At 36.9% G+C, this 144179-nt stretch overlaps 1 protein-coding gene across 1 annotated transcript; it reads left to right on the top strand.

Moving 5' to 3' along the window:
- Positions 1–58900: 58900 nt before the first annotated feature.
- Positions 58901–127824, top strand: LOC150099903 (uncharacterized). Its single transcript, XM_090402941.1, has 4 exons — positions 58901–59008; positions 104343–104993; positions 121147–121368; positions 126290–127824. Exons 2-4 carry the CDS (start codon positions 104385–104387, stop codon positions 127400–127402), a joined length of 1944 nt encoding a protein of 647 aa, XP_090259067.1. The 5' UTR covers positions 58901–59008; positions 104343–104384; the 3' UTR covers positions 127403–127824.
- The last annotated feature ends 16355 nt before the right edge of the window (positions 127825–144179 follow it).

The following is a 144179-nucleotide window of genomic DNA, read 5'->3' as shown; positions in this document are numbered from 1 at the left end:
TATATCAGCCCATCCAAAAAAAAAAAAAAAAAAAAATGGGGAAGATAAAAGTTATCCAACTATCGTTCCATAGACCTCACCTCACCACTAACATAATGGACAAGACCATCAACAGCCAACATACTCCTTCAGATTTTCTCGCTTACTGGAGGCCAAACAATACAGATTCAACCACTTTCGCCAAAACTTCTTTTAACTCAACACAAGTGAAAAACCCTGTCTTACTTGCCATTTCCTTTCATGGCGTTTCATTCAGTTTGAATTGTGGAAATAGAAGAAGATACCCGTATTTTTTTTTTTTCATGCAACCCTAAATTGCTGAATTCTACACTAAATAATAAATTTTTTTTCTTGTTGATAATTTTTACGGACTCCCGAGAAAAAGAAACTGAATATGATACTTCGTTAATTAGTTGGATTAACAGTATTGTCTATTAGCTGTGTATATATATATATATATATATATATATACACACACACACAGAGAGAGTTGTTCTCATTCCCAAAGGCATTGCTAATTTTTCCATCTAGCTAATAGATGGAAGTTTCTTTCTAGCGCTAATTAATATGGATTAGTACAGATATTAATCCATAATTGATTAATATGGATAATTTCATTTTTTATGATTCATCGGATTACAATTACGGTACTCAAGCTAATATGTCAGTCTCTGACGACTCCCCCCTTGCCAATTTGCGCTGGCAGTGGTTATCCATTATGTATACCACATTATTTGATTGATACAAATTGGCAGTGCGCACTTAATTGAGATTAATAAATGAAAAAATTTTCCTTTATGACGCAAATGTAAATGCATTTCTTTTGAATGATAACAAGTGTTATTAGAAATAATAACAACGCTTTTCAAAATTAAGTGGATATTGAATATCACATTATTTCTTAGCCGAATAAGAAACTCAAAGATAGGGAATCTAATCTAGGAGTTTCGTGCCGAATATAGAAAACTATATGAAGTTCGGCGAGACCAATCGTAAGCCAACACCTGGTAGTGCAATGCTGGGAAACTCGTAGTAAAGGTGGAGTAAGATCCAATCACTGCCTTTAGTATTTTCCCCATAATGTAAAACACAGCTTCTAGGAGATGTACTATTTTCTACATTATGAGAGAAGGTCACTACCCAGACCGGTTTCGACCTTTTTTGAGGTCTCGTAAGTGAGTATGTAGACCTAGATGTAATGCCAGGTTTTGTCTTACGCTTGGTCTCGCCGAACTTCATATAGTTTTCTATATTCAGCATGAAACTCCTGGATTAGATTTCCTATCTTGAGTTTCTAATTCGGCTAAGAAATAATGTGATTTCAATATCCACTTAATTTTGAATATTTTACTTCGCCAAAGTGAAGCCTGTTGGCTCTTATTTCAGTGACAAAGCTTTTGTTGCACTGATCGAAGTGATTTTTCTAAAAGTGGAACACGGTTAGATGATGAGCTGAGGGTATCCATTTCATGAAGATAGACAGAGGAATCGGGTCCTGAAAAGGATGAACAGTGACAGTAGTTTTGAGGCAGTGTGGTGTCAAGTGAAGAAAGGAAGGAAAATAGGATGACATGTCTAGCAGAATGTTGCTGGAAATGTGTAAGATGATGACGAGGAAGAATACAGAAAAATGAAAGTAAATATGAGACATACTTTCAGTTTTGATCAAGACTTATTACTTGATCTCCAGTGACTTTTGCCATCCCTGTATGAGGACTTCTGTGACTAAAAGTTATATTTGGAACTACAGAACAGGTGATCACGAAAACCTCATATAGTTTGGAGCAATAATATGAGATGCGGAGTTAGTGGAAAGGAAGAAGGATGCTGCGTGGGTGCAGATCGAGAACGACTTAAGCATAAGCTGAAAGACAATAATCAGTTATATCAGGAATATAAGGAGCAGACTAGGGAGATGACTCGGATGATAAGAACAGCCAAAGTGCAATATGAGCCGGAAATGGCTAATCAGGTCAAGAAAAAAAAATCCGCAGAGAGTTCTTTTAATATAAAAGTAGTATATTAAAAGGCTAGTAGAAGAAAAAATCATTATGGTGCGAAGAAGATATCAGTTGATGGAAACAGTAGACAAGTAAGGATAAGATAGGAAGATATTCATTGAGTAAAAGTAAAATATTCATTGAGGTCGTAAAACAACAAAAATAGTGACATGTGTGAGCAAGTGATTAAGGAGAAAAAGTGAAACCTGTTAATACGTTTCTTTAACATCTGGGGGTATAGCCTTTTGAAGAAAATTGCATCTGCAAAGGTGTTTCAAACAGAGAATAGATGAAATGAAGGAGGAGGAGTTAGTTCAGTAACTTTGAAAATGAGTAGCATCTGTTTGTGTATTTTTTATATCTTCAGAGGATAGGAGATGAATTCTGGTAGCCAGTTAAGTAGAGAAGTTCGCATGAGAATACATATAGAAAAGATTTAAGGTAGAAAACTAATGACTATGAGAAAGTGATTCGAGTGAATGTGTGAGAGAAAGTTCATCTGTTAAGCTTAACGTCCTCTTCTGGATAGCATCAAACACCTGATGTTTTTTCATGCACTACCTGAAATGTAAGAACAATGTTCTAACGTTAGACAAATTTCGAATTTACACAGCGTGTTAGGACGTAAAGAAGGGATAAGGATTTTGGAGGCTGAAGAAGCTGGGGATGTGATGTGTTTGCGCTAGGAAAAGTTACGGTGGAGATCGGCGTCCATGAAGTGTAATCTGATGATGACTGAAGATTTCAATGTGATCAAAGGTAAGAAAGGAAAGTAAGGTCTTTCTTTCATATTAAGAAAGAAACAGTGTTTCAGTCGCATTGAATTTCACCAAGTTATCCTCAGCCTATCGGAGAATGTCAAGGATATCAGAGTTTAAGCCATTGGTTATGAATTATCATGAAGCTTGGATCATTTGAGCAATTTAACGAATTTGAAGTGGAAAAAGAGGAATAAAATGTACTCTCATCTACGAAACTAGGATAGGATTTGAAGTTAGTGAGCAATGGAAATTAAGAGTACAGAGAGTACACGGAAATACAGCTTCCTGTAATCATGGGAATATCTAAAGAAAAGAGACCAATCATCACACAAAGAAAATGACCAGAGAAGAAAGTGGCGTGAGGTTCTGTGCAGATGCTGAAAACACAAAAAAAGAAAACAGATGGTGTATTGGGTTGATAACGAGACTCCAAATCGTAGGCCAAAAGTGGCTTAAAAGTCTCCAGAATAGGTCTTCTAAATTCTGTAACCTTTAAATCACCCATAACAGTAATGTATGATTGGTTTGCAACCTTTCATGAATGGGATTATTATATAAAAACAAAACGAATGCTAGTTTATAATTTATATTTTAAACAAGATCATAATAAATTTATAGGATTACTCAGTAAGTGCATAGTAGCATTACTTGGTAATGTCGAATTTATATCTTTATGGTATTTTATACACAGGAATCCATTTTGAATTGATTTTAAATTTAAAGCACTATATACCTAATTAACATGAATGATCTTATTAATTTTGTTGAAAAAAATGTACAGTATTCGATTCGATTCTTGAAGAATATTAGACAGAGAGGGTTCAATGAATTTTCTTTTGAACTTTTCAACTGTACGCTATGTGGGTTATAATATCCAATTATTTAACTTTTGATATCAGGTCTCCTTTTTTTCCTCCCTCAGTGCTGCAAAATTACTTCCAGATGTGACCTATTGTAATCTTGCTAGGGCACGCCTTTCGGAAAGGAAGGTTTGCTGTAGTTCTTTAAGGAGGATCGTCTTGTCTGCTTGCCTAGCCTTCATACAACGCCTTCACAAAATGGCTTCGTCACATACCAATCTACACAAAAATTAGATTTGCATTTTGTAAATAAAAGATATATATACAATAATAAATAAATATAATAAATAAAAGGTATTTTGTGAAGGCGTTGCATGAAGGCTTTGCTCAATATAATGTCTTGATTTATATAAGAATATGGCGAAATCAGATATTATACCCTTTAACGATCGACAAAAATCGAAATGAATATTGTAAACAGTCACATCACGTAAATACATTGTTTGCAAATGAGCAGTATAAAAGGGAAATCCATAGTCACAAAGAGCCACATTCTGAATGACTGTGATAAGGGAACAAAAATATTGCATCTCTAGAATTGTAAATAAATATCGATGGAAAGAAAAAGATTTCTTTAAAAAAAAGTATTCTGTAGGAAAACAACCGCAAATCTTTTAACTGAACCACGCGAAAATAATCAGAACAGTTAAACTTTGTAAAAGTCAAATGGCAAAAGAGATTTTAAAAGCCGGACGTTGATAATGTCTCAATTAGTTAGATGGCAAAAGGATGATTTTGAGACAGCACAGCTGGATAGAAATTGCGGGAAAAAAAGGATACTCCTTCAACCTTTCTTTCCGAAGGTCTTATTTATTGTTTTTTTCTCTCTGAATGCCAGAGGATAATCCAACGCTCCGATAACTCACATCATACAGCAGGAACACTGGACAACATAAACCAGTAGTAAAGGTTGATGTCGGCGCAGAAAGTTTAGAAAAATCGATAAAGGGAGTAGATAGCTCAAGAGCTCGCGGCTTAAAAACCTCTCAGTTAAGTCCAGCAGCTGGAAGTATGATCAAGAAAAAAAAATGAAAGTACTTTCTTCAGAGTCGCATGGAATAGAGTGAAGGGAAGTGAAGAATAAGGCCAACCAAATGCTACGTATTGATTTGAAGTGAAAAAAAAAAATGAACTACTCAAGGAAACTTTTGGTCTGGCTTTTAGTGTTTTATGTAGCTATTTTTCTTTATTCTAGATGTTTGCTATTGCAGGGAGTTTATCTTGGATATGATCGAGTTCCGTGTTACAGCTGCTGCTTTACCAAATTAGTATAATAACTGGTTTATTTTCCATTTGGTGAATTCTTTTTCGAGATTATATACAGTATATATTCAATCAGAAAGGATAGATGATGGCATGTAATAAGCCCGCTAGACCCAATCAAATGGCCTAGAAATGTCAAGGGCAACCAAGAGTTTGCCCTTGACACTTCACTGATGAACACAATTCATGGAAGATGGGTAAGAATGACTAGGAGATTTATTGTGTTTACAAGTGGACATCCAGCAGTTGCCATGATTTTTGAGAAAAATGAAGTGTAGGAGATGGGACAATTGTTGTTTTATTGATGAATAGTATCACCACCCATATTTGGAATAGTGTGAATTTAAACATACTTTCATTCTTAAGACAGATTCTGGAAGAATAAGAAAGGACAGGATGGGTGTGAATTCTGAAGCACAAGTTTTGAGCGTAATTGTGGGATTGTCAGAAATAGGCGATGAAACAACCATCCGGCTTATTGGAGACCTGAAGTGCTTGGAAAATTTCCACACTTGGTCTCTGGAGCAGGGTTTCCAGACACTTGTAAAAAAAAAAAAAAGAATAAATAAAAATATAAAAATATAATCAAAAAATATCGTAGCTCATCGACGGTTTTAATGTACTATGTGACGCTTACTACGAATGATGGTTATTCGTTCGTTATGGGAGTCACATTAAAAATATGGGATGGACATTTTGAGATAGAGGAAATCAAAACGCGGGTATTTCAGATTTAACATTTTCTGACTTAGTAATGTCATGTCGAATGCAATATCACATATAGTCTGAATTTAAAGGTGCCAGATGATGTTTATTATTATTATTATTATTATTATTATTTATAACGGTACTCCATAGAGTCAAACGACTCATCGCGGGAGACTCACGCTAACCATTAACACAATGCATATCTCCTTAAATTATTTACTGTCTGCGTGCTCACAACCACCTCTGACAATCTATTTCACTCATTCACCACTTTCCAAGTAAAGAACCTAGTCCTCGCACCCTTAGTAACTACACTCTTAGACAACTTCCAAGTGTGACCCTTGAAAAATTTCTTGTGTCAATCTTATAGAATCTCCTTGGTAAGTTTCTATCATATCCCTCTCCTACGCCTGTCATCTAAACTTTGCAACTTACACACCCTCAAACTATCCTCATAATGAACATTCCAAAGATCTGTCACGAGCTTCGTCATTCGTCTCAGAATCCTCTTCACCATCTTCCGATCCCCAAGAAACTCAGGATCAAATTTGTGCACAGTAGTCAACATGTGGCCGAATCATAGCCTTATAAGATGGATAATAACCTCCCTATCTTGTCAATGTGCTCTTCAGCATCCCAGTAATCTTCTGAGCTATTATGCCAACTCTTGCAATATGACCCCTGAATTTCAAATGTATATCCACCATCACCCCTAGTACCATCAATATGAAGTGTGTAATCTTTTCATCCCGAAATGCATTAATTCACATTTTACAACATTAAATTGACAACCATTTTCCTCTCCCCATATTGCCAATTTATTGAAATCATCCTGCAAGATATCTACATCATCTTTATCAACTATTGTCCTTTCGAGTTTTGCATCATCGGCAAACAACTGAATTTTCCCCCTTCAAATCTTCTGATATATCATTAATGTACAAATTAAAGGGTAGTGGCTCCAGTCAGAGCCCTGGGGCACTCCACCTCCACTAGTCACCGCCCCATTTCCCTTGATTCTGCTCCACTATACACTACCCTCCAATAGTTGTCTATCAGTTCTCCTCCCCCCCATCCATATCACCAGCCTCATACCCATTCCTATTTGCTCCACTGATGTAATCGTTTTCAATGCGGCATACTGTCAAATGCCTTTGCGAAGTCCACACCATCGTGGTGTAACCATTTCCTTTATCCAATTCTGCTGTCATCTTATTATAATATATGAATAAATTACTGAAGCAGGACCTACCTTTCACAAAGTCATGCTATCTCCTATAGAGTATCACATTCCTATCTACCCATTCTTGAATTTTACTTTCAACCAACTTTTCCAATACTTTAACCACCTCCAGAAATATTAATTGGTCTGTAATTTGCTATTTCTGTCTTGGAACCACCTTTATGTAACGGAACTATCTTATCCACTTTCCACTCCCTTGAAACCTTGTCAGAGCATAGACTTAGATTAATCAACATCGTCAGAGGTACTGCCAGTTCATTTGCACATTCTCGTAGCATACGAGCTGACATACCGTCCAAGCCCATTGCTGTATTTACACTGATATTTTTCAATATACTGAGTACCTCTAGTTCATCTATCTCAATTTTCACATCAGTCTCCGTCAAGTCAGTAATTGCAAAGTCTCCACCTGGATGATATACCCTTGCAAAGTGATCACTTAGTGACTGAACTATTTCTTCTACTTCTATCACTTTCCTACCATCAGCACCGACTAAGATTAGCTTATCACAATCAGTCTTTCTCATACTTGCTACATAGCGAAAAAAATACCTTTGGATTTACATTGGCCTGCTTTGCTTAGCTAATTTTCTCTCAAATTATCTCTGAAAATTCCGCGTGCTGAACAACCTTCCAGAAAAAGATTGCATGGTCATTTTCCCCGATTGGAGGTGGAGTTTCTGCTACAGTTATAGATAGATCTTCTAATGCTATGTTGCGTTAAAAATACCAGCTCAGATTTGGATGATTATGAGGAGGATTGTCAGCAACGCAATGAAATGGATTTGCTGTTAAAGAAAAAAATAAAAATAAAAAGAAAGAATAGCACTGACATGCAACAGAAAGCGAACGAACAGGTCCCTGAAGTGCTCTGGCATTGGAATACAAACTTGGGGATAAAAAGCCATTAATTCCAACAAGGAATGATCGATCAAAGCGGGAAAACGGAAAATTAGAAGATAGATGAAAAAGAAAGATTATAGGATTTAAACCTCCTTTGAGATTATATATATATATATATATATATATATATATATATATATATATATATATTGTTATTAGGATTGACTCGGGATGTGTACATTTATAAAATTAATATTTAACTGACTAGAACCCGAGAAAGTATAACACAAACTTTAATAAATCCCAACTAGTTTCATGGGTGTCCCGACTTCTTCAGGTGAGTAAGAAATAACACAAAACTTATAAAACTAACAAGGCAAAAAACACAAACTTTCCAGCTTAATAAAAAGAAGAAGAATAATAACAGTCATAATTGAATAGGTGACCGCGTGCTATTGTTAGCATGAGTTGAATGTGTGTGACAGCTAATTTTAGAGCGCCAGTATACTGGATTACTGCGCTATGGGAATCAGGCAAATTGTAGCTCAGATTGTTGTTCATGTGTGAAGGGTCAAGAACTATTTCTTTGGATTCTATAATTCGTCTTTCCAATTCATCCTCGCATATATATAAATTGGTTGTGCGGTCCCAATCAACTTGGTGTTGACATTCTTCGAGGTTAGAGTTGGTGGAGAAAAGAACATGACTGGAAAGGGCGCTCGCTCGTGTTCTACTGTAGGAGATGTCACGTCTATGTTCCTCAAGACGTAGTGAAATAGATTTATCTGTCTGGCCGAAATAAGGTCGACCACAGTCGCACATAACTTTATAAACACCAGGAAAATGCAGTGGTTGTGTTTTGGTTTTGGTTGACTCAGAAAAGAACGAAGTTTTGGCAGTGTTGGCGTGGTCTCAAACGTTTAGAGATGTTACTAGATGAATATCCATTATTTAAGAAGGTGTTTTTCAGGAAGTTAAGTTCTGTTTGAAGGTCTTCTTCTGTGGAAGTAATCCTCAGCGATTACTTCTATCAGCGTGGGTGGGTTTTCGAAAAATTGGAAATTTAAGACAGTCAGGTAATCTACTGATCTTTAGATCCAAGAAGGGGAGAATGCCGCTAATCTCTAGTTCTGATGTGAATTTAATGTTCTGATGTTGATTATTTAAATGGTTTAGGAAGTTTTGTAGTTCCTCTAAACCATGATCCCAGATAAGGAAGATTCCAGATAAGGACGTTATCCATGTAGCGTAACCACAGTTTAGGTTTTAAAGTAGCTATAGAAATGGCTCTCACTTCAAAACCTTGTAAAAAGATGTTAGTTAAGACTGGGGATAGAGGGTCGCCCATAGCTAACCCGCTTGTGTGTTTATATATTTTATCTTCGGAACAGAAATAGCCGGAATTAATGCAGTGTGTTAGTAGAGCAAATATTTTCTTAGAAACCTTGTCCTTAAGAAGAGTCAGAACTTCATCTGTAGGTACATTCGTAAACAGAGACACGATGTCAAAACTCGCCATTCTGTCAGAGTCTTTGTGATTTAAAATTTTTATTTTTGCGATGAAATCTTTGAGTTTTTGATGAAAAAGGAGGAATTGCCAACTAGATGTTTTAAAGAATCTGCAAGATATTTAGACAGATTGTAGGTAGGTGAGTCAATACATTCCACAATAGGGAAGGCAACTGTAATCTTAGACAAATCTGACTATCCTTGAAAGATTATCAACTTATTAAGTTCTGATACCTATTCTGTTCTAGAAAGTGATCCCACAAGAGAACTTCATAACCGTACAAACAATCTTCTGAAATCTACATCTGAACTTCCCAGACACAAGACTATTTCTCCGCTCTCTCCATCCCCTTATTCCTCGTTTGTACGGCCTGCCTAAGATCCACAAGGCTGACACTCCTTTAAGACCTATTGTGGAAGGTATTGACTCACCTACCTACAATCTGCCTAAATATCTTGCAGCTTCTTTAAAAAATCTAGTTGGCAATTCCTCCTTTTTCATCAAAAACTCTGAAGATTTCATCTCAAAAATAAAAAATGTAAATCTCAAAGACTCTGACAGAATGGTGAGTTTTGACATCCTGTCTCTTTTGACGAATGTACCTACAGGTGAAGTTCTGACTCTTCTTAAGGACAAGGTTTCTGAGAAAATATTTGCTCTACTAACACACTACATTAATTCCGGCTATTTCTGCTACGAAGATGAAATATATAAACAAACAAGCGGGTTAGCTATGGGCAGCCCTTATATCCCCAGTCTTAACTAACACCTTTTTACAAGATTTGTGAAGAGAGAGCCATTTCTATAGCTACTTTAAAACCTAAACTATGGTTACGTTATATAGATGACGTCTTCTTTATCCGGGAACATGGTTTAGAGGAACTACAAAACTTCCTAAACCATTTAAATAATCAACATCAGAACATTAAATTCACATCAGAACTAGAGATTAACGGCATTCTCCCCTTCTTGGATCTAAAGATCAGTAGATTACCTGACTGTCTGAAATATTTCAATTTTTCGAAAACCACCCACACTGTTAGATATTTGCAAGCCTCTTCTCATCACTTCCCTCCTCAAAAGCTTGTCATTATCTTCACCCTTGCCCATCGTACAAGCTGTCTTACTTCCACAGAAGACCTTCAAACAGAACTTAACTTCCTGAAAAACACCTTCTTAAATAATGGATATTCTTCTCGTAACATCTCTAAAAGTTTGAGACCACGCCAACAACCTCGACAAGAAGATGAATCCAACCTTATCACTCACACACAGTTACCATTTATCAGCTCTCTTCACCCCAAAACTATTTGGGATTATGAAGAAATTCAACATTGAGACCGACTATAAAACTTTGCCAAAACTTCGTTCTTTTCTCAGTCGACCAAAACCAAAACACAACCAACTGCATTTTCCTGGTGTTTATAAAGTTATGTGCGACTTATTTTGGCCAGACAGATAAATCTATTTCACTACGTCTTGAGGAACATAGACGTGACATCTCCTACAGTAGAACACGAGCGAGCGCCCTTTCCAGTCATGTTCTTTTCTCCACCAACTCTAACCTCGAAGAACGTCAACACGAAGTTGATATATATGCAATTTATATATTTATATAAATTATACCAATTTATATAAATTTATATATATGGAAGGGTGAATTTGAAAGACAAATTATAGAATCCAAAGAAATAGTTCTGGACCCTTCACACACGAACAACAATGTAAACTACAATTTGCCTGATTCCCATAGCGCAGTAATCCAGTCCTGGCGCTCTAAAATTAGCGGTCACACTCATTCAACTCATGCTAACAATAGCACGCGGTCACCTATTCAAATATGACTGTTACTATTCTTCTTCTTTTTATTAAGCTGGAAAGTCCATGTTTTTTACCTTGTTAGTTTTACAAGTTTTGTGTTATTTCTTACTCACCTGAAGAAGTCCGCACACCGATGAAACTAGTTGTGATTTATTAAAATTTGTGTTATACTCTCTCGAGTTCTAGTCAGTTAAGTATTAATTATATATATATATTTTTTTTTTTTTTAATGAAAAAAAAAAAAGAAGATTTACTTAGATTTTGAAACCAATTCTATCTCTTCCTTTATTTTAACCCCTAAAGTTTGGAAACGTTATGTGGATGATGTCTTCATTGTTTGGAGCCATGGACATGAATATCTTATGGTTTTCCTCGAGCATCTCAATAGCCGACATCAAAGTATTAAGTTTACTGCTGAGCTTGAAACGGATAATTCCTTGCCTTTTCTTGATGTCAAACTGACTCGCTCTTCTGGTAAACTAAAAATATCGATATATAGAAAGCCCACACATACCAACAGATATCTGCACAGTCAGTCCCATCATTTCCCTCCTCATAAGCTTGGAATAATTTCCACCTTGGGACATAGAGCCCGTTCTCTTCTTGATGACCCAAATGAACTGCTTACAGAAATAAACCATCTGAAAACTTCTTTCGAAGTTAATGGATATTCCAAGAAAATCATTGACAAATTCCTTCTTAATCCTCCTAGGCATCACTCAGAAGAAACAAATAGATTCAAAAGCAATATATCTATTCCTTACATAAGTACTGTTTCACATAAATTAGCAAAAGTTCTAAGAAAATACAATATCAGAACCTTGTTCACTTCACTTCCAAAGATCCGTTCCTTAATTAGCCACCCAAAACCTTGTCATCATCAACTCAAATACCCTGGTGTATATAAAATATTATGTGACTGCGATATTCCTTATTTCGGGCAGACAGACAAATCTGTCGAAATGCGTATAGAAGAACACATGAGAGACATTACTTACAAGAGACAGCGAGCGAGTGCATTATCAAGTCATATCCTTTTCTCGGCTAATCCTAATGATGATAACCAAAGTCACAAAGTCTGCTGGGAAAAATCTACTAACATCTTCCGTTGCAGTGACGAAATAGAGAGAAAAATTGTGGAATCTAGAGAAATCATCTTCAATCCTGTTCATCTAAATAACAACTTAAGCTACAACCTCCCAGATAGCCATTCAGCTGTAATCATGTACTAGCGTTCACGTGATGCAGCAAGCACTCACTCTCCCAACAATGCAACAAATAAAAGAACAGCTTCAAATACAACTACAACGTTTTCATGCTAATTATGTATAAAGACTGTCTATGTTGTTCATAGTCTTTTAACTCAATGTTTAGTGTTTTTTCTTTTATAATGTCACCTGAAGAAGGCTGTTACAGGCCGAAACTAGTAGTGTGTTTATATTAAAACCTTTTTACTTAAATCTCGGTTCTAGTCATTCAAATTTTTTCATAAAACTATGTATGTTAATCGAGTCAATTATCATTCTGTCATATATATATATATATCTTTCTTTAAAATAATTATGTCACTGATGAATGTATATTACAACCCTTAGCTTATTTTTTATCTGAGTATAGTTATGTGGAACACGTACACCAGCAGAAGACACGCGTAGATAAATGCGTCATGAAGTTTGAACGAAGCATAACGAAGTGCTCCGATGAAAAAATAATTCCTTAATTCTTATATTATTTAACATGCCTGTATGACCTAGAATTGCATTAAGTAATATAATTATATAATAGTTTTGGTTCATTGGGAAAGCCGAAAAAGGTAGAAGAATAATCCTAACGAAAATTTCGTAATAACATACCAGTAGGCCTACATCGATCAAATGAGCCTGACGTAATACTAACACCTCGTTCCCAGTGGGCTTCACATAGTGTAGAATGCCAAATTATTATTCTAATTAATATGGGTTGTAATTAATTTCTTTTTTTTTTCTTTCTCTCTTACTATCCACACGTTGAAAGCCTACATCGTGAAAGTCAAAGGGCATGACACTGTTAGATGGGTAATTTTTGGTCATCATTCATCCTGTTAAGTAATAAGTATTGGTTATGTTTGGTAATGCCCAGTGACCGATAATAGCTGTTCGTGCGTCAATATAAATTCGATACTGATTTACCTTAATTACGTAGTCAAGACAGGAGTTTATTTTCTGACATATTGCCTTCAATAAAAATTATACTATTATTTAGTTTGGATATATATATATATATATATATATATATATATATATATATATATATATATATATATATATATATATATATATATATATATATATATATATATTATTGTTCATAATTTTACTCGGTAGAAAATGTATATAAATACATTTAAATGGCTATACCGAGAAAGAAAAGTTTAATGTTAAGATACGACTAGTTTCGTTAAAAAACTTTAACTTCTTCAGGTATCACAGGCAAAGAATTAAATAAAAAATTAACAGACATGATAAAATACATTAACAGATCTAGTATAAAACACACAAGTACATTTAAAAACAGGAATGCGTACTTCCAAATGAAGTTGACTACGTGCATGAGCTGACACGAGTGCGCCAGTATTGGACAGTGGCAATGTGTGCATCAGAAATAGTGTAGCTAAGGCTCACTTGATTCATCTCATATTAATATGAGATGAATCAAGTGATATTTCTCTAGATTCAACTATTCTTCTTTCAAGTTCATCATAGCACACATGGATATTAGAAGTTTGTGGCCAGTTTACGAGGTGTTGGCGGCCTTCATCTGAGTTGATAGAGAAGAAAACGTGGCTAGAGAGAGAGGCTGGCCCTGGTACTGTTGTAGGAAATGTCTCTTTGGTGTCCTTCTATGCGTAAAAGGATGGATTTAGCTGTCTGGCCGTAGTATGGTTTGCCACAATCAATTTTTGTAACCTATATATATATAAATTAAAATTTAACTGACTAGAACCCGAGAAAGTATAACAAAAACCTTTAATAAATCACGACTAGTTTCATCGGTATTCCGACTTCTTTCATCTGGCATGAGTTGAGTGTGTGACAACTAATTTTAGAGTTGTTTTCTTTTCTGAGTCGACCAAAACAAAAAAACACAACCAACTGCATTTTCCTGGTGTTTATAAAATTATGTGCGACTGTGGTCGACCTTATTTTGGCCAGAGAATAAATCTATTTCACTACGTCTTGACCATAGACGTGACATCTCCTACAGTAGAACACGAGCGAGCGCCCTTTCCACTCATGTTCTTTTCTCCGCCAACTCTAACCTCGAAGAACATCAACACCAAGTTGATTGGGACCGCACAACCAATTTATATATATGCAAGGGTGTTTTTGAAAGACGAATTATAGAATCCAAAGAAATAGTTCTGGACCCTTCATACATGAACAACAATCTGAACTACAATTTGCCTGATTCCCATAGCGCAGTAATCCAGTCCTGGCGCTTTAAAATTAGTTGTCGCACACATTCAACTCATGCCAACGGTAGCACGCGGTCACCTATTCAAATATGACTGTTACTATTCTTCTTCTTTTTATTAAGCTGGAAAGTCCATGTTTTTTCCCTTGTTAGTTTTATAAGTTTTGTGTTATTTCTTACTCACCTAAGGAAGTCGGGACACCGATGAAACTAGTTGGGATTTATTAAAGCTTGTGTTATACTTTCTCGGGTTCTAGTCAGTTATTTCAGACAGTAACATATCTTGTTAGGGTTAGGTACCAAGAGATGGCAACACTTGTCTGCCAGCCTCTTCATCGGTGGCTGCTGTAATTAGTGATAGACATTGGTCAGCTATCTCTGATTGGCTACCGGTGGAGATTGAACTGCCCACTCAGTCTGCAAAAGCTAGATAGGGTATAAAGGTCTCGCCTACTCCCTATAAGGGAATAAAAGGCGTTAGCTGATTTATATACATATGTATATATTTTTTTTTTAAGAATAAATTTTAAATAATTTTAACCGAGATAAAATATTAAATTTTATTGATAATGATACAACTAGATAAAAATAGATACAAACCCCCCATTTACTAAATTTCAAATTACATTGATTCCCTCAACCTGCCATCATGACCAATATTCCACAAGGCCAATTCTGCCACTAAATCTTATTCAAATATTCGTTTTCAAAAAAATCCATATTTGATCTAAAGGAAGCCCTGTACAATGGATTGATCACCTCCTTATCTTTACTTGTTTTATCACTTTTCAACATCGATCCTATTCACCATTATCCCAAGGTTGTTCGTTTCCTCCACCTCCTATAATATAATACACCAAAGCGATACACAGCATTACATTTCCGAATTCCAAAGTGTAAAGCAATATATTTCTGGATGTTGAAATGATATCACACTTATCGTTCCTCAATGTTGAGTGCATTCAGTGGTTTGGAGTAAAGTTCAGGTGCTGCCTACACTGTGGAATTTTTATGGAACGGACCTATGCTACTATAAAGACGACAATGCTCCATGCCACAAAGCTGCAGCTGTTATGGAATGGTATGAAGAGATGGATGTTAAACGAATGCCATGGTCTGTGCAGAGTCCCGACCCCATCGAAGACCTGTGACGAATTGGAGCGGCGACTGAGCGACGGTCCAAAGCATCTCGTCCTCGATCTGTTGCTGAACTCAGTGCTGCCTTGATGGAAGAATGGAGACAAATTTCACCTGGTGTCTGCCTCACGTTGGTGGAAAGCCTCCCTCAAAGCCAAAGGTGGACATACTAATATTGGAGTTCGCTTGCTAGTATCAATAAATTGCTAGTGTCCGGATGATTATTGGTAGATAGTGTATGTTGGCATCTATATAGAATCTTTTCCTTGTTAACCTAATACTGTATCCTATTCATAACTAATCTCGTCAAAAATTTAACAACCACTCTAGAAATGCAAAGACGTGTGCAATTTAATGTTTTGTTTCCATCCATAAGTCCTGTTTGTACTCATCGGGGACTTTTACAGAAAAAGACTTATTATATAGAAGAAGACTTAAACAACCCAATCAAAGGCAATTTAATATCTTTATCACATTCTTTGGCAATATACGTGGCGAAATCCCATCCAGTTCAAATTCCTTATTCATATCAGGATTACTTTATATGATAAAGACTTCCACCTCATTCGCTTTCAAAGAAGGGCTGCGTTAAGGGATTGATCCCTCAATTCCCTGTTTCCTTTTGAACACTATCTTTTCAATTCCACTATAACTTCTGCTTTTGTCACTCTTACATACGATTCATGCAGCTGAGAATCCTCCCATATTCATTCTTTCTCTAACTAGCCGTTTAACAGAAAAATTCCAGCGGAGTTTTCTTCGCCAGTTTCATTCGACTTCTACAGTACATTAACTTATCCTTTCTTAATTTTATTTATCACACCTATAGCTGGCAGTTTATTGAATTCCGTGTAACTGTTCACTTCTTTCAAGTTTGTATATCTCTCCATAATCTTCTTTTCCATCATTCATGTTAAATTTCTGTATTCATCTCTTTACCATCAACTTTATTTATTCTTTTGAATTTACATACATAATCTTGCTGCCATCATCAAATATTTCTTAACCATTTCTCAAGCACTATTAATATCTTTTCGTTCAAATTCCTTTTGCAGGGCACCGCTTCAAGGTTTCCCTAGTCTTTCAAAATCTCTTTTATGCGCTATAGTTCGCCATATATCTTATTCCAGATATCTCCACATGTCTTTGCACCATTTAGGTCAAGGATACATGATCACTGCCACCAACTGGTGGTCAAGTTGATATGTTGTCTACAATAATATCATTCATTGTTATTATTAATAAATGTAATATAACCCAAGACTTCCCTTGATCACAAACTCTGAGATGGATCGCTGAAGAACACCTCTTCCTATTTTTACACACACACACACACACACACACACATTCGATTTCTTCCTTCCTTCTTGTTTATGTTTCATATTTCGATAGTTAAAATTCCCATTATTACTGGCTAAACCAATTTGCCTGAACATTTTTTTCTCGTCATCTTCATTATTTCCAGGTCTGCAGGCAGACTCGAACCCAATGCCTCTCCCAAGTAACATCTGTTTCAAATAAAATGTGCCTTTAAAATCACTCATTACCGTCCCCTAGTTCCTTAAATGGCTACAACTAATTTGGCATCATTAGTAATGCGTCGGCTCCCCTTTTATCACCTCTCTTCTCCAAAAATACTATAACTATCAACTTCGATTCAAGATAACATTATCACTCAACCATGTTTCCGTTCTCCCGACTACTTGAAGTCGGAATGAAAGAACCAAGGCCACCAACTCTATTCACCTTTGTTTCTTTTACTTCTTTCATTGTTGTATAAGCAGAGGAGAAGCAGTTTTAGATTTTGTCTCAGAACTATAATTGTTTCCCATTATTTTCACTAATTCCTGTGAGCACTGTTTGCAATAGTCGTCCCCATTTCCTCCCATCCTACTATCTCTCATTTTCCTAATCTGAATTTTACGCATTCTCACTAAACGTTCACTTTCATATTTATTTAAATACAATCCGTTTTGGACATATAACTTCTCTTCTCCCATTGTAATCTTTCCATACATCTACATAATCAAATCCTCGCTTCGTACGCATTCAAGTACCATTTTCTTCATCAATGTGTGCTCCTTTTCTTCATTTCCCTACTACCGTATCGAAACTTGCTCGCAAATCCTAGAACTCTCATTCTTTAATCTATCGCCGACATTTCTCGCTTCATTCTTACATAATTTATGTTGCTTCTCAAATCATTTGTCCCAACCATCACTATTATTTCACTTAGATACTCCCTCCACTTGAAAACCTAGATTACACTCTCTACAATTTCATTCTTTCCCTTCCAATTCTCATTAATCTCTTTTTCAATCTTATCACTTCACTCTGCAGCTCGCTTCTCAACACCTTTCCCCAGTTACTTCAAAACCTCGATTCCCCACTTCTGTTCTTCAAAATCTCCAATTCGTATCCCTGAATTATTGTCACATTCACACACATTCTACCTCATATTTTCATGTACCATTTCTTCAATACAGCTTACACTTCTCAAATATATACATATCTTCTTTAATCTCATACTTTTTGTATATTTAAAGATAGAAGCATACCTCAAACAAATACAACACTCAAAATTGTTTTTGAATACCATATCCTTGCGTACAGGTGGAGAGATTTTCGCTGAATCCATTAGCTTAACTTTGTCCAAGCATATTAAAATCTGTTGAAATGCTTAATGTTGTCGCGGTAATCCTGCTAGTATGGGAAACTGCTGCCTGCAGTGATCAACTGGTTACTTTCTTTACTGGTTGTTGCTAACTCGCTTAGTTTTGCTATACACTACTTGGAAGGAAGTCAACGGACACCATAGTGTGAGGAACAACAGCTATGGCGCCCTCCTTAGTAAGACGTAGGACCTCCTTTTGTAGCCATGAATGCAGCAATCCTACAGGACATACTATCCACAAGCTTACGATAGCGATTAATGGTAATTTTTGACCATTCTTCCTGTAGGCATGTAATGAAGTACTCGATTGTTGTGGGGCAGACATCCATTGAACTTATCCGACACTCCAGCTCTTCCTAAAGATGTTCAATAGAAGTGAGATCAGGGCTCTGTGAAGTCCAGTCAAATATGGTGATATTGGTGTTCACAAACCATGCAGTTACGGCAGGTACATTGTCTATCTGAAAGAGACAATGATCAGTTCTGTAGAAAGCACTGCATTGACCGCCACAAAGTAGAAAGCACTGTATTGTCCAGAATGTTCAGATACCTCTTGGAGTTGATGTTCCTGGCACCACAAACAGAGGTCCGAGGCAAAACTAGGAAAAGCTGGACTGTCCCATCACACTGCCACCTCTGAATTTCATAGTTAGGGGTTAGGCTCTCTGATAATATATGTTCACCGGCCATCCACCACACCAGTCCCTCTGCTCAGTAGATGGTGTAGCATGATTCGCTGCTGCATAACAGCTTTCCAAGCGTCCACCTCCCAGTACATGCTCTTTGCACCACTGAAGATGAGGTTGCATGTTGGTTCAGGTAATGTTAGGCTTACATATTCCGGTCCTACCATGGAAACCCATGTTGCGAGCCTCGAATGTTTCTTTTGAATGTTTTTGTGCGGATTCGAGTTCCAGTCGATGCCCGGAACTCGCATTGAACGTGTCAGTTGACGAATGGCGGTTTTTACATATTATCCTAAGCAGCACCCAACGGTCACGTTCGGTGTGGTGGGTTGTGCACTGTGGATAGCACTTGCAAATGACTCCTTGTGCTTCCATCTCAGTATGGTATCACAAATTGTTGACCTGGGATGGCCAAATTTGTGAACAATTTGCGAACAATTTGCGAACATAGAGCTTGCAATATGAGATTCTATCACAACGCCTCTTCTAAACTCCATCAGTTACCTTCTCACAGTCATTTAACCTAAACATTTAACCCCTACTGACTTGGGAGCATCATATTCCTCTGATTTATACTGGCTGCAAACACGAGACTCGTTTCATGACACACTACACCTTGCCCATAAGGGGGAATGTCCGTTGACTTCTTTCCAAGCAGTGTATTTAAAACAGAGATTTGTTTCGGCCTGTATGATGTTATCTTGAAGACCTGAATTTCTTGCTACCACTAGAAAGCTGAATCAAATCAGATCTGGACTTGCACTGGAGGTCTGTTGTTGCTTTTTAATTAATTTTTCTTTTCCTGTTTCCTCTCCTCCGTTCCTGTTTAGAAGGCTCTGTCGTGCAGGTTTGCAGCAGAAGGACACAAGGTAGCATCGGTAGAAAAATATAAGACCCCAAACCATGACGAATGTTTTCAAAACAACCAAATCAGAGCCTGAAAATTGGATGGACAAATGACTAATATGATGATGAGCCACTCTAGACCATCCAAAGGAATGGAGAACAGAATTTGTTGATGGTTAAGCAACCTGAGGGTGTAAAGATATAATAATAATTATAATCTCCTAAAGCTTTTCCCCAAAGAGAGCATGTGAAGACATCTAGCTCTAATAATTTTTGGAAACTAGTGGGTAGGCAGTCTCCATCTTTAGCCAATCACAGATATCTAGACAAAGACCAACAATGATTTCAATTTGCAAACAGAGAGGAGAGTATGGAAGACGACTATTGCCATCTTGCGGCCTCTAGCCCAAACACTATATATTATTGTCTGAAATAGTGAGTTCTAGTTGATTTTTTTAAGTTACAAAATTAAAAAACCCTATTTGCCCTACCAGAAATCGACTAAATCGGGAATCGGTGGAAGAAAGGCTTAGAAAAAGTTCCTCTGGTCGTCGACGAGAATGGAATTTACAGCAGTCTTTCTTCAGGTAGCCTAGCACTATGGATGTAAATACTATAAGAAATCGTTTATCTTACTTCACTAGAATGTTCGGTCACAAATAATATCGCTAACTTTGAAGGGCTCCTCGCGGGAGTCACGTAATAGTAATGATCTCAAAACATTTTTTAAAGAGGACAATTTTTTCCTTGGAGATGAAGTGCAGTTTAGCACGAGTTTCCCCTTACACCAATAGTAATGATTTTTAGAATTAGTGATTTCTTTCCCAACAAGTAAATTGCAAATATTTTAGCTGTGAACCGTGTTCCTCCTCCATGATCTTACTCTTTTGAGTAAGATCATGGAGGAGACCTTCTTTTTTTTATGATAACTGTTTCGATTCTTTAAACTGCGCTGTGGTCATGTTAAGTTACAAACAAAAACCAAAAGTTCATTTTCTATAACCAATGAAGTGCTTCTCTATTGTTGATCAACTGCGTCTATTTACACGCTACAACCTTTTACGAGTAATTAGATTTGAAAACTGCATTCTATAACCATTCCAGCAGTAGAACGTCTTGAATATGAAGAGCCTTTATTTACATATTACATAACTAAGTTAAGAGGTGAGTGCGGAAATATGCGTTTGAATGCTGTTAACAACGCTTTCTAAATTGAAAATTAAATAGATTGTGCTGGTAGCAGAATTTATATCTGCGTTTCGGGACACGTCAACATCTACTTAATAATGCAACCGTCGAGTTTAATTCGTATAACAATGTTTATCACGCTCGATGCAAACAGGAATAATGTTTATTCAGACAATTTATGTCTAGTAAAGATTAAAGACAACAACATAACAGGGGCGGTAAAGACATTCCTTTGATTTAGAAAAAATAAAATAATAATAATAATAATAATAATAATAATAATAATAATAATAATAATAATAATAATAATAATAATAATAATAATAATAATAAATACTCTTTTCTTCACTTCTGTTTGACATACATTCACACGAGTGCAATGGACAGTGAACCGGCAATCAATAATTTCTTGTATTATACACAAGAAAGAAAAGCAAACTCCATAAAGGGAATACAAAGGTTCTCAAATGTACTTTCTCTACTACCTTAATAGGCTCATAGATGCACGTAGATCAAAATGTCCATGGAGAAGAATAACTAGGTTTCGCATCTGGATGTAGTACTCGTGAATAATTTTCATAATCAGAGAACTAACAGAAAAATATGTAGAATTTGCTCGAAATGCTTCATCTATTCATTGACTTCAAACAAGTGCAAAGCGTTCAGATTAACAGAAGAAAAACTTGTGGTTTCACAGAGCAGGAAAAATTTTTTTTTTTTTTTTAGTCTATTTCTTAGTCAGCCGATGTTTACAACAGGTAGGTGGAATTTTAACACACAGAAACGCTCATCAAATATATCAAAATTATGGCAAAAATTAAAAAAAAATTAAACATGAAAAAATATTGTTTATTATCGATAAAATTATACAGTTTGGTATAATTCAGAATTACCTAAAAATAAAATATATTCTTCTTGTTTTGTTTCATGAAAAAATATTGTTTATTATCGATAAAATTATACAGTTGAATATAATTCAAAATTACTTAAAAATAAAATCCATTATCATAACCCCAATAATGTTCTAAAATAAAAACTATAACAAATGTTATGTCTTTAATTGTAACGTCTAAATATTTAAAGAGACGGGTAAACACGAAAAGCACTACGAACATTCTACTACTGGCGCAAACTGCATATAAACAACAGTGGAAGTGCGCGACTGACAGTGCCGCATTACGCTAATAGCTCGCATCTCACTATGACGTGCATATGCTTGCGTGCTTAGCAATATGACACTGTGGAAAACACAGTGCCGCTAGCATCCTTCGCCCACCTAAGTGCTACAAGAAGGATTTTTTTTATTCTTTATACAAAATAAGAGAATTGTATAGGATTGTTGTTGATAAAATTAAATATTACAAGCAAATATAAATAAATTAATAAATATATTTATATATCAAGAAAAACTGGGTGCTGCAGTTCCGCAGTGCCTATGCACGAGTCGCCCCTGATGTGGGCAAATGATCGGAGAGAACACGAGAAATCTGTTAATGTATTTCTTCAAGAGTTGGAAACTGTGGGTTGGAGAAAACAGTATGAGGAAGACTCTTCCGAAGGACATGAAGAAGATGAGAAATTTGTTCGCGATTGTGAAGCTGAATGGTATATGGATGTTGAACAACGGCTGTGTTGATATATTACAAGTGAGTCGAGGAAGCAGCGTCCATGGAAATATCTATAGAAAATATATAATGCAGAAACAGATCTTTTGGATACAATCTATTCTGAAGGAGTTTTGTGGGATATCATCATCAGATGCGATGGCATCTAGGAATGAGGGATTTGAGGTTTATAAAGTGTTATAAAGTGTTTATAAAGTGCGAAGAAGTGCATTGCTAGAACAAAGTAGAGAATACCAAGTTTTTTGGAGGCTGAAGAGACTTATTCATATTATGTTTTTATGCCAGGATAGGCTAGATGTGAACATAAGCCCAAGAAGAGAAAACTGCTGTTGGTGGTGAATTAAAGTGAAGGAAAGTGAGATAAGGTCTTTCTTCCAGGAAACAAAGCAGGATTTTGCTTCGGCAACATTAAAATGTACTAAATTATCTTCATTCCCTTGGGAATGGCAAGAAGGTGCTTACGGCATTGGCGATAGAAGATCTTGAATCTTGAGTATCTGGGTCATTAAGTCTAAGTTTCTTGACGTAGAAGTCAGAAAACTCAACTGTATAACCAACACAGTATCGGACAATAACATACCAATTAGGGTTTAGGAAAACGAGATAGATAGTAGTTGTCTACTGTCTCTCACTAAACAAAGAGTTGAAATCACCGGTAGCACTTAACTAAACTACTCTTAACTACCGTGAACGTCTAGGGATGGAGATCAGCAAGCCACCGAGTTCCATAAGTTAGAGCTAAAACAGTTCTTTGAGAATGAAATGCGTCAGTAGATTTATTTATTTATTTATATGCGGTGCTTCCTCCTATAATGCGATCGTTTTACACCAAAACTGGGATCGGTAAACTATCGAATTGTAAGAGGTTCCTGTGACCCTGGAATAGGACTTTTGAGATTTTTAAAGTTTTCTACAAATCCGTGCCACTTTAGGTTTCATTTCATTGAAAAATGAACACAATTAGCCTAGTAGATATCTGGGAATACATCAAATTTCCAATTTTCTCACTAATTGGACATATAAATTGTGCTGAATTCTCTGTACACGACTTCAGGATATATTAGTGTGGAAATCTAAGGATCTCAAGAAAAAAAAAAAGTTGTATTGAAATGGGACAAGGGGTTTTCGAATGTTGAGCGTAACAGTTTATACAAAAATACAGTAAAAGAAACTCCTTATAAAGCTATTAAATACGTATATAAATTGTGCCAGTACTGGCACTGCAGACTTTCTAAAATATTCAGAATGTCTGACTGGGATGTGACGGAGTGTGAAACTTTGCTCATTTGTTAGTTATGGAAAAGCGGTGATTCATCCGTTTTGGTTTGCATTGAATCCAGTCAGTGGTCTCGTTTGCTCAGCTGAGAATGCATCAAATGAGTATGATGCATACAACGTACTTCGCAACAGCACTCTACGCTTGGTTGGTGGTCCAATGGAGGAGATGCATTAGTAATTACCAATTACTAATTAGCATTTTCCCCAGGGCGCAAAAAAAAAAGGAAAGTTCTTTATCTTGTTCGCTCTTAACAGAGTAAAGAAGAAAGTATAAAACTAGGGAGAAGACTTGAACAAGATATTGTTTCAAGATTGAAGTTGCGAGAGATTCCTCAAATAAAGTACGCAGAGTCAAAGATCAAAATTACATGATCTTTAAACATGTGACAGCTTTTAACTAACGGGAGGAATTTCCTCCTGAAATAAAAAAAGGAACGCAGTTTTTACATTGAATGGAGTCCCCGTTTTTTTTTTTTTTTTTTTGAAATAAGGTGGAAATAAAAAAAAGTACGAATCTACACGTACTTCGCATACGTATCGTTTTTCTACTTTAGTTTTATGCAAAAAAAGCCTCATTAAAACGAAGCTGAATGATGTCGTTCCAGCCGAAGGTTTCCTGGTAGCAGGGGGTGTGTAGAAACGTGATTAAATTCAATTTATGGCTCGAAACTGCAGGAGTATTGCAGCCTTGATTAGATTAATGCTAAGAAGCTGCACGAAGACTGAATAAATAACGTTCTTCGGGGGTAATTTTTAAAACAACACACACACACACACACACACACACACACACACACACACACACACACACACACACACACACACACACACACACACACACACACACACACACACACACACACACACACACACACACACACACACACACACACACACACAGATTAAGAGATGCCAATGAGAAGACATTTACTTCGAAAAAGTTCTGCGAAAGGAGAAATTTTCAACCACCATATAAATCTTACAGCAAACGATACAGAAACAGAACTATTTTAATATAAATTTTGTAAATGAATAATTTCTTTAATAACAGAGGTCGTCCTGTAAATTTTTAATGGGAATCCCACGCACGAAAATAATTCCACAAAAAGCTACAGGAACGTTTTTTTTTTCATAACCGGTCATCAACTCAAGATGAACAGAAACAGGACCAGAGTTAACAGACATAATACACTCACAAGCCAAAACAATGACCACGCAGCCTTCTTCCAGCCAATTAGACTGCGTTATTGTTCAGAAACAGGCCAGTGGTGGTGACGGTAACCTGGCATGGGGATTGTACTCATGGACATCTCTAGGTCCTCTCATTCCCATTAAATATATCTTGACCACTAATTCTCACCTAGGGAATGTTTCGGACCAAGTATTGCCTACATGATAACAATGTGGCCCAATGGATTTGGACCCTTCCAGGAAAATAACGCCCCATGTCACAAGGGGCGTTATTTTCCTGGAAGGGTTCAAATGTTAGAATTAAGTACTGTTAGTTTGTACTTTGTTCAGAATTAAGTACTGCAAGCGCGGTTCAAAGATCATATCCAACCATTCTGTGTTCCCTTGTCCACTTAATTCTGATTGGAATTCCATCGAGCATTTGCAGTATCCGCCAGTACTTAGCTCGGCTTTACTCGCTAACTTTCAGGACGTTATTCTCTCTACTTGGTCGTAATGTTTTGGCTCACGAGTGTATATTACCTCTGCCTTAGTTGACTGCATAATTCTAACCAAACTTTTCAGATAATTTTCTTTTGTCGTTGTTTTTTATATACGTCGACACTTATAAATTCAGAATAAGGCGTTCTATTTCTTCAAGGAGAGACAAACGTTTCTTATTACAGTGAAATGATAAAAGAGAATTTATCACATTTAAAATCCACAAGAAGAAGAAGAAGAAGAAGAAGAAGAAGAAAGGGCTTGAATTTATAATAAATATGATTAAAAATGAGACTTCACATTATATAATATATAAATCAGAAATGACTAATGCTTGTGCTAATGTTCGGTATTTTATACAGAATATTAGCACAAATAAGTCGATTTTTTTTTTCTAGGAAGAAACTAAGAATTTCAAGTAATATCATAACCAGTGGCGGCTGTGGCTTGAAATCGTGGGGGTGCTGCAACTTCGAAATATACATACACACTGTAAGTACAGTGTACACGTGTTTGGATAAAATATCAAAATTATGGTAAAAATTTAAAAAAAATATATATATATAAAAGTAAACATGAAAAACTATTGTTTATTATCGATAAAATTATACAGTTTTAAATTATAATTCAAAATGACTTAAAAATAAAATCCATTATCATAACCCCAATAATGTTCTAAAATAAAAACTATAACAAATGATGTCTTTAATTGTAATGTCCAAATATTTAAAGAGACGGAGTAAACACGATAAGCACTACGAACGCCCTACTACTGGCGCAAACTGCATATAAACAACACTGGAACTGCGCGACGGACAGTGCCACATTGCGATAATAGCTCGCATCTCACTATGACGTGCAAATGCTTGCACGCGTAGCAATATGACACTGTGATAAACACAGTGCTGCTAGCGTCCTTCGCCCTCCTAAGATGGATTTTTATTATTTTTTATACAAATTAAGAGAATTGTATAGGATTGTTGTTGATAAAATTAAATATTACAAGCAAATATAAATAAATTAATAAATATATTTATGTATCGAGAAAAATTGGGGTTATGCAGTTCTGCAGTGAATATGCACGAGCCGCCTCTGATCATAACAGCAAACTCGACACACACACACACACACACACACACACACACACACACACACACACACACACACACACACACACACACACACACACACACACACACACACACACACACACGATTAAACCAAAACAAAATATGAACTGCCATTTCCTTTCAGAAATGAAACTGTTAATGGATTTACTTGGATTTATTTATAACCAGCTTTTTGGTATAGAACCTCGTTTTCGGGGTTCTATACCAAATATTCATACTTGCTATCACCGATAGCAAGTATGAAGATGTAAGAGGAAACCACAGAAGATGATATTAATAATTATATCAGAAGCAGGTAAAGCAATTAAGTTCCTTTTTTTTTAGTTTCTGGAGTAGGTTTCCCGTATTAAATTGCCCACGGTACTACTTAATGTTCGATAGATTTATAACCATTTGTGGGCGGTATTATTATATTAAAAAAAGAGCAATTATCCATTTCGCACTTGCTTTTGCGACAAAGGTCAAAGAGATATTTTGTTGTTTTGCATAGAAAGGATGCTGAAATGTAATACAGTAAGATATCATCATCCAAGAGTAACAGCGGATTGCAAGGATAACCAAGGGAGGAAAAACAGACGGGAAAAATCACCGATAGCAATAGGCTCATCTAAGGGCGAAGACTAGCTATGCACCGAATAAGTCTAAAGGAGCTAAAGGGGGGGGGGACGTTCTAGGATTTATTTATTTAGGAGTTTATTCCGTTGTTAGATCCGCCAACCACTATTTGTTATATTTAAACTACATTTGGATAATGCAAATAAGCAGATGCCGAACTAACTTCGCTTTCTATCGGACAAGGAGAACTAACTTGGAAAAGGGCAAAGTTCAGGTATCGCAACATTAGTTCGACTGAAGGTGTTTGTGCTAGAATGAAATGACCCTTCATTCATGTAATGCACTTGCAGTGATGATTGATCATGTAATCATCGCGGCTCCATTAAATTGATTTCTCTCGTCAAACCTTTTGGAAAATTGGCTGTGACGTTTTCTGGCTTCAGATGACCAGACCTGGCAAGGCGTTTCTTTTTAAAAATATGCATCTAAACTAAACTTACTGTATATAAAAAACGGCAAGAAACAGCCTAACGAAAAAGAAGAAGGATAGAATTGAATCCACATAAGGTATACATTCTATAAAGGCAAGTTATAACAAATATCAGAACTTCAAAGTATTTAAAAATGATTAAAACTGTAAATTGCACAGCGAGTTTTGCGAGTATGCTTTTGTTTATTAATAGTTTAAAAAGACAACAGACCAAACGAAACTTATTATTCGAAATTTTAAAAAAAGTGCATGCTTTGTTAAAAATGTTTTGCAACTTTATTTGCTGTATGTTCTTAGTACATTTAAAAACTGTATTACTTTAAATGTCGCTATGTTATCTTCTTTATTCAAATACAAAGCTCGCCTTTCTCAAACAAAAATAAATAAATAAAAAGAAAATAATGCTAAAAAAATGTGAACAAATGTGGTTATTCATTTTTAAACAATCCGAAACGTTCAAACAAAAAAAGTAACAATTCTCACAGTAAATCTATTGATTAGCTAAACGGTATGACCAAAAATATATGCATAATTTACTTGAAACCAAAAATATATAGGGAAGTATACTGGATAAAGATGACAACAACATCGTTTACTTTTGCACACAGAAATTCGAATTTATTTGATAAAAGTCAGAGATTATTGCAATGATAATTTCTCGTACACTGCATTGACATTTTCCTGTTACAAAATTATTAGGTTTGAACTCAGAGATATAATTTCTTGGTTGATTAGTTAATTGTTTGCATGAGATTTCCCAGCATGCACTGGTCTCATTCATTACAGATAGTTGTGGTATTCGCTTTGAGGAGATCAATTTGGTTAACTGAGGCCAGGGAGGAGATGGATGGTTTAAAACTAATGTTAAGTGAGCAAGTATATTCATATGAATTTTTCGTTTCCATGCAGAATAAAGTAATTTGTATTGGCTGATGTCAAGTACTCAGTTAGGAGAGCAAAGTTGGGAAATTTTGTGTAAAAAAAAAAAAGCAACGAATAATCCGAGAAGTGAAAAAGAATGTTTCTATCTTCTTTGGATTAAATGCTTTAGCTATTAAACTACTTAAAAAGGATTACAAGGGCTAGAGTGTATCGACACTGCCCCTTCCTCATCAGTTTTCACGTACCAAGTTCTGCTTGTATTATAAGTTAAGGCATAGCAAAATAACAACTGAAACAGAGAACCTTTAGTATATTTTTAAGACAACTCAAGAATAAGATATTTAGTGAAAGTCATGCTAGCTCGCCAAATATAACAAATAAACAGCGCCATTAATTATATGTAAAATTACACCGAGGTTCTAAGGATTGCTTATTACTAAACACTACTGAAAATGAATCAGAAAAATTTGACAAATATTATCCGGTTAATATGACATGGCATATTCGTAGTCCAGAGATTACAATAGGTCGAAGCACTCAAGGTTGTGCTTAAAAACATGAAAACAAAAAACAACAATGAAAAAAAAAACCCAGAAGAAACTAACTCCTTTCTATCCTCACCGGAGGAGTTCCACTGTCCGCGAACAAAATCTAATATCAAACATAAGAGACTACAACTTGAACTTAAAACGAAACATTGGTCCTCTAACAACAATGTGGCCCGGTGGAAGTTTCTGTTATCCCATTTCGTGACGCTCAGATTCTGATTCTTCTGTTTTTAATGAAAAACAGAAGAATTCAGGTGTAAACACACAGCCTAGTACACAAACAGTAAAGGTGACCACCACTATCTAGTTATACAAGAGACTGATGTTTTTTAAATAAATATATATACCAGGGTGGTCGGAAAAGTTCTCGGCCTAACAATGAAAAAACGCATTTATAATTTCAAAATTATTTTTATTTTGAACATAATCTCCCTTAAGACTAATACATTTATACCAACGGTGCTCCAGCGCCATTATCTCGTCCCTGTAGCAGTTCTCAGTAAGACCTGCAAAATACCTTTGCAGCAGCAATCACCTCTTGATGCGAAGAAAAACGCTGACCAGCGAGGATGAGTTTTAGTTTTGGGAAGAGATGGAAGTCAGAGGGAGCCAAATCTGGGGAATAGGGCGGATGTTCCAACAATTCATAGTGCAGATCCCTTAATTTTCCCATTGCCAAAACAACTTTGTGGGCAGGGGCATTGTCCTGATGAAAGAGGATTTGTTTCTTCTGCAAACCGGGTCTTTTCTCACGAATGTTTTCGTCTAGTCTGGTTAAAACATCGGAATAATACCTCGGTTATTGTTTTACCCTTTTCAAGATAATTACTAAACAAAAAGCTTTTAGCATCCCAAAACACCGATGCCATGACTTTCCTGCTGATGGAACGACTTTGTCTTCTTTAGTGCTGAACAACCGGCTTCTGTCCACTGTTTTGACTGTTGTTTGGATTCTGGTGTGTAATGGTGAATCCAAGTCTCACCTATAGTAATAATTCGACGCACAAAATCAGTTTTATTCTTGTTAAAACGCTCCAACACTGTTCAGAGATTTTCACGCGAGTGCGTGTTTGATCTCTTTGAGCAAGCGCGGCACCCATCTTGCGTAAAGCTTTTTCATTTGCAATTCTTCATGCAAAATATATCCTACACGTTCTTTTGAAATGCCTATAGTCTCGGCAATTTCACGCCATTGTACCCACCGGTCATCCAATACCATATCGTGCACTTCGTCAATGATTTCTGGTGATGTTACACTTTTTGGACGTCCTTCACGTGGATCATCTTCAAGGTTGGTACGGCCACATTTAAACTCGGCAGTCCATATCTTAATTGTCGAAAACAAAGGAGAAGAGTGCCCATAAACTTTTATGAACTTCGAATGAACTTCTTTTGGCGTTAAACCTTCTTTTACAAAGAACTGCACGATACTCAATTTTATCCATTTCAATGGATACAGACAACACTTTTGTTCACACAGCTGTATGAAACAAACTACTTGATAGAATGACTTGCAATTTCACATGGATGCTCATGACAGATGTACCAACTTAAAAAAAAATCTTGCCGATAGTGTTGCTATCTATGGTCGAGGCCGAGAACTTTTCAGACCATCCTCGTATGTTTTAATCTTTACTGTTTGTACACTAGTAGTCTGTGTGTTTACGCCTGAAGAAATCCTATGTAATTAGTCTGAAACGTGATATATGTTAATGGTGATCAAATAAATCAGGATTCGTATGCCTTACAAAACTAATACCGAAATTCTAATAAAGATCATTCAAATATTTAATCTGTGAAAAATTTTTTTTCAATTCTTTTGATTTGAATAACTAATCCTAAATAGTCGAAATATGAGCATTTTAAAAGAATACGTGATTTTATTTTATCAGATAATAGATGCTGGATCGTATTCTGTTATATTTCACATTTCTACAATCAGCGCAAATGCTTTTCTACTTTTACTGCACGCTTTATTTCTGACGTTCTCTATTTGATTGAAATACTTCCCCTCCTCCCCGTTTTTTTTTTTTTTTTTGTTCTAGAAAAATTCTTCGAGCCAATATCTGATATAGATGCGTTTCACTATAAATTGTACGTATTGAGTGACCGATACTTTCAACTTTCATAAATCAGCTAAATCTCTTTGCAGAATTTATTTGCTTTCGCTATCTTGTTTAAATTGTTATTGTGGAAAACGTCATAAGACGTATCGTCTGCTGGTATACGTCATATTGCTGCGCATCAGTTAGAAAATTGTTTTGGAAAAAAACACTCATATTTCTCCAAACAACATTACTTTAATTCAAAACTCGATCGAATTACACCCAAACGACATTTAAGTTTAATCGTGTTTTTGTTCGATTACAAACTGAATATTGGATAATAAATAAAAATAAAAATAAAAAAACGTATAGCTTGAACTGAAGTACACAGAAATTTTAATATATTTCACCTAAAATTATTATTATTTTTATTATACAATGAGTTTTAGTTTTAAACACCTCCTGGAGTCAAAATTAGGAACTTCAGCAGTACAACGTGGGATAAGTGCTCCTCCCCAGGCATATGGTTGCGAAGCGCACAGCCACTAGGCTAACCGCGCGAGCCTTTTATCATAAAATAGTTTTAATTTAATGTAATACTATTTTAATAATTTTAAGAAATAAAATAATCTCTCTTTATCATAAAATAGTTTTCTTTCTTTGAGTGGCAGACGATATAACACTATGCTTCCATAGCGTTATAGGTTTATATTTTTCAGAAATAGCACGTATTTTAACAGTAAAATGTTCAGTTATTTGTAGCAGTAAAATAATTATTGGATTTTTCATTGCCGAAATGAAGCTTATTAGCTCTTTATACTTAAGTAAAATAATTATTGGTTTATGTAACATCTCATTTATTATTATCGATGTACAGAAATAACTTCCGCTGGAACTAATTGTTTATAAATGAGGCGAATGCAAAATTTTATACTTTTATTTTATTTATTTATTCATTATTTTTACTAGTTTTCATAAGAAAAATTTAACTAGTACAATATAAATGCTTGGAATTAACACTAGTTGTTGATCTACAAGTGCACTATTTGCACCAGATACTGAGTCGCCACGAAAATAAACTACTGCTTAATATCATATCGAAGAAGATCATCTTCTTATGGAAACTATGGAGCCTTTGCCACTGACTCAACGTTAACCATAAACTGATCTCTAAGATTTGGTATTTATTTGGTGTATGCCTTAACATTAACATTTGGACTCATTTTAATTTTGGCTTCAGTCAAACGATTTTAATGGCAAAATTACATTTTTCTCTGATTTGAATTACCGCTATGCAACTAAAGCTATGAGGCCAGTATATTAACTACTATTTTTAACAGTTAGTAGTTAACTATTATATAGTTAACTACTAACTGTTAAAAAGTTAGTAGTTAACTATATAATAGTTAACTACTAACTAATAGTTAGTAGTTAACTACTACTAATAGTTAGCTATATTCTCCGGTTGGTTTTAGGTTTTAACGGATGAAACATCCAAGTTTCCAGAAGAAGAAACTGAAAAGCCAAAAGCCATTATAAAGGCATCTCGTGTCTTAGATGGATTTGAACTCAGATTTTTCCAACCCTTAAGGGCAAATGTATTACGGAGAGCAAAATTAGACAAACAAGATTATAAATAGGTTAATTACTGTTGTAATTAAGAAGGTAATCATTATACAAATATTTTCTTAAGAATCGCATCTTTTTTATTATTGTCTCTAATCTGATACTGAAAATAATTCTCAATAATTTTCAATATCAGAATTCAGGGAAAAAAAAAAAAAACACACCAATAAACAAATACGTACACTATGGTCTGTTTAAATCGTTGTTTGACGCTGTTCTCTCTCTCTCTCTCTCTCTCTCTCTCTCTCTCTCTTTTTCTGAAGATATCAAGACACTTTGAATGAAACACTAGCGTTTGTTTTTAAACTGATTTTAATTAGTTGAATAATTTGTTTGCGTATATTAACGATTTCATTACAAGTTTTCCTATTCTACCCTATGCCAGATTATTATTATTTTTTTTTTATTTGCCAATTTCCGAGATGTAGTTCTCTTCACTGTATATAACTAACCACTGAGTGAAGAGTTTTTCAGAAGTAAATTTAAAAGACTGGATGGATTTTAAATTCATTGTAAGATATGAATTTAAATGCAGTTACTATGCAATGAATAATAATAATAATAACTTTAATGAATTTGAATATAATTATAAAATCCCATTCCTTTAATTACAATTAAAGGAATGGATTTTATTTTTAAGTAATTTTGAATTATACTAAACCGTATAATTTTATCGATAATAAACATTATTTTTCATGTTTATTTATTTATTTATTATACAATAATTTTGATATTTTATCCAAACACGTATACGCTATACTTACATGTGTATGTATATTTCGAAAGTTGCAGCGCCCCCACGATTTCAAGCCACGAGCCACCACTGATCATAAATGTTGTCTTAATTACATTAAATAATATTATATGTTCTTAAACTTTTTTTTAATTCGCGAGTCTATTTCATAAGACAAAATTATTAGCGACCCCTAGTGCTGGGTTTTATTAGGTTTATATATATATATATATATATATAACTCACGTTTCTCAATGTTTACTGCGATCTCCAGAATATTTTTCGCAACCCACAGGAGGGCTCGTGAACCACAGTTTAATAACCACTGCAATGTCTTTAAAGACTTGATGAAGTTAAGACAACGGTAAGAATTTAGAAATAAGAAAAAAAAGAAGGTTTAAAAGTATGATGTGAAGAATACTTTGCGGAGGATAGACATCAATAATGAATCAAGACAAGTAGTTTTTGTAGATGTGCGTGTTCCTCAATGTAAGTGCAATCATCAGCATTTATTCATGTTGAAGTTTCTGGAACTGAAAATTACTTAGACACTGCTACTACGTAAATAAATAATTTACTAACTAAAATTAATTATTTATAGCCTATGTTTCACTAGCTTAAACTAGCATTATCAGAGGCAAATTTAACACACTACATACTCAGTGAAGATCGAACTATACTTTCGTTGACTGTCCTTGTTATCATTTTAGTTCGTGTCTTCACTCAGTATGTGTGTGTGAGGTTAAATTTGCCTCTGATAATGCTAGTTTAAGCTAGTGAAACATCGGCTATAAATAATTAATTTTAGTTAGTAAATTTATTTACATTCCACTGTCTACATAGTTATCTGTTTCGGAAACTTCGACATGAATAATGGCAACGGAAATTTAAATATGGAAATATCAACATTTATCTTTCGTTGTTTTTATTCAATCTTCGATTATTGTAATAATTATATTCAACCAAGTGACTTTTAGAGGTGGAGCTATTAAATAACTAGATTGTTAAATGACTCATGAACAAATGACGGATAGAATTCGACTCTTAATAGTCCTATCGGCTTATATAATTATGAACGCTTTGTATAGTTGCTTTTTCCCGTCCAGATCGAAATCAGAACAATATCAGATGGCTAAGGAACAGTAAATAAGGAAAGGAAAAAACGCTATACTGCTTTTCTGACATATTAGTAGATCTGGATTAGTTGGAATTATATAAGAGATAAGTATAGCAGGAAACCAATATATTTGTCCATCAACTGACTGCCCAAGTTCTCCCTGTTTGTTTGTTTTTTCAGAAGAAAACAAAAATTCCGGAAAAGGAAACCCTTTTCCCTCTACATGAGAATAGCTATTTTGTCTTTAGGCGGAGAGCCCCCCCAAAGCTGTTCCTAATGTTTCCAATCCAAGGGGGTTATCATTGATGAACGAAGGGATCTTGGTTTTTAGTCATTCTTCCCTCTTCTTCACGGGCAAAATACAATATCGTTTGTAAAAGATACTATCAGTTAGTTACTGTTTAATTTCAAATGTAATATAAAGAATGATGGCGGCAGTTGTTTGCCGCACTCTCCTCACCGGATTTTTAAAATAATTGATCTTGGATCAGCTATCTGTGGTTGGCTAAGGGAGGAGGTTTTCTTACCCGAGTTTCCAAAAGTTAGGGCTAGTTACGGCTAAATGGCCTCGCCTACTTCCATTGAGGAATAAAAGGCGTGAACAGATTTATTTTTATTTTTTACAAAGAGTGAAAGAAACATCTCATAGGTGACATTCACCTATGAAAAGATCTCTGAATCATAAATGCAATTAGTGAGTACTGAAAGTTGACTACATCACCTAATAGTTTATTCACTGGTCGTATTTGTGTGGCTGAGAACTGCTTGAAATATGAACTGTTTCATGCAAGAACTAGCTCGTAGTTCACTAAGAAGAATGAGTCATTCGAACTGCTCGGTTACCAATTACCTTTATTTCGAACTGTGGCGGTAGGTTCATGTGTAGCGTCTGCTTTGAGCAGAATTAAACTTTGATCTCCGTAGAAAGAGAAGTTATTTCTTTTAATCAAATAAAATTAAAATTAATAATATTAGTTTGTCAAGTAAACGGATTAAAATACGTAAAATTAGTTTTTAAGTTCATTATTTTAAACTACTAGAATTTGAAATTTCATAAAAATTTATTTTTAAACCATTCAAAAGTAATTAAAAATAAAATCATTAAAAGTAAAGGCAAATTCAAAACAAGTTCGCAATCATAAATTTTAACTTCCAAGCGTGTGGAGAACTGGAGTGGAAATTGTGAACTGTCCCAAGTCGTGCTGCTCTGATACAAATCTGAAGACAGCTTCATAATAATAAGCTCCTTATATAAGGAAGGCGATAAGCTGTCACGAATAACTTTAAGTGCAGAGCACATCGATTTTCTTTAGAAATTACCTTCAAGCATTTCTGCTTGTTCTTCCGGCTAATCGCCAAGCAACTTCGCTACTTCATTCTGATGTTTATCACCGAAATACATCGCAGGGCCATTTGCTAATATCATTAATGATCGCGTTAATTTGAAACTGACTTTTGAAGCATCTCTTTAGACTTAAATTATAGATGGTACCGTCAACGCATTTAATTGGGTGCATGATTAAAGCAAAAGGACGCAAATGACTAGCACACCTTTTAAACACCAATTATGAGAATCTACGAAATGGACGTATTTCAACTTATTTATGAACTTTGGTTTCGTTCGCTAGAAGCTATCAATTACACATCGAATGGGATTAATGCTCAGTTTAAATAGCTGAAAATTGTTTTCTCATTTTGATTTAAATATCTGTCGGGTTTCATCTATTTGCGAATCCATGAAAATGACAGAGAAATGCCAAACGGTTTATTAAATTTATAACTGTAACTTAGAGAATAGTTTTTTGATTGACACCGTCAATACATACCTTTGAAAGATCTAAGAGAGGAGATTTATCACATAGGAATGAAGCGACAAGAAAAATAACTAGATCTCTCTTTTTATTATTATTCTCTCGAGTCCACAGACTAAAATACAAATACCATTCAATGCTGGCCGATGAAGTTAAACATACAAGGAACCCATGATTTTAAAATCATTTGCATAATAATACCTGCGATTTGAGCAAATATCATTTCTGTTATGAATAATTGAAATAAACGAAGTGGCTAACACGAATAGCATCGATAAATTCAAGTAAAGTTGAGACAAATATTTCGTGGAGAGTGGAATGCCGAAGAACAAGTGGAAGAAGCATATAAAAGGAAAGGTATGTCGGTATAAATGTCCAATATAAATTAATCGACGCTTCTGTTATAGATTTCGTCAAAAATAGTATCAAAGGAGGATCAAAATGAAATGAGACAGTATCTTTTATTGGGAGAAATGGGTGTTTCGTTGGATAGATCATCAGGAATGTAGCTTGAGCTTTATTTCTATTTTTATATTGTTGTTGTTTTTGTCTACAAGCGTAAGCAATGCTTCTTGGATCGATTCGTTTTATTAATAATATCAATAATCAATTCAGCTGTACTTGGATCGAATTTTTAATTTTTATATACCAGGGTTGTTTGAAAGGTTTGGTAAAAAAATAAGTTAAACACATTTTTTGGAACAAAATCTCCTTTATTTCTCAACATAGTCTCCATTGAGGTCTACACATTTGGTCCAGCGAGTTGCCAATTTTTTCATCCCATCTAAAAACTAGGATTTGTCAAATCGTGCAAAATAGTCATTGACTGCCTTGATGACATCCTTGTTCGAAGAAAATTTTTTCCCACCGAGCCAAATTTTTAAGTTTCGAAACAAGATGTCACACGGGGCCAAGTCCGGAAAATACGGTGAATGAGGAACCAATTCGAACCTCGATTCGTGCAATTTTCCATTGCGACGGCCGATGTGTGGAACGGTGCATTGTTTTGATGAAAGAGCACTTTTTTGTGCGCCATTTTTGGCTTTTTTTTTCTTCAGTTCTTCTTTTAAATAGTCCAACAGTGACGCATAAGAGACTCTTGTTATTGTCTTACCCTTTTCCAAATAATCTATCATGATAATTCCTCGGGAATATCAAAAAACAGTGGCTATCACCTTCCCAGTTGACAAAACGATCTTCGCTTTTTCGGCGCTCTTTCACCGGACATTGTCCACTATTTTGACTGCTGCTTGGACTCAGGTGTGAAGTGGTGGAGTCTAGTTTCATCTACAGTCAAGAATCGACGTAACAAATCCTGCGAATTGCGATGAAACATCGCCAAACACTGCGTTGAAATGATTTTCGTATGCGACAACAATCGCGTACCCATCACACACACACACACATAGCTTTTTCATGTGCAATTTTTCGTGCAGGATATTTATTATAGAACCATTCAGTTGAGATAGCGTGAGATTTTGTGAATTATTTCCTTTATACTCGTATCGGTTTGCCAATGTTGAGGGAGGAAACCCACCCACCACCGCATGAGACCCGCTAACTCATCTTCCGCTAAAAGGTTGTAATAAAGGTTCTTCGTGTCTTAGATGGCATTCGACAGGTCTTCCAAACAAAGATTGAAAAGAACTAGGTCTGTGTCTCAGTTTTGTTTTGAACCGTCTGAACTACGGTGGCTCTTTTAAACTCAAAACTGAAATTTCACAGCGATCTTGCATGTCTTCGGGGTTTTTTAAGGTTACTCTTAAAACGCACCCACAGGTCCACTTATCTGTGGTTCGTAAATTGAATTTGAACCCAGAATTTGGAAGTGATGCTAGCAACGAGTGACCCCATCATATCAACTTGAGCTATGACGAGCTACTGTTACCAATCATGGTCATTATCCGTCTTACTCGACAACAAACAAGCAAAACTATTTTGTTATTATGCACAGATGAGATGTTAATTAATTTAGTAGAGGACAAAATAAGGAACATCGTAAATGTGTTCTGTATTTGGTCTATAAAGCAAGGGATGTAATAACTTGTCCAACTTCTCGTCCATGTGATTTTTTAGCGAATTTTGTTTCCGATGAGAATCCACCTCTTCATATACTTTTCTTACTTGATATTCTCATGCTTCTAACGCTTCTAACATGTTTATGAAAAATAATAATTGCAATTTAGTTAATTTAATGCGTCATTATTTAAATTAAAACTGAAAAATCTTAATAGTAGTTTATGTGCCATTTCAAATCACGTCATTCCTAGTGTGGAAAATTTCGAATTCCTTTCAACAGCAGTTTTTCCCCTCTTTTTCTTGTTAATTATTAGCAGTCACGCACAGCAGGTGTCGCAATGGTCGTAAGAAGATGCCGAACTCACTTTACATAACGAGTTGCGGGAGAGCTCTCCCCGCTCACTTAATAAATGGGTCATTAAGCCAGTTGAAATTTTTATGAGGATTCACTCACAACAAGACGATAACGTGTAATGTAATGTAATTAAAATAAACAGAACTAAAAAAATAATTACTGTGCATTTGTCTTTAGGATTGCTTAAATTATGTGTTCTCAAGGTAAAAATACACTGTGTTGCAAAAAGTATACGACATATTATTATCGAAGGCAGCATGTAAGTGAAAAATCACATGGCACAGTAAGAGACATAAAGAAGAGGAGGGATCTATGCTGAATGATTCTAATTGTGCCCAATAAATACAGTAATAGGAAGTGGTTCAGAGTTGACCCATTTCCAGTGAATCAAGGCAGTCATATCAATTCAATCAGCACCACCAGCAGAAAGTCAATTCGGGTGCAGCAATATCAGAAAGACTAAGATAAAATGTGAGCAATGCCATTAAAATATCCATGAAATTTTTACACACCAAAAGAAAGAAAGAGATGGATGACTGCTGTGCATAAAGGGAGTTCAGAGAACGGTGGTAGACGACTATACCGGAACATTACCTACTTAACTCTACAACTTATCTCCACGAAAAGTCTGCTGTATAAGCTAACCACTACCCAAAATAATGCTCTGATTTTGATTCGACTTGCGTGGTGCAGAGGTTTCTGTGACTGAATAGATCTAATCTTTGAATGACATGAGGTCAGCAAATCGGAACTTTACATTATGGTCGTGTTTAGACATAGATGTTACGGACACGAAGAGAATTATTTATCAGAGTGCAGCGTTCCTTCTGTCAAAGTCCAGTGTTCTGGTGACTCGTTTAGAATAGAACCCATGCAGTATTTATTATCCAGAAATAAAATGGGAAAAAACAAACAAACAAACATAATATGGACATTTGGACCATCCTATGTTGGAGGCGGGGAGGTCGCTCTATAGCGAGCCAGTTAAGTATTAACAGAACACTGTACCGTGTTATGACCTGAAGACCTGCTGTGATGTTGTTTGAGGAATAGGATGCAGTGGTTAGACTGGCCACTACTCAAACCTGATCTATGTAGAAAGAGTTTAGACATGGAATGAGGACGAGACCAATATGTACATTCTCATTAGAGGAAACATCTGCTACATTTGGTGGAGGAAGGAACCAAAAATACTTGTTTGATGTTGTAGCGTAAAATCGACTTAGGACAGTGACATTTCTAATAGTCGCCAAAGGAAAACTAACGGTGTGTTGAAGTTTGTAAAAATTTAATAAAGAATTTGTGAAACGCCGGTGTGCCTATAATTTCTGAGACACTGTGAATATTCACTATTCTTTCTCCACGTGACTCACTAACAAGTGAAGATATTCATTTGCATAAATTACTTTATATATTCCCCACAATATACAATGTAATAAATCAAATTAAAATTTATTCAAATGTGTCCAATAAGAACACAACGCAGGGCAAGGTGCCTGTCACCATTAACACTCTGCTAGAGGTTTGCCAAACAGAAAAGTACACATTTAGTGAAAAATAGGCAAGAGGATGCGTGTGTAGTCATGTGGAAACGTTCTGAATTCCATGATGTTAAACAGCCTGGAGAAAAGCTGTGATACGATTGATTCTCTCTCATTTTTTCTAGGCAAAGAGCCCCGGTCTTTATCCGGGCGTTTAAAAAAAAAAAAAAAAAAAAACATAGAACGGTCACTATTTCTTTCAGACAGCAGTACGCGTTAGGACTCAGGTTCAAGACATGGAAGCAATTATCGTTCTCAACCTCTCTCTCTCGAATTCCATTAAAATCATCGATAGTTCAGCTGTCAGTAACGGCTAAGAGTTAAAGACTGTCTACCCAACGATTTCAAAAAGTATGGAATAAAAGGACTCTGTTGACATTTGGGAATTTTTTTTTAAATAATATTTTTTTACTTAAATACTTAAATATAAAGAGCCAACAGGCTTCATTTCGGCGATATAAACATTATTTAAATTAAGGGGATATTAGATCCCACATTTTTAAAACCGAATAAGAAACTCAAAGATTGAAATCAGAGAGTTTCATGCCGAATATAGTAAACTATAAAAGAATCGGCGAATAACTAGCGTGAGCCAATGCAAGTAGTCCTAGGGCAGAGTATATAAGTTCTTTTCGCTATACCCTTTGGTATTAATTTGGTCTAGATACTCACTGATGAAGCCTCAAAAAAGATCGAAACCGGTCTGGGTAGTGACCTCCCACCATAATGTAATAACAGCATACATTTCCTAGGAAATGTGTTTTTACGTTATGGAAAATACCAAGAACAGCGATCAGAACTTTCCCCACCTTTGCAACGAGTTTCCCGTGTTTGTACTACGCTCTAGGACTACTTGCATTGGCTCACGCTAGTATTCGCCGATACTTTTATAGTTTTTTATACTATATTCGGCATGAAACTCTCTGATTCCAATCTTTGAGTTTCTTATTCGGTTTTAAAACAATGTGGGATCTAATATCCCCTTAATTTAAATAATACTTTTTTTATATATTTATTCATAGTATTTATATGCATGAACACGATTGTGCATACAGTTACATATTTTGTAGTTCATTTTATTTCATAAATTGTATTTTTCCTTTTTTCTTTTTTTTCTTTTGCAGTTCTTTTTTTTTTTTTTTTTTGCCACTGAATGGATTCATTTCACTTTCTCACATTACAATTTTTTCCGATTTTCGGAATTTATTATTTTTTTAAAATCGATTAAATAAGAATAATAACGTGTTCTCACTATATACATGTATACAATTCATATACTGTATTTTCTGTTTAGTAGAAATATACATTAGAAAATACATTTTGCGATGAATATACATACTATCTGCAACAAAATACTAGAAGTAATACTTATTATTATTATTATTATTATTATTATTATTATTATTATTATTATTATAAGTAAATTAACATATAGTGATAAAATTAGGTGGTAGTGAAATATTTGAGATAAGTTTAGTTCTAAAGATTAGTTATAGTTGCGTACTAAGAGAAAAACTATATTATCATAAAGATAAAGGCAAAGAGAGTCAAGTACATGTAACTAGGGATGAGCATTCTCATAAGAATAAATAATATCATTAAGGGTCAAGTACAGGGATGATGTTCTATAGATGATATCAATGGGATTATTTCTTAATTACTGTATGTGTTTTGGTGTATTATGCGCGTGTGTTTTCCCTTTAGTTTTCTGATAATTGATCCTATGTGGCCTTTCAGTTGTATGAGTATGTTGTGCTAATTGTGCTGGTACTATAATTTCCATAGTTCTTGTCTGACTGTTCGAAAACTAGTTAGGTGTTTTAAATTGTGTGGAAGATTGTTGATCAGAGTAGGTATCAGATGCTCTCTCATAGTTTCTCCGTATATATTGTTGAAGCACCTTGTGTTATAGAGTGTACTAGTAGGCCTCGTTATGCGGTGTCTCTGCGTTTAATGTTGAAGTAGTTGTTTAAAACGATTACGTAGTTTCTTAAGTTTAATATCCTTAACATTTTATGTGAGGCCATTAAAGTGTTTCTTGTGTGTTGGCTCTCCCAAGCACCACGAAAATGATTCTTTTGCGCAACGATTCTAATTTGCTGCGTTGGCATAGACTGTTATGCCATATCTTAGTATTGTTTCACAAAGGACTTCGTGCTTCCAAGCTTTAGAATTCAAAATAAATCAAGTACATGTAATCATGCACTTGATGGCCTTAGACCTTAAGGCCTTAGCTCTCTCATCACTCTCTTCAGATGACCCACAAAACGTCTCGACAGAGAATCATCAAGTCTTATGGGATGAGTCCGAACTGTTACACATTTTGTGATGACAAAACTAAAAGAAATATTTGGGGATCTTTAGAAATGGCACTGGATTCCAAACATATAAATATAAATCCTAGTACTAACTTGTTGGAATGCATCCTAGCAATAGCTAGCCAAACAGGAAGAGTGAACATGCACAGCATGTTTTTCTCAACTACGCAACGTATGTCTCAAAATAAATTTAAATAATGGGAATCATACATAACTGTTATGCTTATATAGCGTCCATGGAAATGGAACTTATTTTGCACCTTTCTTTGGCCGGTTCTTCCCGAGTTAGACTATCTTTGGCACATGCGAGTAGGATTATTCTTATTAATAATATGACGAGGTCAGCGAGGGTCGAGCAGTTACCGGGATAAGATGTACGTTACGGCGACAGAGTTTTGCTAATCATCGTAGGAGATTATTCGCAATTGCCAACATGACCTGCGTTCCAGTCATTAGATGCCAGAATTGCGAAACAACTAATTTAAGTTGTTCCTAGAAGAAAGTAGATACCGGAGTTCAATGCCGCCAAGTTCCCGAGGCTCGAAAAAAGCAAGAGATCTCCAAAATCCCGGAGAAAGTACCCGTGTTCGTTGCTTAAGGTCGGAAGGTAATAGAAGGACGTGATTCCAAGGATCAATCAGAGAAGACCAGACAACTGTTTTAAAGTAAGATCTTTCTATTCTTTTAGCTATAGACAGAATTGAGACGGTGACTTGTAGAGTTTGTTTGTTATGATACTTGAGGACTTCAGGCTTTATACTAACCTTTGAATGGTCTTGTTAATTATATGTGAGAAAACGTAGCAAATTTTTAAGGTGAAATATCGCGTGTTTAATATTATTGCTAGTAGCTATGCCAGAGTTTGTTTAAGTGACATTGCTCTAAGTGTGATAAGGTGTTAACCAAGGAAATATTATAGGCACGTGAGCTTACAATAATTGTCTTCATAAGAGTATAATTGTTATAATTGGTATTGAGAATTGTCATTGAAGCATACAACCTGATTTACTTGGGATTTAGTATTGACCTTTTGTACATTTCTTTGATGACAAATAAATTGTTTTCATGTTTAAAAAAATTATTATTATTATTGTTGTTGTTGCAAAGAGACAATATCGACTTTATATACAAAGCAATGTCAGAACAAAAAATACTGACAGCAAAACATTTATGTCACTATGCAGCTTTGCTAAAACATTATTTCGATGCCAACTACAGGACAGTCAGAAATACATATCGCATAACAAGACCTCAGACAACTAATTATATCACATATAAATACAATAATCACTACGGAAAGGCCACTCGAAACTTCTACATCCCAGACATGATAAACAAATTACCTTTTGAATACAGGAACCTTACAAACTACAATAGCCTGAAAAGAGTTCTAAGGACGTACTACGAACAAGAAACACGCACCCTAAATACCATACAAACTTAATGAAATACAATATATTAGTTCAGGCTTCCAGTTCAGCGACGCATCAAGACATTTCAAGTGATCGTGTGTCGGGTGGGGGGTGAGGTGTCGGGTGGGGGGGTGAGTGTGTGCGTGCGTGCGTGCGTGCACCAATGTCTCAATCAACGGCTGTAGTGGAAATCAAACCTATTGAATATCAGCCTACTTCCCGACACAGCAAACAAACCAAAAAATAATAACTAACTGGTGTCATCCTCAGATAAGCTTAACAAATAAGCTTCGAGGATGAAAGCTGGGAAATTACATCTCATCAAAGATCAATAAAAAAAAGGAAAAACAAATCCACATATCACATTTAAGTGCTGTTGTTGCAGTGCTTAAATATATTAAAATCATTAAAATCGAAATCGTAAAAATATATAACTCATTTTTAAATGAATAAATGCTGTATTTAAAAGACATATTTCGGTGATTACACCACATTTTTGTATCATTCAGTTATATAATATACTGAAATAATAGTTCCCGACAAATTTCGTAAATCGTAGGATTTACATTTTCAGGGGTAAATAGTATAACTTAAAGTTTAAACAAGAGAATTAATAAATACAAATCATAATCGTCTGGCTATTCATAAACTCAAATAAGAGAAGGCAGATAAAAAACGTTATTGACGTTGAACAATACTGGACGATGTCACGTGTTCTTGTTCTCATTCATATAGTCTGAGCTCAGATTGAGGTAGATTTTTTATTAGAGCTGACCACACTTGATGGAGAATTAAACCTTGATTTTTATTGCACTGGGTTGGGTTTTTTAGCATATTAGCAGCTTCTTTAAATTTTCTTATGTAGCTGTTGTTTTCTATGTATGACATCGTCGTTTTTTTGCCACAGTAAATCGTGTCCAGTAGAAGTGGTATGGAAAGCAAGACCCGTTTTTTGTTCTCTTTTGTATTGTACGTCTTTTTGGTGTTCAGTCATGCGTATTTCTCCAGATCTTCCTGTCTGTCCTACATAGCAAATCCCGCAAGAGCAATGGATTTTGTAGACTACCGGTTTTTTAAGAGGATGATGAGGTGGTTTTGGTGGATGTAAGAATCTTGAGATTTTTCCCATAGGCTACATTTACGTTGTGTTTGTTTATTAATTTGGCTAGCTTATCTGTAACAGTTTTGATATAAGGAAGCGAGATTGCGTTTTTGTAATCCTGTTTTATTATGTTGTTAGCTGGAGGCATTTTAAGGATTCTCTTGATAGTTTTTGTTTCATACCCATTCTGTTGGAGGATATGTGTTAAGTATTTTAGTTCTTCATTACATCTTTCTTGTGTGCTGCAGATATTGTATGCTCTGTCTCGAAGAGTTTTAATTAAGCTTATTTTTTGTGAAGGATGGTGGTGTGAGGCTGCATTTAGAAATCTGTATTATGATTATTAATACATTATACAGAAAAAAAAAAGAAAAGAAAGAAAAATCTGAACGAATTTCATTGTTACAAAAAAAAACAGAATCAATCCTGTTGTAAATATGTAATCACAATATGTAATCAGAATTTTAATAATAATAAAAAAGATTGAAATTTTTTTAAAAAAATATGTAATCAGAATTTTAATAATAATAAAAAAGATTGAAATTTTTTTAAAAAAATATGTAATCAGAATTTTAATAATAATAAAAAAGATTGAAATTTTTTTAAAAAAATATGTAATCAATATATGTATCATACGTAATCAATATATGTATCATACGTAATCAATGCATGTAATGTATGAATCATATGGAATCAAACGTACGTAAAATGTAATTAAATGTATGTATGTACGCAATGTATGTATCACATGTAATTTAAATATGCAATCATAAATTTTAATAAAAATTATTATTAAAAATGTATGTAATAATATATAAATGTAATAAAATTGTATATTAAATGTATAAATGTATATAATATAAATATATTATTATTATAAGAGAGACCTACGGGAAGTCAGGGACTCATCGGGGAAGTCCCTGACTTCATACTACATATTACATGCACCAGCTGTTACAATAGTTTTTGAATTCATTCACCCTAATTGCACTCACAATATCCAGTGGCAATCCATTCCAATCACGCACTACTCTATAAAACAAAAATTTAGATCTCGTCCCTTCTTAGTGGCATTCATTCTCAACTTCCAAGGATGCCCTCTCATCGTTTTACCGCCCTCCAAAAAATGAAAAATTCCATTTACTGAAATCATGTATGATTCTTTCAGAAGTTTGTACGTCACAATCATATCACTCCACTTTTTTTCTGTTTGCTAGTGTCTCCAACCTACAAATTCTCAATTTGTCTTCATAATCAGTATTCCTCAATCCTGATATCATCCTTGCACTCTTTCCATTGTATCAGAATCACAACGGAAACCAGGAGACCAGACTTGCACAAAATAGTCCAGTTGAAGTTTTATCAAGGCCTTGTAAAGAGGCAAAACGACATCCTTGTATTTACATGGAAAGTTCGTTTCAGCACTGCAATTATCTTTCGAGTTTTATTTGCAATCTTTGCTATATTGTCCTTAAAACTCAACTTCCTATCTACCACAACTCCAAAATCCCAAGCCTGATCGGTTTCTTCTAGCATAATCCTACCACTATAATAGGAGATTGGGTATCTAACTCATCAAAGTGCACGACTTTGCATTTACAAATATTGCACTGATAGCCATTTTCCCATACTCATAACTGCAGCATATTCAAATCATTCTGCAAGTATTGCACATCACTGCATTCCTGGTTACCTTGCCTATCTTTGCATCATCAGCAAATAGCTGTATGTCGTCTGTCAAATCTTTTCCAATATCATTAATGTATAGATTGAAGAACAGTGGACAAGAACTGATCCTTATGGTCCAACATTGGTTACCTTAAGCCCTGTAACCTCATATCCCCATATACCACTTTTTGGTATCTGTCAGTCAACCATTCTCTTATCCATGCTAATACTGTATTTTATAGTCTAATCCTACATTTTTCAATTTATGCAACAGACTACCATGCCATATTCTGTCAAAAGCCTTAGCAAAATCCAAAAGTGTCATGATGTATCCATTCCCCTTGTCCAGTTCAATGGTAACATTATTACAGAACGTGCGCAAGTTGCTGAAACATGACCTTCCCTTAGTAAATCCATGCTGTTCATTGCAAAGTAGAGATTCTCTGTTAACCCATTTCTAAATGCAAGCCCTGACCAACTTTTCCATAATCTTCACCACCACCACCACTGAGATACTGATTGGTCTACGGTTGGATACATCGGTCTTTGCACCACGCTTGTGGAGTAAGATTACCATACATTCTTTCCATTCCTGTGGAATATATAGCCTGGTCAAAGGAATAGCCAGTTCAGATGAACACTGCTTTAGCATCCATGATGATATCCTATCAGTCTCTATTCCTGAATTCTTATTCAGTTTGTGCAACAGCTCTAATACATCTGAGGTTCTTCAGATGTATGAAGAGGAGGTATTAGAGCTGTTGCTGAAGAGGTAGCAATGAGTTTAATGATACACACACCAGGTTGATAGCTTTTAGTAAAATGGACATTCATTTGTTGAGCAACCTCTTCTGCATCTGTCAACCCCCTCACACCATCTGCATTCAGAAGAGTTATTCTTTCATATTCATTCTTTGTTTTACCTTGCAGCATAACGATAGAATTCTTTGAGGTTATCTTTAGCTTGCAGAGCCAATTTCTTTTCATACTTAGCTTTCCGTACAACAGTTGTGACTATTCTAGCCTGCTGCTTATAATTTTCATAATGCACATCATCCTTATGTACACGATATTCCTTCCACATTGTCATTTTCTTACGAATCTCTTGTTAAATAAAATTTGACTCCTAATCCATTTATTCTTCGAACTCTCAGGACACATTCTGATATCGCATCATTCAAGTGTTGTTTAAATGCTTCCCATGTACTGTCGATATTCTTTCCATCCAGCAAACCGATCCCATTCCATTGAACTTAGTATACTCCTCAGCTGGTCATAATTTCCTGCTTTGTAGTTCAGCATGTAACCTTTTCTGAATGGACCATTCATAAACTTAGTCACTTCCGAAGTGAGTACCGCATGATCATTGTCACCAACCGGAGGCAGAATAGTTACGTCTTTAACTGAAACGCCCTCTGACACTATAATCAAATCTAACACTCTTTGCCCTCGAGTTCCTTCTGTCACATGCTACATTAGGAAGTTGTCCCGCAACAGCTCAGTAAATGCATTTTCATTTTTCTCCTGAGATTCTACTGCTCCCCAATCAATATTTGGATAATTTAAATCTCCCATTATGATTACTCTTTTCGCGCAGATCGTCTTTATTTGGTGGCGCATTTCTTTATCACTAGCAACCGATCCACCAGGTCTATAACAATATCTCTCTACATATTAAATCTTGTTAGACTCCACCTCACACCAGATATCTTCAAACTCACTGCGACATGAAAAACTGTTACTAGTATTGCAGTCATAGGTCTCAACTCTAACTGGATTCAAGTCATCCGAAATCATTAACAGAAAGTCCCCCTTCTCCTGTCTATTCTTCCTAAAATATTGTACCCAGCAATGCAGCAACTTGAAAAAATTGACCATAGTCACAATATTGCAGACAATGTGAGTTTTTAGGTTTATGAGCACGAGATCGAGACACTTGTCCGCTATAATCTCTTCGCTGAAAGCCTTCCTTCATCGATAATTAAGATGCCAATTAGTGGATTTATTTTATTAATATATAATTCGGTCTTAGTAAAACAACAATTCAAAACGTTCAATCTCAAACCAAATGGAATCCCCACAATCTACCATTATCATTGCCTTGAAGATGCCTTCAAGATTAAACAAGACAAAATTAAGTACAGCTATGCTTCTGTTTTTTTTAACCTCTTTATTTATAATTTTAATGTACTTTTATTAAATTATACATTTCATTAAAATTATATTTTGTGATTTGTTGAGATAGTTGAGTTAGTTTAAATTTGAACAGTTAGCAAGTGAGGCATTGGTCCTCAATCTCCCCTTTCTCATTATGAATACTCCCCTGCGTAGTTGTAAAGAAAAAGAATTTTAATCATCGCAGTCATAAAAATAGTGCTTCTAAAATAACTCATCCAACGAGAAAGTTAAAAAAAGTATTGAGTGAAAATCAATACTAATGTAGAGGTGGTTACGTGGAAATTGATGTATGGATTTTCATCTTTTTCTTGAGGCACAGGTCGAACTGCAAACTGCAGAATCACAGAGAGGAAATATCTGTAAGATTGCGCATGCACGCACACACACACACACACACACACACATGGAACTGTCACTCTGATTCAACAACCATGTAATTATTCGTCTGCATTTTATTGTTTGAGTTCTATTTAAAGAAAGGAAATCACACACACACACACACACACACACACACACACACACACACACACACACACACACACACACACACACACACACACACACACACACACACACACACACACACACACACACACACACACACACACACACACACACACACACACACACACAGATTCATCTTATGAGTGAGAATAAACAGAATTTTCGTAGTCAATAGTGTAGTGATTGGATTCTGTCCTCGATGTGCCTCTGGGTTGCTCTTATTCTTGTAAGTGAAGGAGAATTCTGCTTTGCAGTTTTGATATTCCCTACGGAGTCAGTGAGCCTTATTTCAACAAAATGTATTCATTATATTAAACATGGAATGCAATCAGAAATTTCGGACATACTAAACCAGGAATTTCTTTTTTCCTATTTTCGTATATTTATAATTGTGTGACAAAATGTTCCATAAGATGACACAAAGCAATCAAATACTTATGAGGATCTTGTGGAGGGAGGAGAAATAATGTATTTAAAAAAAAAATCAAGATTCTGAAGCACCTTTTTGATTTAAATTTAATTAAAAAAGTTTTCATTTACTCCCCCCCCCACACACCCCACGACTGTCTCTCTCTCTCTCTCTCTCTCTCTCTCTCTCCACACACACACACAACAGGGGATCCTCTTCGTCATGCTCATGTCAATCCTTGTAGTCCGGGCGGCTGAACTCATAATCCCTTCATTTTTTTACGTACAGCGAGACAAGATCAAAAATATTTTTAATTGTATTTTGTTTTGTTTGTTTCGGAGTTATCTGATATATCAAGCCCAAGATTCTCACATGCTGTTCAAAACCGTTGAAGAAATCCTGTATTTTAATGTATGAGTGATGAATGTGCATTTTATTTTTCTTTTAAATATCGCGATGTGATTGAATCATAGACTTTTCAGTGTCAAGCCGTTTTGGAAGAAGGCAAAAATCATAAGCGTTCAGATCAGGAAGTAGGAAGGCTACAGAAAACCATTTCTGTCGGTTGCGACCAAAAATTCCTATACATAAAGAGCAGAGTGAGCAGGAGCATTGTTATGGTGAGCTCAATCTCCCGTTCTCCAAGTCTCATGGCGCCCTCATCACACACCTCACATACACTATAAACCAAAGCATAGATGCTCATTCATAGTTTAATCCTTGGACCGTAGCATGATTGTCTTTAATATTTCACCTTCATGAACAGATATCACTGCAATTTTGAATATGCAAAAGCAATAAATTGTTTGTTATTGTTCCCTCTCTGAAAGCAAGTTTTAACATCTCTAAGGAATTCTGAGAGTTTCAACGGTATCTGAACATTCTGGATAATGCTTCCTACTTCGTAACGTTTCTACAGAACTGACATTGTCTCTTCCAGCAAGACAACGTACCGTTGATATTTATATTCAAGTATAAATACGAATTCAAAAAATCGGCGGAGCTCATGCCGTTGCTACTACAGATAGAATTTTGTTTCCTAGTGAAAGGTCGAAAAGATATTCTATGCTTTTAGAATAATACTTTGATTTGTTTAACTTATTATTTTCCCCCTATTTATATTAGTATACATGAACATGGTTTTGTCAACGTTTTCCTTGTCATTATTTAGTGCTGAGATTATACATGAATTCGTTCGTTAAATATTTACACATTTTTACTAGTTTGGTGTCCTTAACATACAGGAATTCGAGTATTACATTGTGCACTTAATTCTTCTCCATTTCTTGGAAAATATATATCAGCATGCAGTGTTTTTAATGCTTGTCTTACACAATACTTCTGACTTACAAAACTTCGGTGGAAGGTAGGTAAAAAGCAATGCATAACAAGTTTATTGATTCGTGAAAGCTGACTTATCTAAATATCACTGACTGCGCATTTGATGACGATGTCTGCAAATCAATCACAGCATTCCCTAATATGTAAGTGTTGTAAAATAAGACATTCCATTAGAGGACATTTTTCAGGAATTTGGTATTGTTTAATTTTTCATAAAAATTGGGACATTAAATTGATATAAACTTTCCAAGAAAATAGAGCTGGAATCGTGTTTTTTATGATGAACAGAAAACCATATTTACTGACTTCTAAATAACTACTGCTCATAAGTCGATTGTACTGGTACCGAAGTACCATGTAGCCAAAAGATAAATGCTATTGGATTATTCTGTTCACACACGTGATAAAAATTGATACAAATTTCAAATACTTTCAGTATCCATCGATAACATGCGATGTTGCATGTTATCGATGGATACTGAAAATATTTTTATTTCTGTAACAGACCTTTTAAATTTGAAAGCTCACAAAAAAATGTAATTTTTTCTTTTTTCATTCATAGATAAACTGACTCGAGTGATGGTTGGTTTTTAAACTTGTCTGAGTTTAGAAGCGCCAAATATAAAGAAGTTTAAAGCTAATAATGAATAAATGGAAAGTGAAATCAAATAAACTGTCGAAAATAATAATTTATAACGAATTACATTATTTTACGTATTTTTGTCATTCAGCAAGATTTGCACCAAACTCAAATGGCAGGTAATTTTTACCACCACATCTCCCACAAAAATTGTGTTAAATGTGGATCGATCGTTGTACAGAAGACTTATTACAGCAGACTTTTACTGCGATTTAAGTACGCTAACAACATTTGCCACCATCCACTCCCTTCGTGAAATTCGTAAGCACTTCTCATGGGAAAGACTTCGTGTGTCTCGAGTTGGTTGGCGTAGTTAATTTGCTCCAGTTTTCTTATTAATTAATTAAGTAATGTACTGAATTTTTGATAGACTAACGATTATTTTATGAACATTAAGCTCTCTTACTTGAGAGATTTAGGAAGTGTCTCGTGGCTGAGTACCTGCTGCCTTGAAATGTTGTTGCAAGATATTCATCACGTCAAGGAGAGTTAACGAAAGATGTCACCCGGAAAGTGAACAGCATTCTCTTTCCAACAACCTGCGTATTCCTAAAAGGTTTATCTTCATTTATTTTGAAACCATTTTTCTCCTTTCTTCAGTATCCTGACACTTTTATACCGGTTTCATTTGGTATGCAGCGCAGTTTGGCTAGTACGAATCCTGTCTAAGACGTGAGGAACATTTAGGATTAAAACAACAACAACAAAAAAAAAAAAAAAAAAAGCTGAAGGCGAATTAGCCAGATCTAATGTGGCTCATAGTAGACATTTTAAGCAAACATGCAATTAACTATTGTGCTATTTCCAAAAAGAATGCTATGAGGGTAAGTCATATAGCACCAGCAGAGCTTTATTTATTTTTACATTGGTTCTACTGCTGCATGAGCACACGTCATAAACCAAGCACATTACATGTAAGTGTGAAGGTGAAAAAGTGGGTATTTTACGTTGACTAATCAACTGTCTTGCTCAGTTATCCGCGCGAACATGGCCTCCTATGATGACTAGATACACCGAAGAAGAACGGCGTGCAACGATTCTACTTTTGTGGACCCAAGGTACAATTCACTGAAAACCTTTAACATAATATAGCTAATGATTTTCTCCAACGAAACGTATATGAGTGAATTCACCTACGCAGAAAACGACGAAGTATCATGGAGGAAGAAGAATTGAGTAGTCCATCCAACTCAACGACTCCAAAAGAATAAGAGAAAAGTCCAGACACGTATTCTTGACAACAGGAAAATGACTAGTGATGAAATTGTAAATCAAATACAGATTGTGAATGTTCTGTCTATACACTGATCCACAAAGCACTTCCATAAACTTTGTGCAAGATGCTGTCCAATAATCTTAAACTCGCGATTTAAAATAAACAATGAGGAGGACCTATCATAAGGAGTTCAGTTCTTTTGCATAACGTCTGTTCCCAAACTATTGGATATGTTTGTCATGTTTACAACGCAAAAATCGGGCATTTACTCGTTCACATGTAAAACGTGGGATGATCGTCTCTACACACCGGATTTTCTAAGCACCAGATGATTTTAACAGAGTTAAAATCATCTGGTGCCTAAAGATATTCACAAACAGCCATGTTCCTTGGGTTAGAACCCAAGGGCATTGTTGATACCACCTGGGCTACAGAGACGCTCCTTTCCAGTGAGGCATAGCCGTTTGTAAATATCTTTAGGTAGTAGATGATTTTTAACGCCCAGTGTGAGACCAACATCCCACTTTTTGGAGGCCTGAAGTGGCTTGAGTTTCATATCAGGTCATTGCAAATCTCCGATATACTTTAGTATTACAGTACTAAAATGTACCAGAGGTTTGCAACCGTACATGGGCAGGATTCACATAAAAATACGTTAGTGAAATCTAATGAAAAAGCATTTTTCATACTTCTCCAATGTCTTCATTTTACGTGCAAAAGAATAGATAGGCTTGATGTGACTTCTCTGCTGACGTAAATTAAGGACCCCTGTTTTGTTTATCGCATCCTTATGACTCAATAACTGTACCAACGTACTTCTCAGCTTGTTGCGGTTGTCGAGTCCATTGAAGAGCTTCTAGATATGACCGTGGATTTGTAGAACTGCTTTGGCAATCTGTTGAACTTTGATGGAGTAGAGCTTTTCTCTAGGGTTATTGTTAATGTTATGTAGAGTAGCAGCAATTGCTGGACAAGAATAAATATGGACAGGTGTTAGTTCAGCTCACAGTTTTTGCATGTTTCATAGCTCCTACTACCGTCTGGCTGAATTTTCATGCCTTTAAAATGTTTCGTCCTTAGTCTGGTAATGATTGTGGTTATTTCTCTATTTTCATTAATTTCACTGATTTCATTCTTCGTGATAGTTTGCTTTACCAATCTTATTTTGGTGACAGCGTTAGCATCGGTTAATGATAGTGGGTGTAATTTTTGAGGTAAGTATCTTGCTTCTTTTGATAGTTTGTCTGCTCTTTCATTGCCTTCAATATTTACATGGGCTGGCATCCATTGCAGTGTACAGTTCTTATTTTTCAAATTTAAGATAGTGAGTAGTTGATGAATTTCCTGTGTGAGATTTGGTTCCGTTTTTAATGCCTCAAGTGCAGATTTTGAGTCACTGTAGATGGTTATTCCTTCTGTAATATTTATTACTGGATTAGAGAGATAGAACTTGAGAATTGTTTGTATGGCTGTTAATTCACAAGTGAAGTTTGAAGCTATTTTGCCAACTGTGGTTTTGATTTGCATTTCCTCGCCTGCAGGTAGAGTTAGAAAACCCCCTGAATCTCCTGTTGTTGTTTTGAGGGAAGTATAAGAAGTACATATTTCGACTGTAAAAGTGTCTCGTAGGTTGTAAATTTCTGTAATGTTTCGTAATCAGCTGTCTCAAGATTTTCTTACAAATGAATTTAACACAGTCCACAGTTTGTGTGCTATTTATCAAGAGGGTTTTTCATGCCTTTCACTGTATTTATCATTCCCGTGGCAAATTTAGTAAAGATTCCATTTCCATGTTATCCTACAAATGGAGTTGTTTAAGCTTTTAAAAATAAGTTTATTGTCTCTGAAACAGGCTAAATGGACTCAGAATTACCTAAATATGTGTCCATTGGGAAAATACGCCACCAAGTGTATGAAGGCATGAAAAAAAAGTAAAATGAAATAAAATCTAATGACAAACCTTTCTAAAAGAAATACAATCTTTAAAAGTAATGACGATTTCAAGAAATTGTTTTTTTTTCCACAATGTCAGAGCAGAAATTATACTGAATATGAGCTAGTTTTCAGTGAATATGAAAGATAAAGGATTTGACTCCAATTTGTGTTACTAAATTAGGAAATTTCTTATTAATACTTCTTAATGATCAAGTTCCAATCGATGCTTCTTCAAAATATAAGCAGGCAAAGCATTTCCCTTCGTCTTTCCTTAGCAGTTTTGATTTATTCCTAGCTATCAAAGTAATGATACACACATTTAGGACTCGCTGCCAACATTATTCGTTATTTATTTAGAGAGCATCTCTCGTTATCTGTAAACGTGAGAGCCATCGTTTCAATAAGTTACTAAAGAGGTCTGTCCATACAGACACACACACGCTACTTAAAAAGATAACAAGACTGTCTCATCGAGTTTTTTCCTTTATTTGTTTAATGAAGGAACGCCACGGAACTCGACATTGAAGAGGAGATGCAATAATGACCTCTGATAGAGCGTTGCAATAATCTAATTACTGAAGTTTTCTCAGTGAAGCTCTGATGAATGAGCTCATTTAACAAGATACGATTTAGTAATAACTCGAGCTATTACAAGGCGAAACAAAACTGGCCTTCAGTTGCTATGGTGACATTAGAATTTGAAGAGAACAAGGAAGACTACCTGTATCTGAAGGCTACTGAAAAAAAGGAAATGCTAAGGTGACGTGTGCAAAGTTGAGATGTTCGTGTACCGCAAGTTTCATCAGACTCTAGGATTTATTTAGCTTCCGACGTCAGTCGTGCCTGTACCTAGAGATCTTTGTTTTGAAAACAGATTTATTACTGTGGACGTTTCTAGAAGGGGAGGAATTACTTGGATCTATGGAAATTATTAGAAGGATGTATGAAATATGACGCAATGCAATTGGATAATTCGGGAGGGGAGAAAAAGGAATGAGTTGGCATCTTTAAACCTGAACCTGTGAGGTACCGTTTGTTGTAGTATAAAAGTAGAAAAATAAAATAAAAATAAAAATGTGATTGCAGAACTTCGTCGAGGCACGATACCAAGACAAGAAAATGATTTAGCAGAAATAAGTAGTCCGCATAAGCAGAAATAAAAGACAAATTGCGATTTAAGTAATAAATCAACCACAAAGACAAGCTGCAACTACTTAGTAAGTCGGAAACGAAAACCGCAAACGTTACAGTCTTTTGTTTAAAGGTTTTGCAAGTGGCAAGTGATTGGAGAGGAAAGGAAGGCACCTGTATGTTTTAGAAAGCCGATTTTAAAGAAGTTGCACCGCTATTAGGAAAAGAAGTGAAGAAAGAAGTACGCACGATCTAGAATATTCAGTAATCATCAGTACATATGTGAACGAAATTCTCAGTCGGTGCTAAACTGATACAACTTTCTGACAACTTTTTAATTCGTCATGCAGCCTTTCATTCAATCATTAGGCAGAAGTATTCATAACCTTTGTAGTTGGTTTTCACCAACGACAAAAGGTACAAAGGTTATGAATCCCGCTCTAGACAACAAACACTTTACCATGCCACTTCAGGTCCGGAATAAGCCGTATAACGGTCTCTCACCGAAAGATGGAAATACTCCATCACCTACTTTCATAAACCCATGTCGTACTGGGAGTTCGAATCTCCGCTCTGCAACCAGCTTGGTTGCAAAGTAGAAATGCATATCTGGCATTTAAGAAACGTATCTTACAGGATTCTGAACATTGTTTTCGTGGTTGTAACTAAGATCAGTAAGTAACGATGATGCCTTTGAATGAAAATGAAAAAGCCTAGGTTTAAATCATGTAGATGAAGATATTTTAAGATCTTTTCAAGTGAAGGTGAGTTAGCCAGTCTCATACGGAGAAAGCATATTTTTTTTTTTACTTAAACAACATGTGGTTTTTTTGTCATCCTGCCAAAGGCGCAATTAACTGACAAAAATATATTTGCGCGGCAGATTAATATGGTGAGTAGCTAACGAAGTCCATTTGTGGAGTGGCCTGCAGAGCCTCTGTAGCTCAATCAGTATACATGAAACCCTTTGGTCGGAAAGGCCTGAGTTAAATTCCCTTCAGTGACGTGAGGAACCTTTATCTGGTCTCTTTCGACGAAAGGTGAGTTAGCCGGTCTCTTACAGAGGTAGGGTTTTTTTTTTCACCTGGAAACTCGGATTTTTCGTCCCCCAAACAGGCGCACATGGATTTCAGTCACGAATACGTCCTAGCCATATGCTGGTCTCGAGCCTGATTAAATTGGGGATTGGGGAAAGCAATGGTGAACTACCCTGTAAAAATCTCACCAAGAATGCCTATAAAGTCACCTACTGTCGGAAATGAATGAAAGGAAAAACTAGGTAACCAGGAGTGGCCTCCTGAAATGAGTCTTGAGACTCCATGGAGGTGACATGTAATAATAATAATAATAATAAAAGAATCATCAGTCGTTTACAAGTGTTACTTGAGAAAATGAATATGTAATTACAAGGATGAATTACTTTTTTCAGATAGCATCATTGAAAATATCATTAAGAACAAAAACAAACAAAAAAAACAGTAACAAAAAAGGGTTTGTTATTTTACAAATTTGCCACATCATTCCTCATAATGGATGAAATACAAGTACCGCGTGATGAGCACACAATAGGCGGTCCGTTGACTGTGCTACTTTTTAAAGTCATAAAGTTCCGCAACCTGACTTAAATATCTAAAAAAACAAGAGCTTTTATTTTGGTTTTTATTATAATAAACTTTATTACAACAGTAATTATTCCTTAGGGAATTCTTAATTTCCTGTTTTATAAATTTAATTTGCTAATAATTTCCTAAGAAACTATTTTCTTTAATGATTTTTTCCAATTTATCTTTATTATTTTAATTTTTGTCTAGAAAAACCATCGCAAGAAAGATGGCGCTGCATTGTCAGTTGCTACGATACTGGAATATTATTTATAATTAAAAACCCAAATTAGACTTAAAATATTATTATTTGAAATATATTTATCAAGTTAAAATCGCGTTAATGTTAACATACTTTTAATTTGACATTAATATTTAAGATAAGATATTACAATAACATATTAATATTAAAAAAAAATATATTTTATTTGAACTACTTCCTTTGAAAAACTCAATCAAGGTTTTGGTACAGTTAATGAAAGGTAGCGTGTCGGCTGTTAGGAATTGTGAATGCCGTATCCCACGGTCATTCAAAATTGTAAATTAAAAATACTTCCGAAACAAAACAACCGTGTCTGAACGTAGTTATGATTCTCTTATTTCTCAAACAACGGCAATGCGCACAATAATACTTCCCGGCGAGAGCCGTTGTATGTGGGTTATCCTGTATATGGCACAATAAACGTGACCTCCCCGAAACGACAACGAATTTCCGCCCACAACATAAAAGAAAGTATTTTCATTACTTACCTCTCCTTCGCGTTCTGCCGGTGTGCTACTCCTCTCCCTCTTTCTCTCACTCGGGGCGTAGAAGACGCGAAGAATAAACAGGTTAAGAGTTCCGCCTGGTAGTGCCGCCTGCAGCCGACAGATTTAGTGAAAGGTACCTTAGTGTACCTTATTTGCAAGGTTACCGGAAGCACGCGCTGAAAAACTTTGATAGGTGGCACTTCTTGCAGTCTTCCTACTTGTTGCTTTTCGGTTATGAAACCATTGTACAGATCGCGATTAGGCTTAGTGCGTGTTGTTATTTTGTAAGATTGTTCGTGTATATTTTGACGTATCCAGCAATGTCTAAATGATTCGTGTTTTGATAAATGCTATTTGTTAATTAATCAACATCACGATTAACAGGTAAGAGTAATAATTTAATTGTTTTTATGGGAAATTTCATGTATAAATATTAATACAGTGATTTTGCTGTAGATATTAATCGGAAAAAATATTCAAAAAGGCTGAAAGTAAAATAAGCATTTTTAACTATTTTGTCAGTAAATAGATGAGGTTTAGGAAGAAATTGCTTGCTGACGTCAGAACTAAGTGGATTACGCGATTTATAATTCAATAGGATTTTACGAGAGGCCAAGGGTAATGACGACTGATTATTTATTTATTTATTATTATTTCTTCGAGTTCAAAGTTTAGCCCGGATACAAATCATTTACTTCTGCTGTAATTTGCAGCATTTGGGAGCTTCGGATTTCATTTATTTCTCTATTTATTTATTTTTTTGCATATATTAAATGTTTATATAATGTTGAATTGTAGCCTTTTTTAAAATAAATTTGTATCCAATTTTTTTACAACCAACTTAAGGTTTTAAGATTAATTAAAAAGGCAAGAACTTTGGGTTTTAATATTAATTAGGAAAGCAAGAAATGGCGATTGTTAATGGAAATAATTAATTCTACAATTTTTTTTTTAAGTAAGTGTAGCGCATGCAAATTCAAATCGATAGCGGATTCGTTCTGTGCTCTGCTGATGAAAACATTGGAAATTTTTTTTTTCGTTCAATTTTTATACCTATATTCGAATTATGCTTTTAATGAAACAATGGGTGAAATGAATAGGTAAAGTAATAATAATAATAATATTCGTAGGGGTTCCCCCCTCTTTCTTCCCCGTCCCTTTGGGGGGGGGGGTTGAGCCTTACTAATGAGACATTTTTTTTTTTTTTTAATGACTGTAGCTCCGTATGTGTTCACGGATATGGTTTGCCTTTTCCGAGGGACGAAAAACCCGAGTTTCGGGATGAAAAATCCTGTACTTCCGTATGAGACCAGATAAAGGTCCTCGGGTCGGAAAGACCTGGGTTCGATTCCATTCTATTCCGACCGAGCTACGGAGGCTCTCATAGCCATAGTCGACTGTTATTATTATTAATATTATTATTGTTGTTGTTTGTTTGTTTTTATAAGTTTTAGTTGTGCTTTTTTTTCCGTTTTTTTAATGAGATTTTCATCCACGAAAGCTCGTAATTTATATTAGTACGGTTGTGGAACTAAGGAATTTTCCTATTATTATTAATTAATAATTTTATATATATATTTTTTGGGGGGGATTTTTTATTTATTTATTTGCATAATTTGGAAACGCTGTTCTAGAGACTAAAATATGGAACAATTTCAAGCCTCTTTACGCCTCTAATAAGAACGCCTCTAATGGCGGGTTTCGAATCCGTATTAGCCAAAAGCTTAAAAAATGATGTCCTCAACTATAAATGAATACATGAATGAAAGAAACATTCTGCATTCGTAAAAAACATGGTTTCTCTTTATCAGCATATTTCTAATTGGGAATAATTACGGTTTGTTTTTGTTCTATGTAAGCAGCTCTCTCTCTCTCTCTCTCTCTCTCTCTCTCTCTCTCTCTCTCGGAAATTTTGTTTTTAGACCCGGGAACTCAAAAAACGACTGCAGAACTTACATATTTCAGATAAAATATATATCTGTTAGGTTTAGAGTCACTAGATGGCAGCACTTTGCCATAATCTTTTCTCTAAATGCCTTGATTCATTGATAGCTTGAGCTCACTATCAGTGATGGATAAAAGTGGAAGTAGACTACTCAGCGACTCTCAGAAAGTTAATTGAGGGCTAAAGGAGCTCTGGCTATTCTGTTTGGGAATAAAAACCGTTAGATGTTCTGTTTTATTCATTTGTAATTTCTTTTGATCAAAATGTTGATAACCTAGAAATGGAAAGTTAAACTAATTACGAGAATGAATGTTCTTTTGGAGTATTCCATTTACGGTTCATTCAAACCTACTTGAGAAGAGGCTAAGAAAAATTTCTGAAGAGAAACTTGTGGACGAACAAGCTGAATTCATCTTGGGAATATATAGAATATCTCAAAACATTACAATAGGATAATAGATTATTATACAAAGCATTATATAACAAACTGTTTGTCAACCGTCTGCCCATATCTCCTTCAGTTAGAACTGAAGGAGATATGGGCAGACGGTTAATGTCAAATCAGGTGTAGGTTTCTCTCCAGTGCTATTTATAATCTATATGGACTTTGCCATTAAGTGAAGTGCAAGAAATCGGATATCGAGACTGGAGATATTAAACTCAGCTTTTGACTTTATACAGAAATCTTTAACTAAATTGGATAACTGATGTCATAGATTTGTCGTGAAAATTGGCAAATTATAAAACTATGAAGATAGATTAGGAAAAACATTAACGCATTGCCAGTAGTGAACCTACGTACACAAGTTTTATTGAATATGGAAATAGATAGCAGAAAGAGGAAGAGTGGTATGTCGGGAAATCCGATTGGATAAGTGTAATTTGACTTATGAATATGAGAGTTGGGTTTGAAATTTGATCAAACAGTAGACATTACTAATACCAGAGTTTCGAAGCCTATTGCTAGGTTGGTTGGGAATTATGGTCAAATTAAGTAAAACAGAGTCCTGGATATTCATGTTTGTAATTGCGTGTTTTTTTTTTTTTTTCCTCACCGGTTTGTCTGTTTCGTGGAATTAAAAATCTGAATTTCCCTGGAGTTAAAAAGCCCGTATAAGACCGACTAGCTCACCTTCAGATAAAATCCTCTAGGTCTTTTCTAGACTGGGTTTGAACTCACGTCTTTCCATCCAAAGGGCGTTACGACGACCTCGCGAGTTCTGAAGAAAATTAAGGACAGCGAATATACTGCGTCGGTTGCAGGATCATATTAATACTAAAGATCTCTAGTGTTGTACTACTAGGTGTTGACTTACGCTTGGACTCGCCGATAGTTCTTCGACGTGAAACTCTTAGATTTCGATCTCCGAATTTCGCATCCGGCTTTAAAATAATGAGGGATTTATTATCCCCTTAACTTAATTTACGTCGCCGGAAAAAAATAGCCTCTTGGCTCTTTAATGTAGTAATAATATTGTATGTGGGTGCACCTTGCTGGCAATTCATATAGGAAAGGTATGTAAGTTCGGTTCACTTAAATCTTGGTATTATCCAGGTCTACCTACTCACTGACAAGACCCCAAATAGGGTTGAAACTGGTGCGGGTTAGGCTTGGGCTCTGAGAGGTTCTGCTTGGGGATAGGTTTTTGCTTGTCTCTAAGTGGGGCCACCGCTGAGATTATGGCTCTGCTTGGTAGTGGGGTGAGCCTGCCACTGGGTGGAACAACGCTGAGATGGGCGATCTTTCGGGATCGCCTAATTTTTAGAGCCCGCTTCACCTATATAAAGGTCGAAACCGGTCTGGGTAGTGACCTTCCTCATAATGTAAAACAGCAATACATCTCCTAGGAGCTGCGTTTTACATTATGAGAAAATATTAAGGATAGTGATGGAGCTTGCTCCACCTCTGCTCCGAGTTGCCTAGTGTTGTACTACTAGGTGTTGACTTACGCTTGGACTCGCCGATAGTTCTTCGGCATGAAACTCTTAGATTTCGATCTCCGAGTTTCTTATCCAGCTTTAAAATAATGAGGGATTCATTATCCCCTTAACTTAAAGAAAGTACTGATAAGGAAAACCATTTATGAAATATTTTGTTTGACCATATCAATATCTGATACGTTCCATGAAAAGGAATATACAAGAAAATAACATTTTAATGTTATTTTGATAACTAGTACAATTTTTTAAGAAACATTATATTTCGGTATATCCTTAGGTTCCAGCTTTTCATGCATGATGAAATTATGAAATATAAATGCTAGTCAAGGATTAAAATTTAAAAATCTGTACCTGCCTGCAATAAGTTTTAAGTGGAGATGTTTGAAATCAGATTTATAAATTCTCTTGAAGAAATATGAGAAGTTATTATTATTCCTCTTGTGTCGCGTTAAAGTTATTAATTTTCTTTTGATCTGGACATTTGATAGATTGCTCTTATTAAATTTAACTGTTATAAAATTACGTAAGGTCTGTCTGGTTTGCGAGAAAAAAAAGAAAATAATTTGTTTTGGAAGCATTAAAGGTGATTAGGTTGTTATCACCTCAATGAAGGATGGTATGGCGATGAGGACACTTATTGTAGGTGATTTTGAAGCATATTTGAGCACTGCCAGTTTTTTTTTTTTTTTTTTTTTTTTTTGCTGATTAATAGGAATGGACAGTGCTATCATCAGCAAAACTGTGAATTGGGTTTGAGGTCAGTGAGGGAAGGTTGTTTATATATATATATGAGGAAGTCGGTGAGTGAAATAACAGAGCTGTGAGGAACACCTGCATTATATAAACCTTCATAATATAAACATATGAAGACAGAGAGAGAGCATATGAACAGAACACATCCTCCATAATGATAAGCAATGAACGATCCTAGAGAAAACTGGCAATCCTCCAATTAAAAAGGGTGGAAAACAGACCAAAAGATGGCAATTTGCCGAGAAGGTCTCGTTGCCAAATTCTGTCAAATGCATTGGAAATATCATGTGCAGAAGCAGAAGTCTCTTCAAACCCTTTCTGAATCGGTCTTACATTGGCCTGCCTCTATGCTGTGGAATGGATGCCGTCTGAATATAATATAGCGTACAGATGATAAAAGACAGGCGTTAGTTTAGCACATCTCTTCAGCACAGCCGGTGGAATACCATCGGAACCAGAAGCCCGTTGAACGACCTGAACTCCCTTCGGCATTAAAGTTGTTCATTGCTCTTCCACTCTCCAGAGGGCGGATTTATTGCAATCGAATTTTTTTTTATTTATTAATTATTTTTTATTTAATAATAATATTATTAAAAATAAATTTTATTTATTTATTTATTTTTGTCAAGTGTATTTTATTTTTAAAAAATTCTTATAATTAAAAAAAATATGATAATTATCATCATTATCCATGGAAGCCATTTGCATTATTATTCGCCTCCCAATCATAGTTTTTGGTATCAGGAGGCGAATGACAGTCCTTGAGTTTTGTAACATTCGTAAACTGTTATAAAAGTTCCCAGAACATTCTCACTAACATTTGGAATTATAACCAAAAGCAGACAGATATATTATGTGTGTTAATTATGTGTTCTCTGATGCAAAATCCGAGTTTCCGGGGCGGGGGGGGGAAGGAATCCTTTCGCTGTCTCCGGCTAACTGACGTTCGATTGGAGAGACCATATAAAAGCTCCACGCATCCTAAGAGACAGGAAACTAAACCACACTTTTATATTGATATATTACTCAGAGGTTCATGGACCTATAAGCATATCGGTGCTGTGTATGGGTTGCAGATGAGGACTGAGATAGAAGGTTTTTTTTTTTTTTTTTGAAGATTTGCAAGGTATAGGTCTTTGGGAATATTACATGAAGAAGGCTGTTCCAGAGGACAGAGGTGGACGAAATAAAAGAGGAAGAATAGAAGCAGGTTCGGTTTGTCTGCAGTTGCATAGTAAAGGGGTGCTGGGCAGCTGCTGCTTTTGTATAAACAGGTGCAACAAAAAGTGACCATGGAAGTACGAGGGTGATCTGAAAAGTTCTTGGCCTAACAATGAAAAAACGAATTTATAATTTCAAAATTATTTTTATTTTTCAACATAATCTCCCTTAAGGCTAATACATTTATTCCAGTGATGATCCAGTGCCATTATCCCGTCCCTGTAAGTGGTCAGTATGATCTGCAAAATACCCCTCTACAGCTGCAATCACCTCTTGATTTGATTCGAATCACCTCTAGAAGCCGGAGGGAGCGTAATCTGGGGAATAGAGTGGATGTTCCAACAATTCATAGTGCTTTTTTTCGTCTTGTCTAGTTAAAAGAACTGAATAATATTCTCCGGTTATTGTTTTACCCTTTTCAAGATAATTCATAAACAAAATGCCTTTAGCATCCTAAAACACCGATGCTACGACCTTTCTTGCTGATGGAACCGATTTTGTTTTCTTTGGAGCTGAACAAGCGGCTTCTTTCCACTGTTTTGACTGCTGTTTGGATTCTGGTGTGTAATGGTGAATCCAAGTCTCATTCGTATTAATAAATCGACGCACAAAATCAGTTTTATTCTTGTTAAAACGCTTCAAGCACTGTTCAGAGATTTTCATGCGAGTGCATTTTTGATCTCTGTGAGCAAGCGCGGCACCCATCTTCGCGAAGCTTTTTCATTTGCAATTCTGCATGCAAAATATATCCTACACGTTCTTTTGAAATGCCTATAGTCTCAGCAATTTCACACACTTTGAAATTGCGTGGATCAAATCCAATACCATATCGTGCACTTGATCAATGATTTCTGATGTTGGGAGTTTATTTTCCACTTGGTAATACTATAATAAATTTAGTTTAATCCTTTATCCAAGTGTATGCAAAGCGCCTGAGGTATCTTCAGGACAGGGGCAACTCGTAGTAAAGGACCTTTACTACGAGTTGCCCCAGTCCTGAAGATACTTCAGGCGCAAACTTTGTTTGCATACACTTGGATAAAGGATTAAACTAAATTTATTATCGATTTCTGGTGTTGTTACACATTTTGGACGTTCTTCACGTGGATCATCTTCAAGCTTGGTACGGCCACGTTTAAACTCGGCAGCCCATTTCTTAATTGTCGAAAACGAAGAGAAAAGTGCCCATAAACTTTCATGAACTTCGAATGAATTTCTTTTGGCCTTAAGCCTTCTCTTACAAAGAATTTTATAATCGCACGATACTCAATTTTATCTATTTCAAGGGATACAGGCAACGTTTGCTTCAGACAGCTGCATAAAACAAACTACTTGATAGAATGACTTGCAATTTCACACGGATGCTTATGACAGATGTACCAACTTGGAAAAAAAAATCTTGACGATAGTGTTGCTATCTATGGTCGAGGTCGAGAACGTTTCCGACCACCCTCGTATTGTAGAATAGACATAGCGCTGAAACACTGCGCCTCTGAGATAGAGGTTGAAGTGAATCTGTAAGAGCGGGATCATCTATGAGCCTAATTGCTCACCTCTGGACGGTGTCAAGGATTGATTTTAAGGAAGTTTTAGGTTCATCACTGGAAACATGTGACCATTATTCTAAACATGGGCTAATTTGGGATTTGTATCAGGGCAGGCCATCTCGGAGGTGCAGTGGGTACAATGCACCCGGGCCCCACGATCGAGTGGGCACAGTAGGTACACATTTGCGGAAACATATGATATTTCGAATGTGTTTATTTTTTGTTTTCCTGTGCCAAAATCATTTGCAAGGAAGAGGTTTTACAATACGTTTATTTCGAATCCTTTAATTTTTACCTTTGAAAAATATTTTAGGGCCCTAAAAGGTTTCTTGCACACGGGCCCCTTTATAGAGAAGGTCGGTCTTGATTTTTATATATAGTTAACATTTGTTTGGGTGTAAAATGAGACTCTTGAACGAAAGAGAATGCCAAGTTTCTTGGATACTGAGGGAGATATTGATGTGATGTGTTTATATCTGGACAAACTGGAAGTGAGTGTTAGTTCAAGCAAAGATCTGATCTTGTCTGATGATTTGTGTATGACTGGGGGGGGGGATGAGTTGGGATATGTGTTGACCGAGAAATGACAATACTGCGTTTTGGTGTGAATATGAGAAGATTGCCCTCGCTTGGAGGATAGTATGTCGATCAATGTTTAAGGCACAAAGTACGACATGATTTGTCAAATGAAATGAGTAGGAGGAGTGGAGAGTACTGTCGTCTCTAAAGCTGTGGATGGGATTAGTGATTATTGTGATTAGGTCACTTATGTACAGGAGAAAGAGGTTATTTGATAGGATGGAGCTTTGAGGCACTCTAGCATTGCTGGTGAAGCTCTAAGAGAGGGAGCCATCTACCATGACACTCTCAGAGAATGACCAAAAAAGAAAGCTGGCTACCCAATTATAGAGGGTGGCAGGGAGATCAAAGGATGGCAATTCGCTAAGCAGGTCTCGATGCCGCACATGATCAAATGGAAATGTCAAGGGTGACAGCACAAGTTTCTCTGAACCTTTCGATGGTATGTCTCCAGTGGTGGATGATGTGCAAGCTATGAGGTCAGCTGTGGATCTTGAATGGTGGAATTCGTACTGGTGGTCGCTTATTAATTGGTGGGCGTCTAAGGATAACCTTCTCCATTATTTTGGAGAGGACAGAGTTGATGGCAATTGGTTAGTAGTTTGATGGTAGACGTCTCTTGCCCCCTTTTTTTTATGGAATACGATGGTTATGAGATTGCTTCCATGGATTGGGATAAATACCAGATATGTATAGTAAATTATAGACACAATGCGGGACAGATTAACTGTGGAGCACAATGTTTGAGACAATTGAAGAGATGCCATCAGGACCAGAAGACCTTTTAGTAGTTCTCTGATGTCTTTTTTGTCGAAAAAATATAGGAGGCGATTTCCCTTGTCATCTAATCAGGAGTTACAGAAAAAGGGTGATGGCCAGGAAGTCAGCTGTATCTTTGGGTAAAGTAATAGTGGTGCCATCAGGATAAGAGAAGTGGAAGTGCAGGAGAGCAGAAGTTGCGACCAATGGCGTTAGCAAGGGACCAGAAGGCACAACTTCTATTTGTAAGGCAAGTTTTCTGCTGTTGGCCTTTGTGAAGTCGGATTTGGATCTGCAGATGACTGATTTGCATATATTGCGTGTTTTGGTATGAAGCGAGTTCTTGATGCTAGCCACATGCTGTAAGCTGAATTTTTTCTTTGACTGCTTTGATACATTTTCGGTTGAACCAGCACTTGAAAATCGGGTGAGGATTATGGGTTGGATGAAGGCCTTCAAATCGTAAGGTTTTTGTATAGTGTGGTAGTGATGTAGGTTTTCTGACTGTGGCATAGGCTAGTGAGTCATGTGAGTAATATTTATCTTACTTCTGTGGTGTACATGCCACTGTGCCTCGTGTATTGCATTAGCAAGTATTGGAAGATATTCCAACATGCACATATTTTATATACTTGAGTCTCTAACCGGTCTCATACGTAGACCGGCTAGAGACATAATACTACTGGATAAGACAGAGAACGGGAAACTACCGTGTTCTATAATAATTCTCTAGTAAAAGTAGCATTGCTGCCCCAGCAGCCATTACGTTGAGGGAAGGAGGAAGAAGAATTATCTTGAACTTAATGTCATTACCCTAAGAACAAGCGTCCGAGCAAAGCGAGCAACTCAAGGCACTCATATTCATTTCCTTCAAGGTTTTTTCTGGCCTTCATTATTGACTAATCAAATGATAGCCATTTCTTTTAAAATATAGAAGAGGTTGGTTAAAAACTCGTTGGATTAAAAACTCACCCGTACTATTAAGGTACGAGATAAAGTTTTTTAATAAATTATAACCAGCAAAGCAAAAATAATTATATGGTAAACAGTGATTGGAATATTCAAATATTGTCCCAAAACTATTTTTTTGAAGAATTTTTGAAAAATATATTTTTCTATTGGATAGTCAGAATAATTTATGATTCTTACGATTTAAACCTGCCATTGAATTTTCTGTGACTGCGAAGGATATGAAATAAGACTATCCTGTCCACTGTCTGATGTTTTTAATAATATTTGAAAAAATATATCGAAGTGGAAGTTACTAGGAACAGCGGTTTAGCGTGCGCTTCCAAGCAGTCTAGTAGCTGTCGAACCAAGCTAGACAATCACTCGAAGATGAGATGGAGAGAAGAGCTGCGTTCAGATAGCTGAAATAAAGAGCCTTTGAAAACTGTTATTGCTGCCAAACCCAACTCTACAACAGGAAAGTTTTCGAAGTCCTTATCAACATATGGTTGCTTAAATTCATACCGGTCACTTTTTTAAAAAATTTCTTGGCGTTCTCTCTTTATTTTATTGTTCAATATGTACTAGCGAGCTTTACTTAAATTCGATTTTATTTCTTTAAATGATGTACCCACTGATCTTTTCAGTATCGAGAAGAATAGATTTTGAAAATATCCCGGTACATAAAAATACGATAAGCTTTTATAAGTTCTTGCCTGGATAAACGCATTGTGGGAAGTTTGCGAGAGTTTACTCTCTAAGTACTGTTGCTGATACACAGATGTCAGTCTTCTTAGAAATCTTTTCAAGCCCACCCTCGAAGACTGTGAAAGCAGGTTTATCCTCTGTCATATGTTTTTGAAGCAAACAGATGATATCACGCTTCGTTAGACAATAAGGAATAACAACGTCTGATCGCACAATAAAGTAAGGAGATGCTCGAATGAATATTGGGAAATGAAAAATTACCTCTAATCTCGGTGATCGCATGGTTGCTGGATCTTCCTCTCCCTACTCCAAGTATGTGATAGTAACTCTTCTAGCAGGTATCTTTTGTTTTGGAGAGGAGGAGGAAGAGAAGCAAAATCTGTGGATTTGTAGCTGGAGTGTATGGTTGATCCGCTGCCTCTTACGTTTTTATTATTTAGAAGAAAGTAGGATATGGATTAGAGTGTGAACTTAATTAAATATTTATTCTTTGGACTTTATGATTTACAAAGTCGGATATTTAATCAGAATAATTAAGCTGTAATCGGTGCCTGCAGTGATTCTCAAAAATAGCTCAAACTGACTATCAAGTGGCCAAAATAATTCATTGGCATGTATGCAAAAAATATGACTTTCCTACTTCTGATAACTGATGGCAGCAGTAGCGCACTCAGGATTTAATCTCGGGAAAGGAGGGGGGGGACAGTTGAGTAGACGATTTGAGAATACACACTATTATCATCACATACGATCTATGAGCAAATGCAATGATCTCTAATTCATAAGTAGTATAGAAATAGAAGACACGACACAACATAAATAAAAATATGAATTTTAAATAGGAAAAGATTTCTGAAAAATTTTCTAGTGTTTTTTTTCCTTTTTTCTTTGGGGGACCAGAGTCCCTTGGCCTCCCCCTCTGGGTGCTCCACTGGGTGGCAGCATAAAATAGAGACAGTATTGGAATACATAACAGCAAAATTTCTCTGGGACCTTAGAATACAAACTGATCGGCATTTGGAGCAAAATAGATCTGACATCACAATCATCGAACATCGACAGGTTTGGATTATCGATATCGCAGTACCCACTGATACCAACATTAACAGCAAAGAACTGGAAAAAATTACTAAATATCGGGATCTAGCAATCGAAGTTGGCCAACTGTGGCTTAAACACACTAAAGTTATCCCAATAGTTATCGATGCACTTGGCGGAATTTCAAAGAAGCTGTCCAACTATTAATAGCAATTAAACATCAACGAAGTGACCCCATATGACCTACAAAAAATAGCATTACTTGGAACAGTCCATATTTTAAGACGTTACCTGACGGACTATTCTTAGATTCTTGGGTAGAATATGAATTGTTCTGAATCACCAGTCAAATTATTATTTAAATTATATCTTGTTTTTAACTGTGTATCAATTATGTGAATAAATAAATAAATAAATAATAAAATTTTGACATCTTATACAGATCTCTAGCAAAACAGAAATTAAGAAATTCTATATACCTTCTGAAGATCACATGATGTGTAGCTGGTAGGGCGAATCACCCCCCCCCCGTTGGAAAAATTTAGCTCAGAATCTGCATCCAGGACAGGAAGAGTTTTCTTGAAAAAATCTAGAGGATTCTTTTAGCAAATATACACACGCACACATAGTTTCCAGTTGTAATACAGCACACGTGGGAATTACCGGCAACTCAGAAGGAACCTTCACCTTATAGCGGCGCGAGCATAAGATACGAAGCCATGATGGGAAATTCTAGAAAATGCTCTCTGGGAATTAAAGCCCGCCAAGTATATTTTCTTGAGAAGGTTGTCGCGTCAGTAATGGACCTATAATGCTCTTGGGTTGACCTCGAAAGCAATCACCAGCAAGCAATACGTTTTATTGTTCCATCACCACCCCTACGCGAAGTTGTTGGAATTTTAACGAACTTTCCAATCGCCAAGAGGCCTCCTGTAGGCCGTGAGAGTAGAAACATCCACACGCGAGGTTATGCTACACTAACCCGGTTTATTAACAGTTTATCGGTACAACGCTGGCGAATCGATCTTTGAGAGTGAAAACGAGCCTTTCTGTTTAGTGTAGCAGGCAGGCAGGCCAGCAAACCAGGATTTTGAAAGACCTGTCTGCCTCTCTCTGTAATTAACGTGTGATAGACAGAAGATAGAGATGGAGAGTGGCGTTTTAGAATGGACAGTGCGATGGAATATGACGTCGGATAAATGGCGGAACTAACGATTATGAAGACTTAATGGGAGTAACAACTGTTGGGGATGCCGTATAATAAATTACGTTTGACTGCTTTAGAAAGGCTGTCTGCACAAAAGACAAACAGCGGTGACAAAATAATAATAAAACACACCAGAAACTGATGTAATCTCTCTCCTCCATTTCCTTAGCAAAATGTTTATGCTAATAGCTCCATACGAAGATTTCACTTTTATATTTGAATGTTTGAAAGAGTTCTCTTACAGATCTGTTTTTTTTTTTATTATTTATTTCCTATGCACTGTCCAGGTTTTATTTATGTTTTTCATTCTTTCCTGTCCAACGGTTCTCGATGTTTCTCCTTTTTTTTTTTCTTCTATTTTTATCAAGGCCCAGCAAGTGAAAAGGGAAGAAGTCGTAAAAGGGTAATAGGATGCTGACCTTGTTCTTGACGCCAGAGGCCTCGAGGAAGTCGTTTCACCTTTTCTAAAACCCTCCCATTACTTCCGGATATGTGTCTGGAAGGCTTCTGTGAATGCTACTTGCACAAACGCAGAGAAACTCTCAACAAGCGTTCGCTTATGGACTATTCAAAGAGAAGTGAAGCCGAAGTGCTTTTGCTCTAGGGATTAGACTATGACGGTAGAACTTACTTGCGAGTTCTAAACGTGAAGCGCTTCTATAAATAGTACAAATGTTGGCGTGGAAGTTTCACTGGCATGCTGAAATCATATGCAACACGATCTACACTGAGGAGGAAGGGAGGACTTAGGTCAAATGTCCGTGCATATCTTTTGTATCTCTCTCTCTCTCTCTCTCTCTCTCTCTCTCTCTCTGTATGTGTATGTGTGTGTGTGCGCGCGTGCACCACTGCTAGTAGTATCAAAGGTTAACGAAAGAATTGTGTTGAATTCTAAACCGGAAATGTTTTCCCACAATCCGCGTTTGTGGTTTCACTTTTGTAACTCTAAGAAAGTATTGCCGATATATATATATATATATATCAGTGCCTCAGATTCTTTTCTCACTGGCAAAGTGAACATCGTGCTGCCGTTTTTTGAGATCGGTACTTAGGCCTGAAAATCCTTGACCTCGAATTTCTTTCGAGTTATACAATGATTAGCCACTTTGTTAGGAATATCCCCGCTTGATTCTCTTTTTTATTGATTTTGCAAAAGGTTAGAGGTTAGGAGGACAAGGGAGCTTTTTTTCCATTCTCTTTGCCTCTAAATGATATTGGAACTGATTGTACTGCCCTGTCATTTGCTCGAGACTTCCTGAGATTTTTGCAAGGAGAGACAATCGCTGCGATTTAAATTTGGATGATGTAATTGGGCTTGAATACTCTCTCTCTTTAAATGTTCGAATTTGAAGTGACATCGGCGGAATGAGCGCCTTCTGCACTAAAAGATTCTGCGATCGATGTCGGTCCCATGCTACGCTAAACCTTTTCTCAGATTTGTTATTAATGATGTATGATTGGTGTTTTTTTTTTTACTTCCAGAGAGCGTCTAGTTTGTCCGAAGTAGGATAGGTGGGTGGCAATGACAGGGAATTTGGTAAACGCAAGGAAGTGAAAGAGGACGATTGATTTTTTTTTTAGAAGGCAGCCACGAGGAGAGTTTGTTGACAGGAGAAAAAAATGCAGGCATTAGGTTTTCATTTTTTTTTTTGGAGGATTTTTGAAATCGGTTCGGTGATACGTGCAATATATATACGGAATTGGAAATCTCTGTACTAGTTCGGGGTTGTCGGATTGTACGGGAAAAAGATTACAGAAACACCAGTTATACATCATTAATAATAAATGTGAGAAATCTGGTCTAGCGCAGCATGGGATTGACATCGACCACAGAATCTTCTTGTCGAGAACGTTCCTACTCTACCAATTACGCTTCAGATTCGAACATTTATTTAAATAGAGTTCTGAAGCTGTACTACATTATCCTAATTTACAGCAGAACGACTGTCTCTCCTTGCCAAAAATCTAAAAAAGTCTAATTTTTATCAGCCATAGTTTTTATTCCATTGTACTCTCTTCTGTCTTCATTACGATGCAAATACTGTATCTCTAAAACCACGTGTTTGTCATTATGACGTGTACTGCATGCAATGCCTCTGTCGTTCAGTTGTGATGACTTACGGCCATTGCCCTTCGGTTTGCAAAGATCTGGGTTCGCATCTCTTCCATTGAGACCGGCTAACTCACCTGCAGTCGAAACACTGACAAAAGTTCTTTACGTTCTAGACGGTATTCGAATCCAGGTCTTGCTTTATGGGCACGTGATAAAGGCGTTACCATCTGTACCCCCAATTTTCTTTAAAATGTTCCCCACCCCTTTTCAATGTTTTAAGAGGTTGCCGTTTTCTTATAAGCGACACGTGTTTTGTATTTATTTATTGATTTAGGTTCTTAAAGTCTGTGTTCATTTTGTCTATAGATTTGTTTATTTTTTCTAGTGGCAAATGTCTGTTATTGAAGTATGTACTGGAAGCGAATTTCTTCGAATAATAAAAGAACGCAGCTCAGCAACATTATATTTCGCTCATAAGAACCTGTTGTAGGCTGTGGAAACATTAAAGAAATGTTCAGACAGCAATACTGCAAGTACGGAAATATAAACACCAAACTGTCGTTCTCTTTACTTTCCTTGCCAAGCCATCACTAATAAAATATCGATTCTGATTTCACAGTCCACGAATTTATACAAATTCAGCACTGAAGATATTCCAAACGAGATGGAATTTTACGAAATTAAAAGGAAATTGTATCAGAGCCCAACCGCCGAAGCAGAATACATTATTTTATATTTTACTGTACATTAAACAGATTTTTTCAGTTGTTTCTTCTATTGCTAAATCCTTAAATAAAAATAGTGGTGAAGAAAATTGGTTTTCTTTGACATTTGCAGTTTTACCTATGAAGAATTTTTAAATTTAATTTTAATTCTTCTGTTTATTTCATTTTTCATACTGTTTTATCGTAACTGCCTTTTAATCTTTTATACGGAGGCCACTGAAAGAAAGAAAGAATAATTCTTTTTTGTTTCATTCTTTCACACCTATTCATGACGCAAGATCTTACTTTGTCCGCGTATCAGTGCTTATTCGTTAACGAGACCTGCCGACTTTTCATTAGAAGGTGGTGAATAATTTTTGAACGGGACGAAATGCCCAGTTTGATAATGTGCTACGTTCAGCTGTATTTCCCAACTTCTTAATAAACCTTGGTTTTAAATGCAAAATAAATAATGTTCAGTACAAACTTGAAAAATGTGCGCAGTTTTCCTTAAGCTGGCAGTCTAATGTGCAATTTTGTCTTTGTACGCTGAAGATCTGATAATGAGAAGAGCCAATTAAGTTGTTACGTAAAAAAAATGCAATAGCACATGGATATACATTTCCAGCACTATAATGCAGACTTTGAACTACATAGTAAGAACTGAGCAGATGAGGCTGCAGTTCTAGATGTCAGCATGCATCTTTAAACAGTCTGTCATATTTTGAATAGACTAGTTATATTTTATCACACGGTAAACAGTATAGACAAGTCGCCTGAAGGTTTTTGTATCGAAGATGTAATAACCGTTTGCCTAAATGTAAAAGGTAAATTATGTTTAGCCAGCCAAATTAATTGTTCTATTATCAGCTTACAAACAGCACCGTCGATATTTCTTCACGCTGAACATTTTAGTGAAAAAGCCGTTTTTATTGTTCGTACTTTTGTAGCGATGTTCCATATAAAGAAACAATAAAACGCAGTGTCAGCCAAACACGAAATCGCACTGATTGCATACTTCGCCCTTCCTCTCCAAGGCCGTCAACCAAAACTTTTGGGAGTATTTTGCAATATCTTACCTTCAGTGCATCTCTTAAGTCTAAGACTGTTTCAGTTAATCGAAAAGAATATTACCTTTACATGTAAAAAAAAAAAAAAATAAATAAATAATAATGTACCGTTTCCAAGGACATCTTGGGCATAAGCCCGTGATATTCAAATATCAGCTTAAGTAATGACGTAGAGGGCGTTCCAGTAGCGCACCGGTATAAATGGTCCACCCAACGTTTGTAGTAGTTGAAATTTCACTACGATTCGTGTTTTAACAGAAATACTTGCAGCTATAATCAAACATCCTGCACATTTCTTCGTAAATACAACACCTTCAACTTTACCCTTTTCGGTAACTACAGTCTCTCTCTCCTTTTTTTTTTTTTATTTTTTATTTCCGACAGCTTTTCTTTCCGCTATCCTGTCTTTTAGAGTCATGCTAAAACGGTGTTTGCTTTTCAATCAACGTGTTTCTTTTTATATATTATTTTTTACCATTTCCTTTATCATTTTTTTATTTTTATTTTCTGTCTTACACACCATTGTTTGTTTTACTAACTGACTTTCACAGTATCAGCTGCATAATGAGCTCCTCACTGTTATTTTTAGATTCAGAGATTTTTTTTTTTTTTCGAGAACACCAGCGTTTAGTAGCATATACTTTCGTATGGATTTCATACGCTGTATTGACGTAACGTATTCTTGCTCCTTTTAAAAGAGTACGTTTTCCGCAGCTTCAAATAGCTCGTAATTCACAGTTAGGTAAATAAACATGTTCAAATGTACCGGAGAAAAATAATATCACAGGAATAAAAATCTCAATATGCTAATCTCGAGATTTCTAATTAGATTTAGCGTATAATAATATTATCATTTCTTGATTTTTACGTGATGTGCATACTTCGGCTTTTTTTTTTTAATTAGCAAAGTGATGTTATGTTTGATTAATAAAATTTGCTTATTTTTTTTTCTTTCAATATTCTCACACACGAGAGTCCTTAAGCAAATCAGTGCTGTGTGCGGAAAGTTGGGGATAGTTTGTTACAAAAATGTTTTGATAGAATTAGTAGTAATGCATTTTAAACAAACTAATCTAGCACTTTATCTAATGCATCCCTTGGTATGTAGGCTGTAATTGCTGCCTTACTGTTCACTGGTATTATGTTTGAAATGACAGCCGAAGCAGCTAAGACTATTAGGCCAGTGTGTTATGTCTGAAAATTGATTATCTTGATTAAATTTAGGAACACGTTCTAGTTAAAAGTACCATTATTGTTATATAAGCATTTCATTAGGAGACGTAAATCCATCTCGAGTGACAATACAACTTACCAGGTCATATTTTATGCTGAAGTAAACATAATATTACTACAGAAATTAAGTTTAAGGCTGATTCAGTAACTAAAAGTATAGCGGGGGACTTGCTAAATAAAGATAAAGATAAATGATTAGTAGCAGAAGACACCTATATATGTATGACTTAAACTTTATATATGTATAACAACATTACTGACCTCTTCAACTACTAATTATGTATCAACGATCCAATTAATCCCTTAACAGTTACTATATAGATTGATCTTAACTGCGAGGAATTCACCATTTACCATACTAAAAGCAATAAATTCAAATATGGATTTTGACCGTAGATCTTGCTGTATAAAAAGTTTAAAAATATCAAACTGTTCGTACATGCGTAACTGAATGTTTCTAGGCTAATATCTTTCAAGGTGAATGAACACCAGATATTGAATTTTGCGAGAAGATAAATCGATGAAAACATCTTGAACATTTTGGTGAAAAAGAACATTCTAAATCATTTCAGTAAGTGCAGCCGTTTTCAGGTGGTTTAAGCAATTTAATAAAAGAAGAAGTTTTGAAGAAAGAAAATATAAGACGACGGCCCCAAGTCTCTAGATCTCAAAATTTCACGTAATAGGAAGTAGCTGGCAAACGATACCCCCTCCCCTCATGAACATCTTCGCTGTTGAATGTCGTGTAAGGAAGTTACCAGGTGATGCTCACCGACTATTTAATCATCCATCTTATCTTTACACGTTAGCAAGAACTGATGCTACAAATAGAAAATGTTTGGATGTTTGGTTATCTTGGATGCTGTTTTGCATTGTCTCGGATAATAGCGATGTATTTATCCGATTGTGCAATCCGTCTAAGTATCACCGCAAAGGTGAAGCTTAGAATTGCTTGTACTCTAAGCACCTAACGACAGACTTCTCACTTTTTAAAGTCCAACCAAATTTCGAAATTTCAGAAACCCATTTTTGCTGGTTAGATAATCTTCGATTTACCATTGTCCTTAAACTAAATGAGAATTCTCTTGAAAGATCAACTGTTTGGGTGCATCAATTAAGATTTCGAGACGAAGAATTGCTTTCAGATCATATGCCAAATGCTCAGAATGCTTATGCAAGCCCTGTGGAAATGGCGATTTTCTCCATAGCGCTAGACTGACCAGAAGAAAGTCCATTATAGGCTCGATTCTGGTCGTCGACTAGAAACAATTTTTCTATGCTTGTCTTCGGCTGGTTCACGAGTTAGTCGATTTTTCGCACAGTAGGATTTTAACTCTGCCGGTCAATCTATCATAAAATAATAAAATATCATAAAAGTAAATCTATCATAAAATCATAGTATTTCAGACATAGTATATATCTGTTAGGATTTTGGATTACTAAATGGTGGCACGTGTCTGCCGTACTCTTCCCTCCCCCGGAAAATCTTGATTCATTGATGGCTGTCTGAGTTAATGATGGCTGACAGGCTGCCTTATCAATCTTCAAAGAGTTCATTAGGATTTAAAGAAGCTCCGCCTACTCCCCTTGGCAACAAACAAGGCCTGAGGATTTCTTTTTCTTTTTTTTCTTTTCCGACCACTGTCATAACTCCATTTGATTAGTATGGGCTACAATCGGTGCTTTGAGGATCGAAGAAGCAACAGTGCTAAATTCCCTGATCATATTCATTCTCTGACAGAATCTTTGTGAATGCATCCCTTGGCTAACACAATTCAGCACAAATGTGATCCCGGGTTATATATTATTTCCCTATCCCAATGTACACACACAAGAAATCGGATGATGCGTTTTGTGATACTAATTCCAAAGATAAAATACAAGCTGATTGTAATTACTGACTTACAATAGCCCTGTTGAATACTAGTTTCTGCTTTCTCAGTTGTTTGTAAACTGCTGGCAACTACAGCGAACGTTCAAAGAGATTGGGAGGAGTATTGAAGAGAAACCCCTAGGCATTTTCTCGTTTTAGCAGCTGTGAGAAATGTGTGGGACCGAGGTGGAAATTCCAAGCCGTTGTGATATATTGAACTAAAGGAGAAAGAGGAATCCTCGTAGGTTAAGAAGTTTATTCACAAGTGAAGATGATAAATGGATGTTGCGTAAAGCAGACCTGTCATCCAGGCAGCCAACAAACATTTATTGTACGGCCGTGTTGTCACCTTTTAAAAGTTTATACATTGCCAGTTTTTTCTATATACATTTGTTGTGGCATTTATTTTTAAATATGTTGTATGTTTATAGTCTATCTATGAAATGTAATTATTGAATCTACCATCAATTACTCTATCTTTTTTTTTTTTTTTTTTTTTCCTAATTGAGATAGTTAGAGAGAACAAAATGATTGAGCAGATTAATACTTTTAATGATTTGGGGTATAAAATAAAACAAGGGAGTTCTCTCAAGTAAATGGAATATTAACCAGCGCACTGAAATCATAAAATTAAAAAAAAAAGAAGACTAAGAATGCTTTATATTTTATCAAAAACAGCATTGTTGTCTGGAAGTGAAGCGTGAAAAACGCGAGAAGGAAACTAGAAAAGAGTTGCTGTAGCAGAAGCAAAATATATGAGTTGAGAAAACAAGAAAGAAACAAAATGAAGATATATATGGAAAAAACTAAACCAGCTATAAATAACAAGAAATAGAGAAATAAATGGAAAGATAATCTAGGATGAATGGCACACGGAAGAATGCACAAGATAATAATGAATTATAGAACCAAGGAAGTAAGAAATAAACGCAGAAAAATGAGAAAGTCTGAATTCATTAAAGAAAGAAAAAGTATCGTTCTATTGGGGTCAGTGACTTGCCTCATTATCCATTTTTGTTTTACTAGTCACTGGCTGCTCTCAGCAATATCCGACAGAAAATGGTCACTGCCAATGTTGTGATTTTCACTTAGTTTGCGAGATGTTTTGTAATCTTCTACTTACGTTCTCATCAATTTGTCTATGGACATACAGACAAAGAGTGTAGATAGATGGTGTAGAACTTTGGTTGGCTTAATGATGGACCATTCTCGCTAACACTCTAGTGTCTAGTCGCTGGAGCATGAACATTCCAGCAGGTGGCAGGTTTTATGATACTTGTTCAGACACGTTTGACGCTAACTATTGCACCTCCTTTAAAGTTATTTACTGTTGTGCCATTGACCTATCATTGCGTTTAATGTATACATTCCGTCAAAAAAATGTATACACACTTTAACGGATGTCATCTATGGACTTTTTTCGGAGTTGGATCGAATTGCGGTACCAATGTGTAGTATGATATTCTCTCAAAAGATGTCGATACTCACGTGAATACTAGTATCAACAAGTGGCCGGTAGGGCAGTCAAGCAAAATGGCTTTAGGCACGATTGTCGTTCTAGGAACGCAAGACCATTTTAAAATGGTATTTATTCGAGAATGTTGTTGAGGTTCTTCTTTGAAGGTACTGTTACTGGTCAAGTGTACCTAGAAAATCTACGCACATCCATTTTACCTGCCATTTATGCACTTTATGGGAATGATCAATTTCTCTTCCAACAAGATGGCGCACCACCACATCTCATCATCTTCACCATCACGTCTCATCGAGACGTGAGCTTACCTCGATGAGAGTTTGCAGGGACAATGGATAGGACGAAGAGGTGCAGTTGAGTTCCCCCACATTCTCCTGATTTAACAACCTTGGACTTCTACCTGTGGAGGACTATAAATGTCGTAGTGTATCGTAGAAAACTAGCTACGCTGGTGGTCCTTCGGAAAGAAATTGAAACGGCATTCGCAGCAATCCCACTGGACACTTTGGCCAATGTTGCCCAAGCAGTAGGTCTCCGTAATAATAAATGTATGGACGTTAATGGACAGTTTAAGCAACTCGCGTAATTGTAGAAGTCAAAGGTAACTTGTATTCATCCCTTGATGCCTGTATAAATTTAGTGTTACAATTTTTATACAGGTTTTTCCTTTGCTGAAATGCATATACATTTTTTTGACGGACTCTGTATTCGATATCTGTTTTCTGTAGTCTGGAATGGATGCATGACCCTATGGGTTCCACGTGGATGATGGGGATGTACCCAATAAACTGGCCATTCAGTATACATTATTATACTTTGACATTTTCGCTCGTAATATCGAATTTAGCGGATACCGTGTTGCCTTGTGCCTATAATTCCCACGTCTATTGATATCTCGTCGCATTTAGTTTCAATGACTAACCGTATTAATGTAGAATTGCGATAGTGCATTCGCGATCTTATTAACAACGCATGGCTAATGTCGATACGAGGAAATCTGCCAACCGTTCTTTATCCACCCTAGCAAGACGGCGTACGCAGAAGGTCGTTCTGTAAGTGGCCACATTAGCTGCTGGAAAAGAGCAATTCGGATGTGTGATTGTGTGTCGCGGTTGAGCAGACTCGAAACGACAGCTCAGACCGTGTCACGGAGGCTTAATCTAGTCGTCTTCGTCAAGTAATTTTTACTGGCAACGCCCACGTTTCAACTGTCGATTGATATCAAGGACCACTCGAACCTTCTGATTGCCTGCATTTGCTGATGACATGCTGGGAAACATGAACTTGCGATTCGCCACTTTTGATTCTCATTGTGCTTGTGAAGTGAGAGAGAGGTAGCTCGCTTTGTTACTATGCCAAGATCTTGGTTTCTTACCGGAAGTTAAATGCCCTCTGACACCCAACATGTAATAGTGCTATAATACCCAATAATTGAAGTGACACAATACTTTCAGAGACAGCCCACTTTTCAAGAAAACGTCTGAAAATATTACTCATAGTTTGGCTTAGTTTTTTTTTTTCCTGTTCCCCTTCAGAATACCGTCTTAGTCCATTTGCTCAGCAGTTCAATATCCACTATGATTTTAACAATTTTTCCGATGATTTTTAGCCGAATCACTCTGTATCGGGACATAAGAATTTTCCAACTGCAAGAAAGACTTTTTTAAAAACTAAATCGAAGCAAGTGCTGGACTATTTATTTGTAGTGTTCAGTATGCAGTTACAATCAGGAACACGACTTTACTTCTCTTGTTATCCCAATTCCCTCGCTGTTTGACACTTCTCCTGAAAAGGACGAGTCTATTCAAGAGGCTTTGCATGACGCCATGAGCTGTCAGGCGACTACCAGCACCCCCTCCTCCTGACCCAAATCATACGAACACACCTGCGAAGCCTCCGTCATTTTCATCCCTTTGCACAACTCGTCAGTCATGCTGGCCGAAACACCTGTCTGATCACCTTTCTCGATTGTTTCATCGTTAATGAAAGATCATTCCGCTAAATTAGGAGGGATCATCATCAAACATATCTTGAGTGGACTATAGAAAATTCTACGAAAATGAACCTTGACCTGTCTAATCAAGAACGTACACGGCTTAACGAAATTATAATCAAGGAACGCACCGTTCGATGCGAAACCACAGACCACCATTTTTCTTTCTTTATTCTCCTGCCACTTTGAAGTCCCTTGAGGTGGTAGGTAGCTCTCCAGTTCTGTGAATAAAATGTGTCCTTTATTTTTTCCCACACGAGATGACCCTTTATCAAGTAACTCGACTGTTTTTTTACTGATTGTACGCATATTTCGAACAGCTTCTTCCCATCATATGATTGTTTTTATCAGGAGGACTCTTCAGCAGTGAAAGGATGTCTTTATAATAAGTTGTCTGAATTTTATTTGAGCTTTTTATTTACTCTTTGCGAATAATTTTGACAAGGGCAACAAACTGTTTAATGGTGAGTGATTTTTAAATGGATGTAATGCAGTATTTAGTACGTCGATATTTATTAATGAAAGATGTTCAGTTTTTTTGTGTTTGGAACTACTCTAGAATCTTCACAATCTCAAGGATCGTTATGATTGTCCAGAAGTCATTAATAATAACTTGTCACTTAACGAGCAGCAGTTCAATTAGACGATCTGTAAGATAGCAAAATAAGTAGTGTTGCATTTTAATTAGAATTAATATAAATAAAATAATGGAACTACGCATTAAATATTAATAACGACAAATAAATACAAAAATAAGTACATCGTTGTCCTAATTAAATGTAAGTAATTCATGAGCGTCATTGATTGCCCTAAGAAAAACAATAATCTTCTGTTGCTCCAGATTTCGCTTCTCTCGGCTTCACATTAAGGGAGTAGAAACTCTTCATGCCAGGAATGTAAAATAGCGCTGTAGGATACTCTTTTTATAATTCTGGGAAGTTCGATCATTCTGCCTGAGGATCTGTGCTGATTACTGCGATTAGTTCAGTGTCAGTTTTATTACAGCGTAAAAAAGAGAGAAACGTGGTATAGTTGTGGCATTAATACACTACAGTATTAATTGCAGTATGGTTAAAATGGAAAACTTTCTTTCCAATTCTGTTGCGTAAATTTTATATTCACCAAGGATATTTTTGTAACTCCGTCCAAACCCAGCTGTTGCAAATTCCACATTGAATTAGCATATTATTGAATAATGAAGTTGGAAAATTTATGAGAAACACTGCGCGTTTTCATATTATATTGTGCATCTTAAGGAAGTCATAGGTCACAGGAAGTGGAATGGAAGTGACAAATCTGCTTCCTTATCTTTCATAAAGAACAGATTTAGTTTTTTGAAACTTTACTTTTAATTTCGTTTTTACCGATCCATATGTGCAAGCTCAATAAATCGGATTCCGTATCTCGCTGGACTGTTCCAATGAAAACACTACTGCTCACCTCAACAACTTCTGACATTGTATAAATCAAATCCGCATCAACCTTGAAATGCGAGTACTGCTCGCATGGCTCAGGGCACCAGAGGCCTACGAATTCTTTATGCTGTCCAGATGATGGCAATTCGATCATTGAGGATGCCACTTTTCCGGATTCACTCCAGTCATTAACTGACTTTCTGACTTATGCCTCTTCTACATATATTTTCATGAACAACGTTCTGCTCAACTGACTACCATTACTTCACCACTTTGGATGGATGCTTGCTGTTAGTTAACGTCCATTCCGAAGTTTTCGAATTATCGTATCTTTCTCCTCTTTCATTCCATCTGCGTCTGTTCTTTGGAACAAATTCCCTCACTCCCTTTTTCAAAAACTGCAACCTTTAGCTCTTCGGGAAACACGGCAACCGATCCTTCTTTCTCCTTGCCCTCACCCTCCATGCACACAAACAAATTGATATCCTATAAGTCATGCAACTCTCCTCTGTAGGGTTCGATATGAAAAAAGTTCCTTTCATATCCATTAAACATGGGTAATCTACACAAATCAGAAATAAGATGGGACCCAGGATGTCTTTAGGGACTCAGTTTTGATACGTTTTTGTTTGTTTTCCGAAACTGCAGATTACATTCTTCCTTTAATTCCTACAGTATTGTTGTTTGGTATTATGTTCCATCGAGTCGTTTTCGGCTCCGGGTGATTCCATGAACATACATTCTCCATTCAGATCTATCCCTGACCATGTCTTTCAGAACCTCCAAGCGCACTCCAGTTGCTTCTTTAACTCCATCCACCCATCGAATTCTTGGTATTCCTCTTCTCCTACTTTCATCAACTTTAGCAACGATCATCTTCTCCAGACTTTCATTTGCTCGCATAATATGTCCGAAGTATGACAATTTTTGCTTGATGATAATAGCTTCGACGGAGCAATCTGGCTTTATTCTGTCTATCACTGATTTATTGGTTTGCTTTGCAGTCCATAGTATTCTTAGTAAGCGTCTCCAAACCTATAATTCAAATGCATCTATCTTCTTTCACTCTTTCTCAGGGTCCAATTTTCACATCTATACAGTACCACAGGGAATACCATTGCTTTCACGATTCTGATTTTTGTTGGGAGGCTAAAATCTTTAAAGATAAAGATCTTGCTTAAATTTGTCATTGCTTTCTTTCCGAGTAATAATCTTCTAATTTCTTCAGTACAATAACCATCTTGATCAATTCGGAATCTATTTCAAAATCATTACGTTCACATGTTGCTATTACTTTTATCTTTTTGAGGTTACATTTAAGACCGTATTTGTCACTTTCTTCTTTAACTTTCATAATAAGTTCCTCCAAATCTTCTTTACATTCTGCTAGCAAGGTGGTATCATCTGAATACCTCACATTATTAATATTTCGTCCACCAATTTTAATTCCAACTGAAGGTCCTCCATTCTTAAAATGTATTCGCTGTACAAGTTAAACAGATACGGAGATAAAATACATCCTTGTCGCACCCCTTTATCTATTGTGAAATACTCAGTTTTTCCAAGATCTGTTTTCCTACAGTATACATTTTTCTTAATAATATATCACGATCGATAGAATTGGATGTTTTCTTTACATTTTTTAAAATTTCTGCTTTATTATTAATGCTTTTATAAATATGTTCAGAAAATTTAAGCAAGCTTGAATCCAATGTATTCATCTCAGTGGGTATCCTATGTCTGTAGAGACGTTGAATTCTTTTGCCCGCTTGCGGGAGGAAAACCCTGCAGTCCACGCACAAGACCGGCTAACTTGCCTATGGCTGAAAAAGATCCTAAGCTCCTCACTTCAGCGACGGGAATCGAATCCAGGACACTCCTTTCCCAGGCATATGGTTGAGAAGTGCATTGCCATTCGGCTAACTTTGCTGATCTAACATTATCTCGGCACTTAAAATATACACAATCAACAAAGAAAGAAACAATGAAATGACCTCCAGAACAAGGACAGTCACGGGTGTGAAGCCGGAAGCGAGAATTGCACTCTTATGTTGATCATCTGAATTAGCGGTGAGAGGAAGATAATCCAGTGAGATTAAATGTATTTCAAATCAGACCATCAGTGATGTAATTACCAGGATTCTCCTGAACTTGAAAAACATGACTTTTCTACTGAAGATGGTTAGCCAATTTCATACGAAAGTGGTGGAAGGATTTCTCTTTCCTAACACTTTGGTTTTTCGTCCGAAAACAAGCCTATATAGAATTCCCGCATTCTCTCTATATGATTTTTTTTCCTTTCCGATTTTGAGTCCAGTAATTTATTGGCTGTATATTTACAATTTTTTTTGAGTTGTGAGATCCTGATTTTGTTTATTATTGCTACTTCCATCTGCAATTTTCTTAATGTCTTCATCTCAGTGGTTCCCAGCAAGCCAAATTTTTAAGTTTGGGAACGAGACGAAGTCACACAGGGCCAAGTCTGTTGAATACGCTGGATGTGGAATCAATTGGAGCCTCAATTCGTGCAATTTCCATTGAGACGGCCGATGTGTGGGACGGTGCATTGTCTTGTTGAAAGAGCAGTTTTTTGTGTGCCAATCTTGGCCGTTTTTTCTTCATTTCTTCTTTTAAACGGCCCAATAATGAGGCATAATAGACTCCTGTTATTGTCTTACCCTTTTCCAAATAGTCTATCATGATAATTCCTTGGGAATCCCAAAAAACAATGACCATCACCTTCCCAGCTGACAAAACGGTCTTCGCTTTTTTCGGTGCTCTTTCACCGGACATTGTCCATTGTTTTGAATGCTGCTTGGACTCGGGTGTGAAATAGTGGATCCAAGTTTCGTCTTCATTCACGAATCGACGCAAAATAATCCTGCTAATTGCGATAAAACATCGCCAAATACTCCATTGAAATGTCTTTTCGTATGCGACAACAATCGTGGCACCCATCACACACACACACACACAGCTTTTTCATGTGATTTTTCGAGCAGGATATTATACACCCATTCAGTCGAGATGCCTACAATCTCAGCAATCTCACGCACTTTCACTCAGCGCTCTTTCATAAGGATACCGTGGATTTTTTTCAATCATTTCCTTCATAGTGACCTCAGTCGGGCTTCCGGAGCGCGCTGCATCTTCGATGGACTTACGACCAGGTTTAAACTCATTTATCCAAAAATAAATACTCTTTAATGCTGGTGCAGACGCATGAACTGCATCTAATTCGGCTTTGATCTGCGCGGCCGTCCTCTTCTTCAAATCAAAGTGTTTTATCACCGCACGAAACTCGTTTTTCTCCATTTTTATGAAAAATACGAACACGGTCATTTTCAATGTTTGCGAAACGAGAACTGTGCGTCATACGTGGCTAACATTTTGTCAGGGGTCATGAAAAAGATGATACGTGCCGACATTGGTATGAATGAACAAATTGTTGCCGTCTATTGGAAATTTACCAAACTTTTCAAATAACCCTCGTATGCTGCATATGCGAGTACTGGTCTGATTATTCCTTTGTTGATCTTATTTTCGTTTCTTGTGTTCTTGTTGTGTAAGTGCATCGTGCCATGTAACGAGTCACGTGTTTGTATCCGGAATAAATAGGAGTAATAAGATGCTCCCAAGTCAGTGCAATTGTGTCTCCTGGTAAAATGGCTACGAGAAGGGAACTGACGGAGTTTGAAAGGAGATGTCACAGGATGCCATGCTGCAGGCCTATCTGTTTGGCAAATTGGGCAATGCTAGGTCAACAATCAGCGATACCATTCTGAGATGGAAGCGCAGGGAGTCAACTGCAAGTGCTATTCGCAGTGGACGACCCACCACACTCACCGAACGTGACGTACGGTGCTACGAAGGATATTATATAAAAACCGCCGTTCATGAGCCGATACGTTCAATGCGAGTTCTGGGCATCGACTGGAACACGAATCTGCACAAAAACATTCAAGAACCGATGCTCGCAACATGGGTTTCCATGGTAGGACCGCAATATGCAAGCCTCACATTACTTGAACCAACATACAGCGTCGTCTTCAGTGGTGTAAAGAGCGTCTACAGGTGGTGGTACTTGGACGCTTAGAAAGCTGCGTTATGGGGCGACGAATCGCGCTACACCTTCTACCGGGCAGATGAACGAGTATGTTCTGAAATTGCACCAAGTGCAATTTCAAAACATACAATGACCATTTTAGTCACTAAGTTATAAACAAAAGAATACCAATGCCAAACGTGATTCTAGGGTTGAATTGATGGGAATATTTCTGATCGATGTATTTTATTGTATTTTTTACCCCAAGCTATGAAATTCGGAGGTGGCGGTGTGATGGTATGGTCCAGTTTTTCCTGGTTTGACCTGGGATCCTTGTTTATGGTGACACGAACATTGATCTCAGAGATATCTGAATATTCTAGACAATGGAATGCTTCCTACTTTGTGACATTTCTACGGAACTGACCATTGTCTCTTTCAGCAAAACAATGCACAGTGTCATTAGGCTACTGCTGTAATTGCGTGGTTGGTGGACATGACGACACCGCACTTGTTAGCCTCCACAGATCCCCGATCTCAATCCTATTGAACATCTGTGGGATAAACTGGAGCGTCGGGTGAGGTCAAGGGGCGTCTTCGCCACACAACAGTCCAGGACCTCATTACAATGTACAGGAAGAATGGTCCAAAATTCCCATTGATCGCTATCGTAAGCTTGTGGAAAGTACACTCGGTGGGATTACTGCAGTCATCGTAGCGAAAGAAGGTCCTACGTCTTAATAAGGTGTTCGCCATGGCTATTTGTTCCTCACACTGTTGTCCGTTAACTTCTTTCCTAGCACTGTATATATGTCGTCTTTCCCTTCACGTTTAAACTATGGCCTGTAATTGCCAAATAATTTACCATCATATCTAATTAAGTACTGTATGATGGTTAATCTTATCTGTTTAATCTGCTATGCTGTAATTTGTGTATATTCTCTGGCCAATTTCTTTCAATTGGCAAACGAACCTGAGTTTTTGGAAAGGAAACCCTGACACAAGATCGGCCATATCAGATGGCCTATTAAAGCTCTCTCTCTTTCTCGCTGTTTAGGCCTAGTTATTGTGAACATTTACTTGTCAGACATGACGAAACGAGCATGCCTCAAGGCCAGGACATCAAGTTAACCAGTATCAAGAAACTTTTCTTGAAAATAGGCTTTCTAATTACAGGCTCAGAAAAGACGTGGTGTGGATGCATTTTCTTTGTATAAAACAATGGCTCGCATTCATTTATTTTTCGCTCCACACGATATGCCATTCTACACGCAAAAAGTTTTGAACTGGTCGGAAATAGCAAAATGTAAAGCGACGATTTGGATAAAAAATGTTTACCGATGTTGGCCAAGGTTCCTTTTCAAGCAGTGAGTAGCTTAGCTTCACGCTCAATTTAATCTTCTCAGAAAGTGCGCAATAAGAAAACTGTGTTTGAAGGAAAAGTGCTTGACTTTACTGCATGCAGACACACCTCTTCTGTTGTTCGGCTAGCTAGCCTTCCGGGATGGAGCTAAAGAAGGATTGAAAGGTAATTTGATTCTCTTTAAGTTAACAGCTAAATAGAAACATCTACCTTGTAAATCTGTTGCTAAACTTAAACTGTGTGCAAGGAATGCAACTGTGTAGCGTTTCTAAGACATGCTAAGGATGTTGTAACAGATAATGGATGGCTTGAAACTGCAGTAAGTATTAAATTTCTGTTGTTCGACCAAACCCCTACTTACATAGACTGGGATTGCTTCGTATTCTCCAGGACAAATACCGCAGTGAGTTTAGTGATGACATTCAGTCTTATATACCCTGGTAACTGCTCACGCTTTTAAGCAGTTACCAGGTTATATAAATGCCCAGTAGTAATGTATCGTGGACGTATGATTACGAAAGTATACAGCCAAAGCATAAAGCGAACGTTTGATGAAACGCCTCTCACAGTAGAAATGCCCCATCCACTTACGCAACAGCTAAAGGAGTAACGTATACTCCTTTAGCATCACTAGCCTAGTGTTACCAACCACTAGGCTGGTGATGTCATTCAAGAATTCAATGCCAGGCGGAATATCTTGCATGATACGGAGTACTCTACCTATTTGCCAAAGTTGATCGGATAGGAATCAACTTTGGCAAATAGGTAGAGTTATCGCATCAGACATCGGATTGAAACGTCTAATCGGCCTTAGAAGCAATTCCCTGCATCGAGTGATTTTTTTTTCTTTACTGTAAAAATGCGAGGCATTGCATGCCTGTAATTTAAGCATCGCATACCTAATAATGCTTGTCAAATAATAGCATGAAGAAACTTCGCTTGACATTTCAATGGTCGCAAAAGACTACTAATTTTATACTTAACCTTTTGTGAAAAGAGTAGAGAAATGATTGCAGACAACAGTTCCCGCTGTAGCAAAATTGGACGGATTTTATTGCCAAAACGATTCGAAATATAATAATAATAATAATAATAATAATAATAATAATAATAATAATAATGGATATATTAGAAAAGAAACAGAAGGATTTATTCTTGCAGCTCAAGAACAGGCATTACAAACTAATGCAATCAAAGCAAAAATTTTGAACATCAATAACAACAGCAAATGCAGATTATGCGATCAGAAAGATGAGACTGTGGAACATCTAATCAGTGCATGCAGCGAGATAACTCGAACTGATTATAAATACCGCCATGATCAAGTGGCCAAAATAATTCATTGGCATGTATGCAAAAAAAAAAAAAATGGCTTTCCTACTTCTGATAACTGGTGGCAGCATAAAATAGAGACAGTAGTGGAAAACGAAACAGCAAAAATTCTCTGGGACTTTAGAATGCAAACTGATCGGCATTTAGAACAAAATAGATCTGACATCACATTTATCGAATAGTGGCAGGTTTAGATTATTGATATCGCTGAACCCAGTGATAACAACATCAACGACAAAGAATTGGAAAAAATTACTAAATATCGAGATCTGGCAATCGAAGTGGGCCGGCTGTGGCTTTGAAATTGCATGTGTATGTTCTGAAATTGCACCAAGTGCAATTTCAAAACATACAATGACCATTTTAGTCACTAAGTTATAAACAAAAGAATTCAAATGCCAAACGTGATTCTAGGTTGAATTGATGGGAATATTTCTGATCGATGTATTTTATTGTATTTTTTAACTTCATAATGCAAAATATTTTTTTCAACTGTTTTGATAACTCTTTTCACAAATATGCTGTGGTAAAATATGTTTAAAATCTGTTGTAAATTACAGTTTTTTTTTTTCTTTCTGCAAATGTGCTCTCACGAGGAATACTTCTCTATATGCCCGTCAAATGGCGCGGTATCCGGAGAGTTCATCGAAAAACAGTTTACCGAAAGACAATTCATCGAAGGCAATTCATCGAACAACAATTCATCGAAAAAGCAATTCACCGAATAAACAATTCATCGAAAATCAGTTTATCGAACAACAATTAATCGAAAAAGCAATTCATCGAAAGACAATTCCCCGAAAAAGCAATTCACCGATGAGCAGTTAATCGAAAAGACAATTCATCGAAGCGCAATTGATCGAAAAACAACAATTCATCGAAAAATCACAATTCATCGAAAATACAGTTCACCGAAAAATGAATTATAAGGCGTGTGGGGGCGAAGATACGTGTGCATTTATTTATTTTTTGTTTGTTTTGGATTATTTTGAGAGGTATATATCTTTTTATTATCCTACTATTTATAACTACTATTTATCCTACTTCGTTCGGAAAGCGATTTTTTGGCGAGGCATACTGGTTGCGGTGAATGATAGCCACTGAGGCGGGTATAGTTGAGATGTTAAAAGAACATTTCATAAAGGGATTTCATCCTCGTGAAATTTTTTAGCTCATATTCTAACCGTTGATGAAATATGGCTTCGTCACTATGACCCAGAGAACAAACAACAGTCAATGGAGTGGAGACACAAAGGTTCTCCATGGCCAAAGAAGTTTCGAACCAAACAGTAATCAGGGAAACTTCTTGCCATTGTCTTTTAGGATATGGATGGTGTAATCCTTACCTTACCTCAAGAAAGGTGAAACTGTTACAGCAGCTCTGAAGGAATTGAAGGAGGTACTGAAGGATGGGGGGTGGGGGGGGGGGGGGGTGGGGGGGGGGGGGGGTGGGGGGGGGGGGGGGTGGGGGGGGGGGGGGGTGGGGGGGGGGGGGGGTGGGGGGGGGGGGGGGTGGGGGGGGGGGGGGGTGGGGGGGGGGGGGGGTGGGGGGGGGGGGGGGTGGGGGGGGGGGGGGGTGGGGGGGGGGGGGGGTGGGGGGGGGGGGGGGTGGGGGGGGGGGGGGGTGGGGGGGGGGGGGGGTGGGGGGGGGGGGGGGTGGGGGGGGGGGGGGGTGGGGGGGGGGGGGGGTGGGGGGGGGGGGGGGTGGGGGGGGGGGGGGGTGGGGGGGGGGGGGGGTGGGGGGGGGGGGGGGTGGGGGGGGGGGGGGGTGGGGGGGGGGGGGGGTGGGGGGGGGGGGGGGTGGGGGGGGGGGGGGGTGGGGGGGGGGGGGGGTGGGGGGGGGGGGGGGTGGGGGGGGGGGGGGGTGGGGGGGGGGGGGGGTGGGGGGGGGGGGGGGTGGGGGGGGGGGGACATTTATTCAAAGGACAAATGTCCCCGATGACATATGCTTCAAAAGAAGCTTCTATAAAAGCAGGTAACATAGCTGTGGAATGCGTCAGTACATTGCCTGTGAGCAGACAATGTCACCATTCCCAAAGCATCACACACTTCTTGTTAAGTTGTTTTACCAAATTAACAGCTATGCCTTGACAGCATTGAGAAAGTTCAGAACATTGAAGGGATTATAACCTATGGCTGCAAATGGTTTACGCAAAATGATCCGGAAATTTGCATAGACAGGTTCCGTAGATGTCAAACTTGGCAGAGCATGAAAGCCCATCGAACTGCAGACAGTGGAGGAAGTAGCCACAGCGTTAGAGGAAGAAAGGATGGCAAATGTTGTAGGAAGCAGCAGCGCACGACGTAATGCATGGTCTTTAAACAAACCCGTAAACACGGTTCACAAAGTCGTAAGGTAAATTCCGCGCTGTTATCCTTACAAAATTTCCCACGTTCAGCAATTGCTTAATCCTGACCAGGTTGCATGAGAAACATTTCTCCTGTAGTTGCTTGCTCAGATGGAACTGCACAACGCTTGTCCGTGGAATATTTTCTGGACTGACGAAGCTCGTTTCCATGTAGACAGTGCTGTGAATACGCACAACTGCAGAATTTGGGCAACCGCAAACCCACAGATCATGCGACAGATTCCGCTTCATTCCTCGATGGTCACCCACCATTTTGTGTGGTTTTACTGCAGAATTCATTATCGTCCTTTTATTTTTTGAGGAGCTTGGTCCTGTTGGTCTCGTTACCGGCACTGTTAATGGCCAATCAGATGATTCCAATACTTCAACAGCGTCAGTGCCTGGATTCAACAGTTTTATGCAGATTGGTATCCCTCCTGACATCACTTCTCCTGTCAAGTGGATGCTTCAGACTTATTTTACCGTGGACAGAACATCAGCCGCCAGTTTCGTACAACGCGGCCACCGCGCTCGCCAGATCTGAATCCCTGCAACTTTTGCCTGTGGGCACATCTCAAAAACGTTGTTTAACGTGGACATAAGCTACCTAATGGACCTCAAGACCAGCAATCCACAATATTTTTGTGGATTGCTGGAATAGCATGCGATTCTGCTATTTCAGCACGTTACCGACAGCATATCAGACATGTGGTTGTGTAACCACACAACGCTGCGTGTACCCTACGTTTTGTGACGTTTTGAATTACCCACTATTGCAATGCCACGTATCGCCCTAGTGGCAACTTTTAGAACTAACGTTGATTTTTATTGCGCAAAACAAAATTTCATTGCCATACACACATCATCGTGTTAAATATTAAATCGTTCCACTGAGTAGTTATCCAGTTCTATATCAGGAGACTGTAATTTCTTCTGTATGACAAATAAATAGTCAAAAATAAGATACATGTTTTGATATACATGTGCGCATGGTAAATGAAATGCAAATTATGGATTCTGAAGCGAACAAGTTGGTCAAAAAAATTAAATGACGGAAAACTCATTAAAAAGACACCCGAGCGTTTTTTTTACCATTTGTGATTATTCACAAACAACGTGGGTTGTGAATGAACCATCAAAGATAAATAAAATAATTCTAAGTACACATTTACTTTTCTTCTGTTGTTGTTGATTCTTTGTGCTTGTCAGATTGTATTTCTCTTTTCACTCTTTCCAACCACTTCTTTGTCAACAGCCACCATCGTTGAAAAGTAAACAAAACAGACTTCTTTAACGCCTTGAGACATGAAGACTTTTTTAAAGCACTGATATTATACTTCTAATTTGAATAGACCTCTTTAAAAATGTCTTTGATTTGTGAAATACATTTTTCCTTCTTTTTTTTTTTTTCCTCTCGTCTGATTCAATGGCAAAAACTTCGAAGCCATAAAAACATTTGCTGACTGTTTTTATGGCTTCGGACTCCTACTGTATATGTTTCCATTTGTGTAGGCTCTCAATTTCTTCCGTCCGTTATAATTTCATATCGTGCTGTCCTCATTGCGTGTTATATGAAGGCCACTGTTACGCTTTTCTGTCTACTTTAAGGTCACAACAACTCAATGACACCGTTTAATCCCCAAGGCGACATACCGCTTGGACAACTTTTTTGCCAATCAAACCTGAATATCGCAGTCGACACTTCGCGTGTTATTCAGTCAATATTCCAATCACAACCAACAACCGAAAGTAATTATCCGGATTGTCTTGTACCGAAAATTGCTAGCGTCGCGATAGCAATTTTCGTGAGTAAGTTTGCTAATTGACTTATTCCATCCCAACTGTACTGTAAGAGAAGCCTAACGTGGTCATAGAAGTGCTTCCGTGTTTGATAGCGAAATTTATGATTCCTTTGGCGAAATTTGGACATAGGTGTGTCTCCCATATAGCTCCCAAATCAAAGGCTGCCCGACACGTACCCGGAAGAACCACAAAAGCCGTTCTCTGCTAATACCTGGGTAAATCTTTTCAAAAACACAATCATTTTCTTGACACTTACATCCAAAGTGGAGTTCCTAACCGTTTCAGACGAAGGCGGTACTAATCTGCTTTGAGAAATGAAAGGTCTCAGTTTACTAGAGAAAGAATTCAGTACACCCACCTTATGGCTTGAGTTGCTTCTTAATTTCTTCGCTTTATCTCCTTGAATATACATGCCTTCTGACATCCTTGCAGTTTTCAGTGCATCTCTGGTTGGGAATAACTGCAGCTGTCAAGTCGTAATCAGTTGTATATTTGTCACATCTTGAAGTCTTTCTCCCCTTCATGATTCTTTTCAGCGTGTCGAAGAGGAAGAAATTGCAATGGAGACGTGTTCAAGAAGATTCTGTGTTTGGCTAAGAATTTCCAGACATTCAGGGCTGCAAAAATCAATTACCAGAAGATCATTTCAGAGGTCGTCTCCAATAAACTATGTCTGGGAGGCGTAAGAGAATTGTTCTGTAGACAGTAGGATGCACCAGATCTCCTGGCTAAAGAAATCGATTAGTTCGGCCGGCCTGGTCGGCCGAGTGGTTAGCGTATCTGCTTTCCAGCCAAGAGGCTGCGGGTTTGAATCCCGCCGTGGGCATGGATGTTTGCGATTGTCTCTGAAAATGCTAGTGGTGGTGGTGGGCGGTAGGTGGCGTTGGTGTAGTTGGTGGAACTGACTTGGATGACATTTGATATTTCTCTAATAGCAATCTTTTGCAGTTACACAATATCAAATGTCATCCAAGTCAGTTCCACCAAATGACGTGGTACGTTTATTTATGGATAGGACGCATTGCATTGTTGTAAAGTGCACCTAAAAATCAAAATATTCATCGTGGCCCGTATTGAGCACTTCGCGAACTAAGATTGTTTAGAGCAACAAAATGGATGAATAAGCGAATATCATAGAAAGGTTTAAAAAAAAAAAAACACTTCACATTAGAGTACAATTGGAAGATACAGCAATAAACATGTTTTGAATACCTGAAACTTCTTACAGTAAGTGCAAATATTGAAAAATATAAATTATAACTCGTGAAAGCATAAAAGTATAGACAGAATGTCGTAGAATTATAGAGATTAAAATAAAATTGACGTTTGTTCTGAAGATTATGGGAAGTTGAAATACGGAAACAGAAAGATATCTTGGGGATGGGAGTGTTGAAGTCATTTGCATTGCGAAAATCATATGGGTATACCTAAGGAGAAGTAAAGTGGAATTTATTTGTTAGAAAGAAGCAGTACCGTCGACAGGATGTAGCACAGAGGCAGCCTGCCTCGCGGGGCGGCTTAATAAGGGCACTCGTTCAGCCATATTGCGGTAGGCGCCATCGCTACGCTAACAATTCCTGTTATGTAGCGATGTTATGTAGCGATGGCGTGACCCAAGAAAGACTGGTTGGTCTAGCAACTATATCGACAGAGGCGGACACAGCTTCTAAATAGTTTTATCGTGCGATATCTCCGTAGAGCAAATATTTAATTAATATTATTATGTAATTGTTTTGCATGAATGTTTCAATAAAAACAAAATAGCAATTGGAGATTTTCTTATATTTTTGTCTTATAATCCATCATTGGCGATAGTTAATTGTTTGCCTCAGGGAGTTGTCTAATCTGGCGACGGCTCTGGAAAGAAGTTTCATTGATATCATAATACAATGATGTAAAAAATGGCGATACTCCTGATCTGACCACTCCTTTGTTTGAACACGTTTTTTCTCAACTCCGTGAAGAATTCAGATGCATACAAGGAATAATACTTGACCAACCAGGGATAAGATGTATTCGTTTAAACTAAATGACAGAGATATCCTATAAATTTTTATTTTCTCAGAATTCATTGCAGAGGGAAAAAGGCTACAAAGGTGGTAGCAAAGTATACCTAACCTCTTGACATTATCTATTAACACGGGAGAGAAACTTGGAAGCAGCATTGGGCCTGTTAGTGCGTCAAGAGTAGCTGAGTAGGTCAAGCTACTATTGCTGATGCTTAGTCACGTGCCCAACCTTCCTATTTTGGAAACTGACAACTGGAAATTCAGGTTCGTTACTCCAGGAATCTTAATTTTTCTCTGAACACCTCTAATGTGCGTACACAGAAGAGCACATCATTGTCTTAAGCTGTGAATTGTCTTCGCCAGGAAATCCCAACTGCTGAAAAGAAACTTCAAAGATAAGCTGAAGCGGTAGAAACCTGTTTGCATACGACCGGTTTTTGCTGTTTCCTACCGTATACTCCGAAGGCACAGCAAGTCTAGTTTCTTCCAGAGAACTCAACCGAACGGCGTGCAGCTGTTATATCATCGTCATTTATTGGAATGAAAACGCTGCTGTTGCCTGGGTGTTCGAATCACAATGTAAACAGAGAACTCATTGAAGAATCGTCAAATTTCCGAAGTTCCACTGTAGTAATAACCTGCACATGGAGGTAAGAGCTGTTTTGTGTGAAATTCTTTCTCAGCGAAAGATTTCGGCTTAACCGATTATAAGGTAGTCAGCCTTATTTGGAACACTAACGGTCTCTGGCGATGAGTGCGCTAACTAGCATTCACTAACAATATTGTTTGTCGAACTGTAAACTTTGTTTCCGAGTAGAACGTTACAAGCTTTGCTTACTTCTGTTGCATTCAGCTCCCAGTATCTTCCGAGGGAAAAAAACCAAATGATTAAATTTTACCATTTCCATTATGATATCGACATACGATAACAACATTGATCTTCCTTTTGCGCATACAGTTTCACAAAACAGCCGAGATCAGGTTTCCGTAGACCATAAACCTTATTTCCACACAAGCTCGACCTTTGTCAGGGGATAGTCGACTGTCGACGAAAGGCAATTATGGCTTTTGTAGCGACCGTTCTTCGCCAACGAGATGCAGCAGCGTCGAACACTCTCGCTTATAACTACGGCCTTTCTTTTATCCCTCGACAGACATGTCGCAAGAACAGAATAAGCGTGCGTGTGCGTTGTAAAGCTTCTCATTCGATTTCTTGGGTTCCTTTTTATACGTACATGAGTTGTTGATAACACTTTTTCTCCTCAAAGCCGTTATTACCTTGACACACTTGGCTCGAATCAAAATGTGCGTTATGCCCATGCCTCAAGTAGTCAGTATGACACCATTCCTTCTCTTCATGTATTTATTATCCTTTTTTTTTTTATGTTCACCAGCGTAGCAGGTTTACAAACTAGAATGTACAAAATAAAACGAACTCTTCTAAAATGTATGGATCGGATTAAAATACTTGCCGCTCCCTCCAATTACTCTCCCTCAAAATAGGTCATGTAGGACTTAGGGCTCCATAAGGAAGAGTAGATTTATTTTTCTGATGAAGCCGGCGAATTTTCTGGATATTTTAACTAAAAATTAAATGAAAGCTGTCCCACCATGTTTGTTTAGGCTTCTCTTGTTTGTTTCTCTCGCCGCAAAACATCACCAAACTATCTCACTCTTGATCCCCTTATTCCAAGTATTTGGATTACCTTCATTGTCCCTATGTCTCTTCATTGCTATGTATACTTATCAGTATGCATATACAATGTTACAATGTATATATGTGTGCATTGATTTTGGAATATAATTGATATACTGTAAGCTGGCCTGGTTGGCTACTCTCTAACCAGTAGTTGGCTACTCTCTAACACACCTCATTTCACAAGGCTTGCATTGTACTCGTAGAAGCATGATGCGACAAGCAGAACCGAGCATGCCGTGTTCTCTCTCCTGATCGTTTAATTATTTTATTTTTATTTGAATCCCATCAAACAGTTGTGGGATCGCATTAACTCAGCATCCTCCGGTAGATGACAGTGTCTCGCTCGGGCACTGACTTTCAGGATGTTATTCTTTCTAGTTGGTTCAGAATACCTCAGTTAACCTTCCATGGTCTAGTGGAGTCGATACCAAGACGGTGCAAGCGGCTTTCACGGTCAAAAGAGATACCAAAATAAATACTGTCCAAACATCCATAGCTCATAGTCTCATAATTGTATATATACAGGGTATCCCCCCCCCCACACACACATGCAGAATGTATAAAGACTTTGATTATTAATAACTGCTATATTTCTTAAATGTAATTGAATAATTTCATGCTTGGATATTTTCTTTATAAATGATGCATTATCTGAAGAAAATATCCTTCGTTCTCCATATATACCGGAGGGGGGAGTCCTCTAGAAAGAAGAGATTTCCGTCCCTTAAATATAGCTAACTGAGACACAAGAAATGGCTTTGTTGACCTGTTCCATTAGATGACTTCGATGGCAGGGTTAGGGTAATCAAGATCTCGCTCCTGATTTTAGAATGCAAGTAGCTCTGAGTCCCTCGACTTGCATGATGGATGCTTTCCCAAGAGTGATGCCGAAATCCCTTAACTGTGAAAATTGTCTTCCTTTCACGACTGCAAGATTGTTTGTAAACGGAGGCTGCTTACCCAAACATTTGCCTAAGTTACTTTTCTCTGTGAATTTACTATTTTTTTTTTTTTTCGAATTTGTTATGAAATAAATACTTAAAACAGACAAAAAGAACGGATGCCTTTTTGTTTCAGTTTTATCAGTGTGTACGTTATACAAATAATTTCATTATTTAATTAAATCGATATATCATTATACTATAAATACTTTAAATAAAGAAAGACGCATACCATTTCCAAAGCAATATTGCGTAAAACCAGAAATATTCTTCTTGTCGGCATTACTTTATTAACATTAACATTTCTTACGCTGAAATATTTCCAAATCCAATTTTAGATATTTTTCATTTTATGCTATGATCGTATGTTGCAATATACGTTGCGCCACTGTGTGTGTGTGTGTGTGTGTGTGTGTGTGTGTGTGTGTGTGTGTGTGTGTGTGTGTGTGTGTGTGTGTGTGTGTGTGTGTGTGTGTGTGTGTGTGTGTGTGTGTGTGTGTGTGTGTGTGTGTGTGTGTGTGTGTGTGTGTGTGTGTGTGTGTGTGTGTGTGTGTGTGTGTGTGTGTGTGTGTGTGTGTGTGTGTGTGTGTGTAAAGTCAACTATTATCCCCGCTCAGTTGATAAAGTTTGCCTAAAGCTAATGAGGCTGGCATATTGTCTCGATGACAACATTGCACTTCTTTAAACGTCTTAAAAAGAAAGAGCCTTTTACTTCTAAGTGAGGTGTTATTTAGGAGCATGTTCCGAATGGACCTGCAATGAGCAGTTGTTAATACAGCTAATGAACTGACGGTAGTTTAAGACTTATTCAAAGTCCATTTTGCTCTTTCGCATTGTTCTGTTCGTCAAAGCGTCAATAGCTAAAAGTAAAGTACTGTAATTCTTCATTTAGAAGAAGCCTGGCTCTTGGGAATTTCTTTTAAATGTCATTCTGATTAATGGCCCTCGTCGACAAGCACCAGTTTGCTGATAGCTCTCACCTGCTTTGTGTTCACGCTGGCTTTATGTTCTGTTTGGATTTGTGCTGACGCAAATACTATTAAGCCACATGAATAGATTCAAATCTGTCTGTGGATGCAGCAGCCCGCTACAGTCGATACGATTCATCCATTGTGAAGTGTCTTCGATCGAATCACCAGTTAACTTTATTTCTTCGTCTTGTCTTTCACTGCAATCTGATTGACTGCGTTGTTCGACACCCACTTGCCGCATTTGGAGAGCCTTTTCGCTCCCCTGTTTTGAAAGAAACTTAATTTGCAGTGTAAATATAGCATTTAATTATGAAACCCACTTTCATCGTAAGAGCTTCATAAGTTAAAGCCTGAGGTTGCACTCCAAATCTATTCTCGGCATTTTACTCAATCAATTCATTGACATCAGATATCTCTTTGTGCAGATTTAATAATTGCCGCTTCCGTTGTTGCAAATGGCACACGAAACCGCTTGTCAAGAAATGTTTCGATGCAAATGCGAGATTATTAAGACAAAAATTTAATTTGTTTGTATGAATAGAAGTGCATGCCTTTCAACGAATTCTATAAATGGAAAAGTTTTCAACGACGACTTATACTAAAGATCGATTAAATCAGAATAGAGAGCTGGCTACACAACTTGGAAAACTCGAAGAGGAGAAGGGAGGGATGGGGTATTTCTTCCTGTTTGCTTCATAACAACGGACCAAAGAGTACTAGAATGATGAAACTCTAAACAACTAATTAGTCCTGTTTATACTAGAAGTTTATAAATCAGATATATGAAAAACCAGATATATCTCCGAATATATCTGGTTCCCTAAATTCGGGCCTAGAAAAAGCCTAGAAAAAGTTTCTCTAGTCTGCAACTAGAACAGATCATTTCCACAGAGCTCCATTTCATATTTGTAATGTTTCGGAACTTTTTTTATGGTTTGTATTCATCATAATTGTGAGTAGTCCAGGAGGCTTGGAAACCTTTGGACGCCTTGTTTGAAACATTAGCTTCGTGTTGCCTGTGATTCATCTCTTCTTTTGTCTGAAGCACCAACAATGTACCACAAGGCAACACTACTGGCTGGCGGGGGCATGGGAAGGCTGTCTCAATCCTCCCAATTTCACGGTGGTGGCCTACAGGACATCCATAAAGTGAGGATGAGGCCTTAAATTGGCTTTCCAGCCTGGACCTTGACCTGTAGTTGGTATGGTGGTGGCGGTGGTTATGGAGGAAACAGAAGATCACCATCCCGTCTCACCACGAAGACGTTATTCTCGTAGTCACTCTCATAGTCCTCGTCATGGTATCAACAGAACTCCTCCTCATGTTAGAAAATGATGTAATGTGAAATGGGCCCCCTGTAATGGATCAAGTTTTCTCACACAAGACACAACTGCTCTCTCTAATTAAACCTGTAGGATACAGCTACATTTATGTTGTGAAGTGTTGTGAGAACATACAGCCTTCTCATACTTGTTACAGTAGGACGATAATTGCCCCTGGCTTGATTATGACAAGTTACTTTTGCTTTATTTAAAAAAAAAAAAAAAAAAAAGGAAAGACTTAGAAAGCTGGTTGTGCCTTTTATGTAATGAATTTTATATGTTAAGATTTTCATCATTTGTTGCTGGAAATTGTGATTGTACTCTTCACTTACCAGTTTCATGTAGCCATAAGCATAAATAAATAAATAAATGTTTCGGAAATATTTCACGAGGACAGTATTTCAATCTAGTTATCCTAGAATATATTTTTAGGTGATGTACAGTTTAATCGATCTCTGTCATGGACAAGTAGGTTTTGGCTCCTGAAAACTGAGGTGGCTAACCTCACTCCTAAAAATTCTACTATAGGACTGATACTATTATAGATAATAATAACACAAGTGTTAAGCTTTGCTGCCAGAGATGACAACTATCTGCCTCTCTCTCTCTCTCTCTCTCTCTCTCTCTCTCTCTCTCTCCCCTGAAAAGCTTTGATTCATTAATAGCTTGTACCGACTATTAGTGAAGGCTGCAGGATAGAGACTGCCTGCCTTCCTGTTTTCAAAAAGTTCAAAAAATTAGGGCTAAACGGGACCTGCCTATTCCCTTTAGGGAATAAAAAGCGTTAGAGGATTTTTTTAACATGTCATAAAAAGGAACGACTCAAAAAGCACAAAAATGCTCAAACAAGTTAAGATAATGCTAGTGACTTCATTACTTCACTATACAGCTTGTTATCGCTCTGTATCATCATTATTATGTATCATTATCACTGTCCCACTCAAATTTATTTTATAAAATCATGTATTTAGAAAGAAAGAAAGAAAATTCAAATGAAAATCTCGAAGTAATAGGTTTTTGTCGTGTATGATGTTCTTCGAAGTGAACTAAGGGAAACCTTAAGCTCCAGGATGATAAAAGAGTGGAATTTGTTTTCCACACTTACGAAACTTGACTAGTGTTTGCATTTCTTGTGTGTTTTCTTAACACTTCTAATGCCACGTGTGGTTGACAATGACGAAGAATCCCCGTGTTACGCAACAGTGACAGGAGAAATAAATCATTTATACTTCGCGCTTGCTTCACAGCTAAGTTTATCATGTCCTCGAAGGTAGTACTGTTTTACGGCTTCACTTCGTGTTCTGTGTGCGTGCGTGCGTGTGTGTAATATACGATGATAAATAATAAAAGACTAAAGGCAATTTATTTTTTTATTAAATCTAAAAGGTAATGGTTTGCTACACTGATTTTTTAAGTCAACCCACAGCTTTTTAACGTAATGAAGCTTTTAAAAACGTCGATCATGCTTGGAATCGTTGCAACCATGAGTGCAATGCTTCTTTGACTGGCCTTCATGTTGAAAAAGGTTTCTATTTTATTTTATTACATTATTATCATTTCAGAGAAACCGGAAAGTTTATTATCGTTTTGGTCGACGTCTGGATTGTAGGATAGGTGAGGAAGGATTTCATGTTTGGGTTTTCCAATTGCAGTAATGACTGTGTCTCCTGAATGTGGTCGAGTTTTGTCGTTTAGAATTATGATCGATGCAACTAAAGCTTTAAAGCCAATGTATATTATACTGTTTAATTGCTTGTATTCTTTTGGCCGCTTGGTCTGCCTTTTGGAATGAAAAACTAGAAGGAAAAATCCTACCATCTCCTTCTGCATTTGAAAAGACTTTATAAAGAGTCTTCGCGTCCTGGACAGGATTCAAATCCAGGTCTTTCCAACCAAACGAAATTGCCGAAAAGAGCTATGGAGGTTGTGGAGCATTGCTACAATGCCAAAAGTCGCCTTTTCCCCAGCACTTCTATGCATTTGCTGCGAATAACAAGTTTTACCTCTTCTTAGAGCCAAACCATCAGAAGAGGTCTGACTTCTAGACATAAAAATCTAGTGCAAAACATTGGACTTTTTTAAATCCACTTCAGTCCTCCAGTAACCAGAGTGAAGGCCTCATGTCAGGCAACAAATTTCATCTACAACCTTCACAGACATTCACACATAGTCATGCCCGCAGCGGGATTCAAACACACGACACACTCACCATAGTTGAAGAGCGGACGCACTAATTACTCAGCCAACTAGGTCAAAGAAATGTGGATCTTCCAATTAGCGTCTTCTCATGTTATTTTCAGCACACCATGAGTAGTTTCAATAATCGTTTTACCAATCTTAAACTCTTCAAACTTAATACAAGTACGCCATATCATACTTTCTGGCATCGTAAAAATCGATACGAAACAGAAGAATAACGAAATGGTCACAAATAATCATTAAAAAAAGGTGATTTTCAGGAGGGTAATTTTGTATAGTGACATAATTCATTATCATAATCTTTGAACTACAGCCACTTTGGACGTGTGTATCAGACATGCGCTGATTTTAAATGCATATAAAAAATATTTTATATGCTTTCAAACTGTCTGAATAGCAATTCTAATTTTATCAAAAATTCGTGATCTCTTGTCTCGTTCGGCTGCTAGACTTGTCATAATTTTGTTATTCCCTATATACATTTTCAGACAAAGTAAACAACTCTCATGACGACTTACACTTTTAGGTACATTCAAATAGTTGGAAAATACGAATATCAAAAATTTTAGAGCTCGCATGGTGAAATTCTCGAAAGAGATAAAAGAAATAACAAGGACTAATGTCGTTTAAAAGCAAAGGAAAGTGAATACTTTCACTACGAAATCATTATAAACATCTTGAAGGACTAAGGGGAAAAAAAAAGAAAATTCTTTCATAGTAAACAACTATCTACTTCGCGTTGAGCTATTCCAAACGCAAAAGTTCATTACATAAATGGCTTTATTTATTACTGCTTTTCGAGCATGCGCACTTTCGAGACTGCAATGCACGTTGATTTCAAATGAATTAGTATTTGAATTCTTCAGGGATTGCCTGCTTTCAAATCATTGCTTTTGTTCTCACAGGGAGACTATCTTTACAATGCCTCCTGAACCTCCTTTGATTTTTAAAGAGAAGTAATTCATCAAATTTTGGCAGTCATTTTAGATTCTTTCGGTGGCATAATATCTTCAAAATAATTTGTCTGATGTTATGCAAAAAGGAGGAAGTTAATTTGGTAAACAGCTGAATCAATAATAAACTGACTTTCTCAAAAAAAAAAAAAAAAAAAAAACTTTTGAAGAAGCTTCATTAAATTTAACTTTTGAACAAATAGTTCCAAATTTTCTGATCAATTTCCTGTATTTGTATTCGTAACGTGTAACATTTTTTCTTTTTGTTTAGGTGGGCAAATCATGGCCAAGAATCGGCACTATCGACCTTGAAATGCCCTTAGATGTTTCTTCATATGCTGAGGACTTAATGGAGAGGTCTAATCTTTCCACCAACGGGTCCTCGAAAATGGAGTCAACATTGACAGCCGGAAAAAAGTCCAAGTCCTCTCCGGAGCCAAAGAAAACTCTCATGAGGACTCTTAGTCGAAAAGGAACAGAAAGTCTCAAAGAGTTGGTCAAGTGTCCTGTATGTTTGGAGCGTCTCCACCGACCCAAGATGCTTCCCTGCCAACACACTTTTTGTCTTCTTTGCGTTCAGAATTGCGCTACGGGAGATAGTGATTCGTCAAAGGTTCGATGTGCTCAATGTCGGGCCGAAGTACATCTCCCTAAAGAAGGAGTTTCCATGCTTCCCCCAAATATTTACTTGCAGTCCATTCTGGACCTGCTGGAGTCTGATTACACATCGTTGGAAGAGAGGGCGTGCTGCTCTAGTTGTCAAACTGTTTGCAATTCTGAACTTTGTGGTCATTGCAATAATGGATTCTGTCGCGTGTGTATGGAACGCCACCTGGCGGATCTTAAATCACAGCTGCATTCTATTAAAGAGCAGTTGGCTAGTACGAAACAAAAAGCAGCCCAACGAATGCAGAACTTTGAGGTAAGTAACATTTTCCACTGAAATTGGGATTATTTGTACCTCAAGAGCTCTACGAGCATTTCACCGAGAAGTCAATGTCCCGAACATTTTGTCACATGCGTTAAATTGCTTAAAACCAAAGATGTTATGAGTTTCAGCTGAAACTCATAACATCTTTGTTAGGAGTTTACTTGCATTATCTCTCTTTAAGTGTATTGCGACAAATGCTGAAACACGTTTTAAGCATTTAACATGTTCCTTTTTGTCCAATCGCCTGTACTTCAGTTATGCCTAGATTGTTTTTAGAGATTTTATTGTCTGGTATTTGAAATCCTTACAAGAATGTTCCGACCGATTCCAATTTTTATTTTAGTTGGGCTATTTACAGAAGCCCTGAGGAGCATAACGTGTCGAAATTACACCTTACAATAATCTCGTTCTGGGTCAGTGGAATTTAATAAACTCTGGGGATTAGTTTGGTTTAATTTTTTTTTTTTTTATGTGGATCTCACCCACAAAAGGTTCGTACTGTGGGTGAGCTAGAATTTGGTTTTCTATTTCTGTTAAGTTTATGTTTTTTATATAGTTTTTTACATAGTCTGGAAATCCTGCTCTAAAGATCAAGCACTTTTTCAAGCCATTTCAGGTCTCGAACAAGAGGGTGGTGATGGGATCACACCAGAAATTTTATGAATTTCTAGATCATAAGGTTTGTTCAGTGAGTGATGTAGTTTAGCAGTAAAAATTAACTTAATACCAATGCAAAATTTAATCTTATAATCTCTCATTAAAAACCTTTACAACTTATTTCAAAAATAATCGCATGCATATAGTCTTTCCAGCATTACTTTTTAACGTACCACTGTCGTCGTTGTTTTTTATGGAAAAAATTCGCCGAATGGCAAACTTCTTATGTTTTATTTAATAATGTATATAATGTTTCGTTTTTTTTTTATATATATATTTTAAAATTATTTTTATGCATGTTGCCATCGCAACAGTTACTTCCACTAGAGCAGACTAGGTGGCAGTCAGGGCCGACCATCTCGGGGGTGCAGTGGGTGCAATGCACCCGGGCCCCGCGATCGAGTGGGCACAGTCGGTACACATTTGCGGAGACGTATTATATTTCGAATGTGTTTTTTTTTTTGTTGTTGTTTTTTTGTTTTCCTGTGCCAAAATCATTTGCAGGTAAGAGGTTTTACAATACGTTTATTTCGAATCCTTTAATTTTTACCTTTGAAAAATATTTTAGGGCCCCAAAAGGTTTCTTACACCCGAACCCCTTTATGGAGAAGGCCGGTCCTGGTGGAAGTATATTATTTATGAGCTAGATTAATGATATTACGAAACAGGTAATACTTCAACAGGCAGAACCTTTTGTATCATATTAATTTATATGCCGAAAGTGGGTACACTCATTTTATGCAAGAGTATTTCGATAAGCAGTTGATTATCGAAAATTACATTTATATCACAAGCGCTACCAACCTTGGTATAATGGCGAACTACTTCTGCGATTCTGTTTATATGAATATACAGGTGTTAAAAAATATTGTGTGCCAAGCAGTGGCGGCTCACGGCTTGAAATCGTGGGGGTGCTGCAACTTTCGAAATATACATACACACTGTAAGTACAGTGTATACGTGATAAAATATCAAAATTATGGTAAAAAAAAATGAACATGAAAAAATATCGTTTATTATCGATAAAATTATACAGTTGGTATAATTCAAAATTATGTAAAAATAAAATCCATTATCATAACCCCAATAATGTTCTAAAATAAAAACGATAACAAATGTTGTCTTTAATTGTAATGTCAAAATATTTAAAGAGACGGAGTAAACACGATAAGCACTACGAACACTCTACTACTGGCGCAAACTGCATATAAACAAGAGTGGAACTGCGCGACGGACAGTGCCACATTACTCTAATAGCTCGCATCTCACTATGACGTGCATATGTTTGCGCGCGTAGCAAATACTAGCAATATGACACTGTGGTAAACACAGTGCTGCTAGCGTCCTTTGCCCTCCTAAGTGCTACAAGATGGATTTTTTTTAATTTTTTTTTTTTACAAAATAAGAGGATTGTATAGGATTGTTGTTGGTAAAATTAAATATTACAAGCAAATATAAAAAAATTAATAAATATATTTACACATCGAGGAAAATTGGGAATGCTGCAGTTCCGCAGTGCCTATGGACGAGCCACCCCTGGTGCCAAGTAAAGGACAAAAATAATAATGAAAACAAACAAACTGCATAAAGAATAACTGCGTATTGGCAAACTTCGGGAAAGTTCATAGAAATACTTGACGTAAGCTTGGTGATACAATGTGTTTAAATATACCACTCAGGTAATTTTATTACTTTAAAATCTTCCTACCGTCGTAACTGAAGACTATTTCTACTGGTATATACTAATATTTTGTTTTTGAACTACTATCAGCTAATAATTTTAAAAAAGTTGAACAGAATGAAGTAACCCAATTCACTATTGTCCTAATTCTTTCCTTACATTACCCTCTATGACTTCTTCAGTTTCTGTTTGAATACTTACTCTCTAACTATCGCCTACACTCAATTCTCTATGCTAGCATCACTTGCTTCAAGCCATGTATTGTAGTCCTAAATATCTCTACACGCATACTGGAGAGTTATCTCAGCTTCTGCTAATTCCCTTGCGAGTTCAGCATCCTTCCCATCCTAGCACCACTCAACAACGCACATACAACCGGCAAGTCTAATTACAAGACTCTTCATTACCTGTGAAATTAATTACTTAATTAAAGTGGAGTCTCGGTGGGTTTGTTAAATCTTCTGCTGTGTTCGTCCGTTAAGAACTTGGGTTGGCTATTTTTGTAACACACTCGAAGTGACTTTTTTTTTTTGCTCTCATTTTCGTTGTTTTTTCTAAGAGTTGAGGAATGCGAAAAGGTGTTTTAAGGCCAATGGAATTTCGAATTTTCCGCATATGGCAAAGATTGATATAAAAGAAAAATGATTATTTGAACTAAAATATTCTATCAAGAAGAATGGATGAGTTTACGACTGCTGACGGAATAAAAATTTGAATTGGTGCAGGGGGATGAGGATGCTGTATACACTCCCCGAAGAGAATGAAATCACTTGGCCTGACGATGTTAAACATTTACGCTCCTTCAACGCATGCTAATCCATTTTCTCAGATTTTCTAGAAAGGGCTTTCCTTCCCGAGGCAAACACAATCCACACTGTCTGCCGCTCAACTTCGCTTTTCTGTTTTTATATGATAAACGGCTTTGTGTGCTGCTCTGCAGCTGTTGATTGGCCTCAGTTCCTCCCCCACCTCTCTATCTCTCTCGGCTGTTTCAGAGATCCGATTTCCCCTTGGCATTTATCCTTTCATGCCTTCTTCTTCGTCTTAGTCTGTTGCTATGACGATTTGCTTCGCGAAGAAGTTTTGGCCTTTTTTTGCCAACGCATTAAGAACAATAGCTTTGGACACTGCATAGCTAAGAGTACATTCTCTTTTATTCCCATCGGATGCATCCAGCCTAAAAATGCAGCATATGTTTTTGACTTTCAAGGCAAAATATTCCGCTTTGGACAATATTTTCTTTAAATATTACTCAATAACTCTTACCATCACTTTGGAACTATCGACCAAGAAACCTTTAGTCGAAACCGCGGCCAGACATTTGCTGACAGAAAGAGTTTGTCTTTTTTTTTTTTTTTTTTTTTTTTAGTACTCGGAGTCGGAGAGAATGCGTAATTTTTCCATTTTTCCACTCGGATCGGTTTCGCTGTCGGGGTTCATCACCTTACTGAAGATGCATGTCCCCACTCGGCCTGTCTGCATAAACCTACAGTGCCTGATACTACTACCTGTACATTCGTTCATTTTTGCTTATAATTAGTAGACAGATCAGCAACTGTCTTCGCTATTGGTATACAGTATATATCATTTCTTTACAAAAGAAAAAAAAAATAAGAATTTCACTCCGTATAATATACTCTAGCATCTTCAGAACTCTACAGAAGATTAAAACCGATGGGAATTGATTAAACTTGAAATATATATATATATATAATGACTTAGACAGAATTGTGAGTTCGATGCAGTGAAATAATACTGATTTTTCCTTCTTTTTTGTGTTCTTGCGATGATACTTTTCTTCATTTTAGTTTAGAATTAGTGTACCTGTAGCCATGACCATGAATCGTATAGGGCAGTGGTGTTCAATCCGTCGATCACGGAGCGATTTTTGGTCGATCTCTTGTTTATTCCTCCTTACTTACAAATTTAATTAAAACTGAAAACATAATATTTTATTTATCATTATTTTGTATTATGTTTTAATTCTCTTTAAGTGTATTGCTATTGTTTATTTATTTTTCGTGAAAATTGTCAAATCAGTAATTTTCTTATAAGTCCGGGTAAATGAATTAATTTGGATCAGTGGATGTCAAACAGCGAGCCGAGTGAATACGATTATAAGCAAAGCACATCGTGTGCGTTTCGTTTATAATCGTGTTTACTCGTAACTACATCACACACTTCCCACTACCAGAATTGAAATTCTGGTTTCAGTTGTTTCAGTTGCTCTAAATTTATCGTTGGATTTAGCATTATTTTGTTCGCTGATTGATAAGTTATAAACTTTTTTTAATAAAATATTTAAAAGTTTTTTTTTTTTTTAATTTGAGGATAATCATGAGTGTATCAAAGAAACAAGAATGGGAAATGGGTTATTTCTTTACAATAGTAAATGGAAAGTGTTGTTGTTTGATTTGTAATTCATCTGTAATAGCAATTCCAAAAGAAGGTAACATTGAGAGACATTTTCGATCGCTACATACAAAATATGATGAAGATTTTCCCAAAAATTCCGAAATACGTGAATCAAAAATTATAAATTTATGATTCATGTTAAGTTCGATAAAAAGTTTCCAACAATACTTACTTTTATTAAAGAAAAATATAAATGACTGCGAATTTAGACATCTCCCATATTTATTAAACTTTTATGAACAAAATCAAGAAATGCTTCGCTATGATTTAAAAGAATTTATTCGTGAAGTAGAATTAGTTGAGGAAGAAATAAATTCAAGATTTAAATATTTTAATAAAACTGAAATGATTGTATCTTTTATCAATAATCCATTTCAAGAAAACTTGAACATCACAGAAATTTCAAATAAAATTAGTGGGCTGTTTGATATAAACCAAGCTGAAGTAGAACTTGAGATAATAAACATTCAGAATAGTTTACATTTAAAATCAGTAAACAATGAAATCATTTGGAAGTATACACATGAAATATTTCCAATATTAACTGATATTGCGCGAAACATTCTGTCGTGTTTCGGATCGACATACTTGTCAGAATCCGCTTTTTCAAATATGAATGTCATAAAAATCAATTAAAAAAACAAATTACAAATGATCATTTGGATGATTGTCTGCGATTGGCCACTTCTTCATATCAACCTGACTATGAAAATATTGCGAGGTCTAAACAATGCCAAATTTCACATTAACTTTTTTTTTAATCAACCAGCGTGTCCTGTAACTTGTGAGTTTGTAATTAATCTGTTGTTTTTTCTAACTTTGGTTTTCCAAAATAGAGAAATAAATATTTTATTCCAATATATTTGTTTTATTTGTTGTATTAAAATAATTAAAAGTGATAAATAAATTTTTAAATACACAAATAAAGTTTTTAGTTTCTTTAAAGTTTTTAGGGCTGGGAGAGTGGGTCCTCTGAAGTCAGTGAGCGTATTTAACTGCATAGTTGTGCGTACTCAGATATCAGGTTTGGGGAACGTGATCTATATAAGAGAGTAGATCGGCGAATAACTTAGTATAGAAAAGTAGCTCGCATAGTAAAAAAGGTTGAACATCACTGGTATAGGGCATCGGTTCTCAATCGGTGATACGCGTACCCCCAGGAGTACGTGCTGGGCCGTTCAGGGGGGGGGGTACACGAAAAATCAGTAATGGCGGAAAAACAAGTAAAGTAAACAATTTTACATTAAAATAGGCATTGAACAAAAGTCAGTACTTTAAACCAGCTATTTTAAAAACAAGGGGTACAATTTATAGAAATGGGTTTAAAAGGGGAAAACCGTTGGGAACCACTGGTGTAGGGAATCAAAATGTGAATTATATTCTTTAGACCTTATTTTAAATGATTAATCGTTGTTTGAAATTATAATATTGAATTATAATAAGTGTTTTAATTATAGCGCCGTAATATTTTGGCAATTAGATGACATTTTATTAATATCTTTATAATTGGTTTAAAATATATATGAACATTTATAGTATTGTTATAAACAAATAAACAGAAACCCTAAACAAAAAGCTATTGTAAAATACATTAAACAGGCTAAGTGGAATGGACTGGCCATATTGCCAGATGCAGTGACGGGAGATGGACTAGAAAAACAACAGAGTGGAGACCAATGGATGGAGCAGGACAAAGAGGAAGACCGAGAAGAAGGTGGAAGGATGAACTGGAACAAATTTTTGGAGTGAGATGGATGGGAGAGGCAGAAAACCAAGTGGTCTGGAAAATCATAGGGGAAGACCTTCATCCAGCAGTGGACAGAACCAAAAGGTTGAAGAAGAAGAAGATAAACAAACTACAATTTTTAACATTTCAATATGAATATAATAAAAGAAATAAGTAAGACCATCTTAAATAGTTCTTAGTTCTAAATATCTAGAAAGGTAAATAATATATCCAACGCATAAAAAAACAAAAAAAAATGGATGTTTTTCTGTTAATTCAATCACACTTTTTGCGCTTGCCATCTCCGAAGGCAAGCCGTTCCTATCAAGCACACTTCATGGATGTCCTCTCGTTTTCTTTCACTCCCATAATTTTTTTTTAATTCGTTAAAAATATTCCACGTGATCGATTTCTGGTCCGAGGTCAAGAATGAAATTGAGATATTTATTATTGTTAATAACTTAGACACTTGAACATGACATCTGCGAAATATAACGCATTAAAATTATTAGGAGAGAACAATATAACTCTGAAGTGTTTGGTCGTATTAATTTGCTTTGCACTTCAAAAATGGAAATTTCTTGAGTTAGAATTTTCGGAAGTATGCCAAGTGAGCTAAGGCCATGAGACGAATGTACTACATTTGTCTATTCGGACCATCTTGTTGCCTTTGCGATGAAAGAAACATGAGTTTCCGTGGTGAAAAATCCTGCCGGGACTCGGTGGCATTTTTCCAACTGTGCTCCAGTGTTTAACTGAGTTCGCCTTCATAGATTTTCACGTTTGTTGACACCATAAAGTACAGCACTGGGTTCACATTTCACCTTGACTAGAAACCAAAATAATGTATGCGCCCAAGATCCATCTCCCCTCCATTTTTTTAAATGACACCTCCAAGGATCTCAGGGAGTCACTCTACTGTACTCCACTACATACATCTCGCCATCTCCCCTACTACTTAATTCTCCACCTACACACAACGACACTACTACCATCAACAACATCTACCGCCCATCACCAATAACATTTTTTTTTTTTTGGTCTGTAAACTGCATGTGTTCTCATGGCCTATTTACCTGTATGCGGAAGATGAATAACTCGAGTTTCCGGGATTAAAAAAATCTTTCTATCTCCATATAAGATCAGCTAACTCACCTTCAGTACAACGAACATTATTCCTCTGGGATCACTTTTCCTCTCTAATGTTCCGTTATCTTCTCAGGAACCAAACCTTGGAGATTCAATGGCAAGCCTTGAAGAAAACCCTGATTGATTCAGCCAGAGAGGCATGTGGTGAGATTGTCTGCAAGGATAGAAAAATTAGAACTCCATGGAAGTAAAAGAGGCAGTGAAGGAAAAGAAGAAAGCATATCAAACGTTCTGGACAAATAAGTCAGCTTGTGCTCTTAGAGAATACTACAGAGACAAATGTAAGAAAGCTAAACAAGGTGTAAAACTAGCTAAACAAAAGTCATGGGAGGACTTTGGCAAGAACATATAAAATAAATATCACGAAAGTGGTAAGATATTCTGGAGGTTGTCGAAAAAGCTTAGAAATGGAGGAAAAAGTGATGTAAAAGGAGTTAGAGATGATAAAGATGACATGAAAACGGGAGAAAAAGATATCCTTGAAGTATGGAGTAATTACTTTGAAAAACTGCTAAATGAAACAAGCAGTGATGACAGCACAGTGGTAAAAAACACTGACCAAGCTTGCAATCAGAAATACATATACATACTTGGAGTAGAAAAAGCCATCAAAGGCTTGAAATGTGGAAAGGCAGCAGGAGTAGATGATATTCGACCAGAAATGCTGAAGTATGGTGGTATAAAAGTCTTACAATGGCTGCGCTGCATAGTTCAGAAGGCCTGGACAGAGGGACGAATTCCTGATGATTGGAATAGAGCTCTCATAGAACCCAAATATAAAAAGGGAAATAAAACTGAATGTGAGAATTACAGAGGTATTTTCCTACTGAGTGTTCCTGGTAAGATCTATGCAAGTATACTTGAGAAACGGTTGTGAAGAATTGTGGAAGAAAAGCCTGGTGAAGAACAAGCTGGATTCAGGCCAAATAGAGGCTGTCAGGATCAGATCTTCACTTTACAATAAATAGTTGAGAAATCATGGGAATATAACAGAGATCTGTATTTAAGTTTTGTCAATTTGGAAAAGGCATATAACAAGGTGCCAAGAGAGAAGCTATTCAATACACTACAGTTATATGGTGTCAATGGGGCATTATATCAAGCAATACTTAGTCTTTATTTGAGTTGCAAGTCAGCAGTTAGAATTGAAGGAAGCACAGGAAGATGGTTTAATGTTAAATCTGGTGTGAGACAAGGATGTACATTATCCCCTCTATTATTCATTATTTATGTGGATCACATTATTAAGGAAAGTGGTATTAAACATGATATCAGAATTGGAGTTGTTAATGTATGCTCTTTGCTTTATGCGGACGATTATACTTCTAAATAAATCCGCTACAAGTTTGCAAGATTCCCTGACTAAATTGAATAACTGTTGTAATGGATATGGTATGAAGGTCAGCAATAAAAAGACAAAGACAATGAAAATAGGTAGAATGGTTGAAAATGTCAACTGTGTTGTGAATGGGGAACCTGTGGAATAAGTAAAACATTTCAGCTACTTAGGAACGATTTTTAGTGAAGATGGTAAATTAAATATGAAAATAGACAACAGAATCAACAAATCTGGTATGGTAGGAATAAATTCCTATGGAATAAGAAAGAAATTAGTCGGAACACTAAATTAGCTGTATACAAGGCAGTGTTCAAACCAGTTTTAACTTATGGATCTGAGAGCTGGGTCAGAAGTAAAACACTTGACCAAAGACTAGAGACCGCAGATATGAGAGTCCTGAGAAAGATTAGAGGCGTGAACAGATGGTATCAATGGCAATATCATATTAAAAATGAGGATATTAGGAAAGAACTTGATATTGTCAGCATCCATAAATGCATTAGCAGAGCTAATCTCAAGTGGTATGGTCACTTAAATAGAATGGGAGAGAAAAGATTAGCAAAACAAGTGTTCTCTGCCAGGTTGGCAGCAAAACGACCCAGAGGAAGACCAAGATATAGGTGGATTGATAGAGTAAAAAGTGCCTTAGACGATAGAAATATAAGATCTGGTAATGTTGGAGTCTTGACAAGTAACAGACTTATTTGGAGGAAAATTGTAGATAGGAAGTTAGTAATGATGTAAATTTTTCATGTAGTTCTATCATATCCTGTACACCCCTTGAAGGTACATGTCAGGAGTTTGATGATGATGATCTTCCTTTATACTCTTTCTTCGAACTGGTTGGCTTCAGCAAGATTGGCTGTGATCAAAAAAAGTCATAAATGTGTTCGGCGAAATCATTTATCGCCTTTGCAAACGCTTATTCATGCAGGAATAGTTTAAATGGTAACATTCCGTTTCAGATTCATATAAAACACTAATCTTTCACAATAAATATTTTGTTCCATGCGCCTGTCGACGCATAACGTCTGCAAAGCAGCTGGCTGCAAATTTCATTCCACTAACTGAAAAAAAAAAATTGTTTCATGTTTAAGAACTCTTAGTACGAGTAATGGTGGCGAAATGGAATATATTGCCACTATTGGAGAAATGGTGGCGCTGGGATATTTTTATATGATTAATAATAAATGTGATTTGAATGCTCTGGAGCTGATGGCTGTTATTTCCTCTGCCTGTGTGTTCACTTCATCTTCAAAATTATCGATGGTTAAGTATTCTAACTAAATATTAAATTTGGTATTGGACTGGTTGGCGCAGCTAAATGTTTATTCTTTAACTGGCGGTGTAACTGAACTAAAGAAGCTTTTTTTTAATACGATTTTGATGGACGAAAAACCAGTTTCTTGGTGAAAAATCCTCTATCTCCGTATGAGACCAGATAAAGGTTCCTCACGTCACTGACGGGAATCGAACCCAGGTCTTTCTGACCAAAGGGCTTCGTCTACCGACTGAGCTACGGCGGCTTTAGATCTTTACTAAAAAATGTAGAAAAAAATCATTACTGTGAATTAGATGAGCTCAGATGACGAATATTTGGAACACAGTAGAGGCAAATGACAATGGTAACACTCTCCAACAAACAGGGATTCAGTTATGGCATACATCTTGTATCTTGGGGTAAGGGATAATCTTCTTACTTGAAAACCTGAAGCGGCTTGAAAAAGTTGTTCTTGTTTGAACACAAGAGCTCTCTCCTCACAAAACTATGAAACAAAAGTAATTAAAACTTAAAAATAACATGTGATGACAAAACGTTTTATAACTGATGAGCGCAACCGGAAATACAGTTAACCCTCGATTTTACGGACCTCAGTTTAACGGACACAATTTCCATATGTCACATGTGAAATTTGACATCCTGTTAATTTTAAAATGCTTATAATTAAATTAACAGGTTATTTTTTGTTATTAATTTCCTGTTATTTTTAACAAATTTTGGCGAATAGGTCATCACATGTTGGAAAAACACTGTAGCAATTTAGCCGACATAAATGAGTCTCCGATCATTAAACATGTTCGGCGAATGATTAGCACGTGATCACACCATTCGCGCTGTAACTGGTTCATTTGTCGCGTGGCGTGACTTTCTGCGGCAGTTTTAACGCATGCCGGCCGATGTTCCGACTAAGCCACGCCCAGTAATGTGTATTTGTTTACTCGCGGTGAATGGTTTATGTACGTACGCATTTTATAGTCCTATTCGACATAAATTGAAAATTACAACTTTTCTGTGAAATTGAATGTTTCATAGATAAAGTACTTAATTTTAATTACATAAAAGTTTCTACATAAGTAAAAACATGTAAATTAGCTAACTTGTCAATTTTTTAACATACGCATTCGGAAAATCTACTTTATTATATAACGAACTTTCGGATTTAACGGACACCTCCCCCTCGCCCGAATTAGTCCGTTATATCGAGGTTTTACTGTACTTGTCGTTGACAAAGAAAGAATAAATAATTTTTTAGACGTTCCACTTCTGGATGATTATCTCCTAAATATTTAGACTAAACGTGCACTCAGATTTATTTAGATTAGACTGGAAAACAAGCCTCCCGAGTTTCCTTGAATAACCGTTCTTACTTGAATGCCATCATATTGCATTCAATTCTATGACGTGTGAACAAGATATCGTTTGCCAAGCCATATTCATATTCATGAACTATTTCGTCAGCATTTTTTACACCGTTCGGTGTATTGCTGTATTTTAATGAGATTCCGACCCACAAAAATGGCAAACCTTTAATTCCGTTTTTAGGCTAAGGTTTAAATGCTCGTTTGAATATTATTTTTGTTATTTATACGTAATTCAGAAACCATACTTTACGGACAAAACACACTCTTGGAGCCACTTCAACCTCCACTAAGCAGACAGCGGTGGTTTCACATCAGGCGATGATTTTCGTCATTCGCCTTAAGACATTCACAAACATCCGTGACAGGATTCAAACCCACTTTCTATTGGTTATAAAGTAGAGACGTTATCCACTTAGCCGACCAGACCTGCTCCAAATGAAAAACAAAATAATGAAATGCTTCATAAAGGCAACGTAAATATCAAATAAGAGACAGAACGAAATTGAGAGAAGACAAATAAGAAAATGATTGCAGACAATCAAAAAAGGCGCGTTTCATGACATTAGACAGTGTGCCCGTTAAGTAATGAGATTTGATTTTTTATAGTACAGCCCTTTGAATAAAAGCAGCAAACGTGTTTATAGTTTTCTCCGCTAGAGCGTATTGTAATCGCAGGGGAAACTTTGGATTCGGGTGATGCAGCAGTTTTTCATATGGCAACCGTCGAATTTTTCATTTCTTCTTTTATTATTCCTTAAATGTGTTTTTAAGTCGTTTAGCGGACTGTAATAAAGAATGTGGGTCAATGCTAAGACGAATGCTAGCTGTTATCTCGGCCAAAGGAGACCCAACACGCTAGGTAGGTAGTCATAATGTTTTGGTCCATTAGTGTGGACTACGTAACCCAGAGGTCTTTTAACACTTCTACTGTTGCTTGTTTTTGACATATCAGGATTGAGGTGTTTATTTTTATAGCAGTTATATTAGTTAAAAATGCACATCTGATTAGAAAGTCATGGATTACGCAACCTCTAATATATTCTTAACAGCAGTTTGGAATGGCTCCTTCCAAGAGTCTCTCTCCTCATTGTTGAACTATTTTATGCAATCGTAATCACATGAGAATATTTGAAAACCAAGAAGAACAACTTCCTATGCAATATTTGAATAATACGAAACATCTCCATAGCTACACTGATCTCTCTTTCCAAACACTCAATATTTCGGAGTTTGTACTTGTCGAAATATTTTTGAATCAAGTCATGGGTTATTTCACTCGAACATTTTTCTGCACAACAAAAAAAAAAAAGTTTCTTTAAGCAAATAGTTGAATCCACAGTGATGTAGCCGAATAGTATTTTTATACCAATATTTGCCTTTACCAAATGCTATACACACATATATATATATATTGAGGGATATATTGAGGGAGTTTATTCTCTCTATTTATTTTTTTTTTTTTTTGTATGTGTATTGCACACACATCTTCCTGTTCTTTAAGTGCAATTTCAGTATATCAATCTGTTTCATTTTGTGAGTAGGCCTACTTTCTACAAATCGTCAGGGTTTGACTCGCAGGTGATTTTCATATTACATGTTTTATTTTATTTTCGTTTAAAGATACGTGTTTTTGTCTCAGACAAAGAAGTTATCCCAAAAAAGACAAACACAAACTAAAAACACCTGCACCTTGTTCTATTGGATATTCGCTTTTTGCCCCTTTGAAGTTAAAATTACGTTAGGGCTTTACTTAGATACTGAAGTTTCAATCCTCTTATCATACAGTAATGCCAAGACGCTTTGATGTTCTCTCCGAAAATAGAGAGAAAGAGAGAGAGAGAGGGGGGGGAGAGAGAGAGGGGGGGGAGAGAGAGAGAGAGAGAGAGAGAGAGAGAGTGAGTGTGTGTGTGTGTGTGTGTGCTCGGAGTAAAGTCTCTCAAATGGATTTCAAACAATCACCATTAGCTTCGATGGACAGTTGTTGTTGGCTTCAGGCGAAAAGGTATTGGGAAATGCCATGTACTTCCTAAATTACGAATAAAAGGAATTGGATAATGAGAAATGTTTATAGCTCGTTTCTATATATATATATATATATATATATATATATATATATATAGGGCTCGATAAATGCAAAATCCTATCGCCGTAAAGAGATTAGGCACTGTATCGTTGTTTGGAGGCCATTTCCTTTGTGTGAGGACCATTTCAAAAAGGAAAAGTCAATAAATAATAAGCATACGAAGAATGGTATAAACACTATTGATTTTTTGGAAAATATAATTTGTTACGCGAATTTTTGTTACTAGAATGTCCCTTTATATTACGCATACTTAGTTTCTTCAGAAATATTTTGTTTAGAAAGTTATCTTTTATTAAATTAAAACATCAGTACAACTAATGATTTTGACAACGTGGTAAGAAAGAGCCTCAGTAGCTTAGTCGGCATGAACGAAGCCTTTTGGTCGGAAAGACCTTGGTTCGATTCCCATCAATGACGGGAGGAACCTTTATCTGGTCTCTTTCGACTAAAGTTGAGTTTGCCGGTCCGGTTGTGTTTGAGTTTCCCCATACGGAGGTAAGGGAATTTTTCACCCGAAATTCGCGTTTTTCGTGCCCCAGAAGAGGCAAACGAGCGCCGTGAACACACGAACACACCTCCCGGTGTGTCTTACAGATGTAAGATACACCGGGAGGCATAGGGCTAACTACCTTATCCTCGGGTTACGGTTGCAGTTATAAGAATAAGAAACCTCGACACCGTAATTGTAGAAGAGGAAGGATTAAGTAAGAGAAGATAAAATTAATGCAATTTCAGCGCTTGAATTACATTAATTTTAATTCAGCTTACCTTTTGTTTATTAGACAGCAGTCATTGAGCATTATATTAAGACTGAGTCTACAATGTTATGTTATACACCCTCTGTCCAAAAAGAAACCGAACTTTTCGAAAATAGAAGAAACTAGTGACGCCACCTGTTGTCGCTTTTTGTTGTCGAAAGCGGCAACCTTCATTAGTGTTGTGTCAACTGTTTATGGCATTTGTTTCATTAGAAGCCGAGTTATAGTGCCAAGAGTGACAGTGTGTTTTGACGAACGGTCGATCTTCACGATATTTTTGCCGTACGTGACGAATTCTCGCTATCAATCGCTTCAAAACTTCGACATAAAACTCACCATTGACCCTTTGGCCAGGCGGAACGAATTCTTTGTGGATAATGCCCTGGGAATCATCGAAACAAATCACATTCTCTTTACTTTTGACTTCTCCAAGCGACTTTTTTTCGGATGCCCTTCTTCTGGTGGTCTCCACTCAGCACTCTGGCACTTTGTTTCCGGCTCATACTCAAAACACCACGTTTAGTCATCAGTAGCAATCGTTTCAAGGAAGTTTGAGTCCTTATGAGAGGGTTTAATGAGGTCCTTGCAGTGTTCAATTCGATACTTTTTTGGTCGTCGATCAACTTGTGGGGAACAAATCGCAAATTCAATTTACGAAGGCCCAAACTCTCGGTCAAAATGTTGTGCACAGTTGATTTTGGAATCCCCAATTCATCTTCAATCAGTCTCACAGACGATTTCGGGTTTCTTTGATGAAATCACGCATTTTTTGAATGTTAACTTCGCTCAGTCCAGTTTTTGGACGTCCCTGCTTTTCGTTGTCCTCAAGCGTCTCACGACCACTTTGAAATCACTTAAACCACTCGTAAATTTGAGTACGGGATAAGCATTCATCACCGTATGCTTTTTGAAGCATTTGATGCTTCAAACACAAAATTAACACAAAAGTCAATCGCAGCTGTCTGTTTGAAACTCATTTTCCGACCGTTCGTCAAAACACGCTGTCACTCTTGGCACTATAACTCGGCTTCTACTGAAACAAATGTCATAAACAGTTGATACAACACTAATGAAGGTTGCCGCTTTCGAGAGAAAAAATATACAACAGGTGGCGCCACTAGTTTCTTCTATTTTCGAAAAGTTCGGTTTCTTTTTGGACTGAGGGTGTACATCTTAGCTTGGTATATGAAAGTCATATTGGCCAAACTAATGACCTTGAATCCACCAGTGATGTTTATAACAAAAGCTCGGTTTTAAGGACTCGCTTGTTAATTGAAGATGGAAACAAAGTCATGAGATACCACTTTCTTGTGGCCTCTTATATTCATAATTAAAACATCTAATTAAGTAGACTTCTAAACTGTTAAAATAACCTTAGAAATTGACTTTTTTTCTTGAATGTTGAGGAGCGATCGGAATAACACTTAAGACAATACTTTGCTTCGATTACTTATTTAAGCAGGAGAGTAGAGTAGAAGCCAAGACAAAACCCACTTAAGACCAGCACCCTTATTCTAATTAGCTACATTAATTAACATTGTTATTGTTCGAAAAAAGCGAGTGTAATGAGCTTGATCTCCAGAAACCTTATTTGCTGCAGTTTGGTTTATCGTAACCAAGAAATATGAATGTTATTTGAAGTGGAATTTCTTTCATTGTAGTGATCTTTTCGTGCATTCATTTCTTCTCTTAGGAATACTGCAGCAAGTTGAAGACGGACATACGAGAAGCATGCGAGGTTAAAGTGCAACGAATCTTGGACACCGAAAGCCGCCTAATACAAGCAGTGGACGAAGTACACTGGAAAGAAGAATCTTCCCGTCAGGACTGTTTCCGCAGATTAGATGCAACCCTCGTGAAAATCGAGGAACTCATTTCGAAAGATTTCGACGCTGCCAACAACACTTCGGAACAAGTAAGACAATTAATAGTTGCCTGGTGCATTAGTTGTCGTGCGTGTTGTGATACATTCGGGTCACGAGTGGATGATAGCTTTACAGCAAACTTAAAACTCTTTTTAAAGTCCTAATTTTCTATGTATGCCATGATGAGATTATTTATTACATTCTCAGCTTTGTTTCTCACCACCTACTCTCCTCTGATCCTATTAGAGTTGGCTGTGGCTTTTTGTCTGATAAAATACGCCTGTTTGTATACCGAAACATTATTACTGCGATGTTACCATTAAAAATAAAGGATAAAAGGGAAAATTAATGCGTGGGTATGCAGAGGGTTGGTTGAGATTATGGTCTAAGCAAATATGGTGATGAGTCCAGTATATTATATATTTGATGGTTTATTTTCTGACTTTTTTACGGCATGATAAAACCGAATTTCCAAGAGGGTTCGAATATTTCGATGTACTGGAAAAGAGAATGAGATTTGCAAAATATTATCCCATTAGCAAATTTGACTATTTATCAATAGTCAATACTCTGGTCTAACAAGTAATGTACTCAAAACAACCATTAAAGTTGTAAGAAGAATAAAATCATCTTTCCTTATTCGTGCATTAATTGAGGATTTAAAAAAAAAAAAAAAAACACTACACATGCAACTTTGGCAATGGGAAGTAATAAAAGCAAAGGTTAGTTCTCGGATTATCGAGGCATTCGGATTATTGGATTCTAAACGATGACACACGCCTGTAAAATTCGAGTCATGAAAAGTTGTCTGGAAACTATTAACTGTTTCTGATTTATTTTTGATCGCTGATTTAAAATACCTCTTCCATTTTTCTCTATCACGTAAGGAGTTTTCGCAAAATGGATCTCAATATTACACCACTAAAATAGCTTTCACATGTTCATTGCCAATCATACGATATCGCGCGATGCGAGTTCTCACCAAACGGCCGATCAGGTGTTATCTCGTGGACGTCGTTAACTAAATAAAAAAATAAAAAAAAGTTGGCCACCACACGAAATTCCAATTTTCAGCTTGGCAATGAACAATATCACGCGATGCGAGTTCTCACCAAACGGCCGATCACGCGTTATCGCGTGGACGTCGCTAACTAAATAAAAAAAAATTAAAAAATTTGGCCACCACACACGAAATTCCAATTTTCAGCTTGGCAATGAAAGTGTTAAAACGCATTGTATTAAGTAAAATAACAGTATTTAAAATTTTCCGTAACCATTTTTGGAATGAAAGTATTGGGGAAAAAATGTAATTAAAGTAATTAAAGATTAATCTGTAGTACATACTTTATATTTCCTTGTGGTGTCTTTTTCTTTTTCCTTCAAAGCTTCTTTTTGAACTTTTTCTGTGAAATTGTTTTCCCGGGTTGTCTCTGCGTAACATCCAGCAATAGTCCGCCATCATGTTCACGTTTCACCTGCCCTGATACCTTCTTTCCATCTCCTTGATGTCTTGGTGGAATCGCTCTCCTTGCTCTTCACTGACAGTTCCCAGATTCTCAGGAAAGTGGTCTAAATGAGAGTTGGGAAAGTGCACTTTTAAGCTCATGGAGCATCCCAAATCCTTGAATTTCTGTAGCATGTCTTCCACAATCATTTTATAGTTGGTGTCCTTGTGATTTCTTAAAAATGGTCACCACCTCTTTCAAAGCTTTCCACGCTCCTTTTTCAACAGTTGCCATTTTTTCTTGAAACAGTTTATCCTTCTTAAGTTTCCTGATGTCCGGACCGATAAAAATACCTTCTTTCAATTTTGCTGTAGATAATCCCGGAAAATGTGCACTGATGTATTAAAAACACTCTCCTTCTTTCGACAAAGCCTTGACAAATTGCTTCATCAATCCCAGGTTTACGTGAAGCGGAGGTAAAAGGATTTTTTCCCGAGCAACCAAGGTTCGTGTAATACATTTTTACTTCCAGGTTCTAATGTGACTCTTTCTGGCCATTCCTTCTTGATCCAATGTTGCTCTCGATCTCGGTTGTCCCACTCGCACAAAAAGCACGGATATTTGGTGTATCCTCTTTGTTAGGGGAATTTTTGCAACCTCTTGAAGCCATTATAAACACCAGTTAAACGAATTTTAACGAATGACATCAACACTATTACACGACACTACGTAAAAACATTAAAAAAAAAATTGTACTATTTTTCTGGACTCAGCACCTAAAAATCTATTAGAATCAATCTTTACTTCTCAGGCAACCTCTCCATCGCAGGCCTGTGTAATTCAGCATTTTTTAGTACATTCATTTTTTTTTATTATTTATTTCATTTTATATGTTTATTTTTATTATTTATTATTTTATTCTTTTATCATAGTATAAATATATATTTATATATTTATTAAATAAATTATTATTTATTTAATAATTGAAGGCATTGCTGCAAAAAAAGGAGGCAGCTCTATTTTGGGTCGAAAGTTGAGTTATAGGTGGCGCTGTATGTACCCAAATCGCTGAATAATGTGCAGGCAGCTCCAATAAGCCAGTGCAGAGTTATAACCATTCTAATATTTGCACCTTACAACTTTGCGACTAATATTCGGGATGTTTTTTGAAATATTTCATTGTAGTTTTCTTTTTTTGTCAGCTGCGTTTATCTGCACTTCCTGCACCTTTTTAAGAAGCCGTCGAACCTCAACAGAATGCCAACGATAGTTGCAGAGGAGCCGAGAAGCGAAATGTACCGAAGCGTTACATGGGTGTTCGCGGTGATGACCATCCTTAATGATGGAGTTTCCCCTTCGAACGAGGACGCTTCGTACGTGCTCAGGCATCAGCCTCAGATAATCGCAACAAAAGTATTCAGAAGACAGCTTACGAAATCTTGGGTTCCACATATGTGGCGGCACTCCTCCCCGTCTCTCTTCTCCCCCCCACAACCCCTTGCGGTGTTTTCTTCTTTTCTGTACTTCGTCAATATTGAAAACTTTCTCACGTATGCTGAAAGCCGACGTTTACGGCTCGCATGACACTGGCAATCCGCTCTTTGGACGAGTGTTTTCGAGTGGGTGTTTACACAAATGCCACGCGTTTGGGCTTGTTTACTTCGTGCGGGAAGAATTCTGTAGCTTTGCACGTCTGCCTTGCGAAAAGATCCGAGGTCGAATCCATTGCTTGATTGGAAGACGCGTCAATGTTGGAGAGCGTCAGTCGGACGAACTTCAAATCGTGATAATTTTGATGTTTTGATTCAATCACATTATGAAGTCATTCAAAACTTCCTATTAGTTTTTTCCTAACAAACTATGTTGCAACTAACCAGTTTAGGGAACTTTTTTTGCGAGGTAAATAAAATTTACCTCGCAAAAAAGTTCGAGGTAAATAAAATTTACCTGGAAGTTTTTCCCACTCGGTTAGACTATAATAAATTTACTGTAAACAAAGCTTGCGCCTGAAGTGTCTTCAGGACTGAGGCAACTCGTGGTGAAGGAGGACTAAGCTCTCATCATTTGTCTTAGTATCTCCCATAATGCCAAGCACATCTCCTTGCGGACATGTACAATGCTAAACATTAAGGAAAGGGCCACTACCCAGACCGTTTTCACCATTATTGAGGTCTCGTCAGTGGGAGCTAACCCCAGAGGTGGTGATACTAAGGTGGAAGTAATGGAGAAGTAAACTAAATTTATTATAGTCTAACCAAGTAGGGAAAAAAAAAACAACTTCCAACATCTTTCTCTAATCCAGAGTAATTTAATAATAAGGTGAGACACCTTTTGGCAACTCGTATAGGTAAATATGACTTCTCCACTGCTTCCACCTTAGTATCACCACCTCTGGCTCCCACTGACAAGAACCTTTATTGAGGTTCTTGTCAGTGGCAAGAACCTCAATAAAGGTCGAAACCGGTCTGGGTAGTGGCTCTTCCCTTAATGCATAGCATTATACATGTCCGCAAAGAGATGTGCGTTGCATTATGGGAGATACTAAGACGTGTGATGAGAGCTTAGTCCATCTTCACCACGAATTTCCCCAGTCCTGAAAATACTTCAGGCGCAAAACTTTGTTTGCTTACACTTGGATAAAGCACTAAACTAAATTTATTATTTATATATCTTCTTGTGATCCAGTTGTTAAGAATCGTATATCTATGGAAGATATCGAGAAACGAGTATTATGCCAAGTTATTTTTTATTTGATTTTTGGGTGCTTTCGGATTGCATTCTTTCATATAATTAACCAAGAAATTCCATGTCTTCTGGCATTTTCAACCATTCGTAAGAACTATATCTGTCCTGCAGCGCGTAAAATGTCCGATGTGTTGCTGAGCCTCTTCCGAAATTCTTTCATTTAGGTCAAGAGGGAAAAAAATAACTGGGACTCATATCAAAGACAAAACAGATTCTTCAGTTTCCATCAGCTCAAAAATTTCTGGTTATTATGACTCGTCTATTTCCTAAGATACGATTTATTAAATATCAGACAAGCGTGCCCAGAAAATTATGGTGCATTGGCACCCAGTTGGGAAACCTTATCCAAGTATGCATTTCCGAACAGTGTACTAGCAGTGTCTGCTAACTGAATGTGAGTTAGCTGACATCATCCAGAAGTAGCAGGACTTTTCATCCCACATACAGGCATATATGGTTATACCTATGTCTTCAGTTACCTTCAGTAACACAATATATCCTTGCTTATTTTTCTTTAATTTATAACATTAACCCCACTATTTCGAGATGAATTATTTTACATATTTATATAATTCTATTTTATATGCGGTATTCATGATATATTTTTTCCAATCAGTTTCCATGGCTAGCTAGGTTAAGAACTTCATTATCTAGTGAAATTCTTAAAACACTTAGAATGCAGTTCTTCAGGGATTTAAGTGGTAAACATGAAAGTGAATTTACTTTGTGAGTGCATTTCTATGCTTACTGACGCTCATGTGTTGTTCATCTCTCATTTCAGGTGGCGCTTTTTCTCGAGATTCACGGAGAGTCCTCGGATGCTGTTGTCGATGTTGGGAATATCGGCTTTCCCAATCTAGCTTTTGATCACGAGACCTTCACCTTAAGTACGGAAACAAAGAATGTTTCTCAAGAGGATGATGACTACGAACCACCGACGGAGGATGCACCCAACACCGAACCTCCAGTGATAGCCAGTGACGATGACAAACAACAGGAACTTGCGAACGCACGGTCCCGCTTCTACCGAGCAAAGACTTTTGCTCCCAAGATACGGCTGGGAATGGGAATGTTACAGAGACCATCTGGGGTGGCCGTTTCTCCCTGGTCCGACGAGGTTTTCGTGGTCGCTATGGACAACCATCGGATACACGTGTTTGACCTAAAGACAGGAAAATTCAGGCGATCTTTTGGCACTCGAGGTCAGCGACCGGGAGAATTTCTTTGTCCGTTTGGGATCGCTCTTTCTCCCACTGAGCAGCAGATTCTAGTGACGGACAAATGGAAGCACTGCATCCACGTATTTGATTGCAATGGACATTTCGTTAAACAAATCGGTATGAAGGGGCGATCGCCAGCGAGGTTCCGCAGCCCAGAGTCCATCTGTGTGGACCAGAATGGTCGCATTTACGTTTGCGATACTTGTAACGGTCGCATACAGGTGCTGGACAAAGACGGAGCGTTTCTGAACGAGATCGGCGTGTTTCCGAGAGAGGGCGCCAGCATTCGACCTCGAAGCATGTTCCACGACCCAGCGGGAATCGCCGTAACCCGAGACGGACAGAAACTCGTAGTTTGCGACTTTGGAAACCACCGAATCCACGTGTTCTCGTCTTCTGGGGACCACCTGTCGACCTTCGGTCAGAAGGGAACATTGAAAGGTCAATTCATCCATCCGGAATGCATTGCCATCGACGACACGGGCTTCATCTTCGTCGGAGACAGCGGCAATGGACGCGTGCAGATCTGTCGCCCAGACGGTAGGTACGTTCGGTCGTTTGGTACCAAAGGATCCCATGGAGGTCAGTTCAGTTGGATCTCCGGTCTCGCTGTTACTGCCAGCCAGGACGTAGTCGTGAGTGACTTCAAAAATCACTGCGTGCACATCTTTTGACCTTGCAGAGTATGTTTCGGCTTCCCAAAGAGGATTATTGCCTTTACTTTAGCCGTCCTTAGGAGCAAAAGTCCGAATAGATGGAAGTTTTCCAGACTTTTGTGAAACTATCAGAAGATATGCAGTAACATAATCGAACCTTTTGGGTCGCTTTCCTTCTTCGAACGTGCACCATCACTTTTTTTTCTTTCAGTCAATTTGTTTCCTTCGCTCATTTTGTTTAACAGTAGTTTTAGAGATCGATGTACTACTTTTCAAGATTATCTCTCTCCTAATAATCAGACGCCTGTAATAATCAGTATTCTGTAGATAATAGAAAAATCGCACATTTTGAGAATAGTCAAGGATAATGACTCTATTGGCTAAATTTCTTTCATCTGGAAAATGTTAATAAAGGTCTAGCAGTGACTCATAAGAGTCCATATATGTGAATCGGCTATTTTCCTTGAATTAGACCAGGATTGCTGCCAAAAATCCTAGCGATTAAGAAAGTGAAATGACTTGCGATTTCGCTGGGCTAATTTACACACTATGATATGTTGCGTCTTAAGTTACCTTTGTACTGACGTAAGTCCTCACTTTTGTGATTTTTTTTTCTTTCTTTTCTTTTGACTGTGTTGTGATATTCCAGTAGTCTGGTGATGCAGTGTGTACCTTTCCAGGTCTTGATTGAGAAAAACGTAATTGAGAAAAAAGAAATCACGTTTGATATCGCCTCAGTTTCGACATTTCTTTAAATAATTTTATTTTTCCAATTTTCCTTTTAGAAATTGAATTAAATCCATTTGTAGAATCAAGAGTACCTTGATGGTAAAACTGACTTTTACATTCTGGATTCATAGATAGAAAAGTCAAACGAATCCTCTTTGAAGTTCACAGCCTGCCTTCGTTTGCTTAGAAATATAATGAAGTCTTTAGGAAGAAAATTCTCAATTTCTTATCGATTCAAGAAAATGGAGTGTTTTAGCGGAGGATAACAGTTGCGATGAGAAGAAAAAGAAAAGATAGAAAGCTGCCGAAATTGAAACAGAAATAAAAATGTAGTGGATTTAAAAGAGAAATATTATTCAGTGCATGAAGATCTAAGTCGTGTATAATTGATCTCTCACAAAATTATTATTTTTAATTAAAAAAGCGCTTTTATTGCGATGTTTTTCAGGATGAATCCAATTAACACCACAAGAAAAATTTCATCGTTTAACTAAGATCGATTGAGTATTATGCTTCCAGTATTATTCATAATAATACGATATATTATTATGAATAATAATATATCATAGCTACGGTATAATTACTATAAATGTTTGTGTGCTACAAATTACATTAGCCTTTTTTAGTTGTTTTTATGAAGTTGTGCAACACGAGTATGGATGTAGTTGTCTCTTGTATACATTATTTTTATACGCGTATCCCACGTATATTACGCAATACTCAATTCAATTTTTACCCGTGCGTAGGTGTAGCGATGTCGAAAACACCCTTGAAATCGCTAAAGAAAGAAGTCGTGAAAAAACTCCATCAATAAAGGCATTGTTATACTGATAAAAAAATATTCTCATCACAGATGTGGGTGTGAGTGTATTTATAAAGTTTTCTCCACTGAAATATATTACTTCCTGGAGCTATAGTCATTCTACCATGAAATGCTTGACAAACAAAAGAAGACTGAAACCAAATTCCTATTAAATTAATTTTTCAAATTAGAATTGCAGTCATTTGACGCTAAATGTAAAGCAAAGCATCGATTACTATGCCCAGTTAACACTAAAAAGAAATTCAAGTCCATCAGAAAATAATAATAAGAAAAATGAAAGTAATTAAAATAATCGAATGTAATTGGTGTCGCAATCTTAAAATAGAAGAAAGCTGTTCCAGTAATTGTTCATAGCATGTTTTCAGCTCCATTCAAGTGAAATGAGACAACAATTAATTTGACTTACAAAATATACTTTGTTTATTTCAGAATACGCCTGATTAAGCAGTTTTTATGCACTGAATGCTATTAAAGATGGAGGGGGGGAGAAAAATTACTGAAGCATGTGTTCATTTCGGTTGATTTCCATAATTGCCTATTATATTTTAATGTTCGTTATAATTAATTTCACTTAAAAACGATTCCTACATTCTACTTAACTTCCGATCACTTTAATTTGCATGTTTCTTTTGCCACACTACAGTTTCGTTTGAATTCTTAATCTTATGTATTTGTGCTTCAAGTTCTTCATTCGAATAATCCGTTTTAAGGATAATTTAACCATCTTCACTGAGCATTCACCGTACTGCAATGTTTAGTTATTATCGAAAAAAAAATGAGAAAATTTGAGTCTGGAAAGCAGATGCTACGTACAGAATATCTGAACACCTACAGGTATTGATTTAAAATAAAAAAGGAAATAAAAATAAATGCATCAAAGCCTGCGCCTTCTCTAAACCAAGAGAAGTTGGTTGATCAGTTCGTGTCCTTTAGGAGCTTTCTCCGAAGAGAAAATAAGATCTTCAATATACTCTTCTTTGCTCGCAGATGAATATTTCCAGGGTAGTTTGCATATTTCTACATCTACTACATTTTCTTCTATTCTAATTACACCATTTTGTTTAATGTATATGTCGAAACTACTCCATTTAGTTTAAGCACAAAATAAAATTTTAAGTAATAATATTTCTGATTTGAAAATATAAAAAATTTCACTAATACCATTAAAATTGAGGATATTATGGATCCAGCCATGTTTTATAGCCAAATATAGAAAAAACTAAACGAAAAAGTTCGAAAAATTACCAGAAAGCTTATAAGAATGTAACCTTGGACATGCAGCTGCCTTCACTTGTATTACTTGTATTAAAACATACACTCTTTGCCCGTATGTACGCCTTTTATTAGTGGTTAAGTTGGATTTGACTTAATTATTCTAAAGTTTCGTAAATTTCTTTTTATGTTTGGCTATAAAATATTGTTGCATCCATAATATTCTCTAGTTTAATATGCTGTTTTTGCAAACGACAGCCTTTTAGCTCTGTACTTTAATAATTTGATTATGCACCTTTTGAGAGTTCACTTATGATGAATTTAACCTTCTAAGCAGGACATATGCCGAAGTAGCCCGCTCATCCAAATATATCCAACAGGACCAAATTCTTCCAAACATGACAACAGTCATCACAGCCTCATTGTCAAACATGCTTCAAGACTTCAGTAAGTCAAACCCTTCACCAAACTCCACAAAAAGATTTCTAAAAGAAACTCAAACCATATTATCAATGCTTGTTAATGAATAAAACTAGATTAATGCCAGACTCACTACAGATCGCCGCTTGGAACGCCGATGGCCTAAAAAATAAGACTCTGGAACTTCAAGAATTCTCTCACAGATACAACCCTGACGTCATCCTAATTAATGAAACTCATCTAAGACCTGCAGACAATCCAAAACTGAGAGGCTACACACTATACAGAAACGACCGACTGGACTACAGAGGTGGTGGTACAGCCATATTTATCAGGAACTGCATCAGGCACAATTGAATACTCAACCCCCCAACCTCCAACCTAGAACTCACCGGTGTCAAAGTCCACACAAATTCAACTGGAAGACTTAAAATCTACGCCGCCTACAAGTCCCCTGCTATTTTCTGACTTGGATGCTGTACTAGGCACAAATGAATCCATCATCGTCGCTGGGGACTTAAACTCCAAACATCCCTCCTGGAACAGCAGAACCACAAATAAAAATGGCCGTATCCTCTTCAGCTACACAGGATTAAACAACGCTGTCGTAACAGGACCCAGTGAACCAACCCACCACAGCCCAACTGGCACAGCCGACATCCTAGACATCGCCATTCTACACAACATCAAATACCAGCACAGCATTCAAGCACTGAACGAATTATCATCAGACCACAACCCAATCCTACTTCACTTAGGGAACAAAGATCAGTCACCTCCCCCCCCCCCCAAACTCAAGAGAGTGCTACCAGAACACATTGGTCCGGTTCCCCATATAAAAGCCAAGGAAGAAATAGACACGGCAATAAAGAACCTCACCAATCAAATCAATAAAGCCATAACAGCAGCCACAGTATCCACGATCACCCACAAACAAAATCATCTCCCGGAAGAAATCATGGACTTAATAAGGGAAAAAACAGACAAAGAAAAAGATATCACAACACTCGTGCTCCCCAGGACAAAACAGCCCTCAACAGATTAAACAAATCTGTCCGAGAAGCTCTTCAGAACCACAGGAACCAACAATGGGACAACAAGCTCACCTCCATCTCCACAGCAGATCATTCTATATGGAAATTCCTAAACAACCTCAGGATCAAGCGCAAATCCCTCCCCCCCCCCTCTGCAAGCAGAACAGCACCTTGCATACACAGATGCTGACAAAGCCAAAGCCATAGCAAGAAACCTAGAGAAACAATGCAGTCCTGCATATGATAACCTAAACATCAGCCACGTATACAAGATCCATCGTAAAGTCAGGTTCACAGTAAATCGTCCCGATGTCAATCCAAGTCCTATAATGCCTACCTCACCTACCGAAATAATCGGCATCATCAACCATCTCAAGATCAAAAAAGCCCCAGGTCCGGATGGCATCACTAACCAAGTCATCAAGGCACTACCACGCAAAGCCATAGCACATCAGCAAACATCATAAACTCCATCCTCAAATGGCAGCACTTCCCCCAGTCATGGAAAATAGCTGACATCATCCCAATTCACAAACCAGGCAAAGACCCACACCTACCTGAAAATTACCGTCCTATCAGCCTGCTATCCAATTTAGGGAAAATAGCTGAGAAAATCATCCTCATCAGACTCCAAGATCATCTCAACCAATTAAATATCATTCAAGAAGAACAATTCGGCTTCCGTCAAAATCACAGCACCACCCATCAAATCCATAGACTGGTAGAATATATCACCACAGGATTCAATTGGAATCAACACACTGGAGCTGTCTTCCTAGACATCTCAAAGGCCTTCGATAAGATCTGGCACCAAGGCCTCCTCTACAAACTTATCATCGCTAACCTTCCACTAAACATGATACACCTGATCAAATCATACCTCTCCAACAGGAGGATGCAAGTCAAAATCAATGAAACAGTCTCAACCCAACGGAAAATCCTCGCTGGAGTTCCTCAAGGATCACTGCCAGCCCCGATCCTGTTCAACATCTATATGGCAGACATCCCTCAAAATCCTCTCACATCCACCATCGCCCTTTATGCTGATGACACGGCTATTCTAGCCAGATCTCGTCAACCACTTCTCGTCACCAAAAAAACTACAAGACACTATCCTGAATCTAGAAAAATGGTTTAAAGACTGGCGACTACAATTAAACCCCCAGAAAAGTACAACGATACTCTTCACAAGAAGACGAGCATCCCCCAAAGGAGACATCACCCTGTTCAACTCTAAAATTCCCTGGAAAACTGAAGCAAAATACCTAGGAACACTTCTCGATAAGCGATTATGCTTCAACAGCCACATCAAGAGCATATGCACCAAAGCTTCAAAAGTTATCGCCCAGCTATACCCCTTGATCAACAGACACAGCAAACTAAGCTCAACAAATAAAATACTACTGTACAAGACAGTGATCCGTCCCACAGTCATATACGCCTCCCCAGCCTGTAGCCATACATCGCAAGACAAACATGCGAATGATACTGGACGCCCCGTGGCTCATCAGGAACGCCCAGATCCACCGGGACATAAATATCCCCTACATCTCTCCACTGCTACGCTCCCTAGCAGAAAAATTCTTTATGAAGACATCTATCCATCCAAACCAACTGATACAACAAGCCGGAAACTATGACCGTAATGACTACTGGAAACATAAAAGACCGAAAGCCATCCTAACACCCAACGACGAATAACCACTTCTGCCCACTCAGGGAGAGCTAAAATAGCTCACAAATCTCTCCCATCACTGCTCCCGAAACAGACAACAGGGAATATGAAAAGCGTCAAGCTTCACCCTCTGCGCCATATATGTCCTGCGTCCTGTTCGATGTTCCTTTATTTATTATTTATATATCATTCGGAAATCCACAAATATCACACTGATCAAAACGCGAGCCGCCATCATTTCTTGTTTGCCGGGGATCAAATTACTAAAGCGTTCTTTGTATTGTGAAATATAATTGCTATTGCTTCGCGCATTTAGCTAATCGATCGATATTGCTGGAAGACCTGCCAGCAGAAATTCTGTAGAGGATATCGCAGCTCTAAAGGATCTACTTGCGCTCATACGCAATTTCCCCAATCACTCTCTACTAGACTTATCAACGAACAGAACAGACATGGATAACCTTAATGATCTTCTACAGCATCTAAATAAAGATCAAGCACTAAAACTATTTAAATTATTACTTAAAAAATTCGATACGGAATGGCCAGGTTTCCTAAACCTGTACACACAACCAGACGAACCTGAAGATATCGAGGACGAAGCTGAAGAGATCAACAACTCGACCGTCTCCCTACCTGAGAACAACAGTCAGACAGACCTCACAGAAGAACACACGAGTAAAAGAACCAGAACCGAGGATGATCATATGGAAAACGAAACACCCCCACAAACAGTACCGGTAAAATAGGAAAAGATCCCCCCGGTAATTCTCCGTGAAAAGAAAAATGGACCACAGTTGCACGAAACCTGAGAGAACATAACATTGACTACTCCTGGGCCAGAAACACGATGGTGTACAAATTCAACAACAGTCACAGACTACAGAGGGATAACAAAAATAATGGACAACAACAAACTACAGTACCACACCTTCGCACTAAGCAGAGAAAGAAATCTCAAGGTTGTACTCCGAGGTGTTACTGAAGGCATTACCTCCGAGGAGATCGCGGCAGACCTCACCGAGCAGGGCCTAACACCAATCAAAGTCAGCCGGATGCTCAGATCCGATAAATGACCGATGCCATTAGTATTAGTCGAGATCCAGAACATGCAAAGACGAATTTACGACATACCCACGGTCTGTGGACTAAAGATAACAACAGAACCACTCAGGAAAAGGGCATCAGCAGGGCAATGCCATCGTTGCCAAAAGTTTGGCCATGCCCAAAAACTATGCAAAGCCGAGTTCAGATGCCTGAAGTGTAGTGAGAAACATCAAACCATTACATGCACAAAACCAAGAACCGCACCAGCCAACTGTGGAGGTCCCCACCCAGCAAGCTACAAAGGATGCAATCCACCCCAGAAATCACGGAACTACAAGACCCGTCCAACCTCCCCTAATCTGGACTACTCAATGCATCTCAGCTGACCAGTCATGAAACCAACAAAACCCTATCCACAAAAGTCAGGAAAGGGATCAACCTCCCACCAAGACCTATGCAGAAGCAGCCTGCTCAAAGGACACAATACAGAGCAATCAAACAGGCCCCAACATCACAGCAATACTGACTGCCTCACTAGCCACTATGCATCAGGAATTCAGCAGAACAAATCCAACGCCATCCTCCACAAAGAGATTCCTGCAAGGAACCCATTCCATACTGACAGCACTCAACAATGAATAAAACAAAAGTAAAACCCAACTCGCTTCTAATTGCAGCCTGGAATTCCAACGGCTTCTCCAGCAAAACACTAGAACTGCAGGAATTTGCACTCAGATACAACCCTGACAATATTAATCCACGAGACCCACATGAGACCCCTGTAACAACCCAAAAGTGAGGGGACACACAATGTACCGAACCGATAGACTCAGCACCAGAGGGGTGGCACTGCCATCTATATCAGACCGTACCTCCACCACAATGCCATATCCAACCCGCAGACTACCAACCTGGAAATTACAGGAATACAAGGCCACACAAGCAACGCAGGAAGTCTCACGATATATGCTGCCTATAACTCACCAAGCAACCCTTTACTGAAAGCAGACCTGGATGCTGTCCTTGGCACCACAAACCCCACCATCATAGCAGGAGACTTAACCTCCAAGCACACAGCCTGGTTCAGCACCACCAACAACAGATGTGGACACATACTACACAGCTATTCAACACTTAACTCAGTTGTGGTAGCAGGACCCACTGAGCACACTCATTACAGTCCTCATGACAGATCAGATATACTTGACATAGCTATCCTTAAAAACATCAGTTATCAATACCAACTAAAGACGATCAATGAACTATCATCTGACCACAACCCAATCCTGATCAATCTTGGCACGCAAGACCAACTGGCCCTCCAGCACACCTTCATATCATGGGATAGGCTAGCTAAAATCCTACCGGAATACATTGGCCCTCTACCCATCATCCACAAAAAAAGAAGAAATAGATGAAGCAGTAAGCAATCTAACAAACCAAATCAAAAAAGCACTAGAAGCAGTCGCTAAAACCACAACCAACCACATAACCAGACGGCTCCCAGAAAACATCACGGACCTCATCAGAACAAAAAAACAAAGCCAGGAAAAGATGCCACAACACAAGAGTCCCACAGGACAAGAAAACACTGAACAACTTGAACAACCAAGTCAGAAACGCACTTCAAAACCACAGGAATCAGGATTGGGACAATAAACTGTCATCACTCGACCCAGAAGATCACACAATATGGAAATTTCTGAAGATCCTGCGCACCAAATACAACCCTCTACTCCCCATGCAAACTGCACATGGAACTGGGCATACTGATACAGAAAAAGCAGAAGCAATAGCAGACAACCTAGAAAAACAATGCAGCCCATCATATGACAACATAAACATCACCCACGTATATAAAGTCCACCAACAGGTCAAGCGTACCTTAAGACAGACCACAGATAAACCTGACAGCATCACTCCCACTACTCCAACAGAAATAACCAACATCATAAAACATCTAAACAACAAAAAAGCTCCAGGTCCAGATGGAATTACAAACAGAATCATCAAACTACTTCCTCGAAAGGCTATTGTGCACCTGGTTAACATAACCAATGCAATATTGAGGATACAACACTTCCCCACTGCATGGAAAACAGCCAACATCATACCAATAAAAAAGCCAGGAAACAATCCACAACTCCCGCAAAGCTACCATCCGATAAGCCTGCTTTCCAACATTGGAAAGATTTCTGAAAAAAATCATCCTTTCAAGACTTCGAGAAAAATCAGACCAATTAGGAATAATTCCAAACGAACAATTTGGCTTCCGCCAGTGCAACAAATACACCGACTAGTGGAGCACATCACTCAAGGATAAAACTGGAACCTTCACACAGCTGCAGTCTTTCTGGATATTGCCAAGGCCTTTGACAAGCTATGGCATCAAGGATTACTCTACAAACTCATATAGGCCAACATTCCAACAAACCTTACCCGTCTAATAAAATCATACCTCACTGACAGATCCTTGCAGATAAAAATAAATGGCACCATCTCAACTAGGTGCCAAATCTGGGCAGGAGTACCACAGGGATCCCTGTTGGCTCCTTTACTTTTCACAATCTACGTGGCCGACATTCCACAGAACCTGAGGACTACCATCACAGCCCTATATGCAGATAATACAGCCATAATGACAAGATCTCTCCGCCCACGCTTGGCGATCAGTCGTCTCCAGGACACCATAACAAAGCTAGAGAAATGGTTCTCGGACTGAAGGATACAAGTAAACCCCCTCAAAAGCTCAGCTATACTATTCACCAGACGCAAAGCCTTCATCCAAGATGACATTCAACTCCTCGGAAAAAAGATGCCATGGCAGACAGAAACCAAATACCTTGGAGTAGTACAGCTGGACAAAAAGCTGAATTTCAACAGCCACATCAAGCTCATAAGCACAAAGACATCCAGAACCATAGCCCAACTCTGTCCCCTGATCAACCGCAACAGCAAATTGGATACACGCAACAAGCTGTTACTATATCAGATAGTAATACGACAAGTAATCACATATGTATCCTCGGCATGGAGTCACACATCCAAATCTAACATCCTGAAACTACAGAGGATACAAAATAAGTGTCTGCGGATGATACTGGACGCCCCATGGTTCTTCAGAAACACGCAGATCCACAGAGAAACCGGAACCCCAGATATCAATTCTCGCCTTCATGACCATGCGGAAAAGTTCATCAGCAAGGCACACTCTCCTCCTAACCCACAAATCAGACAAACTTCCAGTTATAGTGAACATGACTATCACAAACATAAAAGACCCAAGGAAATCCTGCTCTCAGCAGAACAGAGCTAACTCCATAGTTCACAAAGTGCGAGCATAAGGCTCACAATCCCCCCCCCCCCCACCAAGCTTCTCGACACAAAGGGGAAAACAAAAAGCATTTTATGCTTCACCCAGCAAGCCAGTAACGTTGTTGTTGGTGGTGGTGGTTCGATGTTCCGGATCGACTATGAGATGCGGTGATTAATACCCTTGGAGGGTAATGGATGGCAATGTAGCCAATGAAGTTCTGAGGCTCGACTATTGCTGTTACCCTCCTACCATGATCAGAGCTTTATAGCTCAATAACACTTTATCCCTACGCTGTCCTCTACAGACAACGGGGAAGATGAAAAGCATTCTTGCTTCGCCCCTTTAAGCCAGTCCTTATAAGAATATAAGGTTCGATGTTCTGGGGTTTTTGATCTTTAAGTTTCTGTACGTTTAAACACTTTTGAAAGACGCATCTTTCCTACATTGATGGCTTTCAATTCAATTGAAAATTTTCAATTCAATTTAATAATATAATATTTGTCTTTGGCCTATTTGATTTCAGGTAGTACAGCGGTTGTACTTGGCGGTAGATTTTTGCCAATTAGAAAAATGGTCGCTTAGTGAGATTACGAATGATCTCGGAGATCATTTGTTTATTGTTTTGTTTCAGGAAATTTCTGAATTGCTTCGTTCCGATCACCTTTGTCTCTCTCTCTACATAATAAAATAGTTTCAATTCTTGGAGTACGTAAATGTGACGTAACGTTCCCTTGGCAACAACTGGTCCTGCTCGTGTGAGATAGTGTGGGTTAATTTGACTTACGCCTGAATCAACTAAGACGCTAGTGTATTGTTGTCTGTGAATCGTGTGTGTTTGTTCTGGTTGGTTCGCTTGTTTTGCAGGACGAAAATCCCTCAGGGGATTTTCCCTTCCTGAAAACTCAGAAAATAATTGTTTCCTTAAAATAGTTCTTTCCTAAAATGCTGAAGTGATTTCTCTGGAACCAAAAATACGATCATTTTATACCTCCTTGATTTAAGTACTCGTATTCAAAATCTCTTCTTACATCAGCAGATGCTAAAAACCGTCTTGTGTGTTGACAGAAAGATCCCAATATTTCTCTAGTCCAATTAGCCCATTACTTTTATGCATTTGGAGACTGCTTTGTTTTGTTTTTCTTACCGTGATGAGATTTGATTTCATATAATTAAAAGTATTCGGCATTTTCTTTCCTAATTAAGTTCTAGTAATGATTTTAAGCTTGTGCAGCGATTGGAAAACACATTCAACTGCAGCTGTTGCCGAGTAAAATGATGACGGCTTGATAGGGATTTGGTTCTTGCTAATGATTGGGTATGCAGCTCGTTAAACGAAATGTTTTCATTATTTTTCTAACAATAACAGGAAGCTAATTTTGATTTGCATATTTGCCATGCACAGATTTCCAGCTTCAGGGTTCGTAGTTCGATTTTGCATCGCTTTACAACAATGGGCTAACTACAAAAACAATTTAGCAGTAACAAACGAATTCTGTTTTTGTTTTGTAGATATATCGCTCATATCTATGAACAAAAAGGTCGACTTGTTTTGTCTGCAGTAGCACATGTGGACTATCATTATTATAGATTATCATTATTAAAACTAAAACATTGTAGGAACCTTCAATCGGTTTAATGAATGTAAATAAATATTTGGAATATCACAAAAAATTATAAACAAATCGAAATTATAACACAAGCATTCTAGTAATCCAAACAAGAATAGAAATATAATACAATACATATAATAATACGCAAGTGATAATATTAGACTAATAGGATAAATATTAAAAGTAACATAAAGAACAGAAAGAAAAAACTCCTGAAAGGAGCATCCCACATGCCTCTATGTGCCAAAATCTATAGCCATTGGTAGTCGAAAATATAACTGAAGACATTGTAAAAATACTTTGCTAATATAGATTTTAGCATAATATATTCTGTTCATAACAAATTCCATCTTATGTATCAAAGAGAAGATATGGAAGTTCCACTTCCGCAATAACAAGTCACTGAGGAGACCTAAATACTTTATCGATTTCTTTTTTTTTTACTAATCTACAGCTGTAGTTTTGGATATCATTACGATTCTTCGCATGCCATTTGTATACTTAGATTGTTGATCTAGCGCATCTGTTAAGCTGAAGTAAATATATGTAGTTCTATCAACGTTAATTTTAAGACCCTTTTTTTTGCTACGCTGTGTATTTAGTTTGATCATATCATGATCATATCAAGGTTAACGTGATATTCGAAAGCCTTAGTATATTACATGAATGCCGTGTCATCAGCGAACCGTCTTTCTTCCAAATAAGATGTGCTCACAGAGATTAATTAACAGAGATTAAAAATAGAAGAGCTTCTAGTGCCGAACCCTGTAGGTCCCATATTTTATCATTTTTTGTTTCACTGTTCAATCTACCATAGCTGATATATACTGCTTTTCGTTGAAACAGGATTTAAACCATTAATAACACCTCTAATACCGTACTTGACATTTTCAGAAAGAGTAAGCCCTGATGTACACAAGCGAATAAAGAAGAAACAACGATAAAAAAAAAAAATGCTGCTGAATAGATTCTTCAATTTATCTCACTGTAAATTGTTTCGTTAAAAAAAAAAAAAAAAAAAAAAATTAAAACCCTTTCTGAAACAATACGAATAAATGATATAGAGTTGAAATAGGAATTTAATAGTTTGTTTTATTTTATTAAGATATTAATAACCTAACAAAATTGACTGTGCAACTCGTACTATTACAGACAGTATACTGTATATAAAGTTAGGCTAGGACCACGAGATGGTGGAAATTTTTGACGAGCTCTCTCTCCCCGGATTTCGTTTAAAATCATTGTTAATCTTGGGCCAGGTATATGTGATTGGCTAAAAATGAAAATTGGCTACCCTTCAGGTTTTCTAAACTCAGGGTTAAGCAGCTTCCGCTATTCTCTTTGAGGAATAAAAGTCGTTAAGGAATTTATTTATTTGTATTAATAGCCATTTGAGAGTGCTAATAATATTGATATTAGTCTATAAGTTTTGCATTAATTTATGTGGCCACTTGTAAATAATGTGATAACAGAAACAAAGTTTAGTTGTTCAATAGATCCCACATTTTCAAAATATTTATTAGTAATAAGTGTGAAGAACAACTTATGTTTATTTTAAAAAAAAAGTCACAAGTCGTGATTCGGTTCACTAGATTTAAAAAAAAAAAAAAACATCCAAAAAGTGTACTCACAATTTTATTTCAATCCTTTTCTAGCTGATCATAAGAATTAAGAGGTCGAAATGACTTGAAGAAGAAATTATAGAAGTTATATATTAAAGTGAAATAATTATTATTTTTCCTTTTAACGCACTCATTTCTTCACTATTCAAATTTGTATTTTTGTTCTTCTACTCACACTAATGATGTTTACGAAATTTACTGATTAATAAATAATAATTATTTCATTATGGCATACATGTTTTTGTATAATTATGGAGGTCCCACAGGTATCTTTATACAAGAAGATGTCGAAGAGGTTAAATAAAAGTTCCATATGCCTGTAATTCTGCTGCCATTTTAGTATTTTATGAATTGTCTAAAATTTATCCAATAATCTTTTGGTATTAATACTAATAAAAGTTATTAATACTAATAAAAATTTAACTCTGAATTATTTCTTCATTGAAAATTCCACGAGGGAATTATGATACCCCTAAAATTAGAGACAAACCTGTCAAATAAGGTTTAAATCGGCTGCTTTTGTTGGCAAGTTTAGTCGAATTTCGTTTGTTGTCGTTTTCCTTTAATTGGAAAATAGGCAGTGCCCTCTCGTGGTCCATTGTTAATAAACCGGAAGCTAATTTTGCAATCAGCTGTTATTTATTTATTTTTTTTATCTCTGATCTAAAGATTTGTTGAAATCTATTTTAATTTCGAAAATATTTTTTTATATTTTGCAGAGATATATCGTAATTTCGCAATCAATACAATAGTTAGCTACATTTTTCATAAAATTACATTAAATGTGAAATAAAAAAAATAATAATAATAAATAATAAAATAAATATTTAATTATAGATTATTTTGTGTTAATTATATATATATATATATTATATATATATATATATATAATTATATATATATATAATTAATAGATTAATTATAGATATATATTTTTACAAATACTGTCTTACATTCGAAGTGAGATATTTGAAAGAACTTTTTTTTTTGTTTCAAAGTTCCGAAGAAAATTGAATTTTCACGATTTTTTTTTCTTTGAATAAGGAAATTGAAGTTACAGAATCCATCAATAATTGACACTTAAAGTGGCCTCATAAAATGCATTATTCTCGTATGCAAGGTGCGTGTGTGCTATAAAGAATCCAGTGCGATATGAAAAACTATTTCTTACAGGTATTTTTCTCTCATTTTTATGAAACTACAATCCAATTCTATGTTTATGCTTTCAGTTTGAGTTTTTTTTTTTTTTTTTTAAAAAATCAGTTCCTCTTCAACCGTAGACAGGTTGACTTATCTTGCTTCATTTTGCTTTTTTCAGAGCATTTTTAATCTAAATAGGTGATAGCCTAAAATATATACAAAAAAGCCATAGAACCTTGGGTCTAATAGCACTTGACAACTCCTACAGCAATACTTATAGCAATAAAAATACTTCTCTAATAAGAAAATGCGGCCTGTCAAAGATCTTTGATAAGCCATTAAATCTGCTCATTCATTATCCAATCGACTTTATTATTTTTTAAGTATGTTTTAATAATTTTTTCAATGAAAAGATTGAAAAATTATTCACAAAACCAATTAACATTAAACTAGAAAACTGACATTTCTTTCCTTACTTTTAATACCTAAAAATTAAACAGGTTAGATCATCGCCTGCTGGTAGAAAAAGCCTAAAAACAAAAACTTTTGATATAATTGAAAACTGTTGTTCATTTATGTGAAATTTTGTACGGGGATGGGCTAAGGGATAAGATGATCCAGAAACCATGTTGTAGATACTAAACGTGGGATTTTAATCAATCCACCCTCCATCCTGATAATAAGGCCAGTAAGATTTAAAGTTGATTTCAAGGAAGAAGTGTTTGCGTTTTAAAACTTGGGTTTTAACACCGCTTCTCAAAAATTTAACCGTAGACCTCACACACTCATACTATTATACACAATTATATGATTGTTATGTTTTAAGGTTAACAGATGGCAGTAGTTGTCTTTGAACTCTCTCTTCCTGTAAAGCCTTGGTTCAGTTGAAAGATGGAGACTGGCTGCCAAACTGTCTTCATAAAGTTAATTACGGCTAAAGCGCTATTCTACTCCTTTTGAAAAATAAAAAGTGTTAGAGAATTTTTTAACTTTATACATATCTACAAGGGTAATCTGAAAAGTTTTCGGCCTAACAATGAAAATACGAATTTATAATTTCAAAATTATTTTTATTTATTTAACATAATCTCCCTTAAGACTAATACATTTATTCCAGCGATGCTGCATCGCCATTATCCCGTCCCTGTAGTGGTTCTTAGTAAGATCTGCAAAATACTCCTGTACAGCTGTAATCACCTCTTGATTCGAAGAAAAACGCTGACCAGCGGGAACGAGTTCTAATTTTGAGAAGAGATAGAAGTCAGAGGGAGCCAAATCTGGGGAATAGGGTGGATGTTCCAACAATTCATAGTGCAGATCCATTAATTTTGCAGAAAACACTTTTGTGGGCAGGTGCATTGTCCTGATGAAAGATGATTTCTATTTCTGCAAGCCGGGTTTTTTCTCAAAAATCGGAATAATATTCCCAGGTGGTTATTGTTTTATCCTTTACAAGATAATTAATAAATAAAATGCCTTTAGCATCCCCAAACACCGATGCCATGACCTTTCCTGCTGATGGAACCGATTTTGTCTTCTTTAGCGCTGAACAACCAACTTCTGTATACTGTTTTGACTGCTGTTTGGATTCTGGTGTGTAATGGTGAATCCAAGTCTCATCCATAGTAATAAATCGACGCACAAAATCAGTTTTATTCTTGTTAAAAGGCTCCAAGCACTGTTCAGAGATTTTCATGCGAGTTCGTTTTTGATCTGCTGTAAGCAAGCGCGGCACCCATCTTGAGCAAAGCTTTTCCATTTGCAATTCTTCATGCAAAATATATCCTACATGTTCTTTTGAAATGCCTATAGTCTCAGAAATTTCATGCACTTTGACTCGGCGGTCATCCAATACCATATCCTGCACTTGATCAATGATTTCTGGTGTTGTTACACTTTTTGGACATTCTTCACGTGGATCATCTTCAAGGCTGGTACGGCCACGTTTAAACTCGGCAGCCCATTTCTTAATTGTCGAAAACGAAGGAGAAGAGTGCCCCTAAACTTTTATGAACTTCGAATGAATTTCTTTTGGCGTTAAACCTTCTTTTAGAAAGAATTTTTTAACCGCACGATACTCAATTTTATCCATTTCGAGGGATACAGACAACACTTTTGCTTCGGACAGCTGTATAAAACAAACTTCTTGATAGAATGACTTGCAATT

This window comes from Typopeltis vanoorti, chromosome 13, assembly GCF_054136105.1.
Source record: "Typopeltis vanoorti isolate ZY-2024b chromosome 13, IOZ_Tvanoo_1.0, whole genome shotgun sequence".
In the NCBI taxonomy this organism is placed as follows: Eukaryota; Metazoa; Arthropoda; class Arachnida; order Uropygi; family Thelyphonidae; genus Typopeltis; species Typopeltis vanoorti.
Note: the sequence above shows the minus strand (reverse complement) of the source record. Positions and strands in the feature narration are given on the sequence as shown.

Excerpts from the sequence above, each read along its gene's own strand:
- LOC150099903 (XM_090402941.1), top strand. The coding sequence starts at position 104,385 with ATGCCCTTAGATGTTTCTTCATATGCTGAGGACTTAATGGAGAGGTCT. Across the intron at positions 104,994-121,146 it reads AACGAATGCAGAACTTTGAG|GAATACTGCAGCAAGTTGAA; the intron begins GTAAGTAACATT and ends TTCTTCTCTTAG. Across the intron at positions 121,369-126,289 it reads CCAACAACACTTCGGAACAA|GTGGCGCTTTTTCTCGAGAT; the intron begins GTAAGACAATTA and ends CTCTCATTTCAG.